The sequence below is a fragment of the Podarcis vaucheri genome, assembly GCF_965113315.1.
Source record: "Podarcis vaucheri genome assembly, chromosome: 9".
NCBI classification, from domain to species: Eukaryota; Metazoa; Chordata; class Lepidosauria; order Squamata; family Lacertidae; genus Podarcis; species Podarcis vaucheri.
Genome location: NC_138767.1, coordinates 11,279,821 through 11,407,838, shown reverse-complemented (window position 1 = coordinate 11,407,838; position 128,018 = coordinate 11,279,821). Strand labels below are relative to the sequence as shown.

The 128,018-nt window shown below is 45.9% G+C and overlaps 1 protein-coding gene and 1 long non-coding RNA gene across 5 annotated transcripts; one reads left to right on the top strand and one right to left on the bottom strand.

Annotated features, from left to right (window-relative positions):
* Nucleotides 1-6,719: 6,719 nt before the first annotated feature.
* On the bottom strand, nt 6,720-110,320 carry SEPTIN11 (septin 11). 4 transcript variants are annotated; one of them, XM_082236543.1, is made up of 11 exons: nt 110,060-110,320; nt 69,240-69,354; nt 61,797-61,992; nt 51,171-51,357; nt 47,319-47,480; nt 39,888-40,047; nt 38,354-38,522; nt 31,975-32,107; nt 30,227-30,414; nt 15,942-16,010; nt 6,720-10,043 (listed from the first exon to the last, which is right to left on the bottom strand). In XM_082236543.1, exons 1-10 carry the CDS (start codon nt 110,084-110,086, stop codon nt 15,986-15,988), a joined length of 1,362 nt encoding a protein of 453 aa, XP_082092669.1. In that variant the 5' UTR covers nt 110,087-110,320; the 3' UTR covers nt 6,720-10,043; nt 15,942-15,985. The 4 variants fall into 4 exon arrangements, with proteins under 4 accessions (XP_082092669.1, XP_082092670.1, XP_082092672.1 ...); XM_082236544.1 differs by lacking the exon at nt 15,942-16,010 and having other exon boundaries at nt 110,060-110,319; XM_082236546.1 differs by lacking the exon at nt 6,720-10,043 and having other exon boundaries at nt 15,586-16,010; nt 39,888-39,984; nt 110,060-110,312.
* Nucleotides 13,578-14,692, top strand: LOC309540170. Its single transcript, XR_014223094.1, has 2 exons — nt 13,578-14,238; nt 14,271-14,692. It is a non-coding gene; the product is annotated as an uncharacterized lncRNA (long non-coding RNA).
* Nucleotides 110,321-128,018: the final 17,698 nt, after the last annotated feature.

Below are 128,018 nucleotides of genomic sequence, written 5' to 3'. Positions count from 1 at the left end.
CAAGACGAAAGAGTTTTCCATTTTTTGAGTCGTTCTGCAAGACGAATTTCCCTATGGGCTTGCTTCGCAAGACGAAACGTCTTGCGAGTTCGTTTCCTTTTTCTTTAAGCCGCTAAGCCGTTAATAGCCATGCTTCGCAAGACGAAAAAACCACAAGACGAAGAGACTCGCGGAACGGATTAATTTCGTCTTGCGAGGCACCACTGTATTGTGAAGGAACGATGTCAATCAATATTTGATTATCTCCTTCTACCAGTCAACAATAGAAAGTGTCTTTTCATACTGCATCACGGTGTGGTACGCTGGTTTGACATCATCTGATAGGAAGTGCCTACAGAGGGTGGTGAATACAGCACAAGATATTATGGGCTGTCCCGTGAATCCGCTGGATGGAATAGTGGAAAAACATTGCCTCAGGAGAGTGAGGAGAATTCTCAGGGATGATTCACACCTTGGCCGGCACTTTCTTAATCTCCTGCCCTCAGGCAGAAGATATAGAAGCATGATTAGTCGCACCAACAGGGTAAAGAACAGCTTCTGTCCGTGGGCTGTTAGGCTGCTGAGTGAAAAGATAACAACAGGGCAACTGACTTTCGGGTTTGGTGGGTGTGCATCAGTAAACGAGGGGAATTAAGACTAAGAGAGCTGAGTGGGGGGCGCTCGTGTAATCTCACTGTATACAAGTTGTACAAGTGACAAAGTATTTCCAAATTTCAAATCTGGGGACTGCCTCCGGGAAACGGGGATGTCTGGTAACCTTAACTTAAAACTGCCAGCTATGCACTCCCAGGCCCTGGTGCTTTGAATGCAGTCTCTAGCTCCCTCCTGTGGCCTCAGTCACTCTTGCCTTCCTAATTATTTCAGGCAGAGAAATAAATTTAGCTTTGTAAAAAGGAGGGTGGGGGAGAGAGAATATGTCAATTCTGCTGGGTTAGCTTAGTTGGTAGAGCATGCGATCCTTCATCTTAGGGTTGTGGGTTCAAGCCCCATGTTGGGGAAAAGTTCTGGGGTGTCTCAATTCATTCACAAACTCCTCCCACCCCATCGCTATCAGAAGATGGGAGTTATGGCCAGTAGTTTAAGATTCAGCATAGTTGCAGGTAGTAGATTTTTAAATCTGCTATCACAGAACCTTTGGAAGAAATGTATTTGTTCAAAGCCTTCTGAGGCTGTTTTTCAGCTGAGAGATTATCAATTTGTATACCTCTGGATACCAAAGGATGGGAAGAAGCAATTGCTTTCATAGCTGGCGTACGACTTCCCAGAAGGCTTGTTTAATGCTGGTAAATGTTGAAGTGCTGGTTCAGATCAACTTTTGACAATCTGGTGCTCCTCCAACTCTCTTGGCCACATCCCTGATGGCGTGCTTTGGTCCAAAACAGTCGGAGGGGCAGTGGGCTGTTTAGATAGCAATTTTGCTTGGATAGGTCAATGCGGTGATTGCTTTTGCAATCCTGAGACTCTTTTGCCAAGCCCCTTCCAGCTTGGGTGGCCGATTGCTTTCTTTAATGAGGGGCGGTTGAGACGGCTGTGTCTGGGCTTTGATTTTGGAATGATGGTATAGATAAGGAAGCGAGAGATTTGGGGTTGGGGCGTGGAACAAACGGCGATGCCTGGAATGACAAGGCTGGGTTTCTTGGCCTGAGCCGGAAGACGGGTTCACAGGCTACACATACAATCTCGCAAGGTTATTGTCAGGGGCAGGTCAGGAATAATTCACTCCGAGTAAGTGAAGTTAACTCTTTATTAGAAGAAACAAGGCTGCTTGGTATGACGGGCCTAATGAGCACAGTGACTCTTCCTAGTAGATCTTGCCCCTATGAGATTGAAGGTTTCTGCCTTCCTGTAGCTGCTTAAGCCTCCTTTCCTGGATCCTTCCCAAGTAATCTGAGACTCTGCAGACACGCCTGCCTCTGATCCTTACTCTTCACACTGCTTCTGGTTCTAGAAGACCAGAGAGGAGGGGAGCCCATTGCAGCAGGAGAGGGAGACACCCGTGCCTCTTCACCAGCCTGCCTCATCTCTGCCTCTGATTCCAGTCTTCTCTGCCAAGCTCACTAAGCTGTTACCTCTCCAGCTCAGAGTTTTCTCTCTGCCCACTCTTTGTCTTCCCAATCCCCTTGCACTGAACCCCCTTCACTTGGGACTTCCCCAACTGGTGTCTCCCATTTAACCTAGCATTAAACATGCACTGAACTCTGCGTCTCGAAGCAGCTACCAAGTGTTAAGAAATCCAGGATTGCCATTGGAAGTCTTAAAAAAGGTAAAAGGTCTTAACAAGCACGCTTCAAGTCTTACTTCCACGCACAAGAGGCTGGAGGGTATGTTGGTTGTGGGGTTTGCCCATAGTGGTCAACCTTCCCTTTTTTGTGGGAAATTTCCTTATTTCAGCGCCGTTTTCCGCTGCGTCCCGCTGCTATCCCAGATTGTTCGATATCCCGTAGACTGTCTCCAGGACAGGTGAGGCAGCTGATCCCTTATTTTCAAATCCGAAAGTTGACAGTTATGGGTTTACCTGCCTGTGCCTTCACTCGTTTTTTAACCTGGAGTGGGAACCCTTGTCAGCCCATGGCATGCAGTTGTGAGAGGGCATATTGGGTAGGCTTAGTCCATGGGTAGGCAAACTAAGGCCTGGGGGGCCAGATCCGGCCCAATCGCCTTCTCAGTCCGGGCCACGGACGGTCTAGGAATCGGCGTGTTTTTACATGAGTAGAATGTGTCCTTTTATTTAAAATGCATCTCTGGGTTATTTGTGGGGCATAGGAATTCGTTCATTCCCCCCCCCCCATATAATCCGGCCCCCCCACAAGGTCTGAGGGACAGTGGACCGGCCCCCTGCAGAAAAAGTTTTCTGACCCCGGCACTAAGCTCTTACCTCTCTGGCTTCAAGTTTTCTGCCTGCCCACTCGTTGTCTTCCCAATCCCCTGGCACTGAGCTTTCTTCCCTTGGGGGGGGGGGTCCCCAGCTGGTGCCTCACACCGCTCCTCTGAATCTAGCCCATCCATGACAGTTTTATACCATATTAAATTATCCCTGAACAACTGCCCCCCCGGCACTCACTCTCGCTCTCTCTTTTTGAAGCACCACCAACTCAAATTAGAACTGCAGCCTTGCTGTCTTGCAATTGCTAGCCTTTCCCCCCAAAAATTATCTTAGGCCTAATAGACGGGAGCACAAGAAGCTATTTGCACGTCAGCAAAATTAGCACAGGCAAAAAATAGCTCGCTGTATCGTCTCGGGCCCTTTTGTGGGTGGTGGTGTGTGGATATCTGTATGACAGCTGCATCTCCCAATTCACCTAAAGAAAGCTAATGCATAGAATAACTCAGCTGCAGGAGACCTGTTGTATATAGTATCTCGCATAACAACTACCCAACGTGAGAAAAGGCAGCTTTTTTACAGTGAAAAAGGCAAGGGGGGGCGTGAGGGGAACCTCACAAAAGTTTGAAACAATAGTTTAACCTAGCATTAAACATGCACTGAACTCTGCGTCTCAAAGCAGCTCCCAAGTGTTTAGAAATCCAGGATTGCCACTGGAAGTCTTAAAAAAGGTGAAAGGTCTTATCCAGCACGCTTCAAGTCTTACCTCCATGCACAAGAGGAAGCCAGATGTGGCCGGAGGATATGTTGGTTGTGGGGTCTGCCTGCCTGTGGCTTCACTCATTTTTTAACCTGGAGTGGGAACCCTTGTCAGCGCATGGGTTGAGAGGGCATATTGGGTAGGCTTAGCGCTTGCTTGCCGCACCTGTTTGCATGCTCGGTTCCTCATCCAGCTTCCACATGAAGTACTTTTGGTTTCTGCAAGATGGTCTGTGGTGGTTGCCGACGTCTCGCCTGCATTTCATCGCTTGGCAGAGATGGGAAAACTCATCTCTAATGGGGCCGGGTGTATTGCCTGGTCTGTGGGCACTTTCCCAGGCTCCCCTCTCACCAACCCCGCTTTCCATCACCCTCAACGGTTCATGCCCATCAGGAAAGTGTCCTTGCACTCTGACAACAGCTCCTGCTTGCCCGGGTGTGTGTGGATCTGTGTAGAAACTATCCTGTATACAGCTAAAATCTGCATTTCTTGTTGCACCCACTGTTGCCTCTGTGCTCTGCCCACCACAGTCATTGGAGGGAACATGGCCCCCAGTCCGAACAATCCCCCCCCCCTTGACTCGGCAGGACAAGCCTTCAGCATGTTAGGCGTGAGATCTTTGCAGAGAGCCAGTGTGGTGTAGTGGTTAAGAGCAGTAGACTCGTAATCTGGTGAACCGGATTCGCTTCCCTGCTCCTCCACATGCAGCTGCTGGGTGACCTTGGGCTAGTCACACTTCTCTGAAGTCTCTCAGCCCCACTCACCTCACAGAGTGTTTGTTGTGGGGGAGGAAGGGTAAGGAGAATGTTAGCCGCTTTGAGACTCCTGAAGGGGAGTGAAAGGTGGGATATCAAATCCAAACTCTTCTCTTCTAAGTCAGAACACAAGAAAGGATGCAAGGAGGGCAAACCCATTCTCCTTCAATAAGCTAGCCTGCCTTTCGCTAAGCACGGCTTTTGTTATCAGGCATTCAAAATGCCCCTGTGGATAGCACTCTCCTTTACTGCAGCAGAAGCACAGTTCATAGCACAACCACCAGAGACCTTTCCATGGCTGGAAGAGGGGATGGTGTTTTGTCTCGCAGTGAGATCTTGGTTACATTGGAGCAAGACTTCGTGCCATTCTGGTTGTGTCCGTGCTTCTGTATAAACGCCAGACGGCGACGGCTGAACGCAGAGACAAACATGGAGACCGCTCCATCACAAGTTTGCAAGGCCAGTTTGTGTTTTATTTGCATACGACTTGCACACACACAAAAAAACTTGCACAAACTCAATAGATCAGTTTAGGAATCCTTCAATGATGACGTGGGCACTGCCGAGCCCCTAAATTCTGTTTTTAGAGTAGGCTCAAAAGGTAGATGCGTCAACTCGTGAGAGAGAGAGAGAGAGAAGGGGGTTTGGGGCCGGTTCACACATTGCAGAGAGGACTCTGGGTTTAATAGCAGGTGTACACTGTGCAGGGAGCTGCAGTCAATCATAGCTCCCCAACAAATGCACCTGTAGGATGGAATGGTATTTGCATTAAAGGTAAAGGACCCCTCACAGTTAAGTCCAGTCACGAACAACTGGGGTTGCAGTGCTCATTTCGCTTTACTGGCCAAGGGAGCTGACGTTTGTCTGCAGACAGTTTTTCTGGGTTTTCATGTGGCCAGCATGACTAAGCCACTTCTGGCAAACCAGAGCAGTGCATGGAAACGCCGTTTACCTTCCTGCTGGAGCGGTTCCTATTTATCTACTTGCACTTTGATGTGCTTTTGAACTGCTAGGTTGGCAGGAGCTGGGACCGAGCAACGGGAGCTCACCCCGTCGCAAGGATTTGAACCGCTGACCTTCTGATCGGCAAGCCCTAGGCTCTGTGGTTTAACCCACAGCGCCACCCGCGTCCCTGGTATTTGCATGTGTGTCCCTAAAAATGTAATGTGTGAACTGGTCCACGGAGAGGGCACTACAGTTGCAGGAACATGGCAGTGTGTTTTATATATTAAGTTAGGCAAAGATTTGAGATAAGTTGATCACTATAGGGTGGGTAGGGAGGAATGTACATCTTCCCAGACGAAAGAACTCCTCTAACACAAACAAGAAGCAGATCACACTTAACAGACCCACTAAAACCACGCTAATACATCGTCGTTCCATGCTTACCTTGCTAGCAAGATTTTTGGCACGTTCCAGGCTTCATTCCAGTCACTTTTACAGTTAGTTTGTTTGTTTTTGCATATGTTCCATACAGAGGCTATAGTAAGCTATTAAGCAAACAATAAAGACATGGAAGGGATAGGAGGCTTCGTCCCCACAAAGAAAGTAAAAAGGAGGGTAGGAAGTGCTCTTCCAATGGCAATGCAAAATATCAGAGTTTGCAAGTAGAATCCAGCTTCCTGCAGGACTACTTGGGAAACATGGGCAGATGTGGACATGTGGTGCTTGTTTTTTTTAAAAAAAGACTTGTACCAAAGGTTTCTTTTTTTAAGAGGATTGTTACCCAAGATGTTTGTAAAATACGAACAACGAACAGGAACAACTTGTGTCTACAGATATGTGCATCACAAACACTTAGCTGTTTAGGATATTGGGATTGGCTGTGTTTTCAGCTTCCTTACGGATATTTACAGTGGCAAACCTCTTTGCCACAGGCTGACGTGCGAAAGGGGCATCTCAGAATGAGATCGTATCGAACGGTGGAGGTTGGCAAGAGATCTCGGTGAATGCAACATTTTGCTAAAGTTAAAGGACCCCTGACAGTTAAGTCCAGTCGCAGACCACTCGGGGGTTGCGGCGCTCATCTCACTTTACAGGCCGAGGGAGCCACCGTCGTGACTGACTCTGGGGTTGTGGCGCTCATCTTATTTTACTGGCTGAGGGAGCAGGCGGTTGGCCAGCATGACTAAGCCTCTTCTGGTGAAACCAGAGCAGTGCACACAAACACTGTTTATCTTCCCGCCGGAGTAGTACCAATTTATCTACTTGCACTGGCAGGGACTCTCCCAGCAAGACAGTCTATTGCCGAGCTATCTACCCCATACCCCCATAAAGAGTTGCTATTGTGCTTCTCTGGATTATACCCTAGAAGTAGCTTGATAAATGTTTGTGCCAAGGGCATCTCTACATTGGGACTGGCACAAGGAACAGAAACTCTGTGCATATAGCCCAGTGCAGTTGACTCTTGACATGCAGTGGTTCTCTGGGGTCTGAAGGAATAAAAGTTACATGCCCACCCCCTACACACACCTGATTCCTGGTTATTTTAACTGGGGATTTGAGCCTGGGATGTTCTGAAGGCCCTGACTTTGTTCTGCCGAGTTCTTCCCCTGACTTTACACTTCCCCAAGTTGCAGCAGTGACATAATCTGCAAGGAATCCTTACAAACTTGGCAGGGGTTTTTTGGGAGGTGGGGATTTTGGGCTGTGGTTAATCTTACATTTCTACACAGCTGCTTCACCAAAATAGCACCCAAGACAGTTTATAATGTTCAGGTGTCTCTTGAAAGATGGAAGTTTCTCAGCTTGATGTTTCCACTGGACACTGTAATTAAAGGACTTAACTCCCAATGAAATCAACGAGATGAAAAGGTTTAACGGACTCTGGCTGTGCTCATACATCATGTAAAACAATGGTTTAGCAATACCTGCATGAGCATGGGAGAAGTGTTTACTTAAGTTGACCTGGAACTCAGCTCCCATTGTGTGAACCGAGGGTTGTGTTTAGCATAACTATCTCAGTTTCAAAGCAAGCCAACTTCAAACCATGGTTTATCAAGTTGGTTCGCTTAAACTAACCATAGTTAATGCAGATCACTGCCACTGGTTCCCATGTAAGAAGCAAAGTTTAAAGGAAAGCCAGCAGTGCCAAACTCCTCCTTAGCACGTGGCCAGAAGCCCGCATTTGCTCAGGGTTGTTCTTCTCATGCATGTCACACTAAACAATGGTTTGGCATAATGTTCAGACGTGGTTTTTTCTGCCCCGTTGTTTTTAATTATAGGGCTGTCACCTGATAAAAGAAATCTCCACTCAGTAACTCTGCAAGTTTTAGTTGATTATAAATGTTGTTGATCATACCCAACTCACTTCCTCTGTAACATCTGAACTGGGAGTAGCCGTGCAATTCCCGGCTTGCAGTGGTGGGCTGGATGTTGGCCAAAGAACTGAGTCTGAATCCTGACAAGACAGAGGTGCTATAATTGAGTGGTTCCCGTCCATTACCTGTTCTAGGCAGTGTAGCACTCCCTCTGAAGGAGCAGGTACGTAGTCTGGGGGTACTCCAGGATCCATCTTCCGTCCATTGAGGTCCAGGTGTCCTTAGTGGCTACGGCCGCCTTTTACCAGATTCCACTGGCAAGACAGCTTCAGCTCTTCCTGGACAGGGCTATCTTGACCACAGTTGCACCTGCCTTGTTAAATCTGGAGATCTGACTACTGCAATGCACTCTTTGTGGGGCGGCCCCTAAGGTGGCCTGGAAGTAGAAGCTAGTGAAAAATGTGGCAGCTAGTTTGCTAACTGGCCTTCTCAGGGTGACATGCTACCTGGTCAAGTTTAAGGTTTTGGTGTTGATATATAAAGCCTTCCTGAAGGGACAACCCCAGCAGTGCCGCCTGTCAGTTGTACAAAGCAGAAGAACAGTCTCTTATATTGTTTCTGTATGTTGCTATCACCTTACACGTTTTGATTTTGTGGGACTTTTTGCTGCATGCCACTGAACGTTCTCAAACATGACTCAGGGACAAAGTGCCCACTCAACAAGGGGGCATGTTTTTAATTGCTACACCCCGCTGGAATTGATTTATCTACTGAACGTTGAAGCTCTAATTCAGGGTTTCCCAATCTTAGGTCTCCATCTGTTTTTGGACTACAATTCCCATCACCTCTGACCACAGGTCCTGCTAGCTAGGGATGATGGGAGTTGTAGTCCCAAAACAGATGGAGACCCAAGATTGGGAAACCCTACTCTAATCTACATGCGACTTAAGCAGAGCTTTGTGTACTGTAGACTTCAATATGTGCTGCACTGTAGAAATCAAAACTCCTGCGATTGGTGCAAGTTACCTTATTCCCTCTTTGCTAGTCACCGGGAAGTGCAAACTCTCCTTAACACCCCTCTGTCTTTTGAGATTTTACATATGCTTTCAACCCTAACCTAGTTGCAACCATGAGAACAAGAAACCTGTTTAATTTTGTCTCTTTCCAAAGTGCCCCAGGCTGCTGAATTTTGCACCTAAAACCGAAGCCAGTGTGCTCATGCCCTTGGTCTCATGTGGCTTTGGTGGTGATCTGAGGACAGTGGCCAGAGTTTTGTCCCATCCCATTCCAGTTCAGCAACAGCCTTCACAGAGCAGACCATGAGACTCAGTGGAAGTTCAGGGCTCCTCTGAGATGTTGAGACCTACAAGTGTCTAGTCTGCTGGTCTCTTGAACCGGGACAACTGTCTTCATTTCTTAAACGTGGCCAGTTTGAAAATCCAAGAAATCAGCCTTTACACCCCAGATGAGGGAAAGAAAAAACGGGATTTTTTCTTCTCAGACCACTTTCACCCATTGCATTTTAAGTATATTCTTGAGAAATAATAATCAAGCATACACCTGAGAATACAATGCGTGAACGAGATAAATATGAGCATCACACGCAAAAAGAGTCGGGATCGGTGACTGCAGCCTGCCAAGTGTACCTGCAGGGCCAAGGCTGAGTTTCTGTGGGACAACCTACACAAATGAAACCTGATTAAAAGCAGGTTGCAATCTGAAACATGGATGGCTCCTTCCTTAAGTTCGGATATGTCCAAACCGGTGGTGTTGTTGTCGTCGCTACTTCCCCCACCCTCAATTTAGGGAGTGTTATGAAGACAAATACTGGGAACCTTTGAGAGTTCATATGGCTTTCTGAGCAACCATTTTTTGCAGTGTCTCTTAGAGAGAATTAAATTTAGTGCTAGAGCTGCGTAGGGTTTTAACGCTTGAGCAACCATCTCTGGCTTTTACACACACACACACACAAACAAACACACAAACACACACACACACACACCCTTTCCCTCTTTCACGCAAACACACACACACTTTTGCAGTCCACAATTTCCTTGTTCTCATGTCGAGCGGCAGGTTGTATCAAAAGGAAAGGAAGAAGAAAATTCCCAGTGCAATGTCTTGGGTGCCACCCAAGTTTTCTCTGCCACCTTTTGTGTCTGTCCGTCTGGGCAGTGTGAAAAGTCAAGATCGGTCGCCAGCGGCGAGTGGACGGACAACTCGGGAAAGACACGCACACATATGCACATACACACCCACACACACCGCGGTGAGTCACAGTTTTCGAAAAAGACAGAAAGGCAGAGGTGGTGGAAGAATGAGGTAACTTGTCTCCCAATGGGCGTGTCTGGCAATACGCCATGTTGGCTCCTGTAATGCGCTACTGTCCATTAGGAGAGAGGGAAGTGGACCTTGGCAAGGTGACTGACAGCTACATAAAGAAGAAGCTACGGAAAAGAGAGAGAGAGAGAAAGAAAGAAAAGGTTCAGAATCCAAAAAGGGGGAAGCAAAAAATAAAAGCGAAAAGGAAAACAAAAAACCCCAACAACAGCTGTTTGTTAAAAAAAGGAAACTGTGAGGAGGAAACTGTGAGAAGGAAGGTTGGGGTGGGATTCATATAGTCGGAGCTGGCAGGCATCTTCCCAAAAAGAAGCACAGCTTGGCAATCTGAATCCATCTAACGATTCTTATTCTGCCTGTTTTGTAAATATTTTGTTCTGTTCCACATGGTGGGGAGAGAGACGGGCAAATCTCGACCCTCAAGGGGGGCTTCCAACATTAGGGCAAGGATTTCTTTGCCCCCCCTTGCCCCAACTCTGCTCCAGAGAGTTCAAGAAGTACTCCAAACAGATTTAAGAGGTGCACGGGGAGAGGAGAGGAGGAGCTGTTCTGATGCACAGTCAAAATCTGTGCAAATCTGCAAAATACCGTAGATTCCGGCATATAAGATGATTTTTTAACCCCGGAAAATCCTCTAAAAAGTCGGGGGCTGTCTTATACACCGGGTATGGGTTCGCTGGGCAGGGGCAGTGGGCGGCGGGCTCCATGCAGGGAGGAAGCCGCCTGGCGAAGCTGCCCAGCGATGCTAAGCCGGCTACGCTGGACAGCTTCCTCCCGGCGCGGAGCGGAGCCCGCCGCCCACTGCTGCTGCCCACGAAGCTGCCGCGTATAAGACTGGGCATATAAGTCGACCCGCCCCAAATTGGCAGCTGCCAATTTGGGGGGTCGTCTTATACGCCCAGGGACGCGGATGGCGCTGTGGGTTAAACCACAGAGCCTAGGACTTGCCGATCAGAAGGTCAGCGGTTCGAATTCCCGCAATGGGGTGAGCTCCCGTTGCTCGGTCCCTGTTCCTGCCAACCTAGCAGTTCGAAAGCACATCAAAGTGCAAGTAGATAAATAGGTACCGCTCCGGCGGGAAGGTAAACAGCGTTTCCGTGCGCTGCTCTGGTTCGCCAGAAATGGCTTAGTCATGCTGGCCACATGACCCGGAAGCTGTACGCCGGCTCCCTTGGCCAGTAAAGCGAGATGAGCGCCGCAACCCCAGAGTCGGCCACAACTGGACCTAATGGTCAGGGGTCCTTATACGCCCAGTCGCTAATACGCCGGAATGTATGGTACTGCAGTGGATGCTGCCCTGCAGTTCTACCCCAGCCAGAGTCAAGACCCCAGCTGCCAAAATTTTGCAAGCCACCTGCCCTCCCCCCGTACCACCGAATGCCCTACAGCTGCTACACTTATCGCTTTCTAAACTGAAGCAAAGGATTCTGAGGGTTGAGTCCGTGCCAGATACTGCCAGATCCTCCTGCCCTTTTGCAAATGAATGCAGGAATGCCAAAAACAGACCCGAGTATAAAGAGGCTGGAACATGCAGGAATGAAGCACAAAGATGTCTGGACCTTGCCAAGATGCTGTGAGGGGGAACAGGAGAGCACAGAATGGACAATTTAAATGGCAGTGACTGTGCCCAATGATCTGTGACCAAAAAGGGGAGAACAAAAGAAAAAGGGGATGGAGTGTGTGTACAAATGATAGAAGAGACCCCTAAAGGCTGCAGACCAGCTGGGCTCAATGGCCCCCGTTCCCAATTCTTCCCTCCCCACGACTCCCAGAAATTTTAAGTGGCAAACCAAAATATTTTTAAAATGAAGGCCGCAAAAAAAAAGAAAAAGAAAAGAATAATGCATGTTTTGCTTTTGCTTTTTAAAAATGTATTTTCTCCTTCCCGCTTTCGTGTGTTCGGACTCTTCAGGAGTGAACATCCAAGAACATATACAAAACCAAAAGAAAACCCCAAACCCCGTGTCTGTCAAATGCACAAAGATACCGATTGTTGGTGTGCTTGGAAAAACCATTTTTTGACATTGAAAAGTGTTAACAAAAGTCTAATGGACGGATACATAACATATATATATAGCGCTATATTAACACTGTAAGTCGGTTACAAAGTCATTCTGGTAAAAACATAGGATACTTTCAAAATAGGAAATGAATAGAAGAAACTACACCTAAAAAGTTTTAAGGCAGTCAGCAAACTCCCCCCCTTAAAAAACAACAACACAAAATCCCACAAAACAGAAGTATACAAACGACATATTCCTACGGCTGTTCACAGTTCAATATCAATAAAATTGGGGGAAAGGAGGAGAGAAAACAGAACCCTTCATATATGTTTCAAGGCTATACTGCCAGGCTCCAGCTACACAGATGTAAGGACTACTTTACCGTAAATGCAACCGTGGCTTTTCACCCCCTTTCGGTGCAAAGATATGGCAAGATTACAGGTTGGCGTTCATGAATGGCAAGTCAGAAAGATACAAACCTCTTAAGGTATAATAAATGTTCACAACACGCGTCTCAGTTTGTCACATAGCAAAACAAGACATTTGTAAGCATCAGCCCTAGTAAAACAAATAGGGCGGCTCTTGAAGCGGGGAGCCCCATGTTCATGCTGCATAGAAAACCCATGATTTGGTGCGAATGGGATTAAATGGCTTCAATCTGCAAACTCTGGCTGTGTTTGTGAGTGTTGGCTGCCTATTAAACGGGGCTCACTTGAAAACAAAACTCGTGTGTGCATCTACCTGGTAACAATGCAAGCACTCTAGGCAGCAGGAAGAGCGTACGCAGATAGTGAAGAGTCTATGTTAAGGTTAATGTGTAAACCAGTGTGGTTGCAGCTGTCTCAAATAACAATGCACTATCACCATTAACACTGGCATTCTTGCTTGACACTGACTTCTGGTATAGCTTGCCCCAAGTGTTTATTTGCTCGATTTGATATCACAGAAGCAGCTGCATCTCACCCATCTTGGGGATCCCATTCATATGTTAATGTCTAAGAGCTCATAGCTCCTGTTACTGGCTCACCAGTTGCCACTAACATCACATTCAACGTCAACACTAAACGCACAATAGATATTTTTTAGAATTTTGGTGCTCTGTCAAGACTTTGTTCTCTTATGTTTGGAGTCTAGCCTTTCCCCATTTGTTATTATTTTTAAGAGCCCTCCTTTCCCTCAATTGGACCCTCTATAGTTCCAATTGGGAAGACGGGAGACAGAGTGCGTAATGGAAGTGACCTGGACACATATTCGATGACCGAGAAGCGAATGCCTCCAGTGTGTGGGCAAGCCACTTCTGCCACACTCAGAAAAGTGATGTGATTTTGGGGGGTTGCCCTCATTGGATAGCTCATTGGATAGCTCATCTCAGCGGGGGCTGAGATGGCACATTAATGCCCTTTTAGACAGGGATTTTGGAGGAAAGCTGCACGTTGGCAGAGCTTCAAGCAACCAAGGCCATCACTTGCTTATACTCATTCTTAGTATGGAAATCACTGGGCAGCAGTGGCGTAGCGTGGGTTGTCAGCACCCGGGGCAAGGCAAGTAATTTGCGCCCCCTAACCCGTGGATTTGCGCCCCCTAACCCTAACCCCCAGATGTTGCGCCTGGTGTGGCCGCCCCCCCTGCACCCCCCACGCTACGCCACTGCTGGGCAATTTCGGATAGCAAGTCATCTACCACATGTGGCAAACACCTATAATCTCACTGTCAAATAGGAAACCAGTTGGCTGTTGTGACCAGGCCCATCTTACCCATAGTTGCTACTGGTGCGGGGCGCCAGGCCACCAAGTTCTGGAGGGCGCCAGGCAAGAGTCCAGGGAACACCGAACGAGCACACTGAGTGAGTGAGGGCGCGGGCGCCGCTCCTGCCAAGTGTCGGCTTGGTTTTTTCCCCTTTTAGCCTGCAGGTGCCAAATTCTGCAGGGTGCCTGCAAGCTAAAAGGGGGGAAACCGAGCCGACGCTCGGTGGGAGGGGCACATGTGCCCTTGCTCAGCGCAGGCCCGCTCGCTCAGTGTACGGCCTGCCATGGACACCATGGCACGAAGCAGCTAGGTGAGCCAGGAGGCGCTGCGTCCAGCCTCCACCTTTTACCTGCCGGAGGAGCCGCCCTCCAGCCGCTGCCCGCCTCCTCTAGCCCTAAAAGAAGGTTGACAACTATGGGAAAGGAAGGTGGTGCTGGAGGGATCTTTGCGCCACGGCACCGGATATGCTTAAGACGGCCCTGGTTGTGACAGGCAATAGCAAAGCTCTAGCCTTATTGAATCTCAACTAACTCCATCAACCCTGTGTGTGTTGGTGGTGGTGGGTAAAACCAATCAACTCTCTAGGAAGCAGCCATTGTATGGTGCTTAGGATATGAAATTACACAAGGGAAAGAAGAAAGCAAGTTCAATTTGCAATGGGTGGGGTGCATTGTTGCTATGCTATTCGTGTTTCCAGAGCCACTCTTTCTCCCATTGGGATTTCCCTGCCGGCTGCAACAGAAGTGGGCAGGCCAGCGCTGAGCGATTTCCAAAATACTACTCTGTGTTAATATCCATCACACCTTCCAGGGATGCAGACCAAGACTGGTCTTACTTTGAAGCAACGTGAAGCCATTGCACCAAACATTTTTGTAAGAAACAAAACCACCAACACCAAGCCTCCCAGGGCACAGCAAAGGGGTATGGGTTTTATTCAAGTGCAAATATATATACAGCTGCAGCTGTTATAGCCTTTGGCACTTGGAATAAGACACCGTGGACATTTCTTGTGTTCAGCGAAAAAACAAAACACACACAAAAAAATCCAAATTAGATAAAAGTTTGGGTCTTATTTTCCTGTTCCTTTTTATAGCAAGCACTTCTTAAAAAAAATTAAATAAGTGAATGGTAAACTTCTCGATCACTTGACCTTCCTGACTAAACACTACCGGAGCTGGCCAAATACAAGAGTGAGGATTTACTCAAGGGCCGGTCATCATTTCTCTACTTATTGGTTTGAGTGACAGAATACTAAGCTGGCTCCAGGAGGGAGGGAGGAGAGAAACTCGGCTGTCTCATGGCAGGTATTCATAGAATCACAGAATTGTAGAGTCGGAAGGGTCCCTAAGGATCATTTATGCCAACCCCTTCAATGCAGGAATGGGCAGCTGCCCCATACATTAAAACACGTATAAAATAGAAAATAAACACGTAAGCATGCATATTAAAAATGGAGCTTGTGTCTCTGAGCTGTGTTTTTTCTAGGACTACCAGTAAAACCTGGGTATTTAGGGCGGTTAAGCTGGGAGATCACACAAAATGGTGAAGTGGGCTTTTTTCCTAGCACAAAAAATAAAAATGGGAGCACCATGAAAGCGCTGTTGCTCAAAGCAAACAGGGCTGGAATTGCGGGCGGCTCCTGTCAGTGAAGGGCCAGGCAATGAAATAAAATAAATACAAATTGCATAGCCCTACCTCCAAATCGTGGGGGAGGAGTAACTCCTTCCTGGATAACCACCACTGCTGAAAATGAACTAAACATTCACCACTTGGATATTAAGCATTTTCACTTGGCAGTATGTTCCAATGTTCTCTCAATGAAACTTTCTGGACATCAGATCAACAGAACAACCCTAAACGTCTTTACTTAGAAGACCGCCCTGCAATCAATATGTACAGCACAGCACACTTACTTGGAAGTAACTTCAACCTAACTGAATATAATTTCTGGTTCAACATGCACAGGTTCCAGCAGCAAAGCCCTTTGAACATTATTTGTGACCAAACTGCGCCACTGATCAAAAGGGAAGCCAAGTTCTACCAACTGTTGCTGGACTGGAGTCGCTTTGTTTGGCCACCTGCTAGTTCGCCCCTTCTGACTGTACTACCGAGTTGCAATTTAGCCGACGTAATATTGGAACATCTCTGCACCCCTGCAGATCACGAGCACACCCGTTTGCAAAAAAACAACAACACCCCAGCCCTTTCGGGTAGTTCCTAAAGGTGGGCAGAATGGTCTTGTGCAGCTATACTTACATGCAAAGGAGAAAGCACATCCAAAAAGCTTTTGAGGAGAGACATTATTCCGTGCAGAGCCAAGGACTGCTGTGAAGAAAGGCATAGATACAGAAAGGAGAAGCAAGTGCAATATTTAGCAAGCTAAACATGGTCTGGGGAGAGGCTAAAGTAGGGCAAGACCCTGGCTCTCTGGCAGTTAATTAGCTCCCTGAAGTCATCCAGGGAAACTATGGCTCTCCAAATGTTATAGGGCTACAACTGCCATCTTCTTTAAGCACCGGCCATGATGGTTGGGACTGTTGGGAGACCAGCAATATCAAAAAGGCCACAGGTGCTTCATCTTTCTGAGCTAAGGTGACCCATGCAGGTAAGCCAGCTTCCGTGCGTCTCTCGTTGGATCAGGAGCAGACAAATCTGGTGTGTCTCCAAATACCGTATTTTTTGCTCTATAACACGCACCAGACCATAACACGCACGTAGTTTTTAGAGGAGGAAAACAAGAAAAAAAATATTCGAAACGAAATAGTGGATATATGATTTTTGTGGTTCATGCTGTGGCCACAGACATGTGATCTGACAGTGAGTTTGGGGTAGCCCAATGCAAAAATCCTGAGGATCCATGTGGATCCATGCTTTGTAACCGTGGAGGAGGAAAGGAAGGGGAACCATGGATCCTTTGCTCACGACTGCAGCAGATCCCCCCCGACACCCGCAGCCATTCACTCCATAACACGCACAGACATTTCCCCTTACTTTCTAGGAGGAAAAAAGTGAGTGTTATGGTACAAAAAATACGGTATATGCTGGGATCTGCATCTGAGTGTGGCTGCTGCTTATCTGTACTGAACTGAACTGATTATTATTATATTATTAATTGAATTTATATGCCGCCCTATACCCGGAGGTGCTTTCGACTGCACACGCATTAAAATTCTGGTGCACCTAGTTAGGAGCAATCAACTGACAAGAGGGGGACTGCAGTCCACTCTAAGGTGCCATAAAGACGCCATGTTTTGAAACATTTAAAAGGTGGGTTTCGAAAAGGGCGTTGAAGAGTCAGATTGGAGCATACATCAACAAATAACTTTATGTTATGGGGGTTTCTGAAGGGGAGGGAGATCAGAGCAATCGGAAAGAAATCCCCCTCCACCAAGAATGAATTTCATTCTCTGGATTAGTGGGCTAGGAAGGAAGGAAAGAAACCCGCGGAGTTTAAAAAAGAAAGGAGGACAAAAGCCAGAATACATTTGGCAAAGGGGTTTGCAACGGGAGATCTGTAGAGGCATCTAGACCTAGGCTGCAAATGGCAGAATCTCCAGGATCTGGGTGCCTGCACTTATATAGTCCGGCCCCCCACAAGGTCTGAGGGACAGTGGACCGGCCCCCTCCCCTGCTGAAAAAGTTTGCTGACCTCTGAGCTATACTGACTGCTGGAAATTGACAAGACAAAATGCTTGCTTTAGCAAGGATGCATCTATCGGTCTTCTAACCTTTCACATTAGCCACTTGCCTACTCACCTGTGGTGACTAAGTCCTGCTTCCAGGTGATCAGATAAGGAGGCTTTTGAAAACCGAAAGGGGCCTGCGGGGGGAGGGAACAGGAGGTGGCCTAGGTGCCACAAGGGCTGGCACTCGCATGCATAGGCAGGCTGGCTTATCTGCAAGGCTGCCAAGAGCCTGGTAAGTCATGTGCCTGTATGGCCTCCTTACCAAGCTGGGCAGAGAATTTTATTACCCTCCTGTTCTGATTTCTGGGAAGAAACTTCTGGTCAAGTTCTCTTTACTGCTTGGTAGGTTGCTATAGATGGAAAAAACCCCACCTTATTTCTCAGAGGGATTCTCTTAAACTAAGCAGGCGGAACAAATAAAATACTTTAAACAAATTGATTAGGCACAAAAGCCGATTAGGAATAAGGACACACACAGACATGGCTGGTGCAAACACGGCATACAAGCATTCAAGCTTCGGGAAACTTGAACATATAGTCGCACAACGAAGCTGCTGCATTGCATGGTTAGGAAACTGGCTCCTTCTGTTCAAGGCCAAGAGAGAAGCAGTTGTTTGGATCGCTACTTTTCATCCAGCTTGCTTAGCTGGCGAGCCCTTCTTTCGGCCGCCAAGCTTGCACTGAAGCAGCTTTAGCTACCCTGGAGCCCTACAGGGGCTTTGGACTGCAAGTTCTGAAGCATTTGGAGGGCACGAGGTTGGCAAATGCTGCATTATAGTATAGCACAAAACTGGTCCTATCTTTTGCTGACCTGCCTCCCTTTGGGCAGGTTTCCAGCCATCCTGCTAAGGGTGTTCACACATCATATTCCACAAAGGTACAACCTGTGCATGCAGATAGCCAGGAGGGAGACTTGAACAGTTGATGTAATAATAAAAAAAAATCCTTCCAGTAGCACCTTAAAGACCAACTAAGTTAGTTCTTGGTATGAGCTTGGTATGAGCTTTCGTGTGCATGCACACTTCTTCAGATACACACCTGAAGAAGTGTGCATGTATCTGAAGAAGTGTGCATGCACATGAAAGCTCATACCAAGAACTAACTTAGTTGGTCTTTAAGGTGCTACTGGAAGGAATTTTTTTATTTATTTTGACTATGGCAGACCAACACGGCTACCTATCTGTAGTTGATGTAATGTTTCAACAAGCGCAGTCTGTTTGCACAACCTCTGGGCTCCACAAATCGGCACGTTTACACTCCGCCACACAAAGACTTCTTCATCTGCAGAGGCAGCTTGAACCTGTGCTTAGTGTGATGTGTGAACCAGCCTTCTGGCTTTTGCTAAGAACTATGTTCTTAGCAAACAGATTAGCCTTTTTTGCTGCTTAAGAGCAAGGGAAGAGGAAAAAGGAAAAAAAAGACACCGTGGCGGTTTGGCAGAGAAGCAAGCAAAGTTGGAAAGCAAAGGGAAGGTGGTGACTTTGGTGACGAGCGTAATTTCAAAGAGTGCTTTTTTAAAAAAAGGTAAGAAACAGGAGACTACCTAGCTGGAAGCAGAGGGACAATTGGCTGCACGTCAGCAGTAGAGAAAATGTTGAGGGAAGCGGAAGGTAAACAGGACTCGGCATCTCTTGGAAAGTGTCAGAAAGGAAAATGTTCTGTCCAGCACAGAAAAATACAAACAGTTAAATACTTCAGAGTCAGCTTCACAACAGTTAAAGTGAGAGCGAGGGAAAGCAAAGGGGGTAGAGGAGGTTGGGTACGGGGTGAGATTTCATTCCAATATTTGCCTTGGCTGACACTTACAATTTCAAAGTGGAAACGGTAAAAGTAATCTGGACAGGAGAGGCTTGTCTTCCCTCACAGCTCGACATTGACACTGTGAGTTCGAGCAAGTTTGGCTGCCACACGGCTTCACATTCTGCTCAAGAAACCTGGCAAATGCTGGTTTTAAACAAGGGTGCCGAGAACCAAAAGCTACGTCTTCCACAGTTCCCTGGGAAGTCATGGTGGTTAGACCAGCTTCATAAATATGTGACGTTAATGAGATAGAAATTGATCTGAAAGTCACTGGAATTCAAAGGAGCTTTCCTTCTATCCCTGCTTGGCTCAACTTCGGATGGACAAGTACACTGGTTGCAGGCAAGGTGTTACTGAAACCTATTTTTAAAAATACATGTGGACTTTTCGCTCTGAAGAAAGTCAGGGTGCTGTAGCCATTTCTCTCTCCTGTGGGCCCAGCCTTTGACAAACATGTCTCCTGCCTCCGCCAAAATGTCTGACTACAACTCCCATCAGCCCCCATCATGTTCTGGCTGGGTGCTTATGGGAGAAGTAGTCAAAAACATCTGAAGGCTGCTCTATGCTCTGTACGTTCCAAAACCCTCACATTCCCACAATACTCTTACTCTCTACCTACTTGCCAGTTTTTGTTCTGTAGATCCTGCTAACCATTAACAAGCACACTCATGCACACAATCAACACCCATTCCTGGAACTCTGATGAGCATGATTGTGTTCCCAAACACCTATTTTTCAACACCACAACTTAAAACTTTGGGTGCATGCTCAGAAACGAAGCAAAGGGGATTTGGGTGCACATCTAAACTTGTATGAATAAGCCCTCGAGCAGGTGCCTATGACTGTAGTCTGGCAATGCCTTGTTCGCTCACCCTACCTTGTCCTTGCAGCAACAATTCTGAAGTCCTGGCCCAAGCAGAGCTTTGACAACAACCAGCAGCTAACCATGGTTTAACAAATGGCGTGAAGCCTGAGGGATGGTTCTTACGTTGTAGGATAAACATGGTTGTCTCTCTCCCATGGCTGCATCCAGTGCTTTTTCCCTGGGGGAAACATAAGGGGTACACATAGCCCTACACATTTTGTGAATCTTTGTACTTTTTGTCCATTTACTGTATTTATTTCTCCCAATTTGAACTATAAAGTGGCGATTTTCTTGGGTCAAAATGAGAGTACCTCTCAACCATTTTTTTAAAGAAAAAAAGCACCGGCTGCATCCATACCACACTTCAACAATGTTAAAAACAGGAGAGATCACATGGGAGCACTGTGATGGTAAGACCCGCAGGCTATTTGGAACTGCTATTCACTTCTAAGAACTGAGAAATGAAAGATGAATCTTTTAAATTGAGCTCATATACTTACACAAATTCATTTAAAATCAGATGACAAGAACAACACCCATCACCCATAAGATTGAGCCCTAAGGGAGTAGGTTTAATTTCTTCATTTCAGAATAAAACAGACCACTAATTCTTCCAGTAAATCCTTGATGCTGTAAAGATTATTAACATTCCAGGGATGTTTCCCCTGTGCTATCTGATGCCCTTGTGGCTCCTCTGCGTCCAGACATTTGTAGTAGGTTGTCCTCCATCAATTAAAAATAATAATGTGCAGCTCTGGTTTGCACAAGTGCTGCGTTTGTGAGTTATCTCATGTCTGCAGCAAGGTTTGGTTAAAAGCAAGATCAAAACTTACTGGGGGAGCCTGTTAAAAAGGACACGCCAAAAGTGGAAAGCATCCAAGAGGTTACAAAAGGCATCATGCGTGTGCGAAGTCATGCAAGGTCAGTAAGAGACATGTCACAAATCCTAAGCCTGGGGCTTCTTCTGAAAACTTGCAAGCTATTTCCAAAGGAAGTCTTAGATGGAGTGGGACCGGTGGGTTTAGAACACTTTTGTGTCAGGATGAAAGAGCCTTAGGACCCATCTGCACTCAACATTTAAAGCAGTATCATACCACTTTAAACAGCCATGGCTCCCCCCCCCCCCTAAAATAATTCCGGGAATGGTAGTTTAAAATTGCTGAGTTGTTAGGAGGTCGCGATTCCCCTCGCAGACCTACAATTCCTAGAGTGGTTTAATAATCAATTGTTCTTCCCAGGGAACTCTGGGAATTGTAGTTCTGTGAAGGGAACAGGGGCCTCTCCTAACAGCCTCGCCACCCTTAACAAACTCCATCTCCCAGGATTCTTTGGGAGGAAGCCATGACTGTTCAAAGTGGAATGTTTTAAATGCATAGGGCAAGTGGGGCCTTACTCTACATCAGCAGTTTGCTTCAGAGGTAGTCCCACAGGACTCCTCAGGCTACTGCTCTTTTTGGACTCCCATCATCTTGTTCAGTCCTGGACTGGCTTTGCTAGTTGTAGAAATGGGTTGTATCTGGGGGGTTGGGGAGGGTTTGTGTGAAAAGCTAACCACAGTGAGCCAGTTCAGTATAAATGGAATGTGCTATACATAGCCAAAATTCCTAAGCATGGCTTATAATCCTCCTTCGCTCCGACAAGTGACGCAGTTTTTCAAAATATCATGGCCCTGGTGCAGATGACCACACAGCAATTTGCATGTGTAGTGGGACTTTAATTCTTTCTTCTTCTTTTTTAAACCCTAAATAGTATCCCCTTTGTACTAAATCTTCTTCTGAAGGGAAATCAAGGCACGGCCCTGAGACTCACAAAAGTCCCATTGATTTCAATGGGAGGGAAATGTAAACATGTACTTAAACCTTCCATAAAAGAAACCCATGGACTTTAAAGGGTTTGATGGTGGCTGGATGGTGTTCTCGCAAAGAAGTGCTTTGGTGCAAGAGGTGGGAGGGTAGGAGTTTGCCATTCAAAATGGAAAAAAGAAGCATAAGCCCGTTGTACGAAAGCAACCCAAGTTTCAGACACCTCAAGAGGATCTCAAGAGGACCATGGCCGAAAGGTGGACCCAAGTGCAATGAACAAGACCCAAGTTTAAAATTGTTACAATCTAGTTCCAGCTCCCATTCCAATCAATTTTACAGTTTCTGTTCTTCAGAGGAAGAAGGAATATCCCCAATAAAGCCCAAGGCCAGGTAGCCTTTGCTCCAACACCCACCCACCACAGTATTATTAATATAGTAAGGATTTGTGTTTAAAAGGGAAGAGAGAAAAAACAAAAACAAAGATGGCTGAAACTCATTACTGCAAAAGCAGGTGAATGCAGGAACATCCTTTGACTTGGCAGGCTTTATGTGAAGCTTGAACTGCAAATCAAAAAACAAACACGAGAACAGAAATGTTAGAAATAATAGCAACTCAAAAAAGGGGAAAAAATTAAATTGGGGAAAAAAATCAGTGGGAAATGACAAGGAAGCTGGCGACAGCTTCTTGCTTCATGGCAGAGGGTTCTGCAAAAGGGATTATTATGGAAAGGGAAGGAATGAAAACCAACCAACCCTTAACCTTTAAAATCCATGCTAAGTTCTTATTGTGTGGAAGCCTAGCAGCAAAGACATAAAACACAGACCCAAAAGCCACACAGCATTTTTAAATTTAGGGCCATGTGTGACAAAGACAGGATGGTTTGGTCGGTTAATTTATCCATTTCCCCAGTTAATGCTCCGGTTCCAGTGACAGACACAAGCAGCTGCCTCTCATAAAATTATAGTGTTGGAAGGGACCCTGAGAGTCATCTATTCCAACCCCCTGCAATGCAGAATTCTCAACACGTGGTCTCCCATCCAACTTGGAACCATACCGGACCCTGCTTATCTTTGCAAGTGTGCCAGCAGTTTTATTGCTGCACCACTAGGAGGCTTCACTGGTCCAGCTACTTGTCTGTTCCAGCCTTCCCAAAGCTGGTACTCTCCACATGTTTTGGATGTCCGTTCCTGAGCACTGGCCATGCCAGCTGTAGCTGATGGGAGCTTGGAGCCCAACAACATATGGGCAGTTCCAGCTTGCAGAAGGCTAGTGTCCTTTGAGTTGTTTGGGAAAGGGGCATAGCTCAGCCACAGGATGTGTGCAAGAGGTTCCCAGGCTCAATCCTCTGTGTCTCCAGGTTAGGCGGGGAAAGACTCTTGCCTGAAACCCTGGAGAGCTACTGCCAATCAGTGTAGACAGGACTGAGCTAAATGGACCTTTAATCCGTACAAGGCAGCTTTCTGCGTACCTCCAAGTGCTCAGGCAAAGGCCTTTCCCCAGCTTTGCTACTGGAGAGCCTTTCAACTGGGCATGCCAGGACTTGAACCTGGGTCCCTTCTTCATGCAAGCACACACATTCCCTCCAATGCCCTCCCCTTAGATGTGCATGGGATGCGCCATTGATTCAGTGCCTCGTGTGCAAAGAAATGCAAGTGCAGATGGGCTCCCTCCACTGGAATGAATGGAAAAGTTTCTGCAAGCAGTGGGAGCCTTTGCATGCCTTGGGACAGATTGGAACACGGCAATTTAATTGCAGATTTAGAAAGCATATACCAGTTAATTGGCAAATCACTATCCTTGAGTAGCACACTGTACTTTGCACTAAAAAAAATTCCCCATCCCCAACAACCCTTTAACTGAGCAAAGGAACAGACAAAACACTGCAAAACACTGGGCAAAGTGCGTGCCTTGGAAAAGATATTGATGAAGCAAACAAAGCTGTACATCTTCCAGAATTAACAAGCTAGCATGTTTGAAAATTGTAGCTAAAGGAATGCATGCTGCAAGAGTGCATGTTACATGCAGGAGTCAGAGGGTACAGTATTTCCTGGACTGCACCATTCTTGTTTGAATGCTGGGGGAATGGAGGGACTCCCACTAGCAAGTTCTCTCCACATCAAAAAAGCAATGCAAGACAAGAGCCTAAGTCAGCATACAATGGCGCTGATAGGAGTTATGGCATCAAGTTGAGGAAGGCTGGCAATGGCTGTCTTAAGACGAGGGTTTCCACCCCACTCCTGCTTCCTGAAATCATTTAACTGGAGAACTTGATCCGGAAGTTCTGCTCCTCTCAAAAATGCAAAGCACATTCTCTCTCGGAAGTGTTATAAAAATGCTAGATACTATATATTTTGCCTTGCCACAAACATAAGGTATAAAACCTCAACTGCCCAGTTCTTGCTCTGGATTAAAAGGGAGCATTCCAATTTGCTGGGTTTCAGAGGGAAGTCATGCCAGCAGCAGTGAGCAGGTTGATTTGCCACCAGTCCATGGACTTCAACAACACCGCAGTCGTGCCACTATGGGTTCTGTTACCAAGAAAAGTCCAAAGCCTTTCCTAGGCAAAGTGGAGCCCTGAATTCAAGGGCAAGAGAAAACTTAAAAACCTTTAAAAAGCAGAAATCCAGCCTAAGTTGCAACATCTGTGGGTGTGCATGATAAATATGTATGCATATATATTGTAATAACGATGACATACTCTCACTTTTCCATTTAAAGCATTCAAGAGCAAGTGAAAGCACTAAACTGCACATCTGAGCACATAACAGTTTCTAAAAGTGGAAAGAGCTACCTGCACAGAAAGTGATTCTCTGCAGGAGAGAATCCTAGAATCCTAGAACTGCAGAGCTGGAAGGGATATCTAGGGGGTCATCTAGACCAACTCTTTGCAGAGCATGCAGCCCATTGTGAATTGTTAAATGTGGCCATCAGAAACAGGCAGCATTCGCATGCAGTGCCAAGTCAAGAAGTATCAGTTCTTAAAGCACAGTGTGCATGCAGTTCAAGCCCTTAGGCGACATGCCTCCCTTCTGCATGCAGGTACACAAACAGTGAAAGGTTTATGACTGATGGATTGAGTTTACTTATATGCTGCTTTCCCACAATAAGCTGTGCCCAGTGTGCCTTACAGTAAACATTTAAGAAGATATCAGAATACAAATATACCCAATACAGAGCATGTCAGTAAAGCTAAGTGATGCCTGAGGTCACGGTTTGTTCCACCCAGGCAAATCACAATAGCTTAGGTAAAAAACAGGTAACTGTGGTTTGGGCAAAACAAAGGTTTGGATGCAAAGCTAACCAGCTCATCGTTTGTTTACCTGCTTGCAGAAGGAAGGGCTAAAGCAGGAGCACTTGGGCTGCATTAATAAACCACCCTCTGTAGCTTAGCACATGTGCTTGCATCTTGACAAACCACAGTTTGCCAGAGGGCCCCATCTTGAAAGAAGCTACAGTTAGATTTCTCTCGCCAGATGCAGCCACCAAGATTATGACCCCATCGGCTTTGAGGGGGGAAAGTAGAAACCCCTCCCTCCCCAAGTCCAACTGCTGGCGGCTGCATGGAGTTAATGCGCACGTCTGTGTGTAGTCGCGGCGCATGAGAGTGTGTGTGGCCCCTGGCTTAGCATTCTGTGTCAATGTGGCCGCGCTCTGTCAGGGGTTTATATCTGTGCTGAAACCTTGTCAGCTGTAACTGGGGGGCCTCTCAAGCCACCGAGGGCACCCGACCCTATAACGGCAGACAGCACGCAGCATCTGGGTTGACCTCCCTAAGTATAGGGAGGCTGGATCGCGTTCTGCCCACTGCATTTCAGGCTCCAGCACCACAACTCCACTTCTGGCAAATGACAGTGAGAACCGGGGTTGGGAAATACCTATCACAGGGCATGATTTAGATATGCAGCCCTGTGCGTGTCCTGCATACGTGTGTTGTTGCATGTATGAATAGCGCACGTACGCAGGAAAGCTGAGCCAAACCACAGCTTCCTAGCACATGTATACATGCAGTGAAACACACATTACAACCGTGACCAGCCAGTTTAAGCCAGCCAGAAACTGGCCCCATGTTTGAAGCAGCAGCAGCCCTTAACAGTATTATCTGAAAACCCAGCGACTGCTCCTCTGGCTTGACAACTGCAGTGACAGTCTGACGCCACGTGGGGGAACTCCAGACACGTAAAAAGAAATAACAACCAAATGTTTTATGGATCCGCTACAAAAATAACCTTGAGAATTCCATCTTTCCTCCTCTCTTTCTCTCTCTCCAAAAGTTAATACTTTAGGCCCTTATCGTTGCAGCAAAAAAAAGGCGAAACGAAACAAAACCTGGAATGTGTCCACAGAGCCTGATAAAAAAATATTAAGTTCCTGTAACTTCCATTCAGCAGGCTCAGTCTTATCTCCTAGAAAGCTTTTTGGGATGCTTCTCAAAAAAGTGTTGGTTTCTGCAGGGATGCCAGAGTTGCCATTTTCAGGCTTCGCCCTTCCATTAGCTCTAAACATTACACCTCTGAGAAAATGGCACATCTAGGCCTTGCCCTCCCTCCCCATCCCTCCTAAATTTTCCTTAATGTAACATCTGCACTTCCCCTAACTGATCCCTCTTTATAGTGAGTGAGGGGCAAGGGGTCTGTTTGGGATTGCAAGTTTGAAACCCAAGTCAGATGTTACGGTTTATTTCATTTCTCTCTTTTTTTTACAAAATTCACTGTCGCATCTCAGACGCACGCTCAAACAAGGAAGTAAAAATGTCAACCTAATTTATAGTCGAAGGTGGACGGCTTTAGTTTTGAGAAACAGAAAGGTGCTGCCTCATAAAATATTATTATAGAAGGGATTGTGCTTATATAGACAGCAACGGTCTATGCAGCAACTACAGCTTTCTCTGAGCTAGGGATCAGTACCAGAAACTTCCCATCGCCAGGTTCAGCCCTGGAAGATGTGATGTTATAGTAACGTTAGGGAAATCCCTCTCGCACAGAGTGCTTTTCTTTCACTACTGAAGAACCGCAGCCAGCCACACATATCTGGTGTTGGAGAAGGGTGGAGAAAAATTATCTCCAAGTGAAGCTCATTTCCACCTCCTCCTGTTTTCGAAACTGAGGTTGGGACACTGAATGTGGGACTAAATGAACCAGGCATGGATGGGGAACCTGAGGCCCTGACCAACATGGGCAGAGCTCAGGACAATGGGAGCTGTGAGCCAGCCATATCTAGATGTCTACATGCTTCCCAGTCCTGGTCTAAACTCGTCCTGAAGTTTGTCTGCAATCAATGGGAGAATACTCCTTCACAGCTCCCCAGTGTGGGTTCTGCACAGCAGAATGTCTCCTTAACTGCTCTACAATAAAGGTGCATTGTGAACAAGGCCAAAGGGGCACAAGGTGAGGTGAGATAGCCAGCCCATGCTGAAAATGTACAATTTTCCAAAGATGGAATGTCCTCCTGTAATTTGCAAATTCGACTGAGTCCAGAGACAGACCTCCTCGACTAGGTCAAGCAATCACCATTACAGATGCTTATAAGATATACAAAAAATAGAGTTTCTTCCATGTAAAGACAACTTCAAAAATAATTACTCTTTCAAAGAATCCTTCATTTAAAAAAATATAACCTACATATTGATTCCCCACCCCCACAAGGGAAGCACAGTCAGAAGCCAGAACAGTCAAAATGGACCTCGCTCTGTTCATTTTTACAAATTGCAGAATAGGACTTCGGTTATAGCAGAGAGGTAGCCATGTTAGTCTGCCGTAGCAAAAGCAACCAAGAGTTTTGCAGCACCTTAAAGACCAGCACTCAATTTGTGGCGTGAGCTGTCATGAACATGAGCCCAATTCATCAGATGTAGGAAGTGGCAGGGATATATACTGCAGAAAAATTTAACGGATCTACCGAACTCCTTTGCAACCCATGTCATTTGGCAACACCGTGTATGGAAATTATTTTGGCCCCTGCGTTACATGACACTTATGTCATGTGACTGTTGTTGATTGTCTAGCCAAATTGGCATCAATCCACGCACAAAAAAAGCAGGGGGAGATCATCAGCAAGATTGAGGGACAGACCCCAAATTTTGCAGAAGTTAAAAATAAACCTTCCCTAAGGATCCTAAGGGAGGGAAATTTAAAAGCAGTTCAGCAAGGACAGAGTGTGGTCAATGGCCACAAAATGTTGGGTGGAAGGAAGAATGGAGTAACTAGAAGTTTTGAAGAGCTGGAAAGAGCTACGGTGTGTTGCAGATCCTGCTTTTAAGAGGGATCGTGTCTTTAAGGTGTCTGTTGTTTTAGCTACTGCAGAAACTAAGCTTAGCCAGTATTTAGGACTAGAGAGAAAGACGGAATGGATACGAAGCTCTTTGGTGGGTCAACTTCTGCTGGCAGAAGTGTAACCAAAAGGAGTTTCCACACCAAAGTTTTTGTGGGTGACTGGCACTCTGAAGCAGAGCGCCGGTCACTCACAAACAGACGTGTGCAGGGAAGAGATCAGGTCCCTGTGCTGGCTGCCCTGCGCCCAGATGGGACTTGCAGCATCAGGCTGGAAGACAGAACTGGCCATGGTGGCTCTAAACTTGCAAAGAAGGTAAGGAAAGACCTTTGGGGTTGCACATCCCTGGTTACATTCTTGTGGAGCGAGATTGCTCCTGCAACCTTCTCCAGTGGTCACAACGCCTTTAAAAAAAGGTCAACACGAAAAAGGCAAATCTGTATACCTACATTGTAAGTACATTATCCTGAAGCCAGTAAACGGCTCCATCTTTTGCACTTCACCCTTTTCAGTACCTTGAGACCTTGTAAGGGACCTGCAGGAGGACTCCAGTGTTACAAAAATGAAACCAGGGAAGTTACGTAAGTGGCCAACGTCACCCAAATCTCCTATGGCTGCTATGCTTGCAGAGCCATATGCACAGGTGCGGAACCAAAAGGAAACCCGCTGCAGCCCCGGCACCCAGTGGCGTAGCGTGGGGAGTGCAGGGGGGGCCGGCCGCACCGGGCGCAACATCTGGGGGTTAGGTTAGGGGGCGCAAATCCACGGGTTAGGGGGCGCAAATTACTTGCCTTGCCCCGGGTGCTGGCAACTCATGCTACGCCACTGCCAGCACCCACCAGGATGAGCAGAGAAAGGTCTGGAAAACAATGGCAGGGAAAGAGAAAGGGCTTAACGGTCCTGCTGTAGACCAGACACCTGTTAAGGTTCATGCCTAGTATGCTTCTCTCTTTCTCAAGAGACACTGCAGCAATGCTTCAAAATTTCCCGAAAGGTATTTATCAAGAGGAAACATACTGCCTTTGCATGTGCTGCTGCTCCTTCAAGAAGCACTTAGGAGACCCATGAGCATAGCTCCAGAGCCCCATCCATGCACGGCACTCCCATTGCTGGTGTAGTTAAGTACCCTTACGCGCCTGCAAAACTTCTCTTCGCTTCCACAGCCAAGCAGCGGCTAAAGGTCTGACTGCAAATATGTGGGTCTGACTTGCTCCAACGATGCCAGACTGCTGGTTTTATTTTATTTTTTACTTTTACAATAAGAAGCATTGTACTGCAATCATAGCATACCCAGCACTGTTAATTTGTTTGGCTAGCAGAGGGGCAGAACTGGCACCAGATAGTTTATACTGTAACTAGAGTTACTTGCACGCTCTAACAGCCGTTTTGCAAATAGTCGCTTTTGGCACTAAGCGACTCCGAGCTGAATATACCTCTGGCTGGTTAGGAATGCAATATGAGCCAAGTTGTTGCGTACATTTAAGAGGGTTGGGGCCACAGGATCACATCCTCCCGGCTGCCCGCAAAACCCAGAGGCGAGGCGAGGGAACCTGGCGGCATCATCCTGCAGCCCAACACAATCACTTAACCACGCGGCTAACACTCAGGAAAACTGTCATCTCTACACTGACCCATCGTGGCAAGGCTTTTACACAGTGAATTAAGCACAGACCTTTTGAAGTATCACTGGGAAAGACAGTGAGAGACGGAGCGCTATGTGTTTTGCTTCGACAACAGAAAATCCAAGACTTATTGCAAAGTCGGTTCAGCCGATCGCTTTCGGTCTCTGCTCTCCAACTGCTCTCTTGCTTCTTTGAACCAGCTAGTCAAGCTTTTACAAAATATTATTTAGGTACCCTCTGTATAAAAAAATAAAGCCGGTCATATTCCCTCCCCGCTCCTCTTTTAAGGAAAAAGCAAACAAACCTGTATTTTCTTTTATATAAAAAATAATTCAGTCTGGGGTGGTTTTTTTTTTTTGTTTTAAAGTGGGGGCGGGGGGAGAGGGAGGGAAGCCCAGTTTCCAGTCTGATAATGGGAAGAAGCGAATACAGACATGCAACGGAAGACAGCACACTGGAACAGAAGCCCACAGAGCTCGACCTGAGACAATGGCTTACTTTTTCTTGTCCTTGTCTTTCTTGGTTTGTTGAGAGCCAGCCTGCTGCCCTTGTGACTGGAGCAGCTGGGCTGCCGCTTTCTTCTTTTGGAAGTTGCCCAGCTCCTCCTCGAGCTCCTTCTTCTTGTCGTCCACTTTCTTCTTCTCTTCCTGGTGAGTCCGCTTTAGGTGGTCAAACTTCTCGTGAAGCTGCCCAACCGGAAAGAAAGAGGGAGGTTGTGGACACAGAGAGAGGCAGAGAGAGAGAAAAGAAGCGTTAAGTGCAGGAAATAATTGTAATAGTCCAAACCTGCTGCACAGGCTCAAAGGATGGAAGGGGCTTGAACAAGTAGACTCATGGCCTATGGCCAGAGATCACAGCATCACAGAATTGTAGACTAGGAAGGGGTCATCAGGGCCATCTAGTCCAACCCTGCAGGAATCTTTCACCCAATGTGGGTCCCTAAGATTAAGAGTCTCCTGGTCTACCAACTGAGCAAGGTCTTAGCACCCTCTTCAAGCAGAGAAGGGAACAGGGTGTGTGAAGCATCAGACCCTTGATTGGGAATTAGTTTGAAGACTGTGGATTGATCCGCTCTGACATAAACACCAGGAGTTGGGCTGTGGTTGAGTGGTAGTTGTTAAGTTGTGGGTGAACATATCAGACGACACAGCGATTCTTCAAACAGCTCTTGTTTATTCACAGGCCAGAACAGAACTGAACTGAAGGGTTCAGTCAGCCTGCTTATATAGAGCTCCACTACAATGCAACTGTAACCATTTTCTGTAACTATCCAATCACTGAACATCACTTCCAATCCCCTATTTGCATATGTGGACCTGAGTTGAAACTATCTACAGTATCCCCCTGCTGGCCCAGGGTGAGAACTTCAGTACATAACAGTAGTGGTGCCTTCTACCTGATGAACGTTAAACTCCAGACTGGGAACAGCCCTTTTCTATCTCCCTCTCTAGCCCCACAAGTGACCTAGGTGACTCTGGTAAGGATTGACTATGGGCCCCTCCAGAAATCTTTTTTTTTTTTTAATTGTGCATTCACAAAAACACTGGAGGGGGTTCTGTGTGATCCCACTTTCAATAGGGTTCATGCCTGCAACACTTTCAGGTGGACATACTGCTTTGCTTCTAGTCGGTGCATACCCCATAGCTCCCTGCAGAAGTCCTTTAATTTTTTAATATCACAAATGTCCTGGTTTTTCTTTTTATGTTCTGCGTTTTATTTGGGGCTTTATTTTTTGTCCTGTTTTTGCTGCACTACGCAGCACAAGAATCCAGTAACGTGGTAACTCTTGAGAAGCATTGCGGAACAACTAATATAGACTAAGTTTTAATTTATATATTTTTAAACTGTTGCTATATCTCCATTGTCCCTGTTATACCTAATTGCAAATTCAGATGTATCCCTATCATGTTCTATGACTTCCTTGATACTGTATGTGGGCTGGAACTGGTCTGTGACCGAAATCATAAAATCCATTCATTCAACTAATATAGTGGCAGGATGTCCAGCATAAATCCACCACAAATGCGCTATTACTGCGACAATGACTTGTTGCTGAATGCACCCACACACAAGAAAACACCAGTCTGGAGGGACCCTATACATGATCCAGACCCAAATAACAATGGTTTGTGTTTTCTGCTTCGCACAAGTCCTCCCATATGGACCCCCTGACGATTCCAAGCTGAATAATTCAGAGATTCAGGGGTGGGATCATGTATTAAGAGTGAGGGGAGGAGTCCACTTACATCCTTTTCTGCTTCTTTCAACTCGGCTTCTTTTTCCTTTACCCGCATGACGAACATTTGCCTCATTTCCTCCTCCTTTTTCTGGAGCTCACCCAGGAACTCATTCCTCTTGGCTTCATAGGTCTCTTGCAGACTTGTTATGGAAGCACCCCGTTAAAAAAAGAGAGAGGACGTGGTGGTCGTGGGCAGATAGAAAGAAAGCCAAACCTTATTAGTATCACGGATGAGTAACATCGAAGGAAGAACAAAATCAATCAGTCAATCAATCAATCAATCAATCAATCAGCAGCTCCTGGTAAATCAGGTAAAGTTGCACATGAGCCTGTAACATACCTTGCAGGGTTATTGAGAGGATTAAAGGTGGTATGAGCATGGGAGGTCGCTTTTACACCAAACCCTCCATGAGTCCATCTAATGTGTTATTGGAAGAAGCAACTCCCCAGGGCTGTGTGAGTGTGTGTGTGTGTGTGTGTGTGTCTTCCCAGGCCCATTTGCAGAGATCTGGGAGATACAATTGGCGATTGAACTTGGAACACACACAGAACCAGGTGGAGGGCCTTCTCGGCAGTGGCACCCTCCCATCAGATGCCCAATATAACAAACTATATGGTTTTCAGAAGACATCTGAAGGCAGCAATGTACAGTGGTACCTCTAGTTACGGATTTAATTTGTTTCGGGGTGCCGTGCGCACCCCCAAAAATCTGTAACTAGAGGCGCCGTTTCTGCACACACACGTGGGGCGATAAGAGTGCTTCTGCGCACATGTGAGTGGTGAAACCAGGAAGTGTATACACTTCCGGGTTTGCCGCAGCCATAACCCGAAGATTCTATAACCTGGAGGTTACGCAACACGAGGTACCACTGTATAGGGAAGTTTTCAATGTTTAATGTTTTATTTTTATATATATATATATATTGCCAGAAGCCTCCCAGCGTGGCTGGGGAAAGCCAGTCAGATGGGTGGCATATAAATAATAAAATTATAATGTACCAACCCTCCCCCCTCCACAAAAAAACAAGCCTTGCCACCTTATACGCAGTTCAGAGCTCTTTGAAGGAAGGACCAGGACAAAAATGGGATACACTGAATAAATAACTTTTCATCCGGACAATATTTACTTTCAGCCAGGATTTTTCTGGCGTGGGAACATCAAGACCTCTTCAGCTGAAAAGTGTTTTTGAAAAGAAGCACAAAACTGGATGAAAAGCAAAGAAGGCCTGAGTAACTTCTATATTACTACTACTACTATTACTATTACAGTCCTAAAAGCCTGAGTGAATTAAAAAATATCTTGGCCTAGTGCCTAAAAACCAACATTGATGGTGCCAGGCATGTTTTCCTGAGGAAAAATAAAAAATTCCTTCCAGTAGCACCTTAAAGACCAACTAAGTTAGTTCTTGGTATGAGCTTTCGTGTGCATGCACACTTCTTCAGATACACTGAAACAGAAGTTGCCAGATCCTTCTATATAGTGAGAAGGTGGGGAGGGGTATTACTCAGAAGGGTGGTGGGAATGGGAGATTGGTAGATAGCTGAGATGAGCCTGTTGACGACTCTTAACGACTGTAATAGGTCTTACAGGAAAAGGCAAGGGGTGAGAAGGTGAGAAATGGCTTAGTCATGTATAATGAGATAAGAATCCAATGTCTCTGTTCAGACCAGGTCTCTCCATGGTTTTAAGTTTGGTAATGAGTTGCAATTCAGCAGCTTCTCTTTCCAGTCTATTTCAACAGGCTCATCTCAGCTATCTGCCAATCTCCCATTCCCACCACCCTTCTGAGTAATACCCCTCCCCACCTTCTCACTATATAGAAGGATCTGGCAACTTCTGTTTCAGTATATCTGAAGAAGTGTGCATGCACACGAAAGCTCATACCAAGAACTAACTTAGTTGGTCTTTAAGGTGCTACTGGAAGGAATTTTTTATTTTGACTATGGCAGACCAACACGGCTACCTATCTGTAACTGGTTCCTGAGGAAAGCATTCCACAAACAATGGGGGCCACTACTAAAAAGTCCACTCTCTGCACCTCCCTTGGATGAAGTGCCTGGAGAAGGCACCATTACCAATGCTTCTTCTGTGTGGTGCAAAACACTTCTTCCCTTCTTCTGCTTCATCCTCAGCAGAGCAAAACACGGCACTCATGCTGTGCTGTGCGCAGCACCTGCCTCAGCTTCCCCCTTTCTTAGAACTACACCAAAGCATCACTTGCCAAGGAGCTTGATGAAGTTTGCCTGATAACAGGGAAGCATCTAGTTCCTCTCGCCCCTTATGCGCTGGGTCCTTTGTGAAGTAAACGGTTTGTCACCACTTCTTTATCCAGCTTGGTTTCAAGAGTTCCTGGAATGCTTTCTGCTCCCTGTCAGGAAGCAAGGCTGGCTTGCTGAAGAGTCCAGGCTGGTTTGAAAAGATTAAAAGTGCCTGCACTTCACATCTATTCTCTGACTTGCGCTAGGAGACAAGAAGAAAGTACCCTTATCTGTGGTCCTCTATCTCCTCTCTTTCTCCACTTCCTCTTTGCTATCTGAACTTGAAAATAAATAAATTGCTACTTTTGGCTCTGTCCTACCCCTGCAATTTTCTCATTGCAACCGCCAAGCGGAAGCCATTTTGGATCCGTTTGGCCAGAGGTTTTCAACCTTTTTGAGTCCATGGCTCCCTTGACCAACTACATTCTTTATGCAGCATCCCTGTGGGGCTCAGGAGCACATTTAGGTCACTCCTTGCTTGCCCGCAGAGCTGGCAATCTCTCACCCTTTTAAAAACACCCTCTCTGGTGGAGGATTCCCTCAGCTTCTTCTCCCCTCTCTTTGGGAGTCTTCTGGGCAGCTGCTGCTGCCACCCCAGTCTCTGAGCTGCCCCCCCCGCCCCAAAGTGAAGTTTACCCCACAGGGACCTGGGAAGAGGATGCCCCCAGCCTTAGTGGCCCAACAGACTGGCCAAAGATGAACATGTCTAGCACCACAGGGGCCCGGGACTTGTCTGTCCATTCCGAACAGCAAGGTCTGGTGGACTGGCTGGCTGGGCTCCCTTGTCTGCTCGCTTACTCACTCGAGGCCACCTCAGCTCCTGGAAACCAGCACCCCCTGGCCAGCCCCAGAGGCATCATTCGCCTGCAGAGCTTATAGCCACGGCTGCTGCAACAAACAGCTGTGCAAGCCTTCGGGAGGCAGAGACACAAGAGGGCATCAGAGGAGGGAGTGAGGGAAGGAAAGAAGGAGATAGGCCAGTGTTGCCCACGGCACCCTGACCATCATACAAGGCACCCCAGGGTGCCACGGCACCCTGGTTACAAAACCACAGCATTTGGCTATTGCTGCCATTAACAAGACAGCATCTACAGGTCTTGCCAACATTTTTAGGCCTGTGGGCACATTTGGATTTTGGGGGGAGTGGTGTAGGTGATAACTTCTCTGGTCTTGTCTCTCTCCTCCTCCCAGACCAGATCATCCCCCTGCCCCATAAAAGAATGAAAGAAATAAAGTGTGCTTCCCTTTTCCAAGGGATCTGGGCAAGAGGCAGATCTAGCAGAACTAAATACAAATACAGTCATACCTCGGGTTACAGCCGCTTCAGGTTGCGTTTTTTTGGGTAACGGACTGCCAAAACCTGGAAGTACCGGAACGGGTTACTTCCGGGTTTTGGCGGTCGCGCATGCGCAGAAGCACTAAATCACACTTTGCGCATGCGCAGAAGCACCGAATCACAACCCACATGTGCACAGACATGGATTGCGAACGCTGCAGGTTGCGAACGTGCATCTCGCATGGATCACGTTCTCAACCCGAGCGTCCACTGTAGAACAGAACAAGGAAGAGAGGAAGAGCTTCACTAACTTCTCCTTCATGTCTATGTATTTTCAAGAGATACAAAGGTAAACACACTTAAGAAGGCTTTGAAGTTATCAATGCACCCGCAGGCGCCATGTTGGAGACTGCTGAGCTATAGTGTTGGATTTTGCAACAGGAAGACCTGGATTAAAATCCCTTCTTAGCCGTGATGCTGACAGTGAGTCATAAGAACCTACAAAGAGCTTGATAGATCAGGTCAGTTGTTCATCTACTCCAGCATCCTGTTTCCACAGCACACACATATACTGTGGTACCTCGGTTTCCAAACATAATCCTTTCCAGAAGATTGCTCTGAGTTCCGAAACGTTTGAAAACTGAGGCGCAAAGGGCAGTCTGCAAATTTAATAGGGAAAATTGAGAAAAATAATATATACACTCAGCAGAAGCCGTTCGACTTCTGAGGCAGGTTCGAAAATGGAAGTATTTACTTCCAGGTTTACGGCATTCGAAAACCGAAATGTTCGTCAACGGAAACGTTTGAAAACCGAGGTACACACAATTATAGCTACACACCCATCTCTAGCTCTCTGTGCCAGCAAATGAATCCAATTACCATTCCCAGGAAACAGTGTGGATGCTTCTTCCCCCAATTAAATAATAACATAACTGTGTTCATATACTATTTCTGTATGAAACTGATTTAAGATGCAGACTGATGCAGTAGCAGATAAGCTGGAAGCAGAATCTGGATCCAGACCAGGCAAAAGCTTGGCAGGCTGTGAGGAGAACCAGCTTAGCCACATGGACGGGGAGGAAAACAGGAGAAGGTAGGTGGGGAACGAAAACCCGACATCATCTGCCAGTCGCTAGCGTACAACTCTGGCAGAGGGAGCCAAGCCTGCCTTTGGCATATTAGACCAAGAAACCATCATGTTAGGGGGAAAACAGTGAACTGGGTGGGAAGATGAGACCCAACGCTTTGCTCCTACGCTTGTTGTTGCTCAGAGATAAACCAGGGCTGCTTTATAAATCTGAACAATTTTATACACCGACAAAAGAGATACCGGCTCAAATAGCCACTCATCCTGTCGCCCAGCAAAGAGTAAGGGTTACCCATAAAGGAAAGGGAAGTTTTTATCAATTATCTCTTTTAGGCCACGGATGGATTACCAAGGAATGTGTTTACAGGCAAACTAGCCACCTGGTAAGTTCTGTAGACTTCTTCGCCGTGCTGACATGCACACATATCACTAATAAAATATATCCGGGGCTTTATGCATTCCTTGCATCTATGGGGATTGCCAAGCAAGCGTAGAATTTGACCTTTGGTACAGAGTCCACCATCTTGCACATCTCAGCAGTCTTTCCCTTTACGGCCAAGGAGATAAAATTTGAAAGCATATGGGGAGGATTATGATGTGGCCTCATCTCAGAAGCGTCAAGAGGCTGGGAACCGTTATCAGGAAGTTGTTAATCATTATTTAATAGCTATAAAGCCAGCCATAGGATAATGTCTTTGGTCTGCATAGCAGATCAGTGGAAGGGCTGGTTCTGTGGGTCAACATAGTTACTATTCAACCAGCCAATGAGTCCAGCCCCTTCTATTAGGGGCAAATGGGGCATTACCTTCTCAACTTCAGCCTGTCTACAGTTAGCCTCCTTACCTACGACCAGTTCAGGTGGGGTGGGAGAATTGCTTGCCATTTACTCTGGTCTCCTTGCCTTCTGCCACAATGACCATTAGCCGCCACTGCCCCCTCTCCTAAGGAATAACCTGGAACCTGAACTGTTATGACTAACTGCCAGGGAAAAACAGTTTCCCAACTCTCTCTCTCTCTCTCTCTCTCTCTCTCTCTCTCTCTCTCACACACACACACACACACACCTACAAATCCATAATTATATTGAACCTTGGTGTGGATTTAATTAAGAGCTGCTATGGGAGCCATTCTTGCCTGGAAAGCAGGTATGAACTCATCATCATCATTGAGCTTTTAAGCATTCAAAGTGCTTTGTGTGTTTGTTGTACAGTGGTGCCTCGCAAGACGAAATTAATCCGTTCCGCGAGTCTCTTCGTCTAGCAGTTTTTTCGTCTTGCAAAGCAACCCTATTAGCGGCTTAGCGGATTAGCACTATTAGCGGATTAGCGGCTATTAAAGGCTTAGCGGCTTAGCGGCTAAAAGGCTATTAGCGGCTTAGCGGCTTAGAAAAAGGGGGGGGAAAGCGGGGGGAAATCGGAACACTCGCAAGACGTTTTCGTCTTGCAAAGCAAGCCCATAGGGAAAATCGTCTTGCGAAGCAGCTCAAAAACAGAAAACCCTTTCGTCTAGCGGGTTTTCCGTCTTGCGAGGCATTCGTCTTGCAGGGCACCACTGTAATCCTCGCAACAGCCCTGGAAGGTAGGTCAATACATTATCCCAAAACTGCAGATTGCAACTGGCTTGCCTAAAGGGAAGCTTGGGAACATGGCAATGTTCAAAACAAGCTGTGCCACGATGCCCATCATGTCTGAAATTCTTACAGCAGAATGCCTTGGGCAACTGCTCCAGAAATATACTCGGCTTTGGGCGTTGCAGCTGCCTTACCTGAATGGTTTGCTGTCGGGGTCTGTGTCTTTGAACCCCATCTCTTCCAGCTTGCAGCGGCGATAGAGCTCATAATGTCGGCTGTGAGTCTGTTCCCTCAAGTCCTCCATGTTCACTCTTATGAGCATTTCACGCAGCTTCACAAAGTCACAGTGGTTTTCATTTTCAACTGCAAAACAAAAGGGCTCCTTTAGCAATCTAAAACTTATCGAGGTTCTCCCATCTTCACCCTCCCCTCGCCCCAATTCCTTTTCTACACACAAAAGCCCTGATTTCCCCCGGGAAGATACTAGTCATCAGACCAGTTCCATCACTCCAAAAGATTTTCCTATGAGCTTAAGGCACTTGACGTGCAATACTTCAGCAATAGTTACAACAACCCTGTAAAGTAGGCCAGCATTCTTTACAGACGGGAAGCGGAGTTGGAGAGCTAATGGCTTGCTCCAGTTAGTTCATGGATGAGTTGAGTTTTCATGAATCAGGCCCTTTAATCATTATGCTACAGCTGCTCTGAAAGGCACCAGCTTATATTTCTTTGCAAGAGACACAAGAAACGGCGTGTATACATTAAACAAGCCATAGCTTTCCAAACAGCAGTTGTTCCCAGCTGTCATTTCTGCGCTTCACTTTTACAGTATTGCCGTCTCCCATGTGTCCCAACCAGAAGGCAGTTTCTAAAGTCTCACTCTGAGTCCCCAGTGAATGCTCCCTTTTGCCAGTTGACTGTTACAGCTTATAGAGAAAGGATTCAGCAATGGGCCTCTTCTGGATACCTATCCATGGTTATAAGGTTGCAAACATTTTAGCGTCTGATAATGTGTAGTACAGTGGTACCTCAGGTTACAAACACCTCAGGTTACAAACACTTTGGGTTACAGACTCCGCTAACCTGGAAGTAGTACCTCGGCTTAAGAACTTTGCTTCAGGATGAGAACAGAAATTGCGTGGCAGCGGAAGGCCCCATTAGCTAAAGTGATACCTCAGGTTAAGAACGGTTTCAGGTTAAGAACGGACCTCCGGAACGAATTAAGTTCGTAACCAGAGGTACCACTGTACAGTGCACCTGTAAAATAGCACAGTGCACAACTTAACCCAGGCAAATGCATGAGTATGGATTTGAACTCGGGCCTTCAAAGTCAGAAACTCTAGCCAGATACCCAGTGCAAGAACTCCAGCAGGTCCAGAAACTGCAATCTCCAGACCAAGGACGAGGGCAGCCCCACAGAAAATGCACTGCAGTAATCTAAATCCTGAAGTTACCGGTGTCTAAAATACTGTAGTTAAAACTCTCCCAGTCCAGGAACATATCAGGTGCAGCTGGTAAAAGATGCTTCTGCGGAAAAAGAAGGTTTCTGCATCTGACACAGCTTTTGGGGTCCCAGCTACCATCTTAATATGCTCTTCACATTCTCTCTCTCTCTCTCTTTTGCTGTTGCTCAAAGAAATTAGGTTTTATAGCCCCACCTTGCATTTCACTAAACCGAAGCTGAGCAAGCAGATCTGCCACCCGACCCCACCTCTGCAGCCGACATACCTTGCACGACTCCCCATGGGTATTGCCTGGCCTTGGCCATCTTATTGCCAATTTTCACTTCTTCGGTGCTGCCAACCACAGCAAACGGGAGGTGGACCTGCAAGGCAAGAGGCAGAGGAAGACCATGGGAGCCTTCAGTTGCTTTGCCAGACATATTTTCCTTAAATGAAAAACAAAAAAAAGGGAAGTAAAAGCAGTGGGAAGAAAACACTTCAATAGACAACTGTGTTGGCTTTCACCGATTTAGAAGTTGTCCAAGCGTTTCTGGAACACAGTGAACGGGGTTGGTGGGAATCAAGGACAGCAGGCAGCAGATCAAAACAGTCTCCTAAAATCTGAGTGGTGTTATAGGCCGAGTGAGCTGGTTTCTTCTTCTCTGGTGGCCTGATTCTCTGGTTCCCTTTTACTTGTTTGTGTGTTTAGAATAAGGTTACCGGATTTCTTTCAATGAATCTCAGGACACTTTTCAACTTCAATGGATTTTGTATGGGGACTGATTTGTAAATCCGGGGACTGTCCCTGAGAAACAGGGACATCTGGTAACCTTAGTTTAGAATTGCATATTGGTGGGAGATTTTCTGTTGTCTGCTTGTTTTGCTCTTAGGTTTGTTGAGACCAAATGTATAGGGGTACAGTCCTACCTCGGGTTACAGCCGCTTTAGGTTGTGCTTTTTTTGGGGTTGCGGACCGCCAAAACCTGGAAGTACCAGAATGGGTTACTTCCGGGTTCTGGCGGTCGCGCATGCACAGAAACGCCGAATTGCAACCCGCGCATGTGCAGACGTGGGTTGCGAACGCTGCGGGTTGCAAACATGCATCCCACACAGATCACGTTCGCAACCCGAGCATCCACTGTATATGCTCCCAAGTTTTTAGTGTTTCTTTGCTGGCTTTCATTTGATCATAGAAGATCTTAATAAACAGTCTTAATAAACACCCAAAGAAACAGCTTCCTTCCCTAGGAATTAAACACAACCTTAGCATTTTCATTGGGCAGTATTTAGATACAGTTAATAATGATGATGATGATGATGATGATGATGATGATGATAATAATAATAATAATAATAATAATAATAATAATAATAATAATAATAAATTATTATTTGTATCCCGTCCATCTGGCTGGGTTTCCCCAGCCATCCTGGGTGGCTCCCAACAGAATATTAAAAACACGATAAACACCGAACATTTAAAACTTCCCTAAATAGGGTTGCCTTCAGATGTCTTCTAAAAGTCAGATAGTTGCATATTTCCTTGAAATCTGATGAGAGGGCATTTCACAGGAAGCCACTACTGAGAAGGCCCTCTGCCTGGTTCCCTGTAGCTTCGCTTTTCGCAGTGAGGGAACCGCCAGAAGGCCCTCGGAGCTGGACCTCAGTGTCCGGCAGAACGATGGGGGTGGAGATGCTCCTTCAGGTATACTGGACAGAGGCTGTTTAGGGCTTTAAAGGTCAGCACCAACACTTTGAATTGTGCTCGGAAACGTATTAATCAGTACTCATCAGTATCCCACATGCCTGACATGGAGAGCATTAAGCAACTAGGTGGAGTACTGAAAGCATGTCCCTAATCACTGGGAACCTTACTCAGCCTCTCCTCTCACTTCTGAGGTTTAGTTGGCTGCATGGGCAACACTTTCATGTACATCACTGCTCGCTTTTTAAAAACGGAAGCAGGGATTCTCAGGACGTTGAATCTTGGGACCACTTTCTTCTGTGGTCCTGCAGAATTCTAGCCACGTACATAGTCTTCCTAGAGAAGAGTGCACCCCTTGGGTCCATCAAACTCAGTGCTGCCCACACTGACTGGCAGCAGCTCTCCAAGGTTTCAGAATGAGAGTCCTTCCCAGCCCCACCTGGAGAGGCCAGGGGATTGAACCTAGAACCTTCTGCATGCAGAACAGATGCCCCACCACTGAGTTACGAACCTCGCCTGAACTTCACATCAGCACATGCAGTTCGACCCATAAATCACTCCTTAAACCTGATGCACGTATGATAAATATTGCCAAAGAGAAGGTGGGTCTGACTTTGGATGAGAGTCACATGCAAGCAGAGGGGTCAATCATATCTCATACCTGCCTTCCCCCGCCCCCAAAAGCAGCAGAAACAACATCTGAAAGGGGCCTGAATGCTTATACCTTCAAATTAGGATTGATGGAATGTTTTTATTGTCAGTATCAGCTGGCATTATTTCCCCCCTTTCTTTCTTTCTTTCTTTTCTTTTCTTTTTTAATTTTTTAAAATTTTATTAGTATTTTCCACACAACAACATGAAAAATATCAAAAAATAACAATACACAAAACCCAACATACAAAAAAACCCAAATCCATATCTTACAAGTTAATAATATAAACACTAAAAATAAAAACAAACATTGACTTCCACCAATCCCAGGAGGTGTTGTGGGATAACACCTCCTTTACCTCTCATTATGTCTTCCTGTTTTCCTGTTTCCTTTATCATCTCTATACTAGCATCTAGATATAAATCCCTCTTTCTTATCCTTTCACTTCACAAGGTTATTCCAGACTCAGCCAGATTTCTGTCCTCGAAGCTTGACTTTTAAGGTATTTATTTAGACACTCCTATTCCTTTTTCACTTCACTTTTTGGTTTCTGTCTTATTATATCTGCCAGTTTGGCTAATTCTAAACATTCTGAAAGCTTACATAACCATTCTCCCCTAGTGGGTAACTGATTCACTTTCCAATACTTAGCCACCCTTTCTTTCTTTTCATCCTATTTGCAAATATATTTTTTTATTTACTTTGTTTTTAAAAAATGGATGGGGCCTTAGGATGCACAGCACCTCCCAAAACACACAGTAGCTGGATGATGTGCTTTCCTTCTTGGGGGAGGGGGTTGCAAGACAAACAGATATGACAGCAATAAATGGGCGGACGGAATTGTAAATTGACCTGGGGAAGGAGTAGTCAGGGGAGAGCATTGTGACTCAGGCACTCACTGTCTGCTTCCTCCTCATTCTGTTTAGATGCGCTTGTGCAGTTTACATACTGATGGCCCATAGCACAAGCTGGTGCTGACACTTCCTAGGGAGCGGGGAGCAGGGTGAATGGAAGGAAGTCGAGATTCTCCCCACCCCATTTTATTAGCTTTCACTAAAGGAGGAAGGAAAAGAGGACTTTAAAAAGGAAGCCTGGCTCTAGCCCAAGACGCCTAAACTAGCCAGCCAGCCAAGGCAGCCTGTGGAAGGAGGATGCATAGATGCTTGTTTCAAAAGGGTCAGCAGTAGTTAATGCAGCAGCAAGTGAGGATACTATAAAGCAGTGAACATAGCAGCGATTAAAGAATGGTTCTCGACAGATATAATTACGGTAGAAGAAGCTACGATAAAAAGAATTTTAAAAGCGTGTTGTGATACAAAGATCTCTGGGAGAATATTTCAGAGAAATGTACCAGGAAAATGCACCATTAAAAGTTTGGCGTGGAATTAATAATCACCACTAATGGCACAGTTTTATAACAAATATTTGAAGCCTGGTTCAGGATGCAACAAAATCACTCAGTGCAGGCACGTCCAAAGTCCATTTGGGGGACCTAATCCGACCCCATGGCCAGTTTTATCCAGCCCCTGTGGCAGTTAATTTTGGTGTCTAATCCAAAAAAACAAGTTCACTCCTAAAAATAAGCTCAACAACCTTGGGGGGAAATCGTAAAAAAAAGGTTGGCCCTCACGCATGTTCACGTCATCCAATTTGGCCCTCTTTGAAAAAAGTTTGGGCACCCCTGACTTAGTGGAAATGGGAGAAGCATGCATACACTTACATTCCTACCAATCAAGGTGGGGGACAGACACCAGTGTTCTTCTCCATCTCAATGGTAAAACAGACTAAGAACATAAGAAGAGTTCTTCCAGCCTAGCATCCTGTTCCCAGTATACCTGAAGGAGCGTCTCCACCCCCATCATTCTGCCCAGACACTGAGGTCCAGCGCCGAGGGCCTTCTGGCGGTTCCCTCACTGCAAGAAGCAAAGCTATAGGGAACTAGGCAGAGGGCCTTCTCAGTAGTGGCGCCTGCCCTGTGGAACACCCTCCCACCAGATGTCAAAGAGATAAACAACTACCCAACATTTAGAAGACATCTGAAGGCAGCCCTGTTCAGGGAAGTTTTTAATGTGTGACATTTTAATGTATTTTTAATCTTTGTTGGAAGCCGCCCAGAGTGGCTGGGGAGACCTAGCCAGATGGACAGGGTACAAATAAATTATTATTATTATTATTATTATTATTATTATTATTATTGTTGTTGTTGTTGTTGTTGTTGTTGTTGTTGTTGTTGTTGTTATTGTTATTATTATTATAGCCAACCAGATGCCTATAGGAAGCCTACAAGCAAAACCTCCATGCAATAGCATTGTGTGGTTGGGCACAATCCATTTATACTTGTTTTCAAAGTGACATCGCCTTAACTGGGTTTTTTTTTACAGACGAAATTGTTTTACTGATGTTTTTATTGTTGACTCTCTTCCGAGATATTTCACAGGAATGAATTGATGTATTGACTGGACAAGCAACCGCTGAATTGTATCTCTGACTCGAGAGGAAGGTGGACCACAGAAAACAGGATTGTGTCCCCTCATGCGATTGGAAGGGTCCAACCATCGTCTAGCTTCTAAACTGCAGCTGGAGAAAACATGGTTTGGGGTGATGTCTGAACTGAAATCATTCTTTCAGATACGTAAAGCTGACATTTGTGTGTCCTTTGCTCAGCACTTTGTTTTGCTGGAGGACCCCTTTGGAGAAGAGGATGTGGGATGGAAGAACACAGCCTTTCCAATGAGCCATCCACATTGCATGGCCTGCTATCATGTCCCAGTGTTATATAATAATAATTTATTATTTATACCCCACCCATCTGGCTGGGCTTCCCCAGCCACTCTGGGCAGCTTCCAACAAAATATTAAAATACCGTAATATAGCAAACATTAAAAGCTTCCCTAAACAGGGCTGCCTTCAGATGTCTTCTAAAAGTCTGGTAGTTGTTGTTCTCTTTGACATCTGGTGGGAGGGCAATTCCACAGGGCGGGTGCCACCACCGAGAAGGCCCTCTCCCTGGTTCCCTGTAACTTGGCTTCTCCCAACGAGGGAACCGCCAGAAGGCCCTCGGTGCTGGATCTCAGTGTCCGGGCAGAACGATGGGGGTGGAGACGCTCCTTCAGATATACTGGACCGAGGCCATTTAGGGCTTTAAAGGTCAGCACCAACACTCTGAATTGTGCTTGGAAAAGTACTGTTTTACTGCTCATCCACCCATCCTACCCACTTCTGTCTCTGGAGTCAGAAGGGTAGAAAGCGCAAAGCATTTGGCCTATGCACCACTACTTACTGAGCACTTTTGCATATGGTCAACTCTTCACTGAGCTTCTTAACCATGTAATGCATTAAGACAGACAAGACACACGGCCCCCTGGCCTGGCCAGAACGGCGCACTTCATTTCCTCCTGCATTTCCTAAGCTCCAAACCAAAAAACCTCAAAACCACACTGGAGCTCTTGGAATCTGCCAGTAAACAGCAGCTGAGCTTGTGCCGAAAAAAGACGCGCCTAGCCCAGCCCGCTTAGCCATAAAAGATGCACTTGGGATTCTTCCCCGTCCAGGATATTGTGTGTTTAGAAACGGGAGCCAAAGCCAAGAGGAAGCTGGGTCTGTTTTTGGTCTCTCGGGACTCGTCCAGGTGGTGTTTTCATTACGCTGTGTGCAATTCTGAAGGGCTGGCTTGCATTTTGGGGGAAGGCCAGGCGCCATGCCCAGTCTGGGGCGGGAGAAGAGCCAAGAGCTGGGCAGATGGGTGGAGAAAGGCTCTCGCTTACATGCTGTGCAGGACAGCTGCCGCTTGGACATTTCTGTGGCTGAAATAACTGTCTCTCCTCCCTGCTCCCTGTCGCCTTGTCACAAGCACCCACACTGGGGCAGCTTCTACTCCACGCTGCGGCTATGGCCAAGCAGCACTGCCATGGGGCAGCCTCCATCCCCACCTACTTCTCCTCATGCATTTGAGCTCCTCTGTCTCTCTCAGTGTAGCCGAAGAGCCAGGAAAAGAAGTCTACTTGCATTGCAATGGCAAAATGAGGAGTCTAACTCATGGAGGAGAAGGCTTTCCGTAGCTCCTGGCCACAATGGTTCGGCTCCACCTACATTGCCAGAGGCAGAGTGCCTCTGCGTACCAGTTGCCGGGAGCTGCCAATGTCACACTCAGGTCCTGCTTGTGGGCATCCCAGAAACATCTGGTGTGGGATATTTAAAATGCAGTCAAACCAACAATTCCTGTTTTGCTAGACAAGTCCAGCACCAAGGGCCTTCTGGTGGATCCCTCGCTGCAAGAAGCCAAGTTACAGGGAACCAGGCAGAGGGCCTTCTTGGTAGTGGCACCTGCCCTGTGGAACACCCTCCCACTAGACGCCAAAGAGAAAAATAACTACCAGACTTTTAGAAGACATCTGAAGGCAGCCCTGTTTAGGGAAGCGCCCTGTTTAGGGAAGCTTTTAATGTTTAATAGGTTTCTGTATTTTAGTGTTTTGTTGGAAGCCGCCCAGAGTGGCTGGGGAAACCCAGCCAGATGGGTGGGGTATAAATAAATTATTATTATTATTATTATTATTATTATTATTATTATTATTATTATTACAGTTTTACTTCGGTTCTTGAACGTCTCCGCTGACTAACATTTGGGAACCCGAATGCCGAAAACCCAGAAGTAAATGCTTCTATTTTCAAATGCGCCTTGCAAGTTTACATACGAGAACTGAGGTACCACTCTAGCATCATCATCATTATTATTATTATTATTATTATTATTATTATTATCATCATCCTTTTGCTCCGCTCTTTCCAGGTAGAGACCAGGACTTTAATGCCTCATGCCTAAGCGGCTTTGGGTGTTTTTATTGGCTCTGAGCTTTCGCAGAGGAAACCACTCTTTAAAGTTGAATTGGAACAAATGCCAACTGGGTGATGTTTGCACCTATTGAGCTTTAAGGAGCAGTTTTTGTGGAGAAAGCGCTGGAGCAAAAAAAAAGGGGGTGGGTGGGTGGTGGGATGGGGCTCGGACGCAGAGTTTTAAATTGTGGACCATTCCTGGAAAGAGTGGAGGAAAGGTTAAGTGTGGATAAGCTCTAGGCTGCATCCAAGGTGTAGTTGGCTTAGGAAGCCAAAGAGTGACACAACACGGCCTGGACATAGCCCAGAGGTTAGAGCATCTGCTTTGAATGCAGAAGGTTCTAGGTTCAATCCCCAGCATCTCCAGCTTGGTCTGAGATAGAGACATTGATGTGAAACTCTGGAGAAATGTTGCCAGTCAGTGTAGACCGTACTGAGTTAGATGGGCCAGTGGCCTGACTCTGGCAACTTCCTATATTCCCATGTCTTTCAAGAGCAGGGATGGAGGACGCAAGGAAAACAAGGCTTACACTCATTGTGGCATTAATCTCGGCCACTGTCTCTTCATCCGTTGGGAACTGGTAGATCTGGACTCCGTTGCTCACCAGCTCGCTCATAATTTTGCTCTTGAATTTATGCAGCTCGTTTTTCGCAATGGTGTCAGCTTTGGCGATTATGGGGATGATGTTCACCTGCAATGCAAACAGAGAGCAATCAGTCATACTGCGCCGGTGGCTGGTGATGCGAGGACTCTCCAATGGCAAGCAGGAGGAGGAGAATGGCAGCAAATCAAAATGATGCCCAACCCTTTTGTACGAAACCAAACTCATACAGTTTCCCTTTCCCTTTTTCTTTTGCCTGGACAATATTATCCCTTATTATGTGCTGGACCGTAAAGAAGGCTGATCGCTGAAGAATTGATGCTTTTGAATTATGGTGTTGGAGGAGACTCTTGAGAGTCCCATGGACTGCAAGAAGATCAAACCTCTCCATTCTGAAGGAAATCAGCCCTGAGTGCTCACTGGAAGGACAGATCCTGAAGCTGAGACTCCAATACTTTGGCCGCCTCATGAAAAGAGAAGACTCTCTGGAAAAGACCCTGATGTTGGGAAAGATGGAGGGCACAAGGAGAAGGGGACGACAGAGGACGAGATGGTTGGACAGTGTTCTCAAAGCTACCAGCATGAGTTTGACCAAGCTGTGGGTGGCAGTGGAAGACAGGAGTGCCTGGCGTGCTCTGGTCCATGGGATCATGAAGAGTCGGACACGACTAAACGACTAAACAACAACAACATGTGCTGGAATATCTCCCACTATAACTGACTGAATATGAAAGCAAGTCCAGCTCCACTGAGTTAGAACAGAGAAGCTCCCAGCACAGAGAGGCCCCTTGCACTTGAACCCTGAGCTCTGATTATTTGACAAGGAAGAACTGCAGCTTCTTCCTGCCAATTACGACAGGGGTGTGGAACTGGCAGGCCAAATCCTTAATTCCCCACACCTTGCAGACCAGGTTTGGCAGATACCTATCAGTCCTCTGACGCCAGGCAAGCTAGCCCTTTGGAAACCCATTTGCAGGGGCTGTTTAGATTCCATCCCTGGAAATGAACAGAGCAGGACTCACTGACAGCAAGACCCCTCAGCTGCACAAGGGAGTCCCCTATATGGGGAACTCCTCAGTGCAAGTGTGATAGGAATTTTGAGGTCTTAGATATAAATTAAATGTTCATAAATGTACCAACCAAGCACGTACATAGATCAGCACAGGAAGACCGACCTGAAACCATTTCTGATTCCCAAACTGACCAAATGTTTTCTCTGCAAGGTCAAAGGAAAATGGAAAGGCCTCCCCATTGTCTTTTCCTTCACAAATCCTGTCTTAAGGGCACATTTAAGATATGAATAGGGTGTGAGCCTGTGACCTGGGCTCAGGAACTAAGTATTTGTCATTACAAAAGACTGTCCAGGCTCCCCAGGCAATCCAATCAAGTGACCATTAAACAGGTAACCTGTCAGAAGAGATAAACAACACACTCAGATTTCTGCTGTAGACCGCCTTTTCTGTGATGTTGGTATGATGTATCTGGGGGGATGGTCTTAGGTTACACCCCTTCTGTGATGTATGTATGATGGATGGAGGGGTGGTCTTGAGCTCCAGGGCAGGGGATTTAAAATGTCTATATAAGGGCAGGCACACCTTGGTTCTGGGTTCCTCCTCCCTCCTGTGCGTGGTGAGTGAGGACCCTGTTGCAACAGATCAATAAAAATCAGGCTTATTAGCTGCTTTGCTTCTCAATATTCTCTGGTTGGCCTCTGTTATTTTCTCCTACCAATAGGGCACCTACGTAAGGACTCTATATGGGCTCTTGGATACCCCGTAAGGGAAAAAAGGGCAGATTTTTGTTTACAACACAAGCAATTCCAGGGGGGCTTGCTGTCAGCACCAATCAGCTGATCGGCACCATCAGGGAGCCCTGCTTGCAAAGGAACTATCATCCCACAAGGCCAATTGCCACTGCCCTCGATGGTGGCTTTAGCATTTAAACCTGCCCCACCCAAGCTATTCTCTTCACACAGCTATCACCCATAAAAATGCCAGGCTGGCATATCTAACTACGCTTCTTTCATTTCACGTGTACCGTCTATTTTGTTGAATGCAAAGCCAAGCCAAGCTTTCCAGGTGATGGAATTCAGGTTATGAAGTTGTGGTGAATGAAGACCTTATCAAATACCCTTGAATGTGAATTGCAAACCTTTGTGCAGCCTATCTTCTCATTTCCTTCTTTTTCTTTTCTTAATTAGCTACACCGGCAGCGAAACAGATAAGATCCACCAATTTGCATTATAGAGCAAAGGAGTTGGCCATAAATAGAAGTCACACACATGTAGCTGTTTCCTCTCTGCTTTCTACAGAGGTGGTGAACAGGAAATGTTGTGTGTCCCCAATTTGAATATTCTGAATGTGAGCTGGAAAGAAGATAGTTTGGCTGCATATGGAAACCTGTTTGAAATCTGCCAGAGGCTCAGTGGTCTCGTTCTGAGAGAATTTAAGTGAATAAACCTGTGCACACCTCAAGTTCATGCGGTCCCGGTCCACAGACACAACTGCAAGGAGATCAGAATCTTGCATTTCACTCATTTTTTATTAGCTTTATCATTACATCGTAATGATCATTACCATTGTCATTATCATAACAACGGTTTGTTGAAACAATCCTACTTCGGTAAAGCAAAGTTTGAAGCTGGCACACTTTAGTAAGCCACAGTTAAGGCAAACCACAGTTTCTTCTGCGTTCAGGCATGATGCTAAAATGAGAACAGCCAAAAATGGAAGAGAAGGGTGCTGGAAGAAGGGAGGGGAAAGTCGAAGGCTTGCACAGGCTCGTTTGCATAACAACAAACCACAGTTTACCATGACAGTCAAGCAAGACCACTAAATAGTCTTAGAAAATATCACTTGTTTTTCAGATTAGTTTCCTATGCATAAAGGGGGAACAATAGTCACAGGGTTGCTGGGAAACAGAGCAGATTAGGGCTGTGGCTGCAACATCTACTTAGGAGAAAGTCCTACTGGGTCCTATGAGACTTTCTTCACAAGGTTGTGCAAAAGGTAAAGCATCTTGAGGACTTTCCTTAGTGCTATGTAAGTGATTCACAATACGCTTCCAGGGCCACAAACTAGGTTTCTCTCTTGCTTTATGAGGTCGATCATTTGTAAGGAAAAAGAAGGAACCACACATAAGCAACAAGGTTAAGGACTGCTTCGGTGCAATTTCCTTCCATAAAACCAGAGGATTTTTTTTTAAAAAAAAGCAACCCTGGTAGAGATGATGTTAATATTGACCCAGAAATCAAGAGCTTTTTAACTACAGACAGTGCTTGACAATCCTCTTATATTATGTAAACTCACTTCCTGTGGAGGCTGCTAATCCCTATTTGGAAGAAAAGCAAAAAAACAAAACAAAAACAAAACCCAACAAACTTGTGCCAAAATTAAAGGCCTTATTTTCAGCAAATGTCTATTCTGGCAGGGGGCGGAATCCAGAATCATTTTTGAAATTACTTTTTAAAGGAGCATTTCACTTGATTAACTGTAGGTTTTAAGTAAATCTGCCTGAATTTGAATAAGCACAATTTTGGGGGTGAGGGTGGGAAGGAAGCACATTGAGGGTGAAAGAACACATTAAGTGGCATCAGCCACAGTTTCAGAATCCTGCCCCTCCATCAAAACGCCACCTCTCGCTCTCAAAGCTTCTTACCATTAAGTGAATTAGCATGGCATTTTTATTTCGCACCACAATTCTCCGCAACAGAAATCTGCTTCACTGTTATAGTTGTGCAACTAGCAAGGCAAGGTCTCATCAAGGTAAGAAGTGGAGTACCTTACTGTCGAGCTTCTTCATGGTGACCAGATCAAGAGATTTCAGCGAGTGGCCGGTAGGTGCGATGAAGTATAAGCAAGCGTGAATCCTGGTGTCGTGGTAGTTAAAGAGGGAGCGCTTGATTTTCAGCTCCTCCTGCAGGTAGGCTTCAAACTGGGCGTCTATGTATTCCACAATGGGCTTGTAGCTGAAAACAGAAGAATCACATTTCAAACCCGGATGCAACTGCCATTATAGGGTTTTCATCCAGGTGACTTCCAGTGCAGTTATAAGACCAGTCTTCCCCTCAAAAACACAGAAACCAAAAGCCAAGGTATCAACAGGAGAGGAAGAGAATTAGGTTTCTTTCAAAGTTCTTCAACCACCCCCTGTCCGCCATCTTGTGTAAATCATGGCAAGTACAGGTCAAGATGAGGGACGCGGGTGGCACTATGGGTTAAACCACAGAGCCTAGGACTTGCTGATCAGAAGGTCAGCAGTTCAAATCCCCACAACGGGGTGAGCTCCTGTTGCTCGGTCCCTGCTCCTGCCAACCTAGCAGTTCGAAAGCACGTCAAGGTGCAAGTAGATAAATAGGTACCACTCTGGCGGGAAGGTAAACGGCGTTTCCGTGCGCTGCTCTGGTTCGCCAGAAGTGGATTAGTCATGCTGGCCACATGACCCAGAAGCTGTATGCTGGCTCCCTCAGCCAATAAAGCGAGATGAGCGCCGCAACCCCAGAGTTGGTCATGACTGGACCTAATGGTCAGAGGTCCCTTTACCTTTACAGGTCAAGATGGTGGGAAGGTTGGCAAGAGTTTGCTCAAGTTTCACATAGTAGGCTGCTAGGTGGCACCCTACACAGGGCAGGTAGGTATTGCCATGTTTGAAAAATGTGACCCAGCCTGTGCACTTGGACTGCACTCATGCTATATATAACTTTATAAAGCACATTCGAAGCACATTTACCCCTTCAAAGAATTCTGGGCACTGTGGTTTGCTAAAGCTTGCTGGGAATCATAAGTCTCTGATGGATAAACTACAGCGCCCAGGATTCTTTGAAGGAAATGATGTACTTCAAAGGTACACTGTGAATACAAGCCTTACCATTTTTGCCTTTTGCTTTCTAGGTCCACGCTTCAAAGTGCTTCCCTTTTGCCCCACTGCTTTCCCCAGGAAAACCCGGCTGAATTGGAACAAATGGCAATTCAGGTTTTCTGCAGACTGCTGTTGGGTCTGATTATTATTTTATTTGTTGGTTTGTTTTATTATTTATTGACTGTCTGGAGACAAGACAATCACGTCGTGCACCAATAGCAGTGACCAGAGGAGGAATGACCGCTGGGAGGAGCAGAAAGGGAAGAAACGCCATGATGCATCGACAGCAGCACAACCAGACACCTTAACCTGCCCCAGCTGCAACAAAACATGTCTCTCCCTGCATTGCAAGGGGTTGGACTAAATGACCCTTGGGGTCCCTTGTTCCAAAGAGTCCCATTCCTCATGATTTTCCCATATCGGTCTCTACAGCCTGCTGCAACCTGCCAACAGTTTGACTTCATCCCCCAAAGGTGCAGTCCTCCATTGATCTAGTAGTAATAGTAGTAGTAGACCGTCCTTCATCCAAAGTTCTCAGGGAGGTTCGCAGCATAAAAATACAAGATAATACAATTAAAAATACGATTCTATGGTGTTTAGCAGGGGGGAAAGTGTTCAGACACAGAGCTTTGAAATACAGATCTGTCCCTAGAAATGTGGCACAAAAGAAAGTCTGGGTGAACCCTAATTCATCCACAGCCAAGGGGGTCTAAATTATGTGTCAACGTTGCGTACCGCCCACAACCTTTGAATAGCCTTTTATAGTAGATCAACTTAGGGCAAGGCAACCTGCTTACGTGCTGACTTGAGTCCTGAATGCTGTGCTTTTACAGAGATACTGCCCACAGCTGGCTGTTCAACTGAAGATGAACCTTCTTTATCAAAACAGTTCGTAATGAGCTGGGAGCTGCTGTGATTGAGTGTCCGGCTATCAGGAGGACATCCCGTTTGTACGCTGGGAGCTAAATTAAAAACCTGCTAATTCCCCCCACAGCTGTTCCCAAGGTCCTGTTCCTCGGTTTTAAAAGGGAGAGGAGGTTTTTATACAAGGAGAACGACAGCCTGCAGCAAATCTCAATCTGAAAAAGAGAGATTTAGTGATTAAAAACGGAAAACTTGTGCTATTGGGATTGCCAAAAATTATTTTTTTTGCTAGAGTGTAATGAGAGGCAGTTAGACAACCAAAAGCATTCTGGGGAGAAGGCTCTGAGCTGCAGTTTTGTGCCTAAGGCATTAAGTGCAAAAAACATTTGAGGTCAAGTAGGATAACACTGTGGTTGACAACTCTCAAGACTGTATGAACAACCAACCTCAAGCCATTGGCCCCAAGTAAGCCAAAGCAAGATATTCTTCAGCTCCAGGGTCAGAGGTCTGGGCTTGTTAATTGCTTGAGCAGATAAACTTTGATGCTGGATTGTTTGAATCCCGGATTCTTGGTATTTTGATGTTTCGTTTTGATTTGTGTATCATATTGTTGGTTGACAATTCTTGCATTGTGTGTTATATTGTTGGTTTTGTGGTGTGCCTTTTAATATACTTCTAGGGAACACCGTGGGAACCTTCGTGTTGAAGGGCAGAACACTGATTTAATAAGTAAAGGTAAAGATAAAGGGGCCCCTGACCATTAGGTCCAGTCGTGGCCGACTCTGGGGTTGCGGCGCTTATCTCGCTTTATAGGCCGAGGGAGCCGGCGTCCAGCTTCCGGGTCATGTAGCCAGCATGACTAAGCCGCTTCTGGCGAACCAGAGCAGCGCACAGAAACACCATTTACCTTCCCGCCAGAGCGGTACCTATTTATCTACTTGCACTTTGACGTGTTTTTGAACTGCTAGGTAGGCAGGAGCAGGGACCGAGCAATGGGAGCTCACCCTGTGGCGGGGATTTGAACCGCTGACCTTCTGATCGGCAAGCCCTAGGCTCAATGGTTTAACCCACAGTGCCAACCACATCCCATTTAATAAGTAAGAATTAATAATAGTCATAGTACATAAGAGAGTGCCCTCCCACACCAAAGACACTCATGTATGCTGACAGCCCATAATGTGTTAACAGGGCAGAGGGCTGTGAACATGTAAAAAGTAGGGGAAAGTGAAGAGGGTTAATGGACAGGGTTCCCTTCAGATGTTAGCCCCAAGATGGCTTTGATATGCAGTTGTAGGAATTTGACCTTTCCTGCCACATAAACGGAGATTCTCAGGAGGCCAAACTCTGCTCCAGATTCCATACTTCATGCTGGGCAGTTGTGCGGAAGACCCACAGCCAAATTTCTGACAGGGCCTCATAGCATGAGGGCATGATGCAGAGGACTGCAAGGCCTGTGTCTGTGGCCTTTTGCATCGCTGTGGAATGTGAATACTGAGCAAAGGAGAAGCGTGGAAGGGGGAGTGGGAAACTGGGAAAAGAAGGGGGAAGAGCGAAGGAGCAGCTGATGGCTGGGGGAAGCCGGAGGCAAGCAAAGGGGAGCGAAGCAGAAGGACTATAAAAAGAGACAGGCAGAGAAAAAGCAAGACTATGTCCGAACACCCACAATGTGGCAGAGAAGGTTGAGGGCTCTCTGCACTTTTAATAACTAAAGATTCTGCAGCCAGGCAATCCAAAACCTGAATCAAGAAGTGCTGATACTGCAAATGAACCCAACTCATAATGTACCTGCATTTTTAAATATAATTTATGCTGGTCATGAGAAGGGGTTAAGGAGCTTTGTGGAGGTATGGCACTCAGGTCCCAACCACCATCACTGGAGATGTTCCTCAGCCACACTTCTGGCTCCTAAGGCATGCATTGCCCATACATGCACTTTCAAGCCTCTATCTACAGACGTTAGGGACTAGGAACTTGCTCAATTCAGTACATGAAAATAGATTCTCAAGAAAAACTGAATTGTGCGTGCAATATAACCTGTGTTTGAAATTAGCCAGGCGCCAGGAGCATTTTGCTACTGGCATAGGGCCAGTTGGGACTGCATGGAGATTTCTGGGCACCAGGTTGGTGACTGCAGTTTAAAAGCCTCTGCCTTAGTCCATCGTTAATACCATTCCCATTTCCGCTGTGTGTGTTCTTCCTTTCTGGACTGGGACAAGTGAACTGTTGTAAGAGCAAGCTACAGTCAAGCATTGTAGCTGAGATCATAGAATCATAAAACTGCAGCGTTAGAAGGGACCCAGGCGATTATTTAGTCCAACCCCCAGGTGAACAGACATTCTGTTGTGGCGACCGCAACCTAGCTTCAAGGTGTCATTTGGAGCCTAGCTTATATACCCAAGTTTCTAACACTGAATATAACATTCCACGCCCCTTCTGCACTCCCACAGAACTGAGCCATGGGCACAGACAGCTGTAGTTCAGGTCGCACGAAAGAAAATACTTCTACACAACATCAGGATTCCTGCTTCAGACAAAGGCTTGCTGCAAAAATTGCAGCAGCCAAAGGAAGCCACTCTCCTACAGAAGACAGGTGGCCTGCAAATAACAGGTAAAATATAAGGTGAGCCTGCTAGATCTTGCCAATATCCCATCTAGTTCTCAGTTCTCTAGTTCTCACAGTGGCTGACCAGCAGTGTTCAAAACTCCCATTGTTCTAAGGCGCATTTTGCAACAGGGAATTTCTGAGCAGTTTCTGAGCTCTGGGCCTAATATTTCAGATTACTGCGCCTAATATTTCAGATTAAAACTGCAGAGTGGGAGGAAAGTACAGTGGATGCTCGGGTTGCGAACGTGATCTATGCGGGATGCACATTCGCAACCCGAAGCATCCGTAACCCGCATCTGCGCACATGTGGGTTGTGATTTGGCACATCTGTGCATGCGCAAAGTGCAATTAGCGCTTCTGCGCATGTGCGACCACTGAAACCCGGAAGTAACCCGTTCCGGTACTTCCAGGTTTCGGCAGTCTGCAACCCGAGAAAACGCAACCTGAAGCGTCTGTAACCTGAGGTACAACTGTGGGACCTTTTTCTGCCTCCCCACTTCCAGCTACTCTCTGAAGACTGGAGAAGAGACCCTTTTAAGAATATTAGGGGGGTCGGCAGGGGAAGGACTAGACCATATGAAAAACGAACGTAATATTTTAGCTGCAGTCCATTCATTTTCAGCTTTGCATTCTTGTTATAGAAAAAGCACGCCTAGACATTCTGTTGCTGCACCCATAACCTGGGTTTAAGGCGTCCTTTAGCTCCCAGCCTTCATATCTAAGTTTCTGACACTGCCGACCAGATGCCTGTGGGAAGCTTGCAAGCTGAACATGAGCGCAACAACCCTCTGCCCACCTGTGAATCGCAGCAACTGGTATGCTGAAGCCATGACGTCTCAGAAACTCTGCGGTTTGTTCCCCGACTCTCCAGTTCTTTGTCCCTTTGCCCACATGTTCTAGAGATAACTGTATTGCTTTGTTTCTATGGCATAAAGGCGGTGCTTCAAAGTTCCTGTAGCCACGAGCACAATTGCTCTCCTTGTCGGTGCTCTTACCGCCAGCACCTCAGAATTGAACATAGCCTAGGTTTGCCCGTTGCAACTCTCCTGGGTTTCTTCCCCAGCTCTGCAATCAGATATCCTTTCCAGAGGGAGCCAGCATGGTGCAGTCATTGCAGCAAGTGGGGGGGGGAGCTTTTTCGGAACAAGTGACACATTCCCTTCTGGGTGACTTTGGGGCCAGAGGCATAAATGGGTGCAGCAATGAATATCTATCTATCTGAAGGAGCGTCTCCACCCCCATCATTCTGCCCAGACACTGAGGTCCAGCGCTGAGGGCCTTCTGGCGGTTCCCTCACTGAGAGAAGCCAAGTTACAGGGAACCAGGCACAGGGCCTTCTTGGTAGTGGCGCCCTCCCTGTGGAACGCCCTCCCACCAGATGTCAAAGAGAACAACAACTACCAGACTTTTAGAAGACATCTGAAGGCAGGCCTGTTTAGGGAAGCTTTTAATGTTTGACAGACCACTGTATTTTAATGCTTTGTTGGAAGCTGCCCAGAGTGGCTGGGGAACCCCAGCCAGATGGGCGGGGTATAAATAAATTATTATTATTATTATTATTATTATTATTATTATTATTATTATTATTAATACAGTGGTACCTCGGGTTACATACGCTTCAGGTTACATACGCTTCAGGTTACAGACTCAGCTAACCCAGAAATAGTACCTCAGGTTAAGAACTTTGCTTCAGGATGGGAACAGAAATCGTGCGGCGACAGTGGGAGGCCCCATTAGCGAAAGTGGTTCCTCAGGTTAAGAACAGACCTCCGGAACGAATTAAGTTCTTAACCCAAGGTACCCCTGTGCCTATATCTATATATACACATACACATACATACACCCACACCCCTTTATACAGCTGTCTAGTTTTATGCCAGGGGTCAGCAACCGAAGGCCCATGGGCCACAAGCGGCCCACGGGGGTCGTTTAACCGGCCCATGGACCCCTGCCACCTGCTCGGTCGCCTCCTGTGCGCCACACTAAACTGGCGCGGAGCGAAGCAGGGACCGCCTTCTGCAATGCTGGGCGGCCTCCCATTGGCTACAGGAAGCTGCGCACACCTCCTCAGTGCTGGAAGGAGCATTTGTGCACGTTTCGGCCCACCATGGCGTCCGCGGGACCGTGAATCGGCCCAAGCTGCAAAAACTTTGCCAACCCCTGTTTTATGCGCACGCACTGTGTCCTGCATCCCAGGAAGCAAGAAGCATCTTTGGGAGTTGAAGGACGCAATTAAACCAGGCAGAAAGACCCAGGCAGGGTACAGTGCAGGCCTGGGGAGGGTTTTGGACTGAGGCGAGTCTTGAAGGCCAGATACAGAGTCCTGGAGGGTCACATTTGGGCCTGAGGTTCCTCACAGATTAGGAGTGAGCTGAGCTGCGTGACACTTGAAGCCAGCCGCTGTGACCTCTGGGCCAGCCGCTGCGTTTTCAGCCTAACCAACCTCACAGGATGGTTGTGAGGATAAGAAACCGTGTGGGTGAATGGAGGCCTCAATATGCAACCATGGCAATGGTGCCAGGGACTGCGCTATACCCTTCTCTCCTTCCATGTGCTGTGGCAGCTGTGGTATCTCATCCACCTTTATGGAAGCAAAGATGCCTCACTTTCAGAATGGGTTAAAAAGCAGGCATCCTTGAAATTCTTCCTCACAAGCCGCACATTCCAAGAATTCCTTGCTAAAGCTTATTTCCTATTTAGGAAAGTTTAGATGAAGTCATTAAAATAGCTTTGCCGCCAGATAAAGCGCAGTCAGCAAACTGAAGGCTTTTAAAGTTCAGCTACAACATGCATTCCCAAAACTAGTTTAAAACGAACTTAAGCATTCTTGGGTTTCCTGTGTGGAAATAGCTAAACTGCCAGCTAAACTGGTTTTTAAAAGGAGATAATAAGAGACATAGGCATTCAAACAACATATTCCGGGTTTCAGGTAACATGCAAACACTGAAACGAATTGTTTCAAGAAATGTTTTGGCAAGGCTCACCACCTGTGGGAGTGGCTCACCCACGTCACTTGTGACTACTATGCAACTGAAAATCCCCTTGCTCGTTTACTTGATTATGTTTTTAAAATGTATATATTGATTTCGTAGAAGGTAAGGCTACACATCATAAATAACAAACACCAGGAGAGAAATCCCCAGAATTGTAAAAATGAATAAAAGGCAAGACAAAAGTCAGTGTTTAGTCTGATTATTTTGCCTCTCTTCACCGGTTCCATATACTTGATCATGTATTGGTCACATATTAGGAGGCCAGTAGCGCTGCATTATGATCTATGCAGGTTAAGAAAGCTTGTTATGCATAGGTTCCCCTCAGCACCTTACATTTCAAGCACTCTCCAACTGGGATACAAATCCTCTAAAAGAGAGCTTTCCAAACTGTGTGTCACGACCCATTAAGTGTGTTGACTGCAGTGTGTAGGTGTGTCATGCAAATGCTTCCCGCGCTCCTCCCGGGGGATGGAAAGGAGTTAGCTTAAAATAATAATAAATAATTTATTTATTTATACCCCACCCATTGGGATGGGTTTCCCCAGGCACTCTGGGCAGCTCCCAACATCATCATCATCATCATCATCATCATCAGCGATAAAAAAATCAAACACGTTTCCTTTCCCATGCCATTCAAATCTATTACCATGGCCTTCTAAGTCCAATGCTTCTTCCTTTTCCAGTTTTATCCAGTCCCTGATCCATACCAAACATGCAGCCTCAGGTAGTTGTTTATTTCCTTGACATCTGAAGGGAGGGCGTTCCACAGGGCGGGTGCCACCACCGAGAAGGCCCTCTGCTTGGTTCCCTGTAACCTCACTTCTCGCAGGGAGGGAACTGCCAGAAGGCCCTCAGAGCTGGACCTCAGTGTCTGGGCTGAACGATGGGTGGGATATACTGGGCCGAGGCCGTTTAGGGCTTTAAAGGTCCAATTTGCTAGTAAAACTGAATGACTGTGTCGCAAAATGATGCATGTCTAAAAAGTGTGTCACCAGTTTGGAAAGCTCCGCTCTAAAATATTGCTAGCCCTGACAACACTGATGGGAATGTCTTGTGCTGCTGGAAAGAGAAACCCATCGATGGCTGACCTTGTGACAAACACGGGTACCGAACGCAGCCCTGGGTAATCAAGCTGCATGGCCACAGAAGACCCACCAGCATGCATAAAACTGGAAAAGACAAAGGAAAGTCTTGAAACGAGATGCATCTTGTGATCCTGATCTTTTCCTCCCAGACCTGCCTTCTTCAGAAACTGGAGACAACGCATATGCTCCACAAGTGGTCTCCGTCAACAGTGCGCACTGTAAGCAATCAGCGTTGACGTCTTAGAGCTCTTCCTGCTCTGGGCTTAGAGAGAAGAACCCCCTTGTAAATCACTAAAACGAGCCAGGCCAGGGGACTAATTGCAGCCACGACGCTTAGCTTGCGATCGTTTGGGACAAGCGCCCGATTGTGACAAGGCGCCGAGGAGGTAACGGCTCTCCCATTCACGTCGTGGGTCATAGCGTGAGCCCTGCTGTACACCCTTGAACAAAGGAGGTCTTGACAGATGAGGGGAGACAATGCTTCTGGCTCTGGCTGAATTAAATCAGATGCAAAGCGGTTCAGGAGACAAAGTGGCAACACATTTCCATATGGAACACCTGCTCCTGGGAGGGGGGGGGCGGGCTTTTCATTTTAGAAGTCCTTTCCCCCTTGGTTTGTGCACATATGTGCCACTTCAAAAAACAAGAGCTGTTTCAGTGCGTCTGTACACACACACACACACACACCACACATCCAGGCTTGATGAAGGGAGAGGAGAGTTCAGCAAGGAGGGCTGAGATTCCCAGCAAGGTTTGAAACCTAAAGCCCCATCAGCACATTTAAAGCAGTATCATGCCACTTTAAGCAGACATGGCTTCCTCCCAAAGAATCCTGGGAACTGTGGTTTGCTAAAAATGCAAGAGAGTTGTTAGGGGACCCTTACTCTCCCTCAGAGAACTACAATTCCCAGAGTTCCCTGGGAAGGAGGATTGATTTCTAAACTCAGGGCTCCCCCCCCCCCCGAAGCCAGAACTTAGTTCCAGCACCTCTCAGGTAGACACCATTGCCGTTACAAGAGAACAAGGGAGGAATTCATGGTGAGTTCCAGCCCCTCTTTTTCTAGAAAAATAGCACTGCCCTGGGAGTTGTAGTGGGCGAAGAGGGGTCTGCTAATAAGTCTCGGCACCCTTCATAAACTAGTAAAAGGTAAAGGGACCCCTGACCATTAGGTCCAGTCATGGCCGACTCTGGGGTTGCGGCGCTCATTTCGCTTTATTGGCCGAGGGAGCCGGCGTGCAGCTTCCAGGTCATGTGGCCAGCATGACTAAGTCGCTTTTGGCGAACCAGAGCAGCACACGGAAACGCCGTTTACCTTCCCGCTGGAGTGGTCTTAATAAATCACACATCCCATAATTCTCTGGGGAAAGTCATGCCTGTCTTTTAAATGTATAGTGTGAATGGGGTACTGATATTACTATATATTTACTGATAGCACACCATTTTCCCTGACAGGACTCTTTGGCTTACAGATAAGAACAGCTGGAAACATAGAAAAACCAATAGTCAAAAAACCCAAAATGGATAGAATCGAAATTATATACATATATAGGATGTGTTTTAAAACATACCAACAGTTACAATGAAAACACAGCACCAACCCTTTTAAGTAAAAAGCAATGGCCAAAAGCCTGCTTGGATGACAAAGGCTTCACCTGCTAGTCCAGCTTCTCTACGGAGGGAGTTTCAAAGACTAATGTGCAAAGGTAAGACACATCACATCCATTGTTCCACTTAAATCTGAGTCTGCCGCTGCCCCAAATGGATGAGTCAAAAGTTGTCTGTGTCATAGTATCTTTCTCACAGAGGGCTTTTCCCACCTCAAAAGGCACTTGGGGAGAAATCGCATGTTTGAAAAGCATACCACATTTCACCCTGCAGATCAAGAGGCAAATTGAACATGTCAACTTTCCAGCATGAGGAAAGCTTACATGTGTGATTTCCCTCTACTCTGCAAAGTGCTTGGCCCTTCAAAGAATAGTCTGGAGCAGTCTTGATGCTAACCTGTCATCTTTGTTAATCTGGTCTCCAAATCCCACCGTGTCAACGATCGTCAGCTTCAGGCGGACGTTGCTCTCCTGAAGTTCGTAACTCCTTGCTTTCAACCGCACGCCAGGCTCGTTGTGAGTGGCTGGGTCACTTTCAAACTTTGTGTTGAACAGGGTGTCCATGAGCGTCGATTTGCCAATGCCCGTTTCCCCTGAAAAGGACCACATTCAGGTTAGGAGTCTGAGAAGCCCACAGCCACTACCTTTAGCCTACCAATGACTTTCTTCCTGGTGTCCAAATCAAGGATATTCTGCTTAAATGAGACATTAGAATTCCAAAGTTACAGGAATGGGGCAAGGCAAGCATTGCTTAGGAATGAGACTCCATGGTCTGCTAGATTAAGTAATTTATAGATCAAATCCTAACTTTGCAAAGAGGTCAAAGCTGGGCAAACTTCAGGCTTGCAGAAGCTACTTCATTTTTTTACCAGGACTCTTACGTTGACCAACGGGAGTAAAGAGCAAAAGTCATAGGTTTGAGTCCTAATTGGAGCAGACCCAGTGAAATTAATGGACATGAAGCTATTCATGTTTTTGAACTTCACTGGGTCTACTCTGAGTAGGGCTAACACTGAAGGCAGCATGTACACTCACAGTTACGGGATTCTGAGCTCAGGAGCTTGTTTCAAATACTAGACCTGGCATTTTGTTGCTGCTATTGTTAAAACAAGTGAGAGTCAGAATTCCTTGGGACTGAGCTATTTGTGAGTTATACACAGGTTTGCATTGCTTCAAAAATCTGCAAGACCTATTTCATCAGTTCTCAATTAAAATTGCAGCCAAAAGTTACATCAGATCAGAAGTCTACAACTGCTAGAAGCTAGTCCTGGACCAGCACTGACACACACACACACACAGAGAGAGAGAGAGAGAGAGAGTGTACTTTGGGAAATCTATTAAGAACAACATGCCAACATTGTTTTTGCAGCACTTACAAAACTCAGCACGTTAAAATGGATCTAGGGGTCTTAGTAGAACACATTCTTAACATGAATCAACAGTGTGATGCAATTATAGGTAAAGGTAAAGGGACCCCTGACCATTAGGTCCAGTCATGGCCAACTCTGAGGTTGTGGCGCTCATCTTGCTTTATTGGCCGAGGGAGCCGGCGTACAGCTTCTGGGTCATGTGGCCAGCATGACTAAGCTGCTTCTGGTGAACCAGAGCAGCACACAGAAACACCGTTTACCTTCCCACTGGAGCGGTACCTATTTATCTATTTGCACTTTGACGTGCTTTCGAACTGCTAGGTTGGCAAGAGCAGGGACCCAGCAACAGAAGCTCACCCCAGAAGCATGCTATTTCTTATTTTCATTTAGCAGGAAAAATATACACCTGCCAATTAGCACTGGGTTTCAACCTTAATTGGTTTAGCTGGAAATGGGTGGGAGGGCCCAGAATTTAATAGAGAAAGGCTAAATTTAAATCGGCGGGGCTGGGAGTTTATGGGCACATTTACTCATATATTTTTTAAGGTCATTTTGGTTTGGGTATGTTACTCTAACAGGAAGCAAAGAGAAGCAACACAACTGGGGTTGGCCTTTCCTTTTTGTGGCAAGTGGGACCTTCCACTGGTTAAATTATTAACTGCCGCATATTTCCTGCAAAAAAGGCATCGGCACAGAGGTTTTGGCAAGGGCACAAAAAGTTCAACTGCGTAAGACCACACATCTCATAGAGGAGAAAGCTGCCAGTGGCTACCAGCCATCATGGCCAAGCATATACTATCTCCAGGGCTTTTGACTGCCAATTGCTGGTATTGAGGAGAGCTTCTCATAATGTCGAAATCAACTTGGTGACATGATATATTAAAAAGTAGCTTTTCAGTTGATCACCAAGTCCAGTATGTACAAATACAAATCCTATTTTGTCAGTGCCGTAGTACATTCTTTTCTAATTTCTTCATCTTCTCTTGTATTTTTCTGCCTGGCGTATTCCACTTGTGGAGGGCTGTTCCATTCAGGTGCTGCTTGAGATATTCCCATAAGGCACCTGGTCGTCCACTGTGAGAGAAGGATGCTGGCCTGACCCAGCAGGCTTTCCTTATGTTCTTAAACCAGCTGTGGATGCAAGTCACGTTCCTTTTCTTTTTTTAAAAAAACAACAACGGTGCAATAAAACCCCAGTCAATATTTTCTCTTTTAAAAGGAACAGCGAAGCTGCCTGCTAAAGTTTCATTGTAAAAACAAAACCGGATTTCATATAAACAGGCAGCAACGGGAATAGCTCAGCCCTGCCAAGCGAAGTGCAGAGATCAATGGTTTCGTTTTGCGGACGCACAGAAATGCCTTTCAGGGGATGCAAATAGGAAAGGTCTCGGGGAAACAACATCGCTCCAGCCTCTAGAAGCTCAAACCACTTTGTTCAACAGCTTGCTGCGGTTTTGACGACATCTCTTTTCCTCGTTGTTTTAATTTGATGGATATGAAAACACTAATCCTCATGGGAGAGCAAAGAAGAGGCAGCGGCCTTTTGCATTCCACGGATAAAATTTGACTCCGGATGACTTTGGCTGTAACCTTGAGGACAGTTCACCCTGTACGCAGGCTCAGAAGAGAGGCTATGTGTGGATGCCACAATTCCCACTAGATCGCGGAGAAAGCAAAGCAATGCGATGCGAAGGGATGCAAACTGCAGCTATCAGCCTGCTGAGCTTCCTTTTTGTTAAAAAAATATGAAAAGAAACTCAAGTTTCTAGTCCTCATGTTTACAAAGATATGGGAGCGTGACTGAATTCCCTGCTGAAATCTCAGGAGCCAGAGGGGCGGCTGAGCGAGGCTTCCAGTCTTTGGGGACATTTGCTTGAGAGTTTCTCTAGGGCTGCAATTTGGTGCTACGTAAGTTTGTAATAATAATAATAATAATAATAATAATTTATTATTTATACCCCGCCCATCTGGCTGGGCCTCCCCAGTCACTCTGGGCGGCTTCCATAAAAACCAAAAATACAATAAAATATCACACGTTAAAAACTTCCCTGAACAGGGCTGCCTTAAGATGTCTCCTGAATGTCAGGTAGTTGTTTATCGCCTTGACATCTGCTGGAAGGGTGTTCCACAGGGCGGGCGCCACTACCGAGAAGGCCCTCTGCCTGGTTCCCTGTAGCTTTGCTTCTCGCAGTGAGGGAACCGCCAGAAGGCCCTCGGCGCTGGACCTCAGCGTCCGGGCAGACTGATGGGGGTGGAGACGCTCCTTCAGGTATACTGGACCGAGGCCGTTTAGGGCTTTAAAGGTCAGCACCAACACTTTGAATTGTGCTCGGAAACGTACTGGGAGCCAATGCAGGTCTTTCAAGACCGGTGTTATATGGTCTCGGCGGCCGCTCCCAGTCACCAGTCTAGCTGCCGCATTCTGGATTAGTTGTAGTTTCCGAGTCACCTTCAAAGGTAGCCCCACGTAGAGTGCATTGCAGTAGTCCAAGCGGGAGATAACCAGAGCATGCACCACTCTGGCGAGACAGTCCGCAGGCAGATAGGGTCTCAGCCTACGTACCAGATGGAGCTGGTAAACAGCTGCCCTGGACACAGATTTGACCTGTGCCTCCATGGACAGCTGTGAGTCCAAAATGACTCCCAGGCTGCGCACCTGGTCCTTCAGGGGCACAGTTACCCCATTCAGGACCAGGGAATCCTCCACACCTGCCCGCCTCCTGTCCCCCAAAAACAGTACTTCTGTCTTGTCAGGATTCAACCTCAATCTGTTAGCCGCCATCCATCCTCCAACCGCCTCCAGACACTCACACAGGATCTTCACCGCCTTCACTGGTTCTGATTTAAAAGAGAGGTAGAGCTGGGTATCATCCGCATACTGATGAACACCCAGCCCAAACCTCCTGATGATCTCTCCCAGCGGCCGCATGTAGATGTTGAAAAGCATGGGGGAGAGGACAGAACCCTGAGGCACCCCACAAGTGAGAGCCCAGGGGTCTGAACACTCATCCCCCACCACCACTTTCTGAACACGGCCTAGGAGGAAGGAGCGGAACCACTGTATAACAGTGCCCCCAGCTCCCAGCCCCCCAAGACGGTCCAGAAGGATGCTATGGTCGATGGTATCGAACGCCGCTGAGAGATCCAGCAGAACTAGGAAACAGCTCTCACCTTTGTCCCTAGCCCGCCGGAGATCATCAACCAGTGCGACCAAGGCAGTTTCAGTCCCATGATGAGGCCTGAATCCCGACTGGAAGGGATCCAAATGGTCCGCTTCTTCCAGGCGTGCCTGGAGTTGTTCGGCAACCGCTCGCTCAATCACCTTGCCCAAGAATGGAAGATTTGAGACTGGGCGATAATTGGCCATCGTGGCCGCATCTAAAGATGGTTTTTTAAGAAGCGGTTTAATAACCGCCTCTTTCAGCAGATCTGGGAAGGCTCCCTCACGGAGGGAAGCATTCACCACCCCACGAAGCCCATCGCCCAGTCCTTCCCGGCTAGCTTTTATAAGCCAGGATGGGCAAGGATCCAGGAGACAGGTGGTTGGTTTCACTCGTCCAAGCAGCCTGTCCACATCCTCAGAGGTAACAGATTGGAATTGATTCCACTCAACTTGACTAGACAGAACTCTTGCACTCTCCCGCCCCGGCCCTGCTCCCACGGTGGAGTCTACTTCTTCCCGAATCTGAGCGATTTTATCTGCAAAGAACTTTGCGAAATCATTGCAGGAGAACATGTGGCCCGTACTGGGCCCCGATGTTGCAGGTGGTTCCGCTAAATTGTGAACCACCTGAAAAAGTCTCCTGCTGCTGTTTTCTGCAGATGCAATAGAGGCGGTGAAGAAATTCTTCTTCGCCGTCGCTATCGCCACTTGGTAGGCTCGACGTTGAGCTCTAACCTGTGTCCGGTCAGATTCGGAATGAGTTATCCGCCACCGGCGCTCTAGCCGTCTCAACAATTGTTTCATTGCCCTCAGATCCGTGGAAAACCACGGGGCTGTCCGGGCTCCATGCAATCGGAGAGGGCGCTTCGGAGCCAAACAGTCAATAGCCCTGGTTAACTCCACATTCCAGCGGGCCACCAGGGAATCAGCTGAAAGGCCATCAACATGGGATAAAGCATCCCCTACCACTCTCTGGAAACCATTTGGATCCATTAAGTGGCGGGGGCGGACCATCCGAATTGGTCCCACCTCCCTGCAGAGGGGATGGGTCGCAGAGAAGTCCAGTTGCACCAGGAAGTGATCTGACCATGGCACTTCTTTCGTTGGTGTAAGTTGAGGTGACAGCAGTCACGAAATTAAAAGACGCCTGATCCTTGGGAGAAAGGCAATGGCAAACCTAGACAGCATCTTAAAAAGCAGAGACATCACCTTGCCAACAAAGGTCCGTATAGTTAAAGCTATGGTTTTCCCAGTAGTAATGTATGGAAGTGAGAGCTGGACCATAAAGAAGGCTGATCGCCGAAGAATTTATGCTTTTGAGTTATGGTGCTGGAGGAGACTCTTGAGAGTCCCATGGACTGCAAGAAGATCAAATGTATCCATTCTTAAGGAAATCAGCCCTGAGAGCTCACTGGAAGGACAGATCCTGAAGCTGAGGCTCCAATACTTTGGCCACCCCATGAGAAGAGAAGACTCCCTGGAAAAGACCCTAATGTTGGGGGAAATGGAGGGCACAAGGAGAAGGGGATGACAGAGGACGAGATGGTTGGACAGTGTTCTCGAAGCTACGAACATGAGTCTGACCAAACTGCGGGAGGCAGTGGAAGACAGGAGTGCCTGGTGTGCTCTGATCCATGGGGTCACAAAGAGTCGGACATGACTAAACGACTAAACAACAACAAAGTTTGTGAGGAATTCACTGGGGTGAGGAAGAAGCACTATTTGACATATGTATATTTCCAGTTCTATCAACTTGCCTTGCAGCATTGGCTTGTTTATTTTTCTTTCAAAATTTATAGACCACTTAATAATTAAAGAAATAAATAAATCTCTAAGCCATTTACCTAAGGTACTAGAAAATATTATTTATTTTTAAAAAATTTCTGCACTTTCTTTGCCAATATATGGGCTATGGCGTAATTCAGTGCGAGGAAACGGAAGGATACAGTGGAGTTCCCTTATAAAGTCTGGGCGCTTGAAACGGTTGTGTCAATGCAGAGTATTTTGTACTTCCCACTCGAATTCTCCCCCAGTGCTAGCTACATAATTCTCCATGCTTCAGAAGGTGCATTCGCATCCGTGTCAACAATTGCTTGCTTCTTACAGGGCAGAGTGCGGGAGCTCCACATTTACACACCTCGTGTGGATGGCATGGCCCCATTCCTTAGCCCTGAATGACCGGGGAAAGTGTAGGTCTGTCATGGAGAAGTAGCTACGAGCCATGATGGCTATGAATTGCCACCACTGTTCGAAGTGTTATGCCTCTGTATGCAAGTCACTTGGATTCAGATGTGGGGAGAGAGCTGTTGTACTCAGGTTCTGCTTGCAGAATTCCCAGAGGCACCTGGCAGCCCAACAATTAAGAAGAGGACACTGTTCTTCTTGTGTCCTGACACGAGGTGCTTAAGCAGACACCTAAATGCCAGTACTGGATGTTCTTATGTACAGGGTGCAATGCTCAGTGGCAACTAGGCTATAGCTCCCCAGTGTCTATGCATCATTTTCCCATTGACATCTGGTACATTTGCAATTTTAACTGAGGGAGAACAAACTGTAGTGGCTGGGAGTTACTCGTGCGTAATCCTGCTCCGTTTGAGCATTGGATTGCCTGGTTAAACCCTCCGGACTGCACAGCCCATCTCAGCGTGGCTGCCCTTAGTCACTCGTAGAATCTGTCTGTGGGTGTTTCTTAAAGAGTTGCCAACATAAGAGTTGTTTGACGCCCAATCGTCTCCGCCTCTCACTGCGCGGGAGTCTCCTGCGCAGGGTGGGCATGGGCAGCGGGGTGCTTGGGCTCTCCTCGCTAACTTCCAACGAAGAGTCCTGGAGCCCCTGCACCTCCCTGTCCCGTTGCTCTCCTGGGTCCCTGGTGTTACACTTATTCCCTTCCCCTTTTTCCCAGCTGAGTCTCCCTCTAGCGCTGGGACCTTCTCCTGCAGAATCAGAGACCCTCTCCTTCTCCCGTGCCTCTTATGTCAGTTCCCTGACACAAACTTTTGCCCAGGTTTCCAAAAATCCAGGAAACACCAGCTAAGCATCCAACATCACTTCCCAGTTTAGTTTCAGTTTTAAACATGCGAGGTTCCAAATGCTTTGCTGGTTTTCAGACTTTTTTTGTGGGGGGGGGGTGGAGAAACCTGCACAAAAAGCTGAGCATTTCCATTTAAAAGATTCCCTGTGATGCTTCGTGTCTTACACGCTAGGTACCACCAGGCAGGAGGGATTTTATATTGTTCGCCCTGCATGTTGCATCCGGGAAGTACATGCAGATAATCTCTTTGTTCAGAAGCCCATTATCATCACTTACCAACACAAAGGATGTTGAAGCAGAAGCCCTGCGAGGTTGACTTGTTGACCAGCTGATCGGGGAGGCTGTCAAAACCGACGTGGCCCGAGAGGGACAGGTTTCGGAGATCATCGTTCTGAAATGCCAAAGAAGAAACATGTCAAGGTTTTTATAGAGTTGGCTTTATCATTGCTTATCAATGAGAAGCAACCACGGCCACCGATATCACACCATCATGTCACATCACGTAAATGCATCCTCCATTGAAATAAACATATCTAGCTTTCTTTCAAATACATTTCTTTCAAATACATTTAGATGCAGAAACTAGAGTTCTTTGGAAGAAAGATGAGATTTGTTTGCAATAAACAGCAAGAACAGGCAGCTTCTAGGTTCCGAAAGACTCTGTTTCATGGAGGGCAATATAAAAGTCTCTCAAACATAAGTAAATCTTCTTTTTAAAAAAAATAATAATCACCTTTTAAAAATACTGATTAGCACCCTGCTTCTCAGGAATAAAAAGATAAAGCTGTACGGAAAGAGAAAAAGTTTCCTTACACAGAGTCAGACTAGAGATGGACGGGCCTGTCTAGGACCCCATCTCCTCTTTCCATTTAAATAACTATCATACTACTTTATACAGCCATGGCTTACTCCAATGAATTCTGGGAAGTGTAGTTTGTTAAGGCTGCTGAGACTTGTTAGGAGACACCTATTCCCCTCAGAGAGCTACAATTCCCAGAGTTCCCTGGGAAGAGGAATTGACTGTTAAACCACTCTGGGAATTGGAACACTGCGAATGAGAGAGGGGTCTCCAAACAACTGGTTTGGCCAAAATTGGCACGTTTAATTTTATTTATTTAGAAAGATGTGCAAGCTGTGTAAATCTCCAAATTCTACAAGCTGTGTGCATTTCTGAAATTATCAGTAAGATACAGGTAAAACTGAAAACAAACTACACATAAAGCACAGCTTAAAATCGATCAAACAGAGATTAAAAAATCAATAAAACTTATGCAGAACATGTCACATATGGGGCTTGTAAAAGCTTAAGTTCCAGCACTCTTCACATAATATGTTATGTTATACCAACTTCTTTTGACAAAAGACTGTCCGGGGGGCGGGGAGGGATGGCTAGTAGCCATTTGGGCACAACTAGTTGTAATTAGCTGCATTGCACTGTTTAAACCAGACTTTGCCCTGCCCTGGAGCCTGAAGGGAGCTTTAATCCCAAAACATCTGGAAGGCACCCGGTTGAAGAAGGTTGATCTAAACTAACAGGGGTCTGTACTATCCATTTTGAAATTTGGGGCAGCCCCATTGATATTGAGGGCACACTACAGTCCAATGCGTGGATTCCTTTCCCATTCACAGTGTGTGTGCCTATATATATGTTTGTTCGGGGGCGGACTTTGGTAATCTTTGGTAATATGGTGCTCTGGGGGAGGTGAAAAACTGGCACCCCCAAATGGATCTTCTCTATCATGGATCTTCTCAATTTTGTGGCGCTTTGGCTCAAGTCGCCTGTACAGTCATACCTCATGTTACATCCGCTTCATGTTACGTTCTCTCAAGTTACGTCCCACGGCGACCCAGAAGTACCGGAAAGGGTTTTGCCGCTCGCACATGCGCAGACGCACAAAATGATGTCACACGCATGTGCAGAAGAGGCGAATTGCAACCTGCGCATGCGCAGACACACCCCTGCGGGTTGCGTTCTTTTCATGTTGCGAACGGGCCTCCGGAACGGATCCCGTTCGTAACCAGAGGTACCACTGTACAGGAAAACCCTCCATCTGGCACTGCGTTTTCTACCTATCTATTATACACACATATATATTATTATTATTAATTGGATTTATATACCACCCTATACTCGGAGGTCTCAGGGAAGAAAATATAGAGAGGAATGAACAGGGCGTGGGGTAGAAATACAACAGAAAGAACGTCATTCCAGGAGGATAAAAGTGAGAGGCCAGGGGAATAAGCATTTCCCTCGCAACCACCCAAAAAGTGCAGAAGGAAAGTTTGCCATGTGACGGTCAGCCACTTCTGGAATTGCCATCTCCACTGTGGGCTGCTATTTATAAACCAAGCCGAGCTCTGCTAACCGGAGCTAATAAAATTGAAGCGCTGCAACTGTGCCCTAAGTCATCCGCTGTCCTTCAGCAGGCCTTGGAGGAGGAGAAGGAGGAGAGCGCAGAATTCTTCTGGCTCAAAGAGAAAAGAGGGTTTTCCTCTCCCCCCTTCCCACACAGCCCCAAGGCTCAGATCCAAACCATGGCAGGGAAGCAACACAGAAGACTATTTCCAGTCTCAGGAAAAAGTAAAGAGGGAAAACCCATTAGCTTGACTCACACTTTTCTCTCTGGCGAGATACAATTATTCGGAGCAACTGGTGCAAACTCTAGTCTTGTTAATGACCGCCATAAATGTTAACGCTGTCCTTCACGTCTAACATTTAGAATTTAGAAAGGAATAATGAAATGAAATATTTTATGGATGTGTTTATTGCCCGGGGCTCCTTGGGTTGTACAGAAATCAAATCAAATAAACAAATAAAATTCTGGCCTCAGCTCCACGTAAGTCAATCTTAAAGGTCACGATGGAGCCTTAGGAGGACATTATTGGTCTGCCTTCCAAAAATGTCTACACAAGCTACCAACTCAGAAACCGTTTTTCCCCTTTCTTTCTTTTTTACTATTTACACGTAGGTCATTTGTGGAGTAACCAAACAGTTTGAAACCAAAGAATCATGTGCCTTCCAATTTACACAACTAGCCCCTGCCTACTCCCCTGGAGGAAATTCCAGCTCATCACAGATGACTAGGCAAGTGGCTATTTACAAGCAAGTTTACTGTATCAGTACAACAAGTGCTTGCAGATGGGTGTTCCTATCAACTGCTCCTCCCTTGGAAAAATACCATTCTCCTGTGGACTAGTCAAAGCCAGGGCCCAGAATTGAAATGAGATTTTATTTCTTATTCGAACGATTGCAGCAGACCTTTATATCACTGGCAGCATTTCAAACAGGATGAAATAATATATCAATCTTGGATGTGTTTGAGGATACTGGGTTCACAGCCAAGAAGCTCAGGGGATTTCCCAATCCCAGGCTTTCATCAAACAAGAAACAGTACTGTAAGAGAATTTGCTTCTGCTCAAGGTGGGAAGCATTTCGAGGCTTTAACAGAAGAACAAGCCTTGCTGAGGAAAGCTTGGCACGGCTTCTGTACAGGGAAGCCTTGCCTCCTCAGCAACAGCCTTCTTCAGGAATTCCTTGCTCCACAGACAGTTGCCTCGGGGAACTTTGTACAGTGGTGCCTCGCAAGACGAAAAGAATCCGTTCTGTGATTCTCTTCGTCTAGCGGTTTTTTCATCTTGCGAAGCAAGCCCATTGAAGGATTAGCGGATTAGCGCTATTAGCGGCTTTTAGCAGCTTTTAGCGGCTTATCTGCTGATCGGATCAGCTGATAAGCGGCTTAGCGGCTTAGAAAAAGGGGGGGGGAGGAAAAAAAACCAGCAGGAACTCGCAAGACATTGTCGTCTTGCGAAGCAAGCCCATAGGAAATTCGTTTTGCGAAGCACCTCCAAAACAGAAAACTCTTTCATCTAGCAAGTTTTCCGTCTTGCGAGGCATTCGTCTTGCGGGGCACCACTGTAATGGAACCTCTGCTTTATGGAGGATATGACTACTAATGGCTACTACCCACAATGGTTATGTTTTACTTCATCTGTCGGAGGCAGTGGAGCCTTGAAGGCAGGGGAGAGGGCAGCTGCAACACTCAAATCCTGCTTTCATGCTTCCCACTGGGGCATTGGCATGGCCACTGCGAGAATAGGATGCTGAAGTAGATGGTCCATTGGCTTGATCCTGCAAGCTCCTCTTACGTTCTTATGGCAGATGTGCTGGTCAGTTTTCAAGGCTCTTTTTCCACCCCAAAAGACCTGCACACTGGGTTTGTCTGATTGTCAAGCAACGCTGCTTTTCCTGGATCCCTCTCTGGCTTGTACTAATTTTAAAAGACGCCACATAGACAAAGTTTACCAAGCCAGCCAGGGAGCACAATAAGTAACAACCAAGACGGCAAGCTCATGATTTGATTTAAGTTCTCCTCTCCAAGGAACCCTTTCTCTCCCTCCAAAGCTTTCGCCCCTGCCAAACAAATCTTGAAAGCGGTAGGCTTATTCTTCTCCTTTTAAGACATGCAGCTTGAAGAAAACCTGCTAGAACAATTTACTCGCTTATGGCAAATGTCGTGAGCCAAGTGGGGATTGTACAGTGTATGGATGTCCTCCCATCTGTAACTGATAGAACCACTCTTGCATCTGAATTCAGAGAGGTGTGCTTACTTTTGAAAAACATTTCTGATGGACTACATGGAACTGGCGGAAATGACTGCCAGAATCCGAGACCAGGGAGAAGAGTCGGTGGAAGAAGATTGGAAGAAATTTAAAGACTATCTACAGAAATATTGTGAAATTGATGAATGTTAGAATGATGTTGAATAGAAACTAAGCGGTTTTCAGCTGTAATATTATAAGGTAATATGAAAAATGGATTACTTATGTAAAAACTTAATGTCATAATATTTTAAAATTAAAGACTAGGATAAACAAAGAGGGTAGGGATTTGCTGAACCAACAAACCGAATTGGAATACAAAAAAGGGAGGCGTGAGGAGGTCCGGGAAATAAGCTAATGAAAAATAAGTAATGGAAAGATGGAGTTGATTTTAACCATTTTTTTATTTTGTATTTTTTTCTTTTTTCTTTTTCATTTTTATTTTGTAATACTTTGAAAATCTTAATAAATATCTTATAAAAAAAGAAAGAAAGAAAAACATTTCAGCAAAGCGGCTGTGCTTTCACTAGGGAGGCTATTGTGGACTAGTAAATTCAGAATACAGTGGTACCTCGGGTTACATACGCTTCAGGTTACATATGCTTCAGGTTACATACGCCGCTAACCCAGAAACAGTGCTTCAGGTTAAGAACTTTGCTTCAGGATAAGAACAGAAATCGTGCTCCGCCGGTGCGGCGGCAGCAGGAGGCCCCATTAGCTAAAGTGGTGCTTCAGGTTAAGAACAGTTTCAGGTTAAGAACAGACCTCCGGAACAAATTAAGTACTTAACCCGAGGTACCACTGTAAGTGTTTATGAGTATCGTCATCAGACAACGCTGCTCCCCCAACAGAGGAGGCTTACGTTGTGTAAGCTGTGCATGAGGAATATCTTAGAATAGATATGCAATTGTTTGTATAGATGAGTGTGCTATTATATGGAGGGCATGATGCACAGGTAAGCTTGTTATTTGAACGAAATGTGCCCCAGTGACTCACACCTGTGCCGTTGTCTGTGATCTTGAAAGGGAAACAAGAGGTGCCATACTGGTCGCATGCAATGCAGAAAAACTGTTGGGGTGGGGAAACCATATGTCTGCTCCCCCCCCCCAAATCAGTGCCTTGAACACATAACACCAGTTTGTGGGGAGGCAGAAAGCACTGTAATAGCAGGCAGGACTGAGCCTGAAAATACCGCAAAAGGGAAACAGAGGGTTGTGCCTAATTAAGTCCAGCTCAGCGTGAAACCCATGTAAAACAAATGGACCTATGTTAGCCATGCCCATAAATTTCGATGGGTCTACTCTGAGTAGAGATAACATCAGCTACAATCCAGTGTTAACAACCCCCCCCCCCGGTTCAAAAGATGCTTACTTAACTTGCTGGGATTGCGTTCAGATAAGTAAGCGTTTTGATCTCCAAATACAGCAGGAAAAGGAGGTACAGTGGTGCCCTGCAAGATGAATGCCTCGCAAGACGGAAAACTCGCTAGACGAAAGAGTTTTCCGTTTTGGAGGTGCTTCGCAAAATGAATTTCCTATGGGCTTGCTTCGCAAGACGAAAATGTCTTGCGAGTTCCTGCTGGTTTTTTTCCCCTTCCCCCCTTTTTCTAAGCCGCTAAGCCGCTTATCAGCTGATCCGATCAGCAGATAAGCCGCAAAAAGCCGCTAAAAGCCGCTAAAAGCGCTAATCCGCTAATCCTTCAATGGGCTTGCTTCGCAAGACGAAAAAACCACTAGACGAAGAGAATCACAGAACGGATTCTTTTCGTCTTGCGAGGCACCACTGTATTTAGTCTATCTGAAGAAGTGTGCATGCACACGAAAGCTCATACCAGTAACAAACTTAGTTGATCTCTAAGGTGCTACTGGAAGGAATCTTTTTATTTTATTTTGTAGTCTACCAGAACACCCTTGGTGAGCTTCAGAGGGAAAAGACGGACAAGGCCACGTGTTTAAATTCCCTTCTCCCACTTAAAGATCCTACAGAGGAGATTCCACTTTAGCATTTGGTGCCTGGAGCTTTGGGGATGTGTTCCCCGCCCCCTGCCCCCATATCTTCGTTTTTTCGAAAGAGCCCCGACACAAACATAACAATCCGACCTTGCTCACTGCAGGGAGAGCAAACTCTGATCTCTGAGGCAGAACTGTTTGGCTAGAAAGGTCAGTTCAAACTCCAAGCAGTAACAGCACCACTTCTGCCAAGAAACGACATAAAAGGCCATTTCCCTTCCTTAGGGTTTTTCCTCCAAACCGCTAAGATTTCTATTTGGAGTAGAAGTGACTAATGCATCTACCAGTTCTCATGTCACAAATTACTAACCAGCAGAAAAAGCTGAAGGGTGTTTTTTTCTTCCTTCTTTCCCCTTTCCTGGTGGGGTGGGGTGGGGGGAAGATAAGAACCATGTGTGCACATTCCTGCAAGTCTTGTGAAGCGGGGAGGAAAGGGAAAGGGGAAAAGAAAGAAACACACACACACACACACACACAGCACCATGTGACAAACAAATATGAAGAATTTCCAACGACAAAGTCCAATCAAAAACAGATGCTTTTCCCTCCCGCTTCTCCACATGCCTAGTCTTGAACTGCCAATCTGAACTGCTGCATTTAAGCCGGGAAAGGCAGAGTGTACCGTATTTTTTTTGCACCATAACACTCACTTTTTTCCTCCTGAAAAGTAAGGGGAAATGTCTGTGCGTGTTATGGAGGGAATGCCTACGGGTGGCATGCCTACGGATTTTCCTCCTATAAAAACTACGTGCGTGTTATGGTCGGGTGCGTGTTACAGAGCGAAAAATACGGTATATCAGTTGTTTCCCAAGACTTTTAGGTAGAAACGCCAATTACTGCCATTACTACACAGCTAAGAAAGGAGATCAAGATTGAGGGCAAATGCAATGGGCTGCATCCAACTAGGTTCTGCTCAGTGCAGAACCACAGACATGCGTGCCCGTCAACTTCAATGGGTCTGCTCTTGAGTAGGAGACAACCCAATGTGGCTTTCCCAAAGGAAACCGGAGGAAGCCCAGAGCACAATCTCTTGAGTCACAACTGGATGAGTGCCTCTTGGCCTGTGGGCCTGCTCACATCCTGTTCTCTTCACCCCCTTTGGAATAAGGAAATTAAAGCCAAGGTTTTTTTTTTTCCCCAGGGCAAAGGATGCCTTGATTTGTTTGTGTATTGGGACGGCTTGAATTATAAGCTATTTAGAAGCCTATTTTAATAATAATATTAATAATAATATTTTAAATTTATACCCCACCCTCCCCAGGCGGCTAACACCAGTAAAATTACAGTAAAAACATAACGGGGGGGGGGGGGTCCAATTTAAAATACAGGTTAAAATGCAGCCTCATTTTAAAAGTAGCCCATACATCAAAACCATAAGGGGAGGGAAACATATGGGTCAGACCGAGTCCAAACCAAAGGCCAGACGGAACAGCTCTGTCTTGCAGGCCCTGCGGAAGGATGTCAAGTCCCGCAGGGCCCTAGTCTCTTGTGGCAGAGTGTTCCACCAAGTCGGGGCCAATACTGAAAAGGCCCTGGCCCTAGTTGAGACCAATCTAACCTCCTTGAGGCTTGGGACCTCCAAAACATTGTCATTTGACTGCTACAATTTCCCCCTTTAAAAAAAACCCCCAAAAAGAAACCTTCGAGAACTGCACCTACATTTAAAACCTACTCCATTTTATCACACTGACAGCCAGTGTGGCACAGTGGTTAGAGCAGGGGTCTGCAACCTTTAAGACAAAAAGAGCCACTTGGACCCGTTTCCGAAGGAAAAAAAACTGGGAGCCGCAAAACTCGTCATTATAAAAATAACTTCTTTGTCACTTTTTTATTATTTCTTTGTTTGACCCCTCAGAATTACTCCTCCTCATAGAAATAAACGTTAAAATAACAAGTTACCTTTTTTTGTGTGTGTGTGTTCTTCACTCCCCTTCAAAACAGTGACCAGAGTACATGCCCCCTTTCAATGCAGTGACCAGCGTACATGGCCCTTACAATGTAGCGGGCGGGCGGTAAGGTGACGTCAGGACGGTGCGTGACTAACGCACGCACCGCCCCCATGCGCCGCCACAGCCAGTACAGTGCCCGCCACAGTGGGGGAGTGTCGGGGCGCACAATGCGCCTCCTCCCCTCGCTAGTATCCACCCCGGAGCCGCGGCAAAGGTGTAAAAGAGCCACATGCGGCTCCGGAGCCGCGGGTTGCAGACCCCTGGGTTAGAGTGTCGGACTAGGACCTGGGAGACCAGGGTTTGAATCCTCACTCAGCCACAAAGCTCAGGGGGTGACCTTTGGCCACTCACCACCTCCTAGCCTAAGCTACCTCACAGCCTTGTTGTGTCGTTGTAAATGTGAAAGGGTGCGGAGCCACGGACCTTGAGCTTCTTCGGGGAAAGGGTGGGACGTGAATGCAACAAACAAATAATAAATATCATGCGAAGGCTCCAAAGCGGCTTACAGGTTGAAGGAGACAATTAAAAAGAAAGAAATCACATCCATGCAGCGATCCTAGTAAAACAAAACAAGAAGACAGCAGAAACCCACTCCTTCGCCTCCTCAGCTGCACAACCTAGCAGCAATTGCCCATTTAAAAGCCAGGTCCCATAACCAGTCTCCTGTGGGTTTGGTGGGTTTCCCCAGGGAATGAGTCTCATAACAAGAGAGAAGCCACCAAGAAGTCCCTGTCCCTTGTCCCACTTGCCACCTCCTTGGAAGCTCTCAAAAGCATAAATGGAAGCAGAGAGCTGGGGGTGCTTGGAAATATTAAATATTCCCCAGGCTTCCAGTTAACCCTGTTAAGGGCCCTGGCTGAACAAGTTAGAAGCCGGTTTAAAAATCGAAGCACAGATAGCATGCCCACAGTCCACTGAGTTCAGATGTAGCTGAATGGGTAAAGGCAGTGAGAAACTCAGATATGTCACCAAATTGCTCCTTAAATCAAAGTTACAGGTGTCAAAATCTGTTGTCATTTTGGGGCTAGATGTCTCTCAAGTCCAATTTTTCAAAGGATGGGCTGACTGTGATTGATTCTCAGTTAAACACCTGGCTGGTTCAGATGACAACCTTGAGCCGGGATAAGAGCCTTGAGAACTTAAAAAGAATTAAATTGACTTGATCCAGGGACGGTCCACATATATATTGGCATATATATATATATATATATATATATATATATATATAATATATACACACACACACACACACACACACACACACACACACACATATATATATTGGCCTATTCCGACCTCTTTTTCTTAAGGTTGGCTGCTCCTGCTCAGGCTGCACAGGAAAAGCAGTTTGGTTCCAGAAATTTGTTCTGATTGTGCAGATAAAATATAACAGAATTCCACCTCCAGGTGGTGGAAATGTCAGGCGCCATCCTGGCATCCACACTTGGTCGCAAGTGGTCAAAAGCCAGGTGCAAAACTGTTGTTGTTGTTTAGTTGTTTAGTTGTGTCCGACTCTTCGTGACCCCATGGACCAGAGCATGCCAGGCACTTCTGTCTTCCACTGCCTCCTGCAGTTTGGTCAGACTCATGTTTGTAGCTTCGAGAACACTGTCCAACCATCTCGTCCTCTGTCGTCCCCTTCTCCTTGTGCCCTCCATCTTTCCCAACATCAGGGTCTTTTCCAGGGAGTCTTCTCTTCAAGGTGCAAAAATGCACCTGGCTAATTTCAAACACTGTCTGCCTTACACTGAAACAGACCACTGGTCCATCTAGTTCAGTATTGTCTGCACTGAGGGACTACACTGTGAGTGTCTCCCAGCCCTACCTGGAGATGCTGGGGACTGATATTGGGACCTTCTGCACGCAAAACAGATGCTCTGTCACTGAGCTATGGTTCTTCCCACAGTTGCCATGCATGCGCCACCCACAGGGCGCAAGGCGATCTGCATGGCCTGTGCTTTGACAGGAAGAGAGGTTTGAGCTTGAGGCTGCTGCAGAGTCCACGCCAGCTTCCTTCACTCTGAGGAGGAAGGCAGAGAGAGAGAATGCGACTCTGCGAAGTGCAAAAATGTGAGAGTTTGGCATGCCTGCACTACATCAAGGTTGTGTATGGACAGGTGCAGGGGAGGTAAATCTCTTTTGCCCAGGTGTGGCAGGCACCATGCCCATGCCAGTGATTTTACGCTGACGACGTAAAAAAGCATACCTGTCCATCTTTTAAGGTGCCATAACCAGTGGTTCTCAACCTGTGGGTCCCCAGATGTTGTTGGACTACAACTGCCATCATCCCTGAGCTCTGGCCTTGCTAGCTAGGGGTGATGGGAGTTGTAGTTCAACGATATCTGGGGACCCACAAGTTGAGAAAGGCTGCCGGATAAGGCTCTTGTGTTATTTCAGTGACTTGGGAGACACACACACACAAAATAACTCCAGCCGTCTTCCAGCTTACAAAGGAAGCTTGATCGCCTGCAGGCGTTTCATATTCATCCTGGGCGAGTGGCTATTTTAAAAACTCCTGCCATAATCACAGTGACATCTTATGTATGTATGTATATGCAAAATGCTATTATGTTCTGGAGCAATCTGTCAGCCTTAGCTAAAATCTTTGATTGGGCACCAAATTGTGTTTAAGGTTTTGAAGCCAAAACGCTCAGCTTTTTCTTTCTTTTTGCAGACAGAGGGAGAAAAATATATTAGCTGTGCCTCAGAGAGTTCTCCCAGCTGTGGATCTCGCTCATGTGTGATGCAGAGTCATAATAAATACAGTACTTAAGCAGTGGTGGTGGGGGGAACGACTCCTCCCCTCTCCCCCTTGCCACTGCATTAATGTAAGTCTACGTAGAAAAATCCCACACCAAATAACATAAAACCCAAACATTCTTTACATAGGCGAACGGAGAAAGGAATGTTCTCACAGTTCCTTCGCATTCTGTGCCTACAGGGGACTAGAAACATGCATGCATGCATCTGATTATTCTACTCTTAAGTACCACATCAATATTTTAGGTCATAAACAACTTTCCAAAATCAGCTGTATAGAAGCTCATGAGACACCCCAGAGTGTTAAGAGGCTCATAAAGGAATTATAATGAGGCTGATAATTAAACATCTACAGCAGAGGCAAAATTGAATCCTTTGGCCTTATCAACACATGCCACAGAAACAAGGCATGCACAGACAGCAAGGCAGGGTGGAGAGGACGGAAACATCACATTTTAATGCTCCTTTACATTTTTTTAAAGAGACCCTGGATGGAGAAAATGAGCACCTCAGGGAATGGGCTGTTCCTGAATCTTACCCCCTGACATGCTAGTTTTCTTCTTGCATGGAGTTTTTCTTTTAATGGGGGGGGCAGTCCAATAATAGCATCTTTGTCCGTGGGTTTTACAGACTTCCTCCACTTCTCCCCAACACTGTCTTCACCCCCCTCCACCTCTTCTCATTTCTACTTACAAGTGGCTTCAAATTTCACTGCTCCCAAGTAACAAGGTAATTTGTACATCTAAGCTACTTAGGCCTTTTAAAAACGTATACATATATTTTTTAAAAAAACCTACATTAACAATTTCTGCATTTGAAAAGCACTGAGACTTTTCATGCCAAAGTCAATAAACTCTTGCCTTGTAAAGATTTGATGTTTTCATCCCCAAAAAGTTTTCGATTTGAGTTTCTACTGATACGAGTCTGCATTTTAATGTTGTATTTTAATCTTGTTTTTAAGTTGTATTTTAATCAATTGTTTTTATACCTGGTGTTAGCCGCCCTGAGCCCGGTCTTGGCTGGAGAGGGTGGGGTATAAATAAAAATTTTATTGTTATTGTTATAAAAGACAAAAGGAGGGATCCAAATATATTTCTACCCTTCATTATCAGACATTTGTGCATCCCAATTCTCTCTCTCTCTCTCTCTCTCTCTCACACACACACACACACACACAAACACACACATGAAAGCCAAACATAAGGAAATGTGAGCATTCCTATCTCCTTTTCCATGCAGAGGTACTAAATTCATGGCTAATGTGGAGTTTAAACTCTGGTTTAAGTCCAGAATTCAATCATGCAGACCTCATGTGGGGAGGTCGGGAGTATGGAAAACACAGGTGAGTAAAAGTGGGCGGGGGAGAGGGGTTTGAAGGAATGGCACTTGTGGGGTGGGGTAGAAATTCGGTCTGTGTACAGTTGAAAGAGAGCTGAGAGTAGAGGGGATTAGCTGGGTGGGAATGGTTTAGATGGGGATTACTAGTTCTAATCCTATTCATCCCAGACTTCAGTTTGCTGTGAATTTGTTTTCATTGCTCCTCAAATAAACAAATACTCTGCTCTCAAACCTGGGTAACTGTCTGTGAAATGCAGGCTTCAAGGATCTTGGAACACCTGCCCCACACCTACAACAGTGAGGTGGGGCAGAACATTTTCCTTTGGGGGTGGGGTGGGAGAAGATCCCTGTGCTTTGTGTATTCCGTGGAAAATTGCCTGTTTCTAAATATTTGTGGTTTGACCCAGATCATTGGGAGCAATGAACGAATGCCAATACAAGCTTGGTAGATTTCAAAGTTGTGAATACTTGGTCTTGCGTCCTTCAGTAACAATCAAAGAGTGGTTCACACAACGAATGAGCGAAATACAACGACAACCAAACGATTTAAAGCGGATCCATTAAAGCCCAAACAATGCAATCTGCGGTCAATATAGCAGTTAGTGGATATACATTTGGTATACGCCACAGGCTGCTCACCCGAAAAGTTCACACAGGAGGTTCCGAACACCCAGGTGAACAGGTGTGTCTTAAGTAAATGACAAAACTGAACTACAGATGAATCCTGACACATTGTAATAGACACTGGGAGCTGCCTCAAAAAGGGTGCCACCACAGACAAGGCTCTTTTATCTTGCGTTGCCAACCAATGAACACGACCCACCTGGGCTGGTGTTTTTTGGGATTGTCAGGATGGGAAAAAGAGAGGTCGATGACAAGAGACGCCCCAGAGCTAATGATCTGCAGAGTCAATGACAGGTAAGGCCAGCTAATTGCAATTTAGTCCTCACTTTCCTCCTGGAAACATTACTGAAAGCACTAGGTAGCCCCGAGCTGTAGTTTGTTTCTTTGAATAAAAATTTAACTTCACTGGCCTCTAGTGATTTATTGCTTTTGCTGCTGAGCTATGCCTGATTCCAGCCCTGATACCTGCACAGCAGCCTCTCGTTTTGATGACACACCTCTTGCAATTCAAAAGAGTTGTTTTGAATCCATGGAGCTGTGATTACTATGGAGTAAAGGTAAAGGTAAAGGGACTCCTGACCATTAGGTCCAGTCATGGCCAACTCTGGGGTTGCAGCGCTCATCTCACTTCATTGGCCGAGGGTTTAACCCACAGCAGCACCCTGAATTTAACGGGAGCAATCTGGAATGAATGGCTTTAAAGATAGCAGGCTTGAGACTTTAAAACACACACAGTAATCCCAAAACAGCCACTCACCCTGGAACTGTTGTCCTAAAAGGCATTTGTTGACGCAAAGCACTATGCTTTAAATTGTTACACAACGAAGCACTGGTGGAGGCTACCTTACAGATGCCCTCAAGTGACATGAATACGAGAGGCCTCGAAACAGCTGCTCGCTGAACTGCCTTGCAAATGTCAGAAAGCTAGCAGAGGCTTTTGCCTGACAGCTATGCAATTAATGTGGCATTGTACAGGGCCCAAGCAGCAACAAAAAGCCCAAACTACTATTGTTTGCAATGTTTATTTTTTCAATATATTGCAGAGAAAGCCAAGTGCTATGTATTCTGCATCCTGCACGTAATGTACTACCCTTGTGTTGTGAAAAGCCCCAGTAGCTAAGTATCAGCAAAAAATAGCAGGCTTCAGATATATTGGGGGGCGCGAGTAAAAGAAAACAAAGGCCCAAAAAGCTAAGAGGCAGAGATGAAGATGTTGCCTGACACATCTAAGAGTGTTTTCTCATCTGGCAAGGTGAGGGCTGGGCATCTGCATCACTGGGCAATCACCCAGTGGGCCAAAGAATTGGGACCCCATCATGCACAAGATAGCAGGATTTCTTCCCTGCTTGGAAAAATCTATCCATGCATTCAGACGGTTGATCCTAGGACTGCAGCCACACTTAACAAATTGGAGCCAGGTGTGCCCCTACAGATAAGACAGTGTGATTGGGTTTTATTTTTAAATGCGCACACGTACACATCCTGCATACAATGAAATGCAGCAAAACAGAATCATACCTCGGTGATAGCTTAACCTCGAAGTATGCAAAAATCCAATCAATGTGAAATCACGCGGTTAAGGGGGCTCATTGCACAAGTTCATGGAATGAATATCCAAATGTAATCTGGAGAACGATGTCAAGCAGGTGGGTTGGAATCTTAGTGAAGGTATATCCCAGGATCCATTCAGTAAGTCAAACTGATCAAGAGGAAGTGCATTCAAATTGCAGATTTCTCATCCCGCATGTTAAGTTCCTTGGAGGGACAAGGGTTCCTTCCCCAAATCTAAGGTTCTAAGATTCTGTGACTGAACCTCCAGCACCTCAGACTGCAGGGAAACAGAAAGGGAAGTGGGGCCTGCTGTTGTCAACATCCCATGTTTGTGCCCTGTGCAACCCCAAAGAAGCAGCTCCAAGCCTTGGTGAAAGCACTACTGTTACGTTTGGCAGCCTTGATCACTGTGGGGGAGAGGCCAGATTTTGTAATGCTGATTAACTAGCTAATAGACAGAAAGGACAAGCTGATAGTGGGGGCTAATGGTTTTAGGGGATGTTTCTCCCCTTAAGAGAGCAATCTACCTGCAGGGGGTAGGGACTGAAGCCAGTGCTATACAAAGGGTGGGGGGCTGGGAAGGCAGAAAAAGATGGCCATTTGCACTTTAAATTGGAAGAACTTTGAATTACAAGTTATGAGCAGGGCTATCCCAAGTGTTTTTGCTGCCCAAAGCAAATAAGCACTCCCCCAAATCCACCTACAGAAATTGACCGCACTGGAAGTTGCATCTCCCATCAGCAATAGAAGTGGGATAATCTCCTCCACTGCACTCTAGTTTAGAATGTGTGTCACACATGGTCCTGATCTCCAGCAGAGGGGAATGGGCAGAGGATTCCCAGTGCTGCTCTTCCACCCAAGATCTGCCAGCCCCTCTCTGCCTACTGATAGGGCTGGCTGAGCTTTAGGCAACCCAATGAGATGCAAAATAAAAAAAAATCCTTCCAGTAGCACCTTAGAGACCAGCTAAGTTTGTTATTGGCATGAGCTTTCGTGTGCATGCACACTTCTTCAGATACACTGAAACATAGCTGTCAACTTTTCCCTTTTTTTAAGGGAAATCCTATTCGGAATAAGGGAATTTCCCTTAAAAAGAGAGGAAAGTTGACAGCTATGCACTGAAATATAATATATATAGTGAGAGGGTGGGGAGGGGCATTACTCAGAAGGGTGGTGGGAATGGGTGATTGGCTAATAGGTGTGGTAAACCTGTTGACGACTGTACTGCAATTGGTCTTACAGGAAAAAGCAAGGGGTGAGATGGCTAAAAATAGCTATATCATGTATAATGAGATAAGAATCCAATGTCTCTATTCAGACCAGGTCTCTCCATGGTTTTAAGTTTGATAATAAGTTGCAATTCAGCGACCTCTCTTTCCAGTCTATTTCTGAAATTCTTTTGTAATACGACAGCTACTTTGAGATCTTGTATAGAATGTCCTGGGAGATTGAAGTGTTCTTCTTCTGGTTTCTCTGTCTTGTGATTCCTGTTATCAGATTTATGTCCATTTATCCTTTGGTGTAGGGACGCGGGTGGCGCTGTGGGTTAAACCACAAAGCTTAGGACTTGCCGATCAGAAGGTCAGTGGTTCGAATCCCCTCGACGGGATGAGCTCCCATTGCTCGGTCCCAGCTCCTGCCAACCTAGCAGTTCAAAAGCATGTCAAACTGCAAGTAGATAAATAGGTAAGGTAAGGTAAGTGGCATTTCCGTGCGCTGCTCTGGTTCGCCAGAAGCGGCTTAGTTATGCTGGCGACATGACCCGGAAGCTGTACGCCAGCTCCCTCAGCCAATAAAGCGAGATGAGCGCCGCAACCCCAGAGTGGGCCACGACTGGACCTAATGGTCAGGGGTCCCTTTACCTTTACTATCCTTTGGCGTAGGGTTTGGCCTATTTGTCCAATATGAGATGCGTTAGCACAGCGGTGCCCAAACTTTTTCCGAAGAGGGCCAGATCTGATGAGGGATTTAACCCCAAAGCTGCTGAGCTTTTTTCAGGATTGAAGTTGCTCAGCTTTTTTTAGGATTTTACCCCAGGACATATGCTGCCACAGGCCCCCAAAACAGACTTTGGACATGCCTGGATTAGCAGCTGTGTATTTTTGCCGCAAGTGCGTTCTGCTTGTGTATTTGGAAACAACACAAATATGAGAGAAGCACTGGGGTCCACCCCGCAGAACCACCCTGGAATGCCTCACTGCTTGGGACCATGGGGAATACTTCACAGAAGGCTTTGCTAGTCCTACTAATTTATTATTTGCGAAGTTAACAGTTTGCCGGATTTAAAAAATAATATGCTGAGGGTTTATAGACCGCGGGTATTCGTGGCATTATCAAACAGCAGCTTTCCAGAATCAAATCATTCCCGCCCACCCAAGTCTGCTGCAGCCTCCACCGTCAGTTGCCAACAGCCTACTGCTACACAGCGCAGGTTAAATTATAGCCCTCATCCATGCAAATGACTGCTATTCCCTGCTTTGATTTGGCCTGCCTATGTGGTATTTGAAAAGGAGAGCCAAAAGCAGGTTTGTAACACTAAAGGAGTTAACTTTAAAACACTCCTCACCTATGCCAAAAACACACTACACTGCACTATTATTGATAGCAAAATTTATGCCAAAAAAAGCACCTTGGATCTACTGGAGAGTAAATATGCAATCTGGGTTGGGGGGGAAAGTCCCAACTTTGTGTTGAAAGCAGTGGAATGGGCCTTAAGTCACAACCAACCTGTCCTTCTCATTTCACTAAAAAATACCCGTAAATTTGTAATTCTTGCTCAATTAGAAATGCTGTTAACTGTCTCTGTTGAGGTCAGATGCACACGACATATTAAATTGGCCCTAGCCTAGTACAAAGCATACAAGGAGAAGGGGACGACAGAGGACGAGATGGTTGGACAATGTTCTCGAAGCTACCAGCATGAGTTTGACCAAACTGCGGGAGGCAGTGGAAGACAGGAGTGCCTGGCGTGCTCTGGTCCATGGGGTCATGAAGAGTCCGACATGACTAAACGACTAAACAACAACAACAACAACAACAACAACAACAGAAGAATAAGTAGAGTACAGCCAAGACTTACTGGAAAGCATTTCCTACCGTACTTAACCACCTTACTTTTGAGTAAGAATGTTTGGGCTCAGACTGCAAGACAGCCAGCACTGCACCTGTTAAAGCTACACCTTCTATTGTGTTTAGTTTCAACTGCAGTCCTACACAATTACCTTGGAGTAAACCCCGTTCAGCCTACTTCTGAGGTCTGCATTCTCAGTTCATGGACTATTAAAAAAAGCCATGCAGTTTAGGTGCAGCATTCTACTATGATGCAAGGAAAGAGACCTTTTTTTCCTGCGACAAAGAACTATGCACAAGCCAGTGTTTAAAGTGGGAATTAAATTTAGTCCCCCTGGATTTACCCTTCAAGTTTCTGGCTGACTTGGTTTAGAAGAAAACATGTGGTTTTGCCAGTGCTCAAATAATTGTTATTTTAAATTAGATTAGGAATAAAGTTACATAACACAAAACATAGGCAGGCATGTGAGTGTCATCCCAAAAACGCTCACAATTCGTTTAACAGCAAACCACACAATTCGTTTGGCAGGTTTGACTTCCTCCAAATAACGCTCCTGCGGTAATTTAAACGAGGCTTTTAGGAATTGTTCCTCCAGTTCAGTCTTCCCCAACCTCGTGCCCCCTACAGATGTTCTGTAGCCTGTGTAGCGCATGGCACCCCCACCAGTCAGACCACCAATATTTATCCTAAATCTTCCTTTCAGTGCTTTGAAACCTGTTGTTCCTACTTGCTTACAGAAGGTCAAGAAGCAAGGCCAAATCAGAGTTTAATTCTAATTGGCTCAATACATAGAACTAGTGTTCGCTTATTCCTTAAGCCAATAGTCCTTTTTTGTACAATACAACAAAAGGATAAAGAATGTTGTCTAGTAATACACAAACACACACACACACACACACAGAGAGAGAGAGAGAGAGAGAGAGAGAGAGAGAGAGAAAGAAAGAAAGAAAGAAAGAAAGAAAGAAAGAAAGAAAGAAAGAAAGAAATGTTCTCATAATGCATTCTCTCAGTAAGCATTACACAGAGTTACTTCAACTGAGATGAACATGAGGCTCTAAGGGGAAAACAATATCTGGATTCCTGGAGGTGGGCGGCAGTACCTTTTTTTGGCTGAGGTATGCATCAATAAACGCCCCTCGCTCATCTCCAGCCTGTGTGTGCCAGCAGCATGTGTCCTGGAAGGCATCTGATTATCTGAGGGGAAATGGTTTTATTTCATCCCTCGATCCATGCTTCCTGTTGAATTCAGAACAGCTGTGGTATTGAATCGCTACTGCACACTTGAAGCCAAAGATTCAAGCCTTTACTGGAACAGCCCCAAGGCTCCGCAGGGAAGCAAGCCCAGGAACCACAGTGGTCTTCATCCTTGAGATAGGATCAAACTGAAAAGGTTTATTTGTGTTCTGTATGCAGGGTCCATTTGCAGAACAGGAATTGTGCCTAGATACCAAAACGGCTGCAAAGTTACCGTTAATCATGGCATCCATCTAAGGTAGGGCTGTATGCACATCACAACTGAACTGTGAAATTGGTATTGGCACAGAATTAAAGAGTCAAAGAGCCTGAACATTTTTTCTCTTCAAAAGTAAACAGAAACAAGTTTCTAGACCTTATGACTGGGTTGACAAAAATGTGAAAATACTTGGTAGGATACCTGGTTCCAATCCTTATTGACAGCCACTTTCAGCTCTTCTGAGGGAAGAAGGAATATAAATGTTTTGTAGGCTGAGCATGACTTTCACTCCCTAGCAGAACCAAAACCAATTATGCAATGCGCACGCATTTGAACTGATGGCCAGAATGAAGAATCTGGGTTGCTTTGGCACAGAATTTTCAAACCCAGCTCTCATCCAGGGAATAAATCCACTGGATTGCTTCTTATAGTCTTGGATTAGAGTGTATACTTGCACCAAAAAACCCTGGGGCAGCTATGTCTATGTGCAGGGAATATGTTATCTTTCCTATATGGGAGTGGGGGTTCCAAAGCTACGGTAATTGTCATTGCATGGCATATCAGTTGCTGGCAACCTGCATTTTCCCTACAACCCAAATGGGTTTATTAACTGTTGCTGGAGAAAAGCAAGTTTCCCAGCAGCTAACATTTCCAACATCTAGTAGGAGTGAGAGAAACCAAGGGACCTGGGACTCAGTTTGCAACTGGAGTTTTGTCTGCTCTAGAGCAGTTGCTCTTAGAAGGTGCAGCTCACAAACAGCTCTGTTTTTCAAAGCCACCTCTGATCTGCCTCCACACCATCTGATCTGCCATCTTCTCCCCGCAATGAGAACAGATGGGAAGGGGTGGAAGAGGTTTGGGGAGGAATCAAGAGTAGCTTTTGAAACAACAGTTAAAAAGGGTATAGAAGGTTACTTAGCAGTTGAGAGGAACAGGGCCCCCAAATCCTTGAACCATGCAAGCAGTTTGGGAAAACATACAAGCCGCATTTGAAAGCTTTAATAATAATAATAATAATAATTTTATTTATACCCTGCCCTCCCCAGCCAAGGCCAGGCTCAGGGCGGCTAACACCAAGTATAAAACAATTGATGAAAATACAACTTTAAAACAAGATTAAAATACAACATTAAAATGCAGTCTCAATTCACTAGAAACTCAAATCAAAAACTTTTTGGGGATGAAAATGTCAAATCTTCACTAAGGCCAACTATCTAGACTGGTCCTACGTGGGTCAGAAAAAAGCCAGGGAAGTCCCCAAATAGGAGTTTCATCACAGAAGGAGAAAGGAAAAAGGAAAGAGGGGGAGGGGATCAAGTTGATTCCAAGCCAAAGGCCAGGCGGAACATCTCTGTCTTACAGGCCCTGCGGAAAGAAATCAGATCCTGCAGGGCCCTGGTCTCATGAGACAGTGCGGAGCCAATGTTGAAAAGGCCCTGGCCCTGGTTGAGGCTAATCTGACTTCTTTAGGGTCCGGGACCTCTAGGGTGTTGCTATTTATGGACCTTAAGGGCCTCCGCATACTTCGGGAATGACCTAGAATCAAAAGCAGAAGAATTCACCAAAGACCAAGTTCTGAAACACAGCTTGAAGGATGCAAAGTAGGATTCTTATTTTGTTTTTCTATCCACTTGAATGTGCCACTACACTGTATCACAAACTGCTTTTGGAACTGCTCTGCATTTCCAAAACGTTCTGCTTCAGACATAGGTGGGAGAGAGGACTGCTGCTGTACAAAACTGAAGTCCGACGCTCCCTTGGAGCCAGTTGTGTAGCCCTTGGAATCAGGGACAACAGGCTGAAAAAACATAAAGTACTTTTGCACATGGCGCACAGTTAAAATTATGGGATTTGCTCCCTCAAGATGTTCTGAGGACCACCAATCTGGATGGCTGTAAAAGAGGATAAGACAAATTCAAGAATATGCCGTAAGTCATGGTCTACCTCGACTGCTGGAGGCAGGGGATTTCATCCACGCAACAAAATTACACATCAATCCACATTCGGGTTGAGAGATCTGCTCCACCTGCTGATTTGCTGCTGAGCCAAATTTCAGGTATTACTATTAGCATATAAAGCCCTCAGCAGCATGAGACATACAGGCCTTACCCTGTATGTGCCAACTCATTCATTTTGATCTGCACGACTAGTATTTCCGTGTTACGCACTTAGAAGGAGTCAATCCTTCAGTATGGCAGTACCTGGTCTTTGGAACTCCCCGCCCATTGATATTAAGCATGAGCTGTGCTGTTTTCAGAGACTGCTAAAACATTTTTTGAAGCCTATTCAGACATGCAATTGTATTGTGTATACTGATTTTAGAACTGCTGCATTTATTTATTTTTGTTTGATCTATTTTGTTTTTAATGTTTGATTTTACCGGTTATTTTTAAACTGGCCGTTCTATATTGCTTTATGTAACCTGCTTGGAGGTTTCTCTTGGTTTAAGCGGTACATATAAATCATGCTAAATAAATAAATATACAGTTACCGTAAATACCAAGTTACCAAGGATACAGTTACTGAAAGTATAAACCATTCCTGCCAGTCCTCAGGCCACCATACAATGAAACCAGTTAATTGTAAGTGTGCAATTGCTTGTTAACGTTATGCAGATGTTTACCTGTGCACAACACCTGCTCAAAAAACCAATGGCAACCAATGTAGTGATTCCATGAACACTTAAAACATATTTAGGATTGTGTTGGTTTTCTACATCTTGAGAAACCAGACAATAAAATCTGCATGTATTGTTTGTCCTAATAACCCAGACTCCGATTAAAACAACAGCAACACACAGCTGAAGAAAGGTAAAAGAAAATCAGGTCACTTGCAAGAAAAAATGCCAATTATTTTTATACATGGTGCCTGCTTGCTCCAGAATGACGGGTAATTCTACACCCACAGTTGTCAAGATATTTGCAGAAAACTCCTGCTTTTCATCAACTGCCATATGAAAGTGACATGTATTTAATATTAATGAGGCTGAAGAAGAACAGCAGGGTTCGCCAGCATCTTATCATATACCGTATTTTCCCGTGTATAAGACGCCCCCACGTATAAGATGCCCCCTATTTTGGGGGACTCCAAATTAAGAAATACCCCCTCAGCACTACCCATGAATAAGACGAGCACCAATTTAAAACCTAATTTTTTGGTTAAAAAAAAAACCCTCGTCTTATACATGGGAAAATACAGAAAGTCACTCTGTGGCAAAAACACGACATCCTTTAACATGCACAACATGTTGGCAGCCTTCTCTTGGTTTCACATTGCATACAATATTTGGGAAATTATCTTGAAAGTAAACGTAAGCAGAGGAAAGGCTGTGTGAAGAACGCTAAATTTCAAAGACACCATGGTATTTTGGATTGTTAAAGAGTTGGTGTAGGTAGGGAATTTATGGTTCTTAACTCAAGGCATGTTAAGAGCCATTTCCAATATTATGTGGCTGAATAGCTTATTTTTCGATTTTGCAAATGAGCATGCCCAAATCCAGACTTAAGAAAGCTCTGGGTATGTCTACAGGGGTTTTCCCCCTTTTTTGCCCTGGCTTTTGAAACTTGCAATGTGTACTTTTAGGACCCACCTTATTTCTGTGATTCTGAGTTGTTTTAAACTGTTTTTAATATTGTTTTAATTGTTGCAACCCACCCTGGGACCTCAGGATAGGATTATGATAACAGAAATAACAGTAATACCACCACTGGGTTTGTTTTAAAGAAAAAAGTTGAGTAAGGAAGCCCATAATAAGTGACAACTAAGCTTCTTATCATTGGGCTGGGAAGAAAAGAGATAGGTCAGTTGGTAGAGCATGCAACTACCATTTCAGGATCAGGACTAATTTCAGGATCGTGGGTTCAAGCCGCACATTGGGCAGAAAATTCCTGCATAGGACTAGATGGCCCTTGTGGTCCCTTTCCAACTCTACGATTCTGTAATTCATTTTGCCTGACATACAGATGAACCTCTATTTCAAATACTAAACAAAGGATGAGAAACACAAAGGCCCCGTTCGCACATAATACCAAACCCTAGTTTGAAAATTAAACTATGGACTGGCAGAATCCGAGACCAGGGAGAAGAGTTGGTGAAAGAAGACTGGAAGAAATTTAAAGACTATTTACAGAAATATTGTAAAATTAATGAATGTTAGAAGGATGTTGGATAGAAACTAAGGGGTTTCCAGCTGTAATGCTTTAGGAGATACGAAAAAAAAAAGGTTTATAAATGGGTAAAAGCTTAATGGTAAGGATTTGCTGAACTAACAAATTGAAGTGGAATACAAAGAAGGGAGGTATGAGGAGGTCTTGGGAAATAAGCGTAAGGAAGATATGTTATGGAAAACTATTTGTTTTTTAACTGTTTTTATGTTGTATTTTGTATTTTGTTTCTTTTTATTTTTTTCTTTCATTGTTATATTTTAAAAACTTTAATAAATATCTTTTTTGGGGGGGGGGGAATTAAACTATGACAGAACGCAAACAGTGCTGATGTGCACTGTTCAACATTGCTCCGGTTTCCTCACTCTGACTTTGCTGCACCATGGAGGGAGCAAGCCAGAGTCTGGCTTTGCATTATGCGCAAAGCGGTTAGTTTCCCCCAAAAGAAACCACAAGTGGTAAGCAGAGAACAAACCTTTGCTTCAAATATGAATGGTATTTGAAGAGAAGCAAAAGGGGTTGGTTTGCAAAGCCAGTCTCTGGTTTGTTTTCATCCCTGGTGCAGCAAAGCCAGAAGTCGGAGACAAGTCGAAATTGGGACTTTTGAGCTGCATGTACTAGCATGCTACTCATTTTAATTAAACCATAGTTATTCCTTAACTATAGTTAAATGTTACAGGCTAGCCAGTCTAAAGTGTTTTGTGGCACCAGACAAACAAGTTTTCTGATAGCACAAGTCTTCATGGGCTAAAGCCCAGTTCATCAAATGTGTTAAGTGTTACCCATGGATGGTTGACAAGGCTGGTTGGCAGAATGGATGAGGACAGTGTGGTCAAATAAGAATGAAATGGTGGAGAAATGGATAGCCTGTGAGAGATTAATTAAATGCATTTGTTTTATTTATTTGCCGATTCTATAAACCACCTTTCACTACATTGTAATTTCAGAGTGGCTTCCAACATGTAACAAAAGCGAACTGCAATACATCAAAACACTAACAGTTTAAAGTAAGTTGATGTAATATAATATCAAACAGAAAACAAGAGCAGATAGAACCTCCAGACTAAAAACCTGACACTGGTTAAAACCAAGACAACTCAACTCATTCAAAGGCCTTGGGGAAGAAGCATTGTGAGCCATCAAAACTGTAGTAATCGCCGATAACACAATTGGTTTTAACACTGTTAAAGTTAATTTACACCTGCAATGCTAAAGGAAAGCTATCACATTTCTCAGTAAGTTCTAATTCAGCACTATCATGTGGGAGGCTCCCACTCAATACATGAATACAGAACTCTTGTCTTGTTGGCCAAGCCATAGCCTGTATGCCAGGGCTAGGAAAGCTTGTTGTTCCACTCCAACTCCCATCATCCCAAGCCAATAGTTGATAGATGTAGTCCAGCTACACGTGAAGAGCCAACGATTCCTCTTCCCTGTTCCTACGCAAACTGGTCAGCAACTGCTGTGTATATATTGGATCCATGTCAAAAAGAGAGACTCAAAGGATCTCAGGACAGCATAGGTTGTTTTCCATTCATCGTGCCCTCACAGCAATCCTGTGAAAGGGCAGGTTGAACTGCTGACTCAAGATTGCCCATCAGTTCTAAGCCAGGGAGGACCTTTCATGCCAAGTTCCATTGGTCAAGTTCAAATAACAACACTGCTCTGAGTCGGGCTGTAGCTCAGTGGTAGAGCATCTGTTCTGCATTCAGAAGGTCGCAGGTTCAATCCCTGGAATCCCCAGGTAGATAGATAGGATTTCCCAAACTTGGGTCCCCAGCTGTTGTTGAACTACAACTCCCATCATCCCTAGCTAGAAGGACCAGTGACCAGGGGTGATGGGCTTTGTAGTCAGCAAAAGAGGTTTAAAGACTAGCTCAAGGCAAATGTAAAAAAATGTAGTATAAACACTGACAACTGGGAAACATTGGCCTGTGAGCGCTCCAGTTGGAGAACAGCCTTTACCAAAGGTGTCATGGGCTTTGAAGACACTCGAACTCAGAACGCAAGGGAGAAACGTGCTATGAGGAAGGCACGCTTGGCAAATCCACATCGTGATCAACTCCCAACTGGAAACCAATGTCCCCACTGTGGAAGGACGTGGGGATCCAGAATTGGCCTCCACAGTCACTCTCGGACTCATTGTTAAAACCGTGTTTATGGAAGACAATCTTACTCGGCTACGAGTGATCACCAAAGAAGAAGTCGTCCAACAACAGCTGGGGATCCAAGTTTGAGACGTGGGACATACAATACTGAGCTGGATGTGTCATTGACCTGACTCAGTATGAGGAAGCTTGGTAGGTGCCTAAAGCAGTCTCGTCTTTACTTTTGCTATCAGCGAGTTGCCCTTGGAGACACGCCCCAACCTTTTTTTTGTGGTGTAAAGGAGGCAAAGCAAGGAAATCTCTAGGTTAGAGCAACTGACCACTGCAGATCAGCACAGGATGTGGTTTGCTCATTGCTCAAGAATGAACAACGTCCGTCCACACCCCCCCCCCCGGCTTCAAAACTCACACTATTGTTTCTGCTGCAATAACAACGCTTTGCAGCAAGAGAGGGGATGCGGTCTGACCACAGAAGCCCATATTTATAGAGAGAGAGCAGGGAGGATGCTGGGAACCTCCAGGAGTTTAGTTCCTCTACAGCAGCAATGCCCAAATTGTGGGCCAGGGTGAAAGAACTGTTACTATGCCACAAGAAATAAAAGTATTTCAAAAGTCCCCAAGAGCTGAATATATAGGGGGGCGTGGCAAAAGAAAGCTATTTGCAGCATCTGTGCATGAGTGCCTGTTCTGGTCTTTCATTCAGCCTCTGCTGGGGCTAAGTAGGCATTCCTGCCTTAAAATTGTAGACTCGCAGAATCGTAGAGTTGGAAAGACCCACCAGGGTCATGCAGGAATCTTTTTGCCCAACGTGAGGGGCTCAGACCCATGCTCTACCGACTGAGCTATTCCAGCAATGATTCAAGGGATGATTCCATGGCTTCCAAGGCAGAACTCCCAGTCCTTGGAGGACCTGTGACTCACAAGAGACTCACAATAGAAATGCAGTGGGCTGAGCTCTTCTGAAGGTGTGTAATTCTAACACATTCTGAAAATAAAACCCCAATTCTCAATTGGGGGAAGCGGGACAAATAAGCACTGGCAACCCTAAGTTGGGAGGAACATTGGGCTCCAGTGTAGAGAGACGCCCAGTGCTCTAAGTCAGGCATGGCCAAACTTGGCCATCCAGATGTTTTGGGACTACAATTCCCATCATCCCTGACCACTGGTCCTGTTAGCTAGGGATGATGGGAGTTGTAGTCCCAAAAAACATCTGGATGACCAAGTTTGGCCATGCCTGCTCTAAGTGAATACTTTGTAGAGATCTGGTTGCCTAACCTCCAAAACTGTAGAGTTGGGGAAGGTTCAGAAAAGGGCAACCAAAGTGACCAAGGGGATGGAGCAAAGGCTGCAGCAGCCAGGCACTCCTGTCTTCCACTGCCTCCCGCAGTTTGGTCAAACTCATATCAGTAGCTTCAAGAACACTGTCCAACCATCTCGTCCTCTGTCGTCCCCTTCTCCTTGTGCCCTCCATCTTTCCCAGCATCAGAGTCTTTTCCAGGGAGTCTTCTCTTCTCATGAGGTGGCCAAAGTATTGGAGCCTCAGCTTCAGGATCTGTCCTTCCAGTGAGCACTCAGGGCTGACTTCCTTCAGAATGGATAGGTTTGATCTTCTTGCAGTCCATGGGACTCTCAAGAGCAGGGGTAGGTAAACGAAGGCCTGGGGGACGGATCCATCCCAATTGCCTTCTCAATCCGGCCTGCGGACAGTCCGGGAATCAGCATGTTTTTACATGAGTAGAATGTGTCCTTTTATTTAAAATGCATCTCTGGGTTATTAGTGGGGCTTAGAAATTCGTTCAGTTTCCCCCCTCAAAATATAGTCTGGCCCCCCCACATGGTCTGAGGGACGGTGGACTGGCCTATGGCTGAAAATGTTGCTCAAGAGTCTCCTCCAGCACCATAATTCAAAAGCATCAATTCTTCAGTATAACAACCACAAAGCCCACTGGACCAGTGAGAGGGCAACATGGCATCTTAGAACCATAGAAGTGTAGCGTTGGAAGGGACCCAAGGGTCATCTAGTCCAACCCCCTGCAATGGAGGAATCTCAACTAACGCATCCATGGCAGAGTTCAACCTCTGCTTAAAAACCTCCAAGGAAGGAGAGTCCACCACCTCACAAGGGAGACAGTTTCACTAGTTCAGTTGCTGCTGGACTACAACTCCCATCATCCCTGACCACTGGCCCTGCTGGCTAGGTCTACTGGGAGTTCTAATCCATAACCTCTGGAAGGCACTGCAATAAGCATCCTTGAAATACAGCCTCCTCTCACTAGAGTAGGTAATAATAATATTGGGAGCGTGAGCAGTTCTCTAAACACTCTGAAACCAGGAGGCATCTGAGTCAGGTTCTACGGGCCAGAACAACCCCCGTTCCTTCTGTCAGTGATCTGCCTAATAAAGCTTCCTTCCCAAACATGGTGTCCTCTCGATTTGTTTGGACTCCAGCTCCCATCAGTCCCAGGCAGCACAGCCAATGGTCCAAGGTGGTGGAACTTGTATGACAACAACATATGGATGGTACCAAATGGGGAAACACAGCTCTTAAATCTTCACCCTCCAGCTCTTGAGAAAAGCTTTCTTTCTTTCTTTTTTAAAAGCAAACTGAAGTGAACTCTTCCATCAAATCAAACATTGCAATTGCCATACTGGACGGGAACAAATTTCTGTCTCCAGTCCAAGGCTTCACAGTGGCCAGCCAGAGGCCTCTAGGAAGGTTATGAGCAAGGCACGGTGGAGACAAGTCTCTGGCTTTTTCCCCAGCCTCTGCTACGTCCAGTCTTTGAACACAGAGGTCCCACCCAGCCTAGCTGACAGCTCCTGAACAGAATTCCCCTCTAACCCACATTTTAAGACAACTGGGTTGCTGGCCCTCACAAATTCCTGTGGCAAACAGTTCCATAAGTTTGATTAATAAAAGTTTGCATGCAGCTAGTCCCAGAATATGAAAACCTACAGAAAAGAAATCAAGACACCTGCCTAAATATTCTGCTAAATAATGCATTCTACTACATGAATGTAATTTAAGATGGTGCAGCAGCAGTTTTGGGATCGTGGCCTGAACCTCTTGGGTTTATTTCATTTTTAAAAACAAGTTCACCAAACGCTGCAAATCTCAGGACCAACCAATTTCCGCCCAGTTGAAATATTGCAGTAACTGCTTTAGTGAAAGGTCAATGGTTTGGATCCACTCCCAGCTGAACTCCCTGGTGCTCTTCCCTTCTCACCAGCCCTAAGCAAGCAAGGGACATGAGTGCAGAAAGCAGGATGAGGAGTTAGTGGTTGGCACATACAAAACAATTATACTGGTAAGTTCAGTGGGGTGTTCTGGCACCATCACAGCAAGCTCATACTCAGCATCTGCTCTGCGTGCATTAAGTTCCAGGTTCAACTCCTGGTATCTCCAGGCCCGCCTAAAATCCTGGAGAGATGCTGCCAGTCAGTGCAGACAGCACAGTTAGATGGCTCAGTGTTCTGAATGAGGCAGCTTCCCAAGTTTACTCTCGAGTGCTGGTCCATATATAGCCAAAACAGAATCATCCCATCATCCATTTGGATTTGCAGATAGTGTCTCCCTGTAATAACTCCAACTGCTGGGAACTCCATGGCAATACACTGTGTGTTCCAAGTGGAACAGCAATAGTAATCACTGCCCCACTTTTTCCAGTAGTAGCTGAATTTTGAACATTGAATTTCGACCATGGTGTGCAGACCAGAAGTTGGTGGGAAGTTTCCAAGCAATCTGATCAGGAGTCTATAAATCTCATCACTGGCCAATATCCATGTACCGCTGGCAAGTGCCTCATGTCACATACCCAGGACTGGGGCTGGCCCTACCATGGGGCAGAGTGAGGTGACTGCCTCAGGTGGAATGCTGGAAGACAGTGGCAACAGCCCCCTGACTAATCCTCCTCAGCCCCAAGCCATTTGCCCTCTGCTGGTGGATATCGCTGTGTATGCCACACGAATTGTCCTGGACGCCCTAAACAAGGCTGCTGCCTCTGCCATGTGTGCTATCCTGTTGCTAGTATCAAAGTGAGAGTCTATTGCCAGTTTAGTTGGTGCCTTGTGCATGGAATAGGGGGTAAGGATGCATCTTGTTCATTGCCTCAGGCAGCAAAATGTCTTGGTTCAGCCTTGCCCAGGACAGAGATCCGGAGAAGCCCTGTGAGTTGCACACCATATTACAGCTAGATGTCAGGCATTTAGTGCTGCTGGTCCCAGGCTGCAGAACACTCTTCCAGCAGGGATTCAGCATGACATCCTTCTCGCTTCCAACTTCCAGGACCCGTTTTTGTGCTGGCAGACCGATGCAGCTGTTCAAAACTTTCTTGATTATCCAGTCATTTTAATGATGGTTTTATACTGTGTTGTTGTTTTTAATGGGGCCTTGTTTTATTGAATACACATTGGTGTACGCTTCACTGACAAGTTTAGGAGAGGGCTGTAAGGTGAATGTTTATAAATGAGGAAATGAATAGAAGATCCCTTCTCTTCTGAGCGTTCATGCCCTGCACTGGACCAGTGGCGTAGCGTGGGGGGTGCAGGGGGGGCCGGCCACACCGGGCGCAACATCTGGGGGTTAGTGTTAGGGGGCGCAAATCCACGGGTTAGGGGGCGCAAATTACTTGCCTTGCCCCGGGTGCTGACAACCCACGCTACGCCACTGCACTGGACTCATGGGAAGGGAAAGAGAAGGCAAAGGAGAGCACACAGCCACAGCACCCCAAGTCTGCAGAACCCAGGAGAGCGAAGCAGCCTGGCTTCTCGCCCTTCCTCTTGGGTGCTTGTTTGCAGGAGGAGAGAGAAGCCAAGACACCCACTGCGCTGCCTGCAAAAGCGCTCTGCGAGGCCAGACAAAAAAATGCCCCTCCATCCCACCTAGCTCTCTGCACATGCCACAGGGCCCAAGAGGTGAGGTGTGGACCTGCAGCAATCACAAAGAATGGCTAGCTAGTTAGCAGCCAAGCCAATATGTGCAGGCACTCCTGCTTCATTCATTTTCCCTTCTTCCCTGTCATCGTTTAAACCCATAGCCCGCTAAGCAGCTCAAGCCACAATGGCCAGAATGATGTGAAAGGGGGCCTGCCACAATCACAGTGCAGCAAATGAAGTCCCCAAAATGTCTGTTTTTTTAAAAAAAATAAAAGCATGTTAGGAGAGAGCAGAGGAAAAAGAAACCAGCTAGGAGAAATTCTAAGAGTTTAGTAAAATGTGTTGGGCAGAGCTTTCAGTGGGTTGAAGGATAAGGATCAACTCAATCTCTATATGAAAGCCTAAGGCAGTGGCCCTCAAACTTTTTTCTCTGAGCCACAGTTTCAGAATAAAAAGTTGCTTGCACCAAACCGAATTTTTTATTGACAAGAAATACATTGGAAAACAAAAGGAAAGAACTCCTAGCAGTGCCTGATTCATAACACGGAAAACAACTACCATATTTTTCGCTTTATAAGACGCACTAGACCACAAGACGCATCTAGTTTTTGGAGGAGGAAAACAAGAAAAAAAATATTCTGAATCTCAGAAGCCAGAACAGCAAGAGGGATCGCTGCACAGCGAAAGCAGCAATACCTCTTGCTGTTCTGGCTTCTGGGATAGCTGCACAGCCTGCATTCGCTCCATAAGACGCACACACATTTCCCCTTACTTTTTAGGAGGGGAAAAGTGAGTCTTATAGAGCAAAAAATACGGTACTTTATAGTATGATCATGGGGATCATAAGGTTACATATGCACCTTAAGTATGCCTACAAACTCAATGAGAGGTGTGAGCTTGCTTTTGCTGGGTAATCTCAATTATATTAGGTCTGATTTGAGACAAACAAATTCTCATTTCCTCATCAACACAAGACGTTCTCTTTTCTGATCTTTCTTATTTCTCAGAATTGAAAATCCCGGTTGAAAACAATATGTGGTGCAGAACTGCAGCCAGTGTTCTTGAAGAGAGGCGAAGATACTGTTTTTCTGGCTGTATATATTTCGATACTATGCTATACTATACTGCAATGAAATGTTTAAACGTTTGCTTATCCTTGAATCTTCCTGCCACATTTGTCATCTTCTCCTGCCACACCCTTTGTGAACCACTGGCCTCCGTAGCTCAGAGGCACGAGAGCTCAATTATTGGAGCCCAGGGCCTGGCCCAACAGTAAAAGCTAACAGCAGCATTCCTAATAATAATAATAATAATAATAATAATAATAATCTAGTACTACCAAATTATTTGCAGATTCACAAGAGGCAGTGTAGGGTTCCAGCTTCCCTGCAGTCCTCAGACTGTGTGTTCTTTGCCCACCCACTTCAGAAAGAGACCCTCCTGAACCTGCAACTTCTAAACAGGGAAGGAAAAGAAATTGCAGTGAATGAGGCAAAGAAAAAAAACAAAACAGGAAAACAAAACCCACCACATTCCTTCAGGTGCAGGCACTGAGCCAGGAAAATCTTGCTCTAGAGAAGAAAAGGTTCACAAACCAGGGAAGAGACTAAACTGCTGTTGAAATTAAAAGTAGGCTTGTTTGCGAAGAGCCAAGCAGCTCAGAAACTCTCAGCATTTAAAGGGTCTTAGTAATTCAGGCTCTCTGGCATTTCCCCCAGCTTGTGCTAAGGAAGATGTTCAAGAACTTCCCACGCTCCTTGACACTCACACAGCTTCTCTGGGGTTAGCAACTGAAAGAAATCAGCAAAGCCACAGGCTTGCTAGAAACCAGATACCAGCCATTTTATTCTAAAAGGGCAGCACACATTGCAAGTCCGGTGTATATTGGGAGAAAGCTGCTACAGAGCAAGAGTCTTTCCCCCCCCTTTCTTTTTTGCATGTAAGAACAAAGCATATCATATTCCCAATCTGTGCTCTTTGGTAATAGCCACACAAAAAGATATTGTCTGATAGAAGGAGAAGCAGCAACCTGTGTACTCAGGAACCAACTAAAATTCTCCATCTAAAAAAACCAGGCCGCAAGGTTTGATGGAGAACTGAAAATAACTTTCAACCACTACAACACACGTGTGCATCACCTAAAGACAACAACATGTAAGCTTCTTGCTTCAAAACCATTGTTTTCACCACTATGTGAATTAAAAAAAATAAATTTTTAAGTTAGTTTTCGTCAACTAACATTTATTTCACCAATTTGCAGCCATACTGAAAAGTGCTAGTGAAGATGCGCTATGAGGAACGAAGACTTGTGTAAGGTCAGAATAGAAGTCCCCAGTTTTGCTTAGCATCCAGATGATTTTGGGAAGCAAATGAGGAGGGCATAAGGGCAGCCGTTCAACAGTTTTCAACTCTGCACCCCCTTTGTTTCTTAAGGCAATACTCACTGTTTGTGATTATGACACAGGGCATTCCTTACTTATGGCAATGCTTCCTAGTCTTTGGGGGAGAGGGGACAGAACCTTCCCCTCATCCTGCAACATTTCACCTAAGACCAGCATGAGCAGCTATTCTGGGAGCAAAATCAGACTGCAAAATCGGCAAGGCAGTGGTTTCAGAATGAGTCCACAAGACCACCACTCCCTAAAAGGTGGTGCAGTTTTGATTCCTACATTTACATTTCCTCTTACAAGCACTGAACTCAAGGCTCTTGGGAATATGGGTGCACCTATATCACTGGTTCACGTAGGCATGTCCATCCAGCAATGCTAGCATGTATGAACATGTCCTCAAAAGGCAGAACTTCAGGTCACATCGAAAGCTTTCGTGGAATTGCTCTGGAGACTCTACAGTGGACGCTCGGGTTGCGAACATGATCCATGCAGGATGCACATTCACAACCCGCAGCATTTGCAACCCACGTCTGCGCATGCGCGGGTTGCGATTTAGCTCTTCTGCACATGCGCGACCGCTGAAACCCGGAAGTAACCCGTTCTGGTACTTCCAGGTTTCAGCAGTCCATAACCCGAAAAAACATAACCTGATGCAGCTGTAACCCGGGGTATGACTGTACTAAAATCAGGACCTTCTCTGCATGGAACCAACACTGTTGTCACTGCTAATTTGCCACAAATAGGGCTGCCGACTCTTTCTGTGCCTTTTAACTACAAAAAGGCAGAGTATTATAATGGAGGACTCTTACCCAAGAGAAACCCGGGTTCAAATCCTTACTCAGCCAGAGTGGTCACTGAAGAACCTTAGGCTCTGTCTCTACCCCATAAGTGTGTTTTGATGCTGCCATGGGAGAGGGATGCTTGGGCAGAAACTATTTCTTCCCATAACCCCCATTGACATTCAGCATGGTGAAATCCAAAGCAGACCCAAGACCTCCTGTAGTCCATCCTCCACGCTCTCAGCCCCTTCCCTGGACTCTGATACCTCCTGGATCCCACCAACTTCCCCCATCTCACTTGGGCCTTCCCAAGGGTCGCCAGCTCCAACTTGTTGAGAGCTCCTCCCATTCCTCCTCAGGATCAGACCATGTATGATGCCACCATGGGACTCGTGGCATCTACAGGGAAAGACAAAAACACTTGTGGCTTTTTTTAGTGGATTCCTTTTTAAAGTGGACTCAACAGAAGCCTACAGAGTTTCTAATGGCTCTTAAGCGGTTTATAAGTACAAAATAAATACGTTAACTCAAATACACAACAAAACAATTCCACAAATGGCACACACATACACACACACACACACACAGAGAGAGAGAGAGAGAGAGAGAGAGAGAGAGAAGCGGTGAGACATTCTCATGAGAATGTCTGACCGCTTCTCTCTCTCTCTCTCTCTCTCTCTGCCATTTTCAACAACCATTGGGACTCTCTGCCACTGGATTAGAGGGGTCTTAGGAAAGAGCCACCGGAGAAAATTGGCAACGGCGTCTAAACAGAGCAAGCAGGGTCTCCCTCCTCAGCAGAGGGCTGGACTACGTGACATCTGAAGTGCCTCCCTATTCTATGGTTCTTTGTTCACAGGTGGTATAACTCTGATGCGTACAGCTCAGCAGCAGAACACATGCCTTGCATGCTGAAGGGCTGGGAGGTGCTCCCTGCTTGAAACCCTGGAGGGCTGCTGCCAGTCAGTGCAGACAATACTAAGTCAGATGGGCCAAAGGTCTGGTTCAGTATAAGGCAGCTTCCTGTGTGCATAAGTAATCCAAGAAGGGCTTTTACATTTGCCAGAAGCTCGGCTCTGCCCTCGCCAGTCTTGGAAGGATCCTTTAAGAAAGTCCCATATGACCAGAGAATTTGCGCCTGTCCTTTGGGGGATATAGGAAGCCCTGAACACATATTTTGTAGGTGAGGCATGTAGAGAGACCATTGACCCCCTGGGGTGAGGCTTGCTGACCTCCCGGTAAAGCAAAAAATCAATCTTCTCCTGTTAGGCAAAGACCACAAGATGACACAGATTGTCACCAGATTCTGTGCATAGATCTGTAGGCGCAGACCATCCCCCGATTCAATCTAGTTTGCTTAAGAAAATTCCGAAACCCGGATCCATGGGCGACTTTGGGTCATTTCTCTAAGGTAGTCTATTTTAAAGTTTTTATGTGTTTATATGCCTATCACACTCTTAAACTTAAAATCCATTGTTGCATATTGTTTTAAATGTTTGTTTTGCTATTGGGATTGTAGTTCCATTTCTCAAGCTGGTCTCTGACCATAATAAATTTCATGTTTAAATTTCATGTGGGATTGGATGGAAGCCTCCCCTCTGATGCGTGAGAGCTCTTCTTATACTCTTATGCTTCTGCAAAGCACCTCACTGCTGAAGCAGCTGCTTTGCATAACCTATTTTTACATAATTAGCAGCTTGCATGGAACTGGCACACTTTTAAAGGAGGAACTATTGGCAACGGGCAAATCAGGTACTAACAACCCTAACAATCGGAGTCTGAATAAACAGCAGTGGTAAGCAAGATCCTGATGCCAGTTCCAAATTATTCAAATGATGATGAATTGAACTATAATAAAAATGAGAAGCTCCTCACTTGCTTTCTGGGGACAGAAATCTGTTCGGACCTATTGCACTCACATTCCCAAGAAAATTAACAGATACATGAGATCTAGAAACTTGTTTATAACATCGGTGGAAGTTGAAGCTCTCAAGGTCAGTAATGTGAAGCCAAGGAATGCTTAGGAGGGGGGAAAGGAGGGGAAAAAATAAAATTAGGAGAACAGTAATGAAAGAAGCAGATAGCAGGTGTGAGGGAGAAAGATAGACAATATGGCAAAAATATTAACTGGGCGCCCTGTTGCAGGCTAAGATTAAAGGCGGGTCTTGGGTCTGTAAAGGTAGAAGACTAAAGCTTTAATTAAAAATAGTGAAGACTTTTGTCTTCATAGACAGATCGCTGCTGCAGGCTGGAGACTGACAGTAGCTGTTCTGTTACAAATGTGGATATACTTTATACTTTAGATAATGTTACTCATAAAAGTAGCTAGAGCAAACCACCAAACGGAGTGGTTTGCACGATAACGTTTGCCCTTGTTACTTTATGTGCATTATTTTATAATCAGCGCAGTGTCATTTCCCCAGTACATCTCAGTGGGCAAATTCCGTGACTCAATAATGCTATCTTGGTTCTGTTAAATCAAGCCAGACTGATCCTTCTTTCAGTTCCTCTCCCCACATCCTACACACAAGCCAAATGTGCCCTCTCTCTCTCTCTCTCTCTCTCTCCATGCCCAACAGTTTTATTAATGATTAACCCAATTAACCTGCTCATCAGAGCAGTAGTACAATAGGCAGATTCCTGCAAAGATATGGAAAGGAAGTGTTAGGTAATAGGAAACTGGACCACCAGGGTCTATGCAAGGCCATAGTTGCATAGCTGTCAACGTTTCCCTTTTTAAAGGGAAATTCCCTTATTCCAAATAGGATTCCTCACAAGAAAAGGGGAAAGTTGACAGCTATGCAGTTTGCTGTCATGCTAAAACAAGAGGGGGAGCCTCTGTGCCTAAGACTCCATGCTCTCTAGAGACCATCCATTAAATATGTCACACTTCATGGGAAGAATAGAGCAGCTGCAAGAAAAGGATTTGGGATAGGTTGGCAAGGAGGTAAAGTACGACTTGGGTGTGTGTTCGCGCTAAAAGGAGTTTTAAAAGTCTGACGTGCTTTTTGAATAGTCCCCATTTCCAGAGATGTGATGGTTTGCTGGGATGAGTTAATGACATTATACTCTGTACATGCTCAGGGATATCCACCCCCCCTTTCTATTCTGCACGCACGGGGGGGAAAAACTCAAGAGAGAAGGTAATCATCAATGAAGAGTTTCAGACTTCAGCATCTCCAGGTGGAGCTGGAAAAGGACCCCTGACTGAAACCCTGCAGAGAACCACTGCCCATCAGTGTAGACCAGGGGTTGTCAACCTGGTCCCTACCGCCCACTAGTGGGCGTTTCAGGATTCTAGGCGGGTGGTAAGGGGTTCTACAGCACGAGCTGAATCCTCCTTCCATTGAGCACTGGTGGATGGTAAGGAAATTTTACCATCAAGAAAGATGCATTAGTGGGCGGTAGGTATAAAAAGGTTAACTACCCCTGGTGTAGACCATACTAGACTAGATGGACCAATGGCCTGTCTTGGTATAATCCTAGTCATTATACATGACATTCAAACTGGGCCATAATGGGGAAGATAGTTGAGATTCTTTAAACCATTGTTTGATGTAGAAGCTGGAATTTTAGTGCTAGAACTCTCATTGCCGTCCACAACACCAGCTTCACAAACATGTACACAAATTTTACTAATGCATCTGCCTACAAATACATGTCAGTCATATGTGTCACTCTTGTTACCTTGAAAGGAAAGGGAAATCACCATCATTCTCTTCCATCTTACAGAAAAATTGCCTGGAGACTATTTCAACTCACCATAGGAGAGTGGCTTTTTCACAAAGCTACTCTCAGCTCATATATCTCACTGCCTCATGCTGTAGCCCTGTGAATCAACTACAATACCTTTTATTTGGGCTCCCGTGTGGCTGGACCCATTTTGCCCTGGACCCTTTCAGAAAGCAACAAATCCAAATCCAAACGGAAACATAATTGTTACCAGTCGCACTGAGGAAATGGTGGGAAGAGTGTAATTTTTGTTCATTTAAAATGATAAATGAAAAAAAAAAGCCCCATTTACATGAACAATGTGCTTTTAAAAAAATAAAGTGGGGCAGGGCGGGGCATGATACAATTGCCAAATCACAATGCAGTCTGTTACCCTACTAGAGCCATAAATTGTATTATAAAACGGTAACAGAAACTAAGCAAAGGAGCCAGGTCACATCTTGAATGCAGACACCATTTTTCACATTCTGAAAGTAGCCACACTGAAGTCATTTGCTCACGCGCAACATCTGTTTTACTGGCATGCACTTTATAAAAAAACAGCGAACAGGAAAAAGTCAATCAAGTCCCCTTCTCCCTCCCCCCTCCCCCACCTTCCTCCCCTCCCCACCTCCTCAAGATGTATAAGAGTCCTTTCATATGGCCAGCATTTACTTTCACCAACATCTCCCTAAGTTATAGACATAATAAAAAGGATCTCTCTGTCTCTCTTTCGGTAAGGATCTCTTTATGTGAAGCTGCCTGGCAAGTCTGTGAAACAAAGTTTCTCAGACGTTACTGGTTTATCAAAAAGGAAAGAAACCCTGCCAAAAAAGTAGGGATGAGAGATCTAATTTCATCCCAACATCTCTCCAGGGTATTCTTCCTATTTTTAATGGCCAAGAAGATCCTCAAGCCTGAATCTTCAACCTTGAAAGGATATGTCCCTTAATATTTTCTGGCCTCCATTTGTTTAAATCTTTCGCCCACAACCCCAATGCACACCTATAGGTGTATACAAACTGACACCTTCTCTTATCTGCTTCGGGCTTTTGCCACAGGATGTATGAGAAACCCTTAAGGTGCTACTGGCCTTGCAGAGGTTTCTTGTGGCAAACGACTGCGTCCGCTCGAGTTGACATTTCTCAACTCCCCACCTTAACAAAAAACAGAATTGTACAGTGGAGGGGCAGCAGCTGGATGCTTCAGCGTGTGGGAAACTGCTTGAGAAGGCATTAAGAGTCAAACAAATAAACTGAGTCGCCAACATCATTTCTGTGTCTATTCTTTGGGGAACCAGAGAGAGAGAGAGAGAGAGAGAGAGAGAGGGAGGGTGGGGGGGGGAGAGAAGACAGAGGGGATGTTAAGAAAATTAAAGTTTATACGAATGCCAAACTTCTAGTTGCCTCTATTGCTTTTCCACACAGCTCTACTTCTGATCCCAGAGAATACTGCAACTCTTCGCCCAAGTGATTTTCCCCCCCTGGGGGTGGGGAGAGTTGGGAAAGGAAGGAGAAGGCTGGGTTAAGGCATCTCCATCCAGTACTCCCATTACCATTGCTGCTGCCTGAACAGAAGATGCTTGAAAACCTCCCAAGAATGCAGTCCTGAAAGACAGACATCCTACTATACGCAGCCCGAAATGCGGTTAACGGGCCACCAGGATGCAATATATACAACCCTATATACCTACAGCTTGTTTCCCTTTCCAATGTTGACTAAAAGACGAAGTTCTCTAAAAAGCACTAAATCGGAAACCACACACGGGTGTTGCAAGCCTGCATTCTTTATAGCACTTTAATTTTCTATTCTTGGGTCATGATCTGCAAGGAAAGTCACACCCCAATCTACTAATATAAATACTAGCAACGTACGCACTTGTGGCTTTACTTTTAAAGTGCTGGAGGTGTTCTGCACACTTACAACAACCCTGTAAGGTATATCACGACCACTGTCCCCTTACAGAAGATGAAACATTAGGAAGCTGCCTTAAACTGAGTCAAGCCACTGTTCCATCTAGCGCAGTGTTGCGTACACTGGTTGGCAGCAGCTCTGTAGGGTTTCCAGCAGGGGTGTTCATCAGCCCTACTTGGGATCAGCCAGGGGTTGAACCCGGGATCTTCAGCATGCAGATGCACTGAGCTATGGTCCTGTGACCCTGCATGCCCCACAGATGCTCTTGCACACGGCACACCAAAAGGTTTGCCATGGCAAAGGTAAGATTCCAATTCAGGGCTTGCAACTTCATAGAATCACATTTGTCACTCTCTTTTGTTCTGGGGTGTTGTTGTTGTCCCCAATGAAAGAGGGGGTGGGGAGAACATGCAAAAGAAGGTAAGACAAAAAGCCAGAAAGATAGAGAAGGAAAAAGGCAGGCTTGGGGGGGGGAGAGAGAGAAGGATGGCCCATATTTTTTTTCTGGTCTTTCATATGAAAAGATTCAAAGTGACAGCTCTAACACCACCCCCTTCTGCATCATGGAAAAGCAAAGAGAGTCTTAGAACCATAGAACTGTAGAGTTGGAAGAGACCACAAGGGATATTTTGCCCCAAGTGGGGCTCAAACTCAAGACCCTGAGATCAACAGCAGAGCTGCAACCCTACATGGCCACGTCAGAGCAAGTCCCCTGAAAGAGGATTTCCTCCCAAGCAGACATGTATAGAATTGCAACCTTACAAATTTGCATATGCTAGTCTTTGCCTAGTTGTGCTGACTTGGGCTGACGGGAGTTGTTTGTCCAGCACATCTGGAGCCGGGCACCACGTTGGCGAGGGCTGGTGCATGCTTGCATGTCTTAGATGAATGATGCGCTGGCCTAGACGCAGCGCTTCTGAGAGGTTGTGGGGTTACAACTGCATATCACCTGGATGCTCAGCCAGCTAACAAAATCTCACAATGGTTTGGGGAGGCGGCCATCCCGTTATGCTCCCCATGCCTTCCCCACAACACAAGCATGTGCCTCTACCCTAGAGGACAACTTTGCCTCCTTCCCCATCCGCAACCTCAGGCACGTTTCCTTTCCTTTATTTCTTTCGCCTGAAGCCACACACCTTCCTTCCCTTGACTGACGCTGATCCCGGGCACCTTTTCAGAATCGCCAGGGAGGGCGGCCTATGCGTGTTTCCCTCTCCACTACCCACTCCCTCCGATTTTCCTCTGGTGTGCCCTATTTTTAGATAGGAAGACAACCAGCTCCATATTTTGCTACCACACACACAAACAAACACACCCCTTTCCCTGCTTTCTTTTCTTTCATTCTCTCTCTCTCCCCCCCGCTCTTTTTTTAGAAGCTTGGTGCACGGGAAAAGAAACCGGGGTCCGGGCCCTCCTCCTGGCACGTAACGTCTGAACGCGTCCCGTCTCCCGCCAACCCGACCCACAATCAGCCTCTCACCCCACAGGCGCCCACCTCCGGCGATCCCCTTTGCAATGAATGGAGAAGGAGAGAGATGGAAGAAAGGCGGGCGGGCGGGAAGGCGGGGGGAATGCCGCGGACCCCAGGCGGGGTCTCTCCGGCTCGCGTTCCCGGGAAGCAACAAGCGGCCGCCGCCTCGCTCGCTCGCTCTCCCGCCTCCGCCGCCGGGAAGGGAGGCTCGGGCGCGCTCTTCCCCATCCCCGTTATCCGAGCCCGGGCGCTGCGCACATGGGCTGCACGCCCGCCCAACCGGGGAGCTCCACACCCCCCGCGGGAAGGGCTCCTCTCCCCTCCTCACTCACCGAGGGTCTCCCCACAGCCACGGCCATGCTGCTGCTGCTGAGGGGGGCGAGGGCGGCGACGACGAGGCTCCGGCCGCTGCTGCTGCTCGCCTTCTTCCCCGGCGCCTGACGCGGCTGCTGCTGCTGCTGCCGCTGCCCCTCCTCCCGAGCGCCCTCCCCGCTCGCATGAAAAGCAGCCTCTGGCTTCGCCTGCGCTCGCGATTATAAGCGGCAAACATGGCCACCCGGTTGGAAGCGACCATTCGCTGGCGAGAGGGGTGGGTGGAATGGGGACGTGCGCCTCTGTGCAATGGGGACGGGTGCGCGGGCGGCGGGGGTCGCGAGGCGGCCTTTCCCCCCCCCCCCCAGCTCCCCTCAACCCCGTTTTGGACCGCCGCGCGCGCGCGCGCGCGCTCGGAGACGCCTGCCCCAAAAGGTGCGCGCGAGAAACTGAGGGGGCCGGGAGGCGCCTCGGGGAGAAAGGCGCTTTCCCTCGACGGGGCCATTGGCGCCAGGAAGCCCCTTCGGCGGGGGGCTCGTGCCCGAGTCCGTCCGGGCAGAGCGCGCGAGCGGGGACCGCTCTTTCCTCCGGGAGAGCCAGGCGGGCGGGCGCGGGGACGCGGCGGGTGTTGGGGGGCTGAATTTCCCCCCTCAGGCTTCATCCGTGTGGGCATGGGAAGGGCTAAGGTGGGCAGCGGAAAGGACCTCGCGCACTCCCCTCGACTGCTGCTGGCGGTGGGAGTGGGGCAAAGTGGGGCCGTGGCTCAGTGACAGAAAGCCGCGGGTTCGATCCCAGGCAGGGTCGCTGCCAGCGTGGGAAGACTCCCAAAACCAATTTCTAAAGGTTTTGAAAGCATCCGCTTAATGATTTCCTTCCGATGCTGTGTGCTACTTCGTTGTATTTTTATTGCATCCTCTAGTCCAGGGGTCAGCAAACTTTTTCAGCAGGGTCCACTGTCCCTCAGACCTTGTGGGGGGCCGGACTATATTTTTAAGAAGAAGAAGAAAAGAACAAATTCCTATGCCCCACAAATAACCCAGAGATGCATTTTAAATAAAAGGACGCATTTTACTCATGTAAAAACACGCTGATTCCTGGACCGTCCACAGGCCGGATTTAGAAGGCATTTGGGCTGGATCTGGCCCCTGGGCCTTAGTTTGTCTACCCATGTGTCTAGTCCAGTGGTTTCCAATCTTTTTTTTTGCCATGCACCACCTAAGCATCTCTAAAATCCTGGTGCCCCCCCCCCCGGGACCACTGTCGGAGGAAGGGGGATGCGGTCTGCTCCTGGTGTCATCCCTGGGGGGGTGCCATTGCCCCCTGCCCCCCTGGGACGCTCGCTGTGGGCGCTACTGCCCCCGTGCTCGCAGACCCGCCCCCGTGGGACACTCACCCCACCCCCGGGTGTACATGTGCGCCACTCTGGGTGCCGGAGCAGCTAGCTCCTCCTCTGCCTGTGCCATTTAATTCTTATTATTTAAAAAGTGGGCTCCTATTCACGTGGAGGAAGCCTAAAAGGCCATTAACTGTGAATAACTCATTCTTGAATTGCCCCCCCTTAAAAATCAAATTGCCCCCCTGTGTACCCCATGTTGGGAACCACGGCATCTAGTCTATTGTGAATGTTGCACAAGAAAGCACAATGTGAGAAGTGAAAGAAACAGGAAGGTGCCATTCAAAAGCAGGGTGGCTTATACTGAATGCCGGTATCCTGCGGACCCCCAGCATGAAGATCACGGACCACTGGCGCGTCATGGACTACAGTGTGGAAACTCCTGGTGTCAGAAGATTTCCTTGCACCCTTGGCAAAGAGCGGCCGGGGGAATGCACCAGTGGGCAGGCTCCTAGCTACTCTGAGCCAGAGTGGAGAGGCGCAATTTTGTGCCATTTGGTCTTGCGCCCTTGGCTCCCAACCTCTAAGTACGTCCCCGCCTGCTGTAGATAATACCGAACATGGTGGACCAACGGTCTGCCTAGGTGTAAGGCAGATTCATATATTGGGAGCTTCACAGCACGTTCCTTTTTTATTTTAGAAAAACACAATTATTTCTCTTTCATAAAGAATTTCGTTCTAGATTGCACAAAAGGTCCCTCTAGGCCAACATCCTAGGCAGGCTGATGTTGGCAGCAACAACTTTTCTGTCCGGATTTTCACTGTTTGAAATATGGCAGCCCTAAATAATGTGATTGTCCAGTGGTTGGACCTGCCTCATAGCAGAGCCCCTCTTTGAGTGCAGCTCTTGTACAGAGCACAGGCCTTTCTGACTGCCCACTTCCACTGGCATGCCCAAAAATATTGTTGGCTGATGACTTCTTAACTTTTTGATAATGGCCAACCACAAAGAATTCTCAAAATGTCATATTGCCAGTGCAAGTTGCTTTGATGCAAAGCACCAAGGATGCAAAAATAAAATTAGTGTGGCTGTACCACTTTTTGCCGCCACTCTGCAGTACACTTGGTGCATGTTGGGGCCGAACTCATCAATTTATTCTGATTACAATGCTGTTTGACATTTTATTGAAATTTCATATATCATTGGGCATTGGTTTTATACTTCATGTGAGTGGGTGGAATATAAATACTTCTACAGGAACATGAAAGGAAACTGCTGACAGGCCTGCAATCCCGATACTGTGCTCAGCATCTGACTCACTGAGTCTCTCTCTCTCTGTGTGTGCCTCAGTTTCCACATCTGTGAAATGCTAACTATGGCAACATGCTGTAAACAAACGAAAACAAATAGTATACAAAACAAGTTTTCATTGGTTGCGGTCTAAAGTCCAAACTAGAAGTTGTATGTGGTGTGTTAACTCCCCAACACTTGAAAAATCAAGAGAGGTCACTAACCCTTTCCCCTCTTTTGACTTCCTGCCATGCATGTTTGTTGCGAGGCAAGTTATGAAGCAGAACCACTCTCCCATTTGCGGGACAATCTGCCTTCTGTCTCTTAATCGGTATGGAACTCATGATGACTGCTATTTAGAGGTTGATGACATAACATGTTGTTGTTGTTTAGTCATTTAGTTGTGTCCAACTCTTCATGACCCCATGGACCAGAGCACGCCAGACACTCCTGTCTTCCACTGCCTCCCGCAGTTTGGTCAAACTCATGCTGGGAGCTTCAAGAACACTGTCCAACCATCTCGTCCTCTGTCGTCCCCTTCTCCTTGTGCCCTCCATCTTTCCCAACATCAGGGTCTTTTCCAGGGAGTCTTCTCTTCTCATGAGGTGGCCAAAGTATTGGAGCCTCAGCTTCAGAATCTGTCCTTCCAGTGAGCACTCAGGGCTGATTTCCATCAGAATGGGTAGGTTTGATCTTTTTGCAGTCCGTGGGACTCTCAAGAGTCACTGCCTTGCCATGGCAAAGGGACTTGAATAACTCAGAGAAGCTATGAGCTACGCCATGCAGGGCCACCCAAGATGGACAGGTCATAGTGGAGAGTTTTGACCAAACATGAGCCACCTGGAGCAGGAACCGGCAAGCCACTCCAGTATCCCTGCCAAGAAAACTCCATGGACAAAGATGACATAACATAATTTTCTTATATATTTCATCTGCTGATAGTTGAAATATGATTTATTGATGGTTGGTATTTTTTTTGACCCCCCTTCCTGGACATTTGCGAGACAAACATCTAATCTGCCAGTCCTGATGATGATTACAGAGACGTCAAATGCACCAGCAGGATCTGCACAGAAGCAGGGCTGATAAAGCAATGTTCATCCTGCCTAGGATGCTAATTCAACTTGTCTTGATAGAACCTACCTCCTCTGTGATGTTTACTTCCTGTCTTCTTCTAGGTTTTTGCTGGGGAAGTTTCCAAGACAGGGGTAGCCATCTTAGTCTGTTGTAGCAAACACTACAAAGAGAAGTCCTTTGGCGCTTAAAACCAGACTATCAAATTTTTGTGGCATCTGAGTCACAGGAGACGTTGATGCAGGGAAGCCCTCTGGTGGTCAAACCAAAGGGTGCTTTTCTGCAGTTCTGTGCATCTCCTCAATCCCTACGCGCTGAAGCATCTTCCCAGTGCCTGTGCGTTTGCCCACCATTAGACTACTCGTGATTATTTCCCCTTTCTTCCTCTCCCTTTCCAAGTGGCTTCTTGCAACGGTATCTGAAGCTGCTTAAAAAGCACCAAGAAGAAAACAGGAAAGCTACACTGGGATTTCAACTTAGTCAAAATTGAGCGTGGTGATTAATGCCTCAGAGATCTCCAATCAGAAGTGGTACAGCCCAGGACACAGATGGTGTGAAATAGTTTAAGGCAGCTTTCTATGCTCCTAAAATATTACACAGGCGGTTTTGCTCCTTTTGCACAATTTAAACCAATTTCAATTTTTCTCAGTGCAGAATTTAGGCTCTCCTGGTGCAGAGCTCCGATTTTCTTTTTATGTGCAGAAGATACCAGTCTCGTCTCTCGTTCTCTCTCTTCACTCCTCTTTCCTTGGAGCACAGATGCACCTAATGCATTTTATTTGTATAATTTATAAATGAAAGGAAGCCCATTAAATCAACTGCTGAAATAACACACACACAGTCGTTTCCTTGATAAGCTCGCAGAGGTGGAGAGGAGGAATTCCTGTGCTTGGGCTCTGTGATGAGGTCTGGTGGAGGAGATTACATAATGTGGGAGAGGGTTTATGTAGGTTTCACTGTGATTAATGTTGCATAATAAGGCAGCGAGGAGGGAACCAAGTATTGCTGGGCTGGGCTTCCAAAGTGCATTTCATCTGAAGGCACAGAAAAGAGAGAAATGGAAATAGAAACATTTTCCACCCTGCACTTTCCCCTGCACAGTTTTGCAGACCTTCCTCATCCAGGAGGAGAGACAGAGAGACAGAGAGAGATCGGAGCACTGATAGTCATGGTATGATAGTGCGTCTTTGCCAAGAGGCACGGAGACACAGGCAGCCTGGATCCTGTTGCTCCTGTTGTTGCTATTTATAGAAACTATTGATCCCAGAAGAAGACAGAAGGATGCAAGCATACCATGAGAAAACCAGGCCACATTTGGATCAGCCCTGTGACTCAACCTGGCCTGCTCTTGCATGTTGGACAGCAGTTCAATTTGCAGGTGACTTTGGCTGAATACTGTTGCAAGCCAATCCATCCCAATCTCCAAGCGGTGAGATATTCCATGGGTTCCAGGCACTAAGTCCAGGTTCATGTTTCCTTTTGGAAACGAGGCACAAAGGAGACTGTAGTCTATACATATGGAACATCTGCTTTGAATGCAGAAAGTCTCACTTTGAATACCCAGTGTCTCTAGGTTTGGCTGGGAGCACGTCAAGGTAGGCAATACTGAGCTAACTTGGCATAATAATAATGATGATGATGATGATGATGTTGCCCATCTAACTGGGTTGCCCCAGCCACTCTGGGTGGCTTCCTTGACATCTGATGGGAGGGCCTGAGTAGTGAGAAGGCCCTCTGCCTGATTCCCTGTAACCTCACTTCTCTCAGTGAGGGAATTGCCAGAAAGCCCTCAGAGCTGGACCTCAGTGCCCGGGCTGGACGATGGGGATGGGGGTGGAGACGCTCCTCCAGGTACAAAGGGCAGCTTCCTAGGTTCTTAAAACCTGCATATCAAAGTCCTGGTTTCTGCGCTTTCATCAGACTGAGGCAGAGCCTCAGGGCCCAGGCACAGTGAGTGGCAAGCCTGCTGACGGAGTCCTGCTAAGCACAGCGCACTCCCCATTTCCCATCACTACGCCTTGAAGATACCACTCTCCGTCTGAGCCAATTAAGATCACCTGGTAGGAGCTCAAACAACCTGCAGCAAAGGCTATAGCCTTTTACAGCTATATCCACCCCCATCCGCCGCTGCCTGCCATTAGGAACACAGGAAGCGGACCTCTACCAAACCAGATCACTGGTGCATCTAGCACCCTAGTGCAACTGTTTCCAAACCTTTTTGGGCCACCGTCTGCTTGGTTCCATAAACCCACTCACTCCCAGTGTGCCCATTAGCCCACAAAAAAGCATAATTCCAAATAGCGGTCTGCATGATCCATCAAGGACAATAGCAACACAATAAAATTCAAAACAGTTAACAATTAATTGCACATTTGTTCAAAATCCAATTTAAACAATTTGGTTTAACTGATTCAACCAAATTGATGAACTTGATCCAGGGAGTGCCAGCTTTTCAAAGTCTTATAGCCACGTCTACTTCCATTGCCCCCTGGCACCCAGGTAATCCTACTGCCCTCCGGTGGGGGGGGCAGTACTGACCAATTTGGGCAAACACACTAGATGTAAAGCAAGGGCCAATGATGAAATGTGGCCAAAGGTGAAGGGGAGTGGCCTGGAGACAGTTCTGAGGGCCAAATAGGGCTGATGGGCTGCATTTGGCCCTGGGCCTAAGGTTCCCAACCCCTGCAGTAGACCATGCAGAACTAGGTGGACTAAAATGTCTAAGGCAGTTTCTGATGTTACAAAGTGCTTATCCACACCTCTTAATCTCTCACTGTTTTTTCCTGGGGGAAACCGCTCTTTAGCACTTAACCAGAGCCAGCAGAAATTCAGTCCCCCCTCCAAATTGTTATTTGTTCCGATCTATCGCTTAAGAGCAGGTTTTCCATTGGAAAGGAGGAGGGCATAGGGAGAATAACTCAGACCCATTTGTAGAAAGTGCGGGTCAAGCAGAAAGCTGCCCCACCCATGTTTTCTAGGCACGGCAGAATAAGTGTGGATGACTCCCAAATTCCATCTCCATCTCCATCTGTAAAATGTCGTCATTGATGATCCTTGCTGCATTTTAAAGCAGATACAGATTTTTAGGTGATCCTTCCTAGCAACCGGCAAATTGCCAGCGAAAATGAGGGTGACAAGTTTTGATGTCACTTACTGTGGAGCAGATCAACAAAACACAATAAAAGAGTGCACCCTTTTGATCTGGGTTGGCAAATCCCAGATCCTCCAGACTTCTAATCCCTTCAGATGTCAAGAAAATAAACAGGGAAGTTTTTAATGTTTGACGTTTTGTCGTGCTTTTACTATTCTGCCGGGAGCTGCCCAGAGTGTCTGGGAAAACCCAGCCAGACGAGTGGGACATAAATATGATAATGATAATGATGATGATGATTTATACGCCACCCATCTTGCTTGGCGGCTCCTAACAGAATATTAAAAGCACAATAAAACATCAAACATTAAAAACTTCTCAAAACACGACTTCCTTCAGATGTTTTCTAAAAAGTCAGATAGTTGTTTATTTCCTTGACATCTGATGGGAGGCCATTCCACAGCTCAGGTGCCACTACCGAGAAGGCCCTCTGCCTGGTTCCCTGTAACCTCACTTCTTGCAGTGAGGGAACTGCCAGAAGGCCCTAGGAGCTGGACCTCAGTGTCCAGGCTGAAAGATGGGGGTGGAGACGCTCCTTCAGGTATACTGGGCCAAGGCCATTGAGGGCTTTAAAGGTCAGCCCCAACACTTTGAACTGTGCTCAGAAACGTACTGGAAGCCAATGCAGGTCTTTCAAGACTTGTGTTATATGGTCTTGGTGGCATAACCATACATTGAAATATATTGGGGTCGGGGGAGACAGGGTTTACCCTGTTTGTGCATCCACAAAAATAGCTTAAAGTTCATCTTACCTGCACTGAGCGTCCTCTGGGACATTTTATGGCCGAACAGGTTAATCAACTATTTCTGGTTGGAATTCAGAAATGGTCTTGGGACAGTAAATCACGTTTTAAAATTGCATGTTTGGGGAACGAATGCTAATTGCAGCCCTGCCAGAAAGCATTTATTATTTTAGGACTTAAGCTGCAAAATTGTTATGCCTGTGTCAATGGTTTAAACTTGCTCATTGCTTCTAGTTCACAGCAGGGCTAACTCTGTCTGGACAGTTACCAAAAATATTATGCGATTAACCACATTATTCATTTCAAGCACTTTTCACCACTGTAAACAATCGTGGTCCCCCCCAAAAAAGAATGCTGGGAATTGTGGTTTGTTAAGGGTGTTGAGAATCCTATCACCCTCACAGAACTACAATTCCCAAAGTTACTTAGGAAGAAGGATTGCTTGCTAATGCACTTTAAACCTGACCCCCATTTTGCTTAACCATTCTCACTCAGCAACCCCACATTTGCTAGCAAGGATAGCAGTCACCTCCAGAAAATATCAGAACAAATACTCCATAAAGACTGGGCATAGGACACCTCTGAGGTGTATATTTTTATCACCCACCTTCTTTTAGTGATTGCAAGTTGTCTTAAACAGTTTTTGATGTCATGTTTAAAAGGGACGTGGGCGGCGCTGTGTTAAACCACAGAGCCTAGGACTTGCCGATCAGAAGGCTGGCAGTTCAAATCCCTGTGACGGGGTGAGCTCCCGTTGCTTGGTCCTTGCTCCTGCCAACGTAGCAGTTCGAAAGCACAAAGTGCAAGTAGATAAATAGGTACCGCTCCAGAAGGAAGGTAAACAGTGTTTCTGCGCACTGCTCTGGTTCATGCTGGCCACATGATCTGGAAGCTGTACACCGGCTCCCTCGGCCAATAAAGCGAGATGAGTGCCGCAACCCCAGAGTTGCCCGCGACTCAACCTAATGGTCAGGGGTCCCTTTATCTTTAATGTCATGTTTTAGTGTTGTAACCTGCTCTGGAACCTTAGGGTAGAGGCAAGGAAACAACAGCAGCAATAGTCTTGCTCTACCTTAAAAAGTCCCTTGCAAAGGACATTCCAAAAGGCACAATTAAAATTATAATTGTGATAAAAAGGTAGTGAACAAGAAACAAAGTTGTGCATAGCATAAACGGACATATAAATAAATGAATCTCCTTTCTTCATTACTTTTTAAAAATTGCTTATTGACACCCATAGATCCTACTCAGCCTTAAACCTATTAAACTGACAGCTGAAATAATGTGTCCACTTATACGCGCCTAACATATTTAGCCTAAATATTGTATTTATCCTCATATTTTGTCATCTCTTTGATCCTCCAATTAAGTCATTACATGCTCTCTTGGCTCCGGTCTCAGCAATATCCATGGCAACATATAGATGTCATAAATACAGGATTACGATGTCAAAGCCGGAGTCATCTGATGATTAATAGCTATTATTGGAGCTACGCAATGCAGCAGAGTAACAGGCAGTGGGACTTTTCAAGAGCATGAACTTGTCCTCCCTTGCTGTCAGAGTCGTGTTGCCCACATAGCGATTTCTAGCTGGCCTGAAAATTAATCCAGATAAAATTGGAACAGCGGTATCTATTGGTCACTTTCCCCACCAATGCAAGTTTAACCCAAAACAATGTACGAACATTAGAAAAAAATTACAAAATAGTGCCAACATTAAAAATCAAGGCTCGATCTAGACACACAAAAACACAAAAACGTGTTGTTAAACCTCAGAATGGGAAATCACATTGCCAAAAGATAGGACCCCACAGCGCCATCTGGTGCCACAGTGTTATAACGCATTTAAAACGCTTTTTTCTTTACTAATGTAGCTGAGTCCCGAATCTAAAACCCTAACAATAACATGCACTTGATCTAGAAGTTGCAATTAGAACAGAGTGCTGCAGCACAATTGCTGACCAGAGTGAGGCCTTGTCAGCATCTAGCACAGGCATAGGCAAACTCGGCCCTCCATATGTTTTGGGACTACAACTCCCATCATCCCTAGCTAACAGGACCAGTGGTCAGGGATGATGGGAGTTGTAGCCCCAAAACATCTGGAGGGCTGAGTTTGCCTATGCCTGATCTAACTAACACCTGTTCTCAGAGATCTGCCCTGGTTACCAGTTTGCTATTGGGTGTCAGGCGGCAGTGGATCCAACCAACACAGCAGGTCGCCAGGAACGGATAAGACAAGGAAAAGTTCTTACCAACTGCTTTTTATTCAATATTCACAGAGAGATGCTTGGAAATATAGCCTCTTGAAATAATGCCATTGGCCCAAGTGAGTCTCCACTCCCTTCCTCTCTCCGTCTTCATAGTGAGAAGTGCCATCTGCCTCTGAGCTCTCTGCTCTCCTACTTTCAATGCTCGCTGGGTTCTGGAAGGGGGGGTCTGGAATGATTTCTAAAGACTGTCTCCTTCTTCTCTGGAAGGGTTGAGCTGGGCAGGCGGTCTTCACCATTTCTCCTCTGCCCAGTCCCTGATTGGGCTATGTTCAAGGTCAGGGCCAGATATAGGTTTGACGAGGCCCTAAGCTAGTGAACGTAATGTCCAGCTGTCCTTTGTCAACAACAAATTGCTGCTGTTTTTTGTGTTGAATATATGCTATATTGTAATTGATTAATAGGTATCTAAAGCCATTTGCAACCAGTCCATGCAGAATGTAGGCACCCTGTATATAGAAATGAGCAAACAAGTGATATTTTAGGGAGCAGGCTAGCAGGCGGAGCCCATGACATACATCATGGGTAGGCAAGCTAAGGCTCGGGGGCCGGATCCGGCCCAATTGCCTTCTCAATCCGGCCCGCAGACGGTCCGGGAATCAGCGTGTTTTTACATGAGTAGAATGTGTCCTTTTATTTAAAATACATCTCTGGGTTATTTGTGGGGCCTGCCTGGTGTTTTTACATGAGTAGAATGTGTGCTTTCATTTAAAATGCATCTCTGGGTTATTTGTGGGGGATAGGAATTTGTTCTTTTTTTCCCTTTCCAAAATATAGTCTGGCCCCCCCACATGGTCTGAGGGACAGTGGACTGGCCCCCTGCTGAAAAAGTTTGCTGACCCCTGATTTACATCATACGAGCCTACACAACACAAAACACTGTTACTGTATGTAGGTTTTATTTTATTTGTTTTTTATCTTATATTTTGGAAATGTGCAGCAAGTTATTTTTCCCTTTAATTTTTGGGGGGCCTCCCAAGAGAGTGGGGCCCTAAGCTATAGTTTGTTTAGCTTATACGTAAATCCGGGACTGTTCAAGGTGTGACTATTAGCATATAAAACCCTTAACAGCTTAGGACAAGTTTACCTGCATCGCCTTATGTCAAACATACCTGCTTGATGACTTCGATTTGCAAAATTTGGCACTATTACTGGTGCCACAAAATACCCATTCTGCATTTAAAATAAAAAAATTCCTTCCAGTAGTGCATGCACACAAAAGCTCATACCAAGAACTAACTTAGTTGGTCTTTAAGGTGCTACTGGAAGGAATTTTTTTATTTTGACTATGGCAGACCAACACGGCTACCTATCTGTAACTGGAACCATTCTGCATTTGTAAGAGCTTAGTCTTTTAGTGTGGCAGCATCTATTGACATCAGGCAGGTGCCATCACTGTACAGTGGTACCTCGGGTTAAGTACTTAATTCATTCCGGAGGTCCGTTCTTAACCTGAAACTGCTCTTAACCTGAAGCACCACTTTAGCTAATGGGGCCTCCTGCTGCTGCCGCGCCGCTGGAGCACGATTTCTGTTGTCATCCTGAAGCAAATTTCTTAACCTGAAGCACTATTTCTAGGTTAACAGAGTCTGTAACCTGAAGCGTATGTAACCTGAGGTACCACTGTACTCTTTCCAGCATCTGCTAAAAACATTTTTCTTTAGACAAGCCTACCCAAATATTTAGAAAGTTGGTGAAAGTTTAATCTGTATTCAGCTTATTGTTATTTTAACTTTCCATAGGTCTTAAATTCTGATTAATCTTTCTTATTGATAATTTTATTGAGCTTTTTTTCAGTCAAGGAGTGTAGAAATTTTTATGAAATAACAAATCATAAAATAATATAAAAGGCAGGCTGAACACATCCCAACCACATTAAAAGTGGGCACAAACACATAAAACCCTCCAAATTAAGGGCCAAAAGCCTGATTAAAAATGAATTTATATTTTTTATTTTTGCTTGGGTATCTAAAAATAGATCAAGGTGGTTTGGAATATTTGAGAAAGATCTGCGATCAAATGAAATCAGGGGGAAGGATTTGAATTATGAGCAGCAGATTGAGAAGGACAATAAATGTAAAATAGGAAATACTTATTAGATAAAGTTTGACATATATTGTAGGATGTTATGGGTGGGGATAAAAACACCACAGAGGTAATTTTAGAAGAAAACGTGTATTGAATGTGAAGTTAATGTGTTTATAAGTTTTCAAAAACTTATGAATGAAATTTATTATGAAGGGGTGGACAGATCAAGATGGCAAATGCGTACTTTTCACCCGTGTTGTTGTTCTTGTTGTTTTGCCTCTGTAGCCCTTTCCTGAAGACTGGCTTAGCCCTGGCAATTCACCCATCTGCATTCCGGGAATGCAAGGGATATATTTCTGAAATAAACAAGCAAAGTATAAAAAGCATCCTGGCCATGTGGGAAGTTTATTGCTCCTTTTGGTGGACCAGATGGCAGGCTGTTATCCAACAGCTCCCTTATGCAGTCAGATCATTTTTCAGCGTGCGAAAAGGTGTGCTGCAAACATTACCTTGCCCTCATGCTGAAAACTGATCTGGCTGGGGGTGATGGAATAGACAGAGGACCACTTTGCCACGTGCCCAGGTGCAACATGCCCTAAAATTACCTTTCAGTTCTGTGAATTAGTGCTGGATCCTGGAAGGAGCTAAGACAATGCCTATCAGATAAATCGGCAAGGGGAGGAGTAGGCCATTGCTGTTCAGGCTTGGCCTGGCAACTGTTACCAGAAACTTAAAATAAATATAATTGTAACACTAGCCTTTGTGCATAACACCCAGAGAGGAGGTGGCAGACTTCTAGTTGCTACAGTAGAAGTTGCAGTGCCAACAGCGAGAAGCAACACTGTCTATAGTACTGTAAGGCAAAGTGCCAACTGTTATTTTATTGGAAGGAGAGCCAAAGTGCTTGCAATCCTAACCTCAAGTTACCTGGGAGCAAGCCCTTTGAATTCAACAGGACTTGCTTCTGAGTAGACGTAGTTAGGCTTGCGCTGTAACTTTTTGTTACTTCGTTGATTTATCACACTTGTAACTGGCCTTCTCTCCAAGGACCTCAGCGTTAGTATAATTGCAACATGCCGAGTTATTCATATCTTGGTTTTTGCTACAACAATTTGAGCAATGACTCGGTAGAACGGGGGGGGGGGGGGGAGCAGAATGCAAATTTGATTTGCTGACACATTATGGGAAGGTGTGCAAGTAAAAGAAATTTTGCCTGGGTTCTTTCCAGTTTTTATATGATCTAACTCAGTGCTATTTTTCAAGAAAACTTATTCTGTTCCGGAAGTCCATTCCAAAACCAAAGCGTTCCAAAACCAAGACATGCTTTCCCAAAGAAAGTAATGCAAAACAGATTAATCTGTTTCAGACTTTTAAAAACAACCCCTAAAACAGCAATTTAACATGGATTTTACTATCTAATGAGACCACTGATCCATAAAATGAAAGCAATATTCAATGTTGTTGTTGTTTAGTCGTTTAGTCGTCTCCGACTCTTCGTGACCCCATGGACCAGAGCACACCAGGCACTCCTGTCTTCCACTGCCTCCCGCAGTTTGGTCAAACTCATGCTGGTAGCTTCGAGAACACTGTCTAATCATCTCATCCTCTGTTGTCCCCTGCTCCTTGTGCCCTCATAAATTATTGTAGTTGTTAAAAATTAAAATTAATTTTTTTTCTTACCTGCACTGATGATAGTTATTATTTGGATGGGGGGCTTTTCTCCATTTCCGCAGTCACACAATCAATCAATCAATCAATCAATCAATCAGTAGCTGAACTGGGTTCCACACAGTCCCCCCAAAAAAAATTAATGGAAAAAGCCACAAAAACAAAAATGCCAAATAAATAGCAAAAACAAAAGCACCAAACTTAATCTGTTCCAGAAGTCCGTTTGACTTCCAAAATGCTTGAAAATCAAGGCGCAGCTTCTGATTGGTGCGTTGTTGTTTAGTCGTTTAGTTGCGTCCAACTCTTCGTGACCCCATGGACCAGAGCACACCAGGCACTCCTGTCTTCCACTGCCTCTCGCAGTTTGGTCAAACTCATGCTGGTAGCTTTGAGAACACTGTCCAACCATCTCATCCTCTGTTGTCCCCTGCTCCTTGTGCCCTCATAAATTATTGTAGATGATGAAAATTAAAATCATTTTTTCTTCTTACCTGCACTGATGATAGTCATTGTTTGGATGGGGGGCTTTTCTCCATTTCCGCAGTCAACACAATCAATCAGTAGCTGAACTGGGTTCCACACAGTCCCAAAAACAAATTAATTGAAAAAGCCTCACAAAACAAAAATGCAAAATAAATAGCAAAAACAAAAGTGCCAAACTTAATCCATTCCAGAAATCCATTTGACTTCCGAAATGTTTGAAAACCAAGGCGCAGCTTCTGATTGGTGCATGCACCAATACAATAGCTGACAGCTGCATCAGACACTCGGCTTCCGAAAAACGTTCAAAAACCGGAACACTTACTTCTGGGTTTTCGGCATTTGAGAACCAAGGCGTTTGAGAACCAAGGTACTACTGTATATTTTTAACAGCAGCCTGACATTCAGAAGCTAAGTTGGGTAATGTTTCCCCATGACTCTCCTTTCCTAGAACGACACGCCTTGCTTGATTTCTGCGCATGAGACTGCAGTTCAAGGCACAGAAAGAGAGCCAGTTTTTATTTTTATTTTTAAAAAGAGAGTTGGCAACATTACACCCACTGAATCACACTGTGTCACACTCAAACAAAGCTTCTTCCAATGTAAATGTATAGATAAAAGCATATGGTAGGAAGAAACACACTCTGGCAGGCAAACAGGATTGCAAAGTTCCTTCAGCGGCAGCTTGATATACGGAAATCGGCAAATGAAGCTTTTATTGCAGCTCAGAGACTGCAGGCGGTTGGACTAGATGACCACTGGGGATTCATTCCAAATCTATGATTCTAAGATGAGCATTATCACCAGCTAATATCTTCACAAGAGAGACTTTGTCTGTGTGGGCAACCTTGCTTAGAGGACCAGTGCCACTATTTATTGCAATGCCCGCTGTACAGTGGTACCTCGGGTTAAGTACTTAATTTGTTCCGGAGGGCCGTTCTTAACCTGAAACTGTTCTTAACCTGAAGCACCACTTTAGCTAATGGGGCCTCCTCCTGTCGCCGCACCATCGGAGCACGATTTCTGTTCTCATCCTGAAGCAAAGTTCTTAACCCAAGGTGCTATTTCTGGGTTAGTGGAGTCTGTAACCTGAAGTGTCTGTAACCTGAGGTACCACTGTATATGGAACCAAGAGACCGATTTATAAAACCCCTGCTTACAAACAGGGCAGAAAAGGTGAAATGTCTGCTGAGTGATACTGATGACTTCGTAACTTATAAAGTAGCACTACAGTGGTACCTTGGGTTAAGAAATTAATTCGTTCTGGAGGTCTGTTCTTAACCTGAAACTGTTCTTAACCTGAGGTACCACTTTAGCTAATGGGGCCTTCCACTGCTTCACCACGCCACCAGCACGCGATTTCTGTTCTCATCCTGAAGCAAAGTTCTTAACCCGAGGTACTATTTCTGGGTTAGCGGAGTCTGTAACCTGAAGCGTCTGTAACCTGAAGTGTCTGCAACCCAAGGTACCACTGGATATGGGTTGGCAGCTAGGAGGATCAGGAGAAAAGAACTAGATAAAGTAGCGGTCAATTGCAAAGGTGATTCAGACATTTAAGCTGGCACATCCAATCTGAGAACCCCCTGCTATTCTATTGTATGCAACAAATAATTTCAAGGAGACGTGACTGTGGTTCATTGTATTTGCAGTGCCTGATGTTTTTATGGTTTTTATGGTTATTGTTGTTTTTCTTTGTGTTTCCTTTGCGAATGATGCCATGACCTTTGGCTAGTGCAATAAAGTTTATGATATGACTGAGCCCAGGAGGCATGGCAAAGGTGCCCCGCACCTGGGCCCAGCCCATACAAATCTGCCACAAATATATATATATATATCTGCACATCACACTGTTGTTAAAGTCACAAATATGCTGGCTGAAAAGCTGGAGATGGATTCAGGTTTGGTGAGGCCCTAAGCTACTGAAGGTAATGGGGCCCTTTATATGTCCAGCTGTCCTTTGTCAACAACAAATTGTCGCTGTTTTTTGTGTTGAATATATGCTATGTGGTAATTTATGGACCTAATAGGTATCTAAAGCCATTTGCACATGTTGCCTTGCAACCAGTCCATGCAGAATGTAGGCACCCTATATATAGAAATGAGCAAATCAGTGATATTTCAGGGAGCAGGTAGGCAGGCAAGCAGGCAGGCAGGGCCCATTACTTACATAAGGGGTCAGCAAACTTTTTCAGGAGCCAGTGTGGTGTAGTGGTTAAGAGCGGTAGTCACGTAATCTGGGAAACCGGGTTCGCGTCTCCGCTCCTCCACATGCAGCTGCTGGGTGACCTTGGGCCAGCCACACTTCTGTGAAGTCTCTCAGCCCCACTCACCTCACAGAGTGCTTGTTGTGGGGGAGGAAGGGAAAGGAGAATGTTAGCCGCTTTGAGACTCCTGAAGGGGAGTGAAAGGCGGGATATCAAATCCAAACTCTTCTTCTTCTTCTTCTTCTTTCAGCAGGGGGCCAGTCCACTGTCCCTCAGACCTTGTGGGGGGGGGGGATGAACGAATTCCTATGCCCCACATATAACCCAGGGATGCATTTTAAATAAAAGGACACATTCTACTCATGTAAAAACACGCTGATTCCCGGACCGTCTGTGGTCTGGATTTAGAAGACGACTGGGCCGTATCCGGCCCCCGGGCCTTAGTTTGCCTACCCATATCTTACATCATAGGAACCTATACAACACAAAACATTGTTGCTGTATGTGGGTTTGATTTCATTTGTTTTTTATCTTATATTTTGGAAATGTACATCCAGTTTTTTCCTTTCCTTTTTTGGGGCCCCCCAAGAGCTGGTTCCTATAGGCCCTAAGCTATAGCTTGTTTGGCTTATACGTAAATCTGGCACTGACCCTAAGTATAAAACGCTGGAGTGAGCCAAAGGAAAACAAAGTAGAAACAAAGGACCTTGTGGCGGCAGTGCAGTGGAAAAGACTTTCTGAATCTCTAGCTGTGGGTTTTTCCTTCTTTTTTTTTTAATTGCAAAACCAAAGCAATTATCTCTCCCAGCTATGAAGATAACCTTCAGCCTGCTATAAAATCCATTCATGCTTGCCCTCTCAGTCTGCTCCTCTGCCAGATGAGAACAATCTACCCCAGGGTCTGGCTGATAGTTTCCTCCTCTTGATAACAGAAGAATGAGTCTAAATTCCCATTCTTTTCCCTCCCCCCCAAAACTGGAAGGCTATTTCCTCTGCAAACACTTAACCCCTCCAAAAAGAAATTTATCCCCAGTCCAATATAATAGTGCTCAGATTACAGGATGGATGGTCAGAGAAGAACCTCCCTGGGTATCTTTTGTGATTTTTACAAGGGTGCCGTGAAATGGCAAAAATTGAAGGAAAATGAGGAATGATGTTTGTGGGTTTTCTTTAGGCCGCAGTGGTGGCCAAACTTGGCCCTCCGGATGTTTTGGGACTACAATTCCCATCATCCCTGAACACTGGTCCTGTTAGCTAGGGATGATGGGAGCTGTAGTCCCAAAATAGCTGGAGGGCCAAGTTTGGCCACCACTGCTAGGATACATTTATTATTATTATTATTATTATTATTATTATTATTATTATTATTATTATCCCAATAATTTGAGCACTGAACCCTACTTTCCATTCTTTTAAAAATGAATATCTCTCTCTCATTTTATTTTTGGGAATTTTAACAAATTTTAACAAGGTAACATAACACAAGGCCAGATCATAGAATCATAGAATTGTAGAGTTGGAAGGGACCACGAGTGTCATCTAGTTTCAACCCCCTGCAATGCAGGAATCTTTTGCCCAACAGGGAGCTTGAACCCACAACCCTGAAATTAAGGATCACATGCCGAGCTGAGCTAATTGAGCCAGGGAGCTATCAAAGAACAAAAAAGAAGGCGGCTATAACAATTACAAAGCTTCCCAGTCAACCCTGCCCTATCCTTGCTGTAATCCATCCATCTATTA

Excerpts from the sequence above, each read along its gene's own strand:
- SEPTIN11 (XM_082236543.1), bottom strand. The coding sequence starts at position 110,086 with ATGGCCGTGGCTGTGGGGAGACCCTCG. Across the intron at positions 51,358-61,796 it reads CAGATTAACAAAGATGACAG|CTACAAGCCCATTGTGGAAT; the intron begins GTTAGCATCAAG and ends TTCTGTTTTCAG. Across the intron at positions 40,048-47,318 it reads AGATTAATGCCACAATGAGT|GAAAATATGTCTGGCAAAGC; the intron begins GTAAGCCTTGTT and ends TTTTCATTTAAG.